The sequence below is a fragment of the Labrus bergylta genome, chromosome 15 (assembly GCF_963930695.1).
Source record: "Labrus bergylta chromosome 15, fLabBer1.1, whole genome shotgun sequence".
In the NCBI taxonomy this organism is placed as follows: Eukaryota; Metazoa; Chordata; class Actinopteri; order Labriformes; family Labridae; genus Labrus; species Labrus bergylta.
Genome location: NC_089209.1, coordinates 27,556,188 through 27,688,261, shown reverse-complemented (window position 1 = coordinate 27,688,261; position 132,074 = coordinate 27,556,188). Strand labels below are relative to the sequence as shown.

The 132,074-nt window shown below is 40.3% G+C and overlaps 4 protein-coding genes, 3 long non-coding RNA genes and 2 pseudogenes across 8 annotated transcripts; 5 read left to right on the top strand and 4 right to left on the bottom strand.

Moving 5' to 3' along the window:
* Positions 1–10,386: 10,386 nt before the first annotated feature.
* On the bottom strand, positions 10,387–12,506 carry LOC114920849 (uncharacterized). The gene is made up of 3 exons (XR_003809134.2): positions 12,424–12,506; positions 11,995–12,087; positions 10,387–11,105 (listed from the first exon to the last, which is right to left on the bottom strand). It is a non-coding gene; the product is annotated as an uncharacterized lncRNA (long non-coding RNA).
* Positions 12,507–15,046: 2,540 nt separating this feature from the next.
* Positions 15,047–19,893, top strand: LOC109991675 (butyrophilin subfamily 2 member A2-like). The gene is made up of 6 exons (XM_065964136.1): positions 15,047–15,105; positions 15,358–15,482; positions 16,149–16,264; positions 16,348–16,411; positions 17,470–17,715; positions 17,800–19,893. Exons 2-6 carry the CDS (start codon positions 15,374–15,376, stop codon positions 18,033–18,035), a joined length of 771 nt encoding a protein of 256 aa, XP_065820208.1. The 5' UTR covers positions 15,047–15,105; positions 15,358–15,373; the 3' UTR covers positions 18,036–19,893.
* Positions 19,894–22,766: 2,873 nt separating this feature from the next.
* On the bottom strand, positions 22,767–30,449 carry LOC109991674 (low affinity immunoglobulin gamma Fc region receptor II-c-like). Its single transcript, XM_020644021.3, has 10 exons — positions 30,237–30,449; positions 29,729–29,782; positions 28,026–28,280; positions 27,528–27,773; positions 27,005–27,184; positions 26,814–26,861; positions 25,390–25,467; positions 25,162–25,233; positions 24,861–24,928; positions 22,767–24,689 (listed from the first exon to the last, which is right to left on the bottom strand). The coding sequence occupies exons 1-10, from the start codon at positions 30,259–30,261 to the stop codon at positions 24,678–24,680; spliced, it is 1,038 nt and encodes a 345-aa protein (XP_020499677.2). The 5' UTR covers positions 30,262–30,449; the 3' UTR covers positions 22,767–24,677.
* Positions 30,450–44,170: 13,721 nt separating this feature from the next.
* Positions 44,171–65,995, top strand: LOC109991673 (butyrophilin subfamily 3 member A2). The gene is made up of 6 exons (XM_065963792.1): positions 44,171–44,194; positions 62,604–62,713; positions 62,795–63,136; positions 63,628–63,909; positions 64,011–64,133; positions 64,909–65,995. The coding sequence occupies exons 2-6, from the start codon at positions 62,605–62,607 to the stop codon at positions 65,391–65,393; spliced, it is 1,341 nt and encodes a 446-aa protein (XP_065819864.1). The 5' UTR covers positions 44,171–44,194; position 62,604; the 3' UTR covers positions 65,394–65,995.
* Positions 52,457–56,890, top strand: LOC136182724 (uncharacterized). Its single transcript, XR_010668765.1, has 3 exons — positions 52,457–56,118; positions 56,303–56,352; positions 56,709–56,890. It is a non-coding gene; the product is annotated as an uncharacterized lncRNA (long non-coding RNA).
* LOC136182723 (uncharacterized) lies at positions 57,156–58,733 on the bottom strand. The gene is made up of 3 exons (XR_010668764.1): positions 58,595–58,733; positions 57,948–57,998; positions 57,156–57,715 (listed from the first exon to the last, which is right to left on the bottom strand). It is a non-coding gene; the product is annotated as an uncharacterized lncRNA (long non-coding RNA).
* Positions 65,996–81,991: 15,996 nt separating the features above from the next.
* On the bottom strand, positions 81,992–84,242 carry LOC136182785 (piggyBac transposable element-derived protein 4-like; annotated as a pseudogene).
* A 16,015-nt stretch (positions 84,243–100,257) lies between these two features.
* LOC136182784 (uncharacterized) lies at positions 100,258–102,715 on the top strand (annotated as a pseudogene).
* Positions 102,716–113,609: 10,894 nt separating this feature from the next.
* Positions 113,610–123,983, top strand: LOC109991669 (gastrula zinc finger protein XlCGF57.1-like). Of its 2 annotated transcripts, none has more exons than XM_029279367.2 (2): positions 113,610–114,022; positions 122,296–123,983. In XM_029279367.2, the coding sequence occupies exons 1-2, from the start codon at positions 113,791–113,793 to the stop codon at positions 123,693–123,695; spliced, it is 1,632 nt and encodes a 543-aa protein (XP_029135200.2). In that variant the 5' UTR covers positions 113,610–113,790; the 3' UTR covers positions 123,696–123,983. The 2 variants fall into 2 exon arrangements, with proteins under 2 accessions (XP_029135200.2, XP_065819860.1); XM_065963788.1 differs by having other exon boundaries at positions 113,611–113,956.
* Positions 123,984–132,074: the final 8,091 nt, after the last annotated feature.

Sequence of the window (132,074 nt, the reverse complement as noted above, 5' to 3'; positions counted from 1 at the left end):
AATTCAATAATACCAGAAACCATGTTAAAATATGTATGTTTTGTATGTTGTTCATAAAAACTGAGGGCATTCAGGAGGTATCAGGAGGCAGCGATGAAGAATGGCTGTTCTCCTGAATGGAGACTCAGTGTACAAGGCAGATGTTAAAAACACAGGACAGGGCCAGAAGACAAGATCTTTGTTTGACAACAGCATCATGTCTTTGGGAACGAGTCCTGGGACATTTATAAATAACCCAGCTGACTCTGTCACTAGATATGTAAACTTTTTGGGTAAATATATTTTCCCAAAGTTGGGTCATCAGTAAAGAAAAGTGTGGTGCCTCTGTCAATGCTGCAGGATTGATTTCTTGAAATAGATTCAGGATGAATTCCCTGATTTGCAGGGAGAAGTTCAGTTTTTGCAGAGTGGACAGGAAGAGGATAATCCACAGACTGTCCTCTATGTGTCCAGCTGCTATAAAGGTGAACAGCTGAGGAGGTCAGCTAAGACCTATAAGGAACTGGTTACTGTCAAATGAATTAACCTGTAGGGCCTCTCCAGTCTCTTACTATCTACCATTATATATCTTATTATAAATATAACATGCCATCTCTCCTGTAGTTCTGACTCGTCCTCCATTAGAATAAAGAGGCATTTATGGTGTTCCTTTTTTTAATAATGCATTATTTCACTGTCAAGGAAACAGGAGGATGTTGTGGAGGAAGAGCAAGGAAACATGGGCGAGGAGGAGGTGGTGGAGTAAGAAGGAAGCAGGATGAAAGAGGAGGGCCTAAACAGATTGGAGGAGGTATGAGTTTGACTGAGAGACTGTCAGTGGCCCCTTAAGTAATTTACCATATGTAACTGCTTCATACTTAGGGTGTCTTTCAAAATGTTTAAATGTTCCAATGGATTTTCAATAATCAGTCAGTTCTCTGGAAACGTCTTAAAAAAGGACTTTCTTCATCTGACTTGAACCCCAATATAAAGAAAACCTTTTCTGGACTATACACTAATGGGATGGATGATTTGTGGGCTCCGCCATTTTGCCTTCTGCCTCATATTTCATACTGTAGCCAGTTTAGGATAAATGAAGAGTTTTAGAGCTGCATATCATGCAAAGATACTCGATTTCACAGACGGACATTTGACGAGTTATTAAGAATAGAACTTAATGACCACCATAGAACAACAGAGACTCCTACAGACAGGTTTATGAAAGAGGACTGCAGAGTCCTCAGACCAGACCATGGGGAACCCCCCCTGTCTCACAGCAACTCTAACAACGTCACTTAAAGATGCTTCAGGACTTCATGCTGGTAGAGTCTGGCTTTATGTGGAGGTCACTATGATCCACTTTCTGTGTTTACATCTTTTAGCCCTTCACCACAACATTTACAAAGTTGTAGGATAAATGTTGTTGTTTGGGGGGGGGGGGGGGGATTACATCCACACTCCTCTCCAGGAGACGTCTCATCAGGTTTTTCTGTTTGTGTTATTCACATCATGGGGTAGCTATCACCTCTGACTTCAGTACTTTACTTCAGTATTATTAACATTAACATATCGTAATGATATGTTTGTGTTGTGACAGTTATATCTGAAGTATTTCCTATAAGTGGAGGTATGTATGAGACTTTGGATGATCCCTGACAGGCACTAGAAGAAGCTCATGACGGGGGCAAAGACAGAGATCCAGTCCAGGAATGAAGTAAACAATGATCTCCTTCTTGAATATTCAAAATGGTTTCAAACAAATAAACTGGAATTAAATGTGAAAAAATCTAACTTCATGATATTTGCTAGGAAAATTAATTATAACTCTGAATTAGTGAAATTGTATAAATGATGAAGAAAGTCACAGCAGCAAGATTCTTAGGGATCTTAACTGATGAGAAACTGACAGATCACATCAGCTTTGTCTGCAGTTAGGGAAAAGTAGGGAAGTCTCACTGTTAAGGACAGTCAGTGTATTTTCAGTAACTCTTCTCTTTTCTCTCTTTTCTCTCTGCTCCTTCCTCTCCAAATCACAGACTACCAGGCCTCTGTCCACCAGGCAGCCTCTAAAGATGAGTATCCTGTTCACCCTTATCACCATCTGGGTGATAGGTGCCCAAGCTGTTCCGGAGGTTACACAACCGGGACCCCTGTCAGGGATTGCGCTGACGCCCAATCCTGGACTACTGATCACCAACTGTCGCCTGCACACGCTGAAAGTGTTTGTCAGGTTTGATCCCCGTGGAGCATTCGAAAGGAATCTCCCAGTAACGGGGCGCCTTACCAGTTGGGCTGGAGTCAGCTGGACTAGGGACACAATCAGACATGCAGAGGCAGATGTAACTCACGTGCTAAAACAGCTACAGAAGTTTACTGTTTCCCAAGACGAACTGGGAAAACCCAGGAGATCAAAACGATTCACTGCTGGCCGCAGCTGCATCTGTCTGTTCCCTCTTTAGTATCGGCCTTTCTTCTGTCAACGCGGTTAGCCTAGCCACAGTCAGACGACATCTAGGTGAGATAAGCGCGGAAATTCCCGACATTCAGTCACAGTTATACACCCAACAAAAATTATCCCAAATTATTCCGAAACTTTAAAAGGTACGATCTTAGTAGTCAACACTCACAGCGTCGCTCTGAACAAAACCATTAGGGCCGTGGATGCGCTTCTGTCGGTAGTACAAGCGGACTACGCTCACACACAACTGGTAAACATGTTGATGGCAGATATGTTACGAGAGATTAGCTCTTCAGTGGATAGTTTAGCCATAGGACAAATTCCCCCATATCTCATCCCTGTTTCCCTAGTACAGAACCTTTTGTCGACTGCTACCAAAGAAACAGTCACACCCCTTTAGGCCCATTTAGCCTATACTTTAGGCAGTGCTGTTCCTCTCCTTGTAAGCCCTGAAACTGGAGAAGTAGCATTTCTCATTAACCTACCAATCATAGCAGCAGGTAGCATCTACAGGCTCAAGAATGTGGTGAATGTGGGATTTTGGCAAGGCGAGACCCATCTAAAGGTGCAAACACCTCCGATCGTCGCCTATCATGACAACAACCCTAATTTGTATTTGGCCCCCAACCTGCGCATGTGCACCCTCACCAAAGAAATCCATTACCTGTGTCCCACTAAACCATTCGTACGTGACAGTACCAATGGAATCTGTGGCCTTAAGCCCATGTTGGCCAACACCCGATGTCCCACAACCGCCACTTCTCGATCCCAAGTCACCGACACTCAAGTTGAGATTGTAGGTAGTAGATGGTTGGTAAACTCTCCACGTAGTATTGCCACACTTACCTATGAACAACACGACACCACCACAACGATCCATCTACCTGATCAGACCCTGTGGATCAATGTCCCAGAGAATGCGATCTTACACATTGACGACATGGCCCTCTATCACTTAAACCCTGAACAATACGACAGTGATATTGAACTCCCTGACTTTTTAAGCACCCACACTACAGAGTTGGACCCCAACACCCTAGCTCAGATACAATACGAGGGAACCCAGTTTATTGACGTGACACCAGTCGATAACATATTACAGGTTAACGCATCACCAGACAAGGTACCCATACGACCCATAACTTGCGCATGGTCCACCCCTGACACCTTACTCGCCTTCACTGTAGGACTAGGATATGTGTTAACCTTTGGTATAGCGTTCATCTGCGCTAAACGCACTCAAGCCCTCCAGCGTAGACTCGACAAATGCACCGCTGAATTATCCAAACTAGGTATTCACAAAAGACGGAACAGAATGACAGTTAACTCCCATAATAATGAAGAAAATGACCACCACACCGAAACCCCTGCTCTCATAGAACTAGCCCTTTGTGACGTAGACCCTAATGTAGGCCCAGCCACCATACGTTTACCCTTCTGAAACCTAAGGTAATTAATGCCCATACCACATACTTAATCCTAGATCCCTTCCTCGACTTATTAGGCCCTGTAAAGCCGCCCTTGGAAAAAAAAAATGTATATAATTTTTTTTTTTTTTTTTATATAATTTTTTTTTTGTTTATCCTTTACGCATATATCGGGTACACAAGCTTGCTCACACCTGCTACTGATGCTGCTCTTGCATCACACCTGGATTGGCCTGCAGACTCTCTCTACGAGGACCCTTCATCCCAAAAGGGGGGAGATGTAACATATTAACCTGAAATCAACCCAAAACTCACAGGACGTGAATGAAAACCCCCACTCTTCCTGTTTACTGATAACAAAAGCCAATCATGTGATGAAAGACACTTTACATCGGAATGTAAAGAACAGGACGTCATAAAAAAAACAATAAACCTTTAATCCAAGTTGGCGAACCAGACCACTTGGGTACGTGTGAACGAATCTCTGAATAAACAAACCCAGGAAGACAGCCGTCTGCCGAGTTAATCAACACGGCAGGGGAGGCCTTTGATGTGATCTGGACTATCTCAAATGGACTTAATAGCTTTTAGACCCATTGAACAAACTGCCTTAACCAACATAATCCATTTCTGTTATAAAAGAATTTCGGTTCAATCCCTGAATCGGATATAGGTATCCATGACATCAAGACTAACACTTTCATGCAAGTTACATTCCGCTACAACCATTTATGACTAACTTAGATATTGGAAAACTAAATCACATTACCTGATGAACTCTACGTGAATCTTACGTGGAGCACTACTGCCCCCTAGTGGCAGGAGCGCTGTACCGACCTGAGTTTCAGGACGGAGGAAGTACGATAGTTACTATGTGATTTTGTCCTAGTTATAAATTTAGTATTGTAAGATATGATTCTATACCCTTCATATTATATGAATGTGTTTTGTTTTGAATGTTGAATGGTATAATGCTGATTTCATTCCCATACAGGCGGAAATCGTCTAACTGTCTTCAGGTTGGACGTAATGTCTATTTCATTGCATAATTGTCTGAAATGTTTAATGTCGGAAATAATCCTACATACGAATATTGACATGGTGATGTTCATATGATCAAAGTTCTTATTTATGCTCTTAATAAGTAAAGAGTGGATTAAATTAAAAGTTAAACATCGGAGGCGGGTTAGATATTAGGCCCTGCCCCCTTGTAAAGTCATCCTCAGGATAAGTAGCTCGTCTCTCAGGAGCTCAGGGCTTTTTTTTTTTCTCTTCTTGTAAATTTTATTCTGAAAATCTTTCTTCCTCCTTTAGACGTCTCTCGTTAATTCTTTCCTTGAACCACGTTGTTTCTTCAAGTTTTGCCAACGCGAAACTCTTTGAATTTAAGTCCGGATTCGCAGGACCTGCAGAACTCGAATCCAACTTAAACCAACCCTGATTCTTCACGCATGCATTCTAAGGCTTTTTCTTACAGCCTAAGATTGACCGCCGCTTTCTTTTCTTTTGAAGTATTGCTCATTCATCTCCCAGAACATTATTTTCTCTATCCTCACCCTTGACTACAAGTGACCATTCAAGTCAAGTGAGAATCAACGAGCTTCAATCCTGACGAACGTTAATTAAGACTCTTTGAGCCGCTGAGAGAAGGACCCCCGGACAACCGCTTTGACCGCTGTGTTTTTCTTCAAACCCATCTCATTGTCGACTCCGACCAGACCTGCTACGGCGGTTATCGTGGGCCACCGGCATTCCTGATCCGAAAGAACTCGACGGGAAGTCTTGGTACCATTCGGCGGAGTTCAATTGAACCCTACGCATAAGTAAGGAAGCGTTCTGATTATGAGATTGGGGTGTTGAGTCAAGCTTGTGGTATTCGAATCAAAGCCTCAGAGTCAACTTCATCAAATTTATTAAGTTCCCCTTTTATTTTTCTTTCTCAAAATCCCACTTCGTTAAATCCCTCAAACAATATAGTTAAACTCCAAACTTGACATAAGGATCTCACCATGACAATCTAAACCATTCAATTTTATTGTTATTCATGAAATAACTTAAAAAACTAGAAATGGATAGTTGTGTTAGTTTGCATCTTTAAAGAGTACCTGATTTTTTCTCTCTCTAGTCTAAGTTTGATACCTTTGCATAACTTATAGAAAACCTGCTCTAAAAAGCTGAGAGAAATGGGAACTTTGGTCTCTTTAAACTTTGGCCCTTTTTTTTTTTTGTTATTCAAGTTATATCACTGTCGTAATTATACTGATATTACCTTTGCATTTCCTTTATATTCTTCTGTTCATCATTTTTCTTTATTAAACTTTCATATAATATTTCAGTACTTTGTCTGTGTAATTTTATGGTTTTTACTACTTGAGAATTCATCCCAATGATATGAGACAGATTTATAGATTCATTAATTACCACAAGTAATATTAGTTTCCTTACTTAACAAGGATGGTGCCCGAGTTATATATATTAGATATTAAAAGTAGATACGCTACACCCTTGTCTCTGTCTTTCAGATCCTTCCCATCTTGTCTCCGCCTTGTGTGTCAGCTCCGCCCTGTTTACCCTCACCTGTGTCTCATTGGTCCCTGATTGTCTGTGTATTTAATCCCTGTGTGTTCTCCCTCCTGTTGCCAGTTCGTTGCGTTCTCTGTGTTCCCTCGTTCCAGCATTATTATTGATATTGATCTTTGTGTATGACCCTCGCTGCCGTTTTGACCGTGCCTTGCCTAGCCCTCTGGATTTGTTTATTATTGCCCTCTCGTGTACCGAACTCTGCCTGGATTAAAGGACTGATTTATAACTCTCCCTCTGAGTCTGCGTTTGCTCCATACCGTGAGTCTTTGTGTCAGCATTAGGAGGGCCGACGTGAGCCCCTATCCCTAAAACCACAATCATATATGTCAAACCTTTGATGTGATCAGCGTTCTATAACCTCAGGTCTAAAGTGAAAGATTTGTCAAACCAGGCAGAGAGAGTCAAACAAAAACACCTCCATGCTCATAGAGTCAAATCAGGGCAAAACTTTCTCTACACCCACAAAGACACTCTTATTTGTGTAGTCAAATTCTGCCACCTGCTGCATATAGTTAGCTGTTACACACATCAAAAATTTCCTCCCTCTCTGCTGTCAACACAAAAAAATAATCACTTTAAGAATTGGTGCTTATATTTAAGATATAATTTCAGCAGAGAAGGATGAAGTAACAGTTATAAGGTAGATTTATATCTTTGGAATATAAAAGGGTGAGGAAAGTTCATTTGTAGAGAACCCCTCATACATAGAGCCAATCAAAGTAATGTAGACTGTTAGAAAAAAACAATTACCAAAATTACATTTAAATATAAAAAAATATTTAAATTTAAATACACTCAAATATCCATTTTCCATTATCCATTATCCATTATCTTCCTCTTATCCGGGCCAGGGTCATGGTGGCAGCAGGCTGCCTCATTTTTTAGCTCCTCGATCCCGAGGCGTTCCAAGGCCAGAAGGGATATGGAATCCCTCCTGTGAATTCTGAGTCTCCTCCCACTTGGCAAGAATGGAAAACCTACAAAGGGAGGCAACCAGGAAGCATCCTAATGAGATGAACCAAACCACCTCAACTGGCTCTTGTCAAACTCAGTTGCGGCTCTACTCCGAGCTGCCCCCAAATGTCTGAGCTCCTCACCCTACCTCTAAGGCTGAGCCCAGCCATCCTCCAGAGGAAGCTCATTTCGGCCGCTTATATCCGCGATCTCAATCCTTCGGTCACTACCCATAGCTCATGACCATAGGTGAGGGTTGGAACGTAGATCGACCGGTAAATCGAGAGCTTTGCCTTCAGGCTCAGCTCCCTCTTCGCCACAACGGTCCGGCACAACGCCTGCATTACTGCTGACGCCGAGCCAATCCGTCTGTCAATCCCACGCTCCATCCTACCCTCACTTGTGAACAAGACCTCAAGATACTTGAACTCCTCCACTTGGGGCAAGGACCTCTAAAGGGAGGTGGATAAGACCAGCAACTCCACCATGAAGGGGTGGATCGTCTGATCCACAGCGAGCCTTGGCCCATGGTTGATGTATGTCTTCTGCATACATTCTGTCTTTGTTAGTGGTGGTTCTGGCTCAGTGGTTGACAAGATCAACTAGCTACTACAACTTCTTCTCACAAATGCTAATTGAATAGCTATATAGGTTGGCACTCTCCTCTGAGGAGAGGTGTGACAGACCAGCAACCGTTTCTTGCAGTGCTGCGTGGTCTGATCCAAAAGGAGTCTCAGCTCCCAGCTCACATAGGGTCTAGGTAAATATTTTATGTGGTAAAACAGAAACCCAGTGGATTACTTTTAGCAAAGCTGCTAAGCTAAAACTACATCAACAGGAGAACCAATCTGATCTAAGTACTCAAACATATTGCTGCGCTATATCCTGGAAGCTGCTAAGCTAAACCAAGCCAAATCACCAGGAGAGCAACTCTGATCTGAGTTTCCAAACTGAGCTCTATCCTGGAATGTAGGTTAAACTAAACAAAGCTAAATCAACAGGAGAGTAAATTTGATATAAGTTTAAAACTGATCGCTGCTCTATATCCTGGAAGCTTAGGTGGGGGGTTCCCATATCAAATCCTCTGGATTGGGGGAACTCACACCTCTCAGACAGCTGGCCATACAACAATTATTTAGATTACCCTCTCATCCGGCCAAATGTCTGACTTGTTGTCTCAAACAACAAAAAGCACCACAATCCTTTAGTAAAATACTTCAGGATCAAAATCTGGATTAATGCAACAAAACATGTTCACTGAGAAAGTCACACTAGCTGCATCATTTTGTCCAATTTTTGTATGGACACAAAGGGGACAACAGTTATTACTTTAACCCTAACCAACAACATACAACACAACTAAGCCACAGCTAGCTGTCTGCTCTGAATAAACAACAAGCAAGAAAAGTTCATCTTCAAAAGAAAATATAATTTTTCCTGAAGAAAAATCTCCTTTAGGATTAAAAATTTGGATTACTGTGCATTAACAGTGCAATAAAGCTGTTTTTTTAAATTGAAGACCTCACATGGGGCACCATTTATGTTGGGGGTTTATACAGTCAACTTTGGTTATATTCTTTAATAATTATATTTAATTATTATTATTAATATAGATAACAATATCATTAAACTATGTTTAATCAACTCGGGAACACCACCCTGAAATCAGGGAAACATAACCAAAATATCACTAAAATCAGTCTCAAATCAGTTACTTAATTACTAATATTATTAATAATTAATAACTATCTTTAATAAATTGATGGCGTGAAATCCGTACACAAAGCCCTCGCACCCAGCTTATATCACATGCAAATACACCAGTAATCACAAACAACTGCTCTCTTAAATTATAACAGAATTTATTTAAACAAAGCAACATCAATCCAAAATCAATGAACTTAATCAAACAAGTAACTATTACAAACTAATCTAAGCAAACAAAAATTATCACACGTGACCAAAATGGTGGACAACAAAGGAAGCCGTGTGGCTGCCTTTTGAAATAGTTGAGCTCTCTGAGCTGAGTTCAGTAACTGTTACTTAAACACCAGAAAGCCAGTGGCCGGACTTTGATTCAACGGCGGGTACTCTGGTCTTTCTGATTGTGGAAGCCGTTGACTGAAGGTAAACTAGCATAGCATTACACACATAGGCGAACACAGCGGTTCATCACAATAAAACAAATGCACTATTTCTACTAAACTATTTCTGCCCAGACCAAAGCTCTTACTTGGAGTAACTCCTGGTGATCATTGCAAAGTTGGTTGGATCGTCACTCTGTTGAATATTAAATCAACAGATTCAGGCAGGTTTCCTTCATGGCAGAAGTAAGAGGAGGGTAGCGGGATTCAGATCTTCGACCAGAGCCCTGCTCTAGGGTCTTCTGGTTGCAGGAGCCGAGTTCTTTATGTGTCCTTGTGGATTCAGGGATCAGTGGGCTTTCTTCAGCGCTCCTGTCCAGTTGCGTTCAATGACGTCCTTTGAAAAATCCCTTCTTTTTGCTCAAACCTGATAGCATCTGATTACGCCGAAAACCCCTAAAAATGTGCCGTAGAAGTAGTCAGCTGAATCCTCTGATGCTTGAAGTCAGCATGTGAAGAGCTACCTAGACTGAACAGCCTCAGCTCTGGAGTTTAACCTACACTGTAAACCCGGATGAGTTGAATTTACTTCAAAAATTTGAGGAAACCGGTTGCCCTAAAAAATGTAAGTAATGTATAATGAAAACTTGAGTGAATTTAACTTAGGTTTTTAAGTACAACAAACTAAATGCCAAGTTGATTTAACTTAAAATCTTTTACAGTGTCAATTGCTTTGCATAATTATTACACTTATTATGTTAAGCCCATTGCACTAAATTACAAGTTGATTTAACTTAAAAGCTTTTACAGTGTCAATTGCTTTGCATAATTATTACACTTATTATGTTAAGCCCATTGCACTAAATTACAAGTTGATTTAACTTAAAATGTAAATGTACAATTTTAAATTCTGTTTTTAATTTGTTGCAGTAGAACATTTTAATTAACAATAAAAGCAAATAACAAAATTACATTCTTATTCTGTTTTATTTCAGAAGTTTTAACTTCAAACAACAACATGAGAAGTCAAGGAAAATAATGCCTTGCTTTACAAATCTCTGCAAGTTTTTAGGTTTTCAACCTTTCTCTTTATGACAGTTACCGGTATTTACAAAAACTCTTAAAAACCATACCCTGCGTTCACAATACTAACAGCATGGGATTACTTTACGTAATACTAGGACTGAGTAAAAATAGAATCTTGTTATTAATCAACCTCTTTTCATGATATCTCTGCCAATGCCATCCAGCATAAAGTGCAAACAGTGCACAGACATGTTGAAATGCAAAAATAAAAATGCACCTGATATCTGGAACTGTAGCATAACTACTTGGAACCCCGTTTTACAGTACAAGCTGATTTTTCAGAGTCTGAATTTTGGTTGCCAGCTCACTTTTACCCAGGTTGAGCATCACCTGCTGGACAAAAAGAAGGTGTTTTTCATGTACTTGGGATAGTCCAGGTGCAGGGCATAAATCAGTCCAAAAAGGACACAGAAGGCCTGAGGAATGTTAGCCAGCTCATCCATCAACACACGATGGGTTCAGCTGAGGATTTTCTTCATCAATGCAAAGGATTCCCACTGGAGTTTGACTGTATGAGTCCTTGTCAGTTGCGTCCTAAAAGAGAGAGAAACAGATTTAAAATTACCTTCAGATGTTAAGAATGAAAAGCCTCATCAAAAATAAACCGTACACTGAAAGTAATTATTGAAAGTAGAGGTCTTAATCGGCGTTGGTAGGACATTTTACAACCTCACGGCAGCAGCAGAATCTGGCTCCAATAGTGGCCAATGGCGGCTTTTTTCTCCCTCAAACTATCAGAATTATATCGGCCTTTAAAAATCCAGTGTCGGTCGACCTCTAATTGAAAGGACAATAACATTGTTCTTAAATGAACTGCAATATTTGGATCTGTGCTTACAAGTACTTATTGCAAAAGGAGAGTTTACCCACTGTTCCAGCCCATTTGTTTAACGTGGAGTACACTTTTGATAAAGATGGTGCACTAGTTAAAGTCTGTGACATATTCTACAGATATAGACATTAAAACTGTAGTGGCATGCTGTTATGTTGATTGGACTGTCCACAGATTGCTTTCAGGTATATTTTTGCAAATAAAATAGGAGAAACTCAAAATCCGTAGACAATGGTCCTCTGCAGCCTGGCATGAGCCGCTGCTCGTGTCAGCTGTATGGCTGTAATAGCAAGGCACACTACGACCTGGCCACAAGTGCTTCCTTTTTATTTGTACAGCCAAAGTAAAATATTTAACATTAATTGAGCCTATTTTTAAAATATGTTTATAGTCTTTTCAGTTTATGTCATGCCATTAACCAATAATGCAGATATTGAGATTGTTTAGTAAAATTTGTCTAGCCAAAAGAAAGAAGTACAAGTATTTGAAACACTGAAAAAGTTAGTAGCATATTATTTTAATTAAAGGTTCAAAATTAAAATGGAAAAAGAAAATGCAGCTGAAACATTTAAATCAAATTAATTTACTTACGAAGCATGTCTTGAAGAAGGCGGAAGGATCATCTCCCAAGATGACCGGCAGTCCCCGAAGACAAAGGCACCTGATGTCTGTTGGCTCCATGGTCTGGAAGATAGTGGGCATAGAAAACAACACACAGTTCTTATCAAACAAATTCCAAAACTTTCCAACAAGTAATGACAAAAATGTCTAATTTTCAAGACTGGAAAGTACAAGACAAAATGGCATGAAAGGAAAGGAGAGAGGACAGGAGAAAAGATGAGAGTATGAGACAAGACACAAGCTGAGAGAGGAGCAAATGATGAGAGTAGAGAATGTGAGAGAACAATTGCATTCAGGACAGAGACTGAGAAACTGAGAGAAAGAAACGATAAAGGCAAAGGGGAGAAACTTAGATTGTGGGAAGACAGGGAGAAGACTGATGTAGACAACGCAACTCACCTTTGTCTGATGTAAAAGTCATCTTTCGTATGTCTCCCTCACAGACAGTAACCCTCATGGTTAATTTCTGTTGCACGGCCACCTGGGGAAAAAGGATGGACAGGTATTTAGCAAATAACAAATCTTCTCAGTGTCACCATAGGTTCTCCTTGTACCCTGTACACTGATAACGGGAGGACATCATTTAACTCTGACAGCTTGACCACACACATACAGGTGACATCATTACAGTGAAGTTGGTAAGATCTTAAGTACTTACAGAACCATGCTGTCATTTTGTGGCAGACAAACAGAATTTCTGCATTAGCTGCAACAATCTTTTCAATCTGGGCAAATTCAGGGAGGCCTGAGCATGAGCCAGCAGTTAGCCAGCTGCATGAGATTAACATTAAATAGCCATATAGTCTTTCAGTTTATTTAAAGAGCCAATATTATGCCCTTTTTGGGGTTTGTATATTTAATCTATGTACCTACTTTTGTACGTTCAAGTCCGAAAAAAGTGTCTGTTTTCATGTACTGCTCCTCCTTGCTCCCTCTCCGCTCTGTGTCCGTCAGCTGCACTCTGTTGAGCCCACACTGTTAGACCCCACGTGGGCCAAGTCTGCTCTGATTGGTCTGCCGATCCGATGAGCTGCTGGGCTTGCCACAACAAGCCAATGGGCTTAGATCAGTGATATCACACTGACAATGACGTCGGACTGACACATTTTTATTGAGGGAGGCTAGAACCGAGCATTACATGCAGCTAATGCTACAGCTAACAGGAGGAGGAAGGAGAAGCCGCATTTCCGCGGACTTTGAATTTTATGCACATAGATGTGCCTAAACATGCACAGGACACTTGGGAAACACACTAAAGGGCATATAAAACCAGAAAAAGCATAATACGGGACCTTTAACCTTAACTGCGCCTATTTAAATCAATGGCCGTCTCAAAATACAACGTGTTCACTAAAGTTAACTTAACAGCACTCACCAGATTCATTAGACCACTGTACAACAGCCGGGCCATCGCCACCTTCTCTCTTCCGCTGGAATAGTACTGTGAAGCCTGCCTCGTATCCTTCTGTGTCGCCGGTACCCTCAGCTGTTCAATGTGAAGCGGTGTCCGCCACACAACAGTAACAAAAGCAGGACAGTTAGTTAACAGGTAGCTAGCAGGGGAATGATGTCCCGTTTTCACTGCTCACAAACAGCCACCCGGGTACGAAAAGTGGCGAGGTACAGCTAACAGTTAGCCTAGATAAGAGCTGAAAAATGTCTGGCAAACTGGTGAACGTTTAAACAGTTTCAATTTCTCCCAAACAGCCTCTCCTACAATGAGAAAAGTAACACTAGCTAACACTAGCTAAAAGGTAGCTAGCAGGTGAAAATGTCTATGTTAACTGTGAAAACAAGGTTTCCACTGCTGTCAGAGTTAAAACACACCTCACTCCTCACCAACAGCCCCTCAAATTGACACACTCATAATAATAAAGAAAAAACAGTGTTACCTGACTTAACGGTCCGGAGGACGAAGATGCAGCAAAGATGCCTGTTACCTGCAACCTAAAATTTCAAATGGCGCTCCTTCACAATGCAAAGGACATGAAAAGGCGTGGTTATGACTAAAACTTAGTATTTTAAGGCCATTTAACTTAAAGTTATTCACACATTCGTCTATGTCTAAAAATTAGTAGAACAAACTTAGCATTTTATATCGTTTAATTAGATATAAAGTCCGGTCTTACAGTGTATGTAAGCCAAGAGGAGGAAAGGGTTTGTCTCCTCGAATGCTGGAGTCCATCTTGTTGGAGGGGGCATCCTCTAGTGTCGGCAGACCACACTTGAAGAGGGTGGGCAATGCGTTTGCTTTTAAAGACTGGAACTGCCTGTGAGTATACCTCAGGCCTCCTCCAATGAGGATAGAGAATTTAGACACCAACCACTTTTCACACCTACTTGTTAGTTGCTGTTGGGGGGGGGGTCTGGGTTAAGACTCCTTTGTATAGTTTCCTCCAAAATAACTCTTATTAGGCTTGAAAAACTGCGATACAGGCTTGAGTCCTTTGGCTGAGGCCCAACAGCTCTATAAATAAACTTGCCTTGGCTCCCTCTCTGTCTCCCTGGTGCCATAAAAAAATCATTATTTGATGTCCTGATCTCTGTGTTTACACTGGGACTACTGAAATGGCCCTTTGGACACTTTAAACTTTTCAGTGTGATAGCATGTGGACGAAAAGCTCTGACCTGCCCGTTGCTTCCCTTTCCAGCAAGTGTTGGATTAAAACACGTAAATAATGAGTCACAAAGTAAAAACTTCTGGACTGCCACAAAAACAGTAATTTTAATGTGTGGTATGTAAATTCAGCCACCAGGGGGCTCTAAATCAAAAACATACCCCCCCCACCCCCACCCCGATGACGACCGGGCGAATCCGACCTAAGGAAGATAATATGTTTATCAACGAGCTAATGTATCCGAGTACAATTTACACGAGTCTTCAGGGACTGTTGAGTCAAAGGCAGCCATTGATAAGTGTGTTTTCAGTTTAGAGCCCGGCAGCTGGAACACGTTGCTGCTCCAGCCTCCAGCTGTCACGAGTCAGCTGATAAGGCAACATGTCCCTGTCCCAGGCAGACTTTGACTCTCATGGTCTTTTTGTCTTTCACAGATGAGGTGACCGTCTGAGCCATGAAACAGGTCAGTAACATTGGTTTAAAGTATGGTTGGTAGTGTTTTCAATATGCTGAATCATGTTTCCTTTACAAAGTAAGATAACTGGAGGATATGATATCTTTGTGAAGCAAAGAACAGATGTTTTTAATGCAGAACCCTAAAAACAGATACAAACATGAGCTGGTTTATTTATTAGATAAGAGCTAAAGACTACATGTTTAAAGACACCTGTGTTGCATATTACACATGTGTAATTATGATGTGTGATTATTTCAGTCTTTAAAACCCCACAATGTGTCGCATGGAGGAAAGATTCTCCTTTAAACGACGGCTCGGCTCCTTCAGTGCTTTTCTCCATCACAGCGTTGTCATCCTTCTGCTGAGACAATGCTGCTGTGCAGGTAATAAACACACACCAGAAAGTCACTTAAACAGGTAACCCTCTTCACAACCCAAGTCCCTACAGACTGAGATCCTGCCCCCGAAGAGAATACGAAGGAAATGGAGTGATTCTGTCCAAAGATTACAAATCCCACCTTACACCTCCAATTACACAGAATGAAAAAAAAACCTTTAATCTACAGTTGTACTATGTTTCATTTGTACTCCATAAACCGGTTGCTGCGTTAAAAGCGGGGTAACTTTGAGTAGTCAGAAAACTTTACATGCTCAATTCCAAGCTAAACTATTTCTAGCAACATGGACTCATTGAATCCAAGCGTTCAATGAATCCAAAGCCCACAGAAAGCAATCTGTGGCTTTTTATCGTCTACATCTGTAGTTCAGCTTTCCTAACCCTTCATCCGATTAACTTCACACCTGCTGAGGTATCTCGAGTGGTTAATGTAACATTTGGCTTGGATGACTTCCAGTTTGAAATGGGCGCTACACCTGTATTTCTAAATCACTCTTCACACTAAGCAACTTTAAGACATTCATAAGGCAGCCTAGGACTCCATTATACTTTTTAGGTAGCTGTCCAATACGAAGTGTAGAACATTGTGCCAATGTATTTTCTGAATGTGCTCCTACCAGCAGAATGTAAAATCCCAACCTGCTTTCACCAGGTCACTCCCAAGTGGTTGCTCCATCTTTGCCAATAGTAGCAATGGTTGGGGATGACATCATTTTGCCATGCCGCCTGGACCCCCCTGTGGATACTTCAGACATGACTGTGGAGTGGGTGAGACTTGATCTGGACCCCAGATTTGTTTATGTTTGGCATGACGGCGTGGAACTGGAGAGTAAAAAACAGGTTTCCTTCAGGTGAAGGACGTCACTGTCCATACACAACCTGAGAAATGGAGACGTGTCACTGAAGCTCTCTGGAGTGAAGCTCTCTGATGAGGGAAACTACAGATGCTTCATCCCTACACTTGCTAAAGAAACTACCGTCAAGCTTGTTGTTGGTGAGTGAATATCTGGAATCTTTAAGTTTTGCCCTTTCTTTGTGAGCTCAGACCAGTATATATTTCTGTGTTCATGTTTGTATCTTGTTCAAATGTAAAAAAAAAAAAATTGAGTTAGAGAACCTTATGAATGAATAAAGACTGGCCCAGAAGAGTACCATTAATAATGACATGGTTCTTTCATAAATGTGAGGAGGCTTTTACAACATAAGTCCAAGCTGCTGCAGAGCTCATCAAAGGGAAAGAAGCTCAGTGATATATTGAGATACTTCGAGATGGGTCAAAGGTTAAAGGCTTTATATGCGATTTTTTGATCCAGCAGATGTCGCCCTTGAGCACCAGCATGAAACCAAAACAACTTGCGGTGCATTGTGGGTTAGCATGCCAATGCTAGCGATCTTTATTATGCTCGATCTAGAAACGCAGTTAAGCAGTGAGTACAGTATGTTATTCTTCTTTTCTCTAGTCCGTCAATTAAACAACTTTTATTCACGAGAGAATATACTTGATTTCTATTATATTTAAGTGTGAAAAATCGCATATAAAGCCTTTAAAGAGTTAAGCTTTTGAACTTGAAGTTTACATATTATTATAATTAATAGGTTAAGGAAGAATTCAAGATCAGTTTTAAGGTTTCTTTGGCATTAAGATGTTAACGTTCAATCCTGTGTAGAAGATGCACTTACAGTACCTTTGCTGCACAAAGCATGCTGGGATACATAGCGACATGTACGGGATGTAACGGCGCCACTTTTTACCATCTTTCCTCCATCATGAGGTCATCACGGTACATTTGAATAAGATGGTGGTATACTGTAAGTAAAGCTGTTTTGATTTTAACAAAAACTCCCCATGGTGGACTCAAATGGTACTCAAAGAGCTACAAATAAGATTCTAAACATGATCTCTTTTTTCTTCCTCTTTGATTTCAGATGTAGTTTCATTCATAACCATCAGTTTAGAAAGGACTGACAAACAGGAAGTGAACTGAGAATGAATCTTCAGTGTGAGTCTGAAGGCTGGTATCCAGAGCTTGAGGTGTTGTGGCTGGACAGTGAGGGAAACCTCCTCTCTGCTGGATCTACAGAGAGCGTCAGAGGTCCTGATGGTCTCTATACTGTCAGCAGCAGAGTGACTGTGGAGAGGAGACACAACAACATGTTCACCTGTAGAGTCACACAGAACAACATCAACCAGACCAGAGAGACACACATACATGTTCCAGGTTGGCATATTTGTAAAAAGTCAGGTTTTCTTGTTATTATATATTTCTATTTTCCAAGTATAACCTTGATCCTCTGTTTTTCAGATGACATGTTCATGGTGGGCTGCCGGTCTGGGCCTCATATCACCATCTTTTCTGCTGTCGGTTTATCCTTTATCGTTGCACTTTTCTTGGTCGTGTTGAAGTGTAGACAAAACAAAATAAGTATGTCCAGGTTTCAGTGTTCCTTTATCTCAATGCATTTATTACCATTACACTGCTTAAGATCAGTTTTTCTGATCATGGAGGAATGTGCTATCACAACATCTGTTGAAATATGATCATCTTTTTCATGTCATCATAACGGAGGGTAAAAAGGTGACAGGTATCACAGAGAGAAAGACTGAATCCTGTCAGGAGTTGGAGAGAAAAGCAGCAGAAGATGTGATCAAAACCCTGACTGAACAGAAGAAAAACTTATCGTAAAAGAAAAACTGCTGGAGGAGGTGGAGAGAGAGGAGACAGAGAACAAGAAGAAACTGACTTCTGCTTCAATAGTTCTCAATGTCTTCAAAAATGAAGTAAAGACTGTACTACAAGAGCACAATGAAGAACTGAGGAGGATCAAAACAGGACTTCAGGGATACAGCTGTAGTACAGATGTGTACATAAAGTACATATGTGTGCATAAATTACAGATGTAGTACAGATGTGTGCATAAAGTAAAGATGTGTGCATAAAGTACAGATGTAGTACAGATGTGTGCACGAGTACAGATGTGTGCATAAAGTACTGATGTGTGCATAAAGTACAGATGTGTGCATAAAGTACTGATGTGTGCATAAAGTACTGATGTGTACATAAAGTACAGATGTGTGCATAAAGTACAGATGTGTGCATAAAGTACAGATGTGTTCATAAAGTACAGATGTAATACAGATGTGTGCATAAAGTGCAGATGTGTGCATAAAGTACAGATGTAGTACAGATGTGTGCATAAAGTACTGATGTGTGCATAAAGTACAGATGTGTGCATAAAGTACAGATGTGTACATAAAGTACAGATGTGTGCATAAAGTACAGATGTGTACATAAAGTACTTATGTGTGCATAAAGTACTGATGTGTGCATAAAGTACAGATGTGTGCATAAAGTACTGATGTGTGCATAAAGTACTGATGTGTGCATAAAGTACTGATGTGTACATAAAGTACTGATGTGTGCATAAAGTACTGATGTGTACATAAAGTACAGATGTGTGCATAAAGTACATATGTAGCACAAAGTGCATAAAGTACACGGCTTATACATGGCAATGTAAAAGCTGCTTCTAAGGCAACCAGGAAGTCACTAATATGTGCATCAGACCACAATACATCTGCTTCCATCATACAGACAACAACTGCAAACTGGAAAACCAAAATCAAGATCTAAGTGTGGGATGACGACGGTATACATGCTTTGTTCTACTGGGAAGTGTTTAAATGTTCAGATGATAGAGTACATACTAATGTAGTAACATCTTACATAACGGTGTAGATAATGTGTAACCCTGGGTTACTCCTGAGATAAAGGAAAAAGCTTTGAATTAAAAAAGAACAACCCTTTGAAACAACAGACGTGAAGGTAAACAAATACAGAGAAATGTAAATTAACCGAACAAAAAGAGACTACAGCTAAAGTTGACTGACAATAAAGGAAGGGAGGCTCTCAACCAGTGACGTGCGGTGAGGTTCGTGGCTGGTGAGGCACTGACTTTTTCAGAGTCAGATTTACAAATATATGAACCCATTTATAGAGTAGCTTAAACTCACCATTCAACTGGCAGCTTGCACATTCTGGTTGTGTTTCATATCTCATATCAGCATTATTCACACACACACACACACACACACACACACACACACACACATAAAAGTAGGCATATACTGCGGTGTATTCATGGTCTTACCTTTACTTGTAAATGAAGTCCATTCACCTATCCTTCTGGACTAAAATATCTGTGACTTTGTTGTAAAAGTCCTCATTATCTTCTTTTAGTTTGAAAAGTCTTCCATTATTTATCACTTCATGTTTTGATTGAAAGTTCAGTTTTGAGAAATCTTTAAGCTCAGATATAAAATCTTCCTCTTCTATTTTTGCAATCAGAGCGAAATTTTCAAATAAAAATTCTGCATAGTAGAGGATCAACATCAAACCAAACATAAACTCTTGGCCTTATGAGCCTCACGCAATGTGACACACGCCCCCTTCAGGTGAGCAGAGGTACTGGCTTACCTCATGCTTTTTCAGTGCGGTTTTATGTCAAATTAGACTAAATATGTTATAAACACACATGAAACACATGAATTATTCTATGGAAAGTGAGGACGTATAATAAAAGTGTCTACAAACATTACATTGGTGACAAACTGTAAGAAAGAAAAAGACATCCACTCGACCCAGTTTGTGAGGGATTGAACAATAAAATGAGGCTCAGCTCGTCACTGCCTCACCTCCCATGAAATATGCAAATTCAGCGATTTTGGAAATACCATTTATAACATAGATCAGTAGAAAAGATATATATTTATTTTATTTAATCATTATTGTTTTTTACTCTTGATGAGAGCCTCGCCTGCCTCCCCTGACGTCTCTGCTCTCAACAGACAGACCAGAGGCAGCAGTTTGTCTACATCCATGGACAAGTCATCAGTAATCAGCACTTACACTGGGGTACCACAAGGGGGCATCCTCTCACCTTTGTTGTTCACTTTGTATTCCAATGACTAGAAGTCATCACAATGACTTCACATGAACTACATTTGCAGATGATGTTGATCTGTTAGTTTCTTTAAACAACAATGAGACCAGTTTCAGAGCTGAGAGAAATCACTTTGGGATAACTCGTTGATTTTAAACACAAAGATAAATAAAGACATGATTATTGAATTTAGGAGACATTCATCTTTGGTTATGAATGACACAGACATTAACCAGGAGTTTAGAGCATGAGTATCTGGGCGCCATTATTGAAGTCAGACTGACACGGACGCCAACACAAACGCAAAATTAGCAAACGATCAACGTCTTTATCTCTTAAGGAAACGGAGAAGTTTGAATGTTGGCAGCACAGAGCTGAAGTTATGTTACTAAAGTTGAATTCACTCATTAATTTATTATTTCATTCATTTGTTCACTCAGGTCACTAAAAGGAGGCAGATCCACCGTCTCGCTTGGAGAAAGCTTTGAGTAACTGATCTGATCCGTACCAGCAGCCTGGGTTTACTTTGTTTCATAATAAAATCAATAATTAACTGTTTATGTTTACTGATTAATAAATTGATTAACTGTTTATGTTTACTGATTAATACATTAATTAACTGTTATGTTTACTGATTAATAAATTAATTAATTAACTGTTTATGTTTACTGATTAATAAATTGATTAACTGTTATATTTACTAATTAATAAATTAATTAATTAACTGTTTATGTTTACTGATTAATAAATTAATTAACTGTTTATGTTTACTGATTAATAAATTAATTAACTGTTTATGTTTACTGATTGATTAATACATCAGTTAACTGTTATTTATTTAAATCTTTTTCACAGACTCTTTTGTTGACGTTTGACTCCCTGAAAACGAGTCTTGACCTTCGGGATCGTCACACTGGTGGAAATAAACGAGCAGATGTGAAGAGGAACATGAAAAAGAGTTCAGAGGTTTGAACTTCAGTCAGGTGATTCTTTATGAAAGCTTTGTCTTTGTTCGTGTGATGCTGACTTTATTTCCTGCTCTGTGTTTTATTTTCAGACGACATCTTTCATTGTCTTGGTTCTCTCTTTCTTCATCTTCTCTGTGGGAAACAGTTTAATAGTCATATTAGTTCATTTATAGACCGGCCTCACTGATATAAGCAGGGGACCACAGAGCGTCTGCAGCATCCTCAAATATGAGCCATGAGGTTAAACTGTCACGCTCTGACAAACCACGGCGTCCTGACCAGATACAAAGCCCCCTGCTAATAATAAGACTTCATGAACTATTAAGATGACAAGACATGTTGATAGGACAGCACGCCTTTCTAACACTTTGCATCGAAGGTTTCACAGCGTGCATTTCATGAGATTGTGATGTGCAGCAAAGGACAAAGAAAAGAGTCCCACGTGTCTCCTAAGGTGTCTTCTACAAACGTCTCAATCCCTTCATCATCAGGACGTCGACCATCCTCGTAGTGGTCAAATAATAACCAGAGTCAATAATCAGAGTAACCCTGATCATGACCTTAAACTGACCTCAGGGTAACCCTGATCATGACCTTAAACTGACCTAAGGGAAACCCTGATCATGACCTTAAACTGACCTCAGGGTAACCCTAAACCTGACCTTAAACTGACCTAAGGGAAACCCTGATCATGACCTTAAACTGACCTCAGGGAAACCCTGATCATGACCTTAAACTGACCTCAGGGTAACACTGATCATGACCTTAAACTGACCTCAGGGTAACCCTAAACCTGACCTTCACCTGGGCTTTAGGGTCACCCCAACCCGGACCCTCTCATCACTGTTGAGGAAATGATTTAAACTTGAATTTACACAATAATGATTCAGTTGACTCAGATGGCTTAAGTTGAAGAAAGTTTATATATAAGATGAATACTCATGAGGAGACTTGGATCAACAATTCACATGTAAACTTGTGTGTTGCTAAACCAAAATCAAGACTCTCCCAACGGCTTTGCCTATATCAAGAGATATTATTATTATCAGGGTCATGTCACATTGACCCACCTAAACTAATCTGTGACGTCAATTACACTTTGGATCAGACAATAAGTCTACCAGACATCCTTGCAGATATGAGGAAAGACAGTTGACACTCTCTAAGCTGTCCTACAGCTGAACTCTATCAGGTGTGACTGACATTAGGAACAGACCAAACCAAATGATGTTTGTTCATTTAAATCAAAATCGTTCAGAAATTCTATCACAATCACATCTGTGTTCATTACAATCAGGTATAATAATACTATTATTATTAATAATAATAATAATAATAATAATAATAATAATTAAAAATAATAATAATAATAATACTTTATTTGTAGAGCACTTTTCAAGACGGTAGAACAAAATGCTTTACAGAAAATGTTTTTAAAAAAATATCACAAGAAAAATAAACAGCAAAAATTCAGTTAAAACAAAAGACACCTGAAAGTAAAAACATTAAAACAGGAGAGTTCAAATATGCATGCCGGAGCTCTGATCGAATGATCTCTCTTATCTCAGTAACAGTCTGTAAAAATGAGTCTTAGGGATTTAAAAGCAGACACAGAGTCAGCTGAAAGGATGGAAAGTGGAAGACTGTTTCAGATCCGAGGTGCCATAACTGAAAAAGCCAGATCGCCCTTTGACCTCCACCATTACTCGAGTACGGTGAGCAGGCCTAAGGCAGCCGATCTCAGAGGTCTGCTTGGGCAGTAAGGGGTTAAAAGCTCATTTAAATATTTGGATGCAAGGCCATGTAGGGCTTTGTAAGATGTCAGTAACATTTTAAAATTAATTCTAAAAGAGATTGATGAACAGTGCAGTGAAGCTAAAACAGGCGTGATGTGAGAGGTGCGCTCTGTGTTTGTCAGAAGACCGGCTGCAAAGTTCTGTACAGTCTGACAGTGTGTTACGGCCGTGTACTAACGCAGGTAATCCAGCCGAGAGGAAATAAAAGCATGAATAATTAGTTCTGTATTGTGAAAAGATAAAAGTGACTTGATTCTTGATCATGTTCCAAAGTTGATTAAAACAGGATTGAACCCGTTTCTTGTTGTTTAGATCCAAACTTAAGTCGGTATCAAATATAACTCCCAAGTTTCTGAAATGGCTTTTAACATTAGGGATTAGTGGGCTGAGTAGTGGGCTGAATCTGGTTCAGAATATTATCAGGGACAATGAGAAACACTTTTGACATCATGACTTCTTGACATCAGCTAAACAGCTTTGAAGTGTGGCCAGTTTATTCCAATCTCTGGTTTTGGTGGAGAGATATAATTGGGTGTCATCAGCAGGACTATGAAATGAATAATGTGATGATGGATGATGTGCCCCAATGGGAGCATGCACAAGGAAAACAGAAGTGGTCCAAGAATTGATCCTTGGGGTACACCGCACAATGGAAGCACATTTGAAGCACAAATCTGGGATTCATCAATATATTCTTACTTGAATTTGTTCTTACTCTGCGAACAAAAATACTAACTAACTAAATGCATGACATTAAAAATACATTCAGTAAAAAAATAAAATAAAGGCTATATAAATAAATATATTTTAAAAAAATGTTGAAAATACAAGCATTAAAAACGTGAATTAACTAATGCATTGACTAAATGCATTAAATAATCATGAAACATTCGCCTTATCATCCTTTAATCTAAAATCTTAAATCTAATCGTCGACCACTCCCACCGCCATGAAAAATCACATCTGATATCAAAACCAGCTGATTAATCTGAGAATATTTAAGAGCATGCAGGGAACATACATGATTATGATTTACGTATAAGAAAGTGTGAAGATCCAGCCTTATACAAATACAAATAGCAGCCCATGCCTCCAGAAGAGAGCGCATCAGACTGTCAAAATGTTTGAAGAGTGTGACGGATGACTGATCAGCTGACTCCGACTGCCAATGCATGTTCTGCTGCAGTTCTGTAATTCACTGTAACATCATCTAAGCACCCAGACATACCAATCTTTTTTGCCTTTTTGGGGTCATCTCCTAAAAACTTCTACGTGTCTCCACCTCACCGCTCTCGTCCTGATACACCAATCGGATGTCCTTATATGGAGAGATTGGGGCGTGGTAGTATGCTAAATGCAGGCTGGGGGCACGCGCCTGATGATTTAAAATGATTCTGATTCACTAACATACGCAAGTTCGTGAGAACAAAATTGGCTGGTACGCACGTCATTCATACGGGGTTTGTCGAGTCTCCTTCAGTCGGTTTCCTGAAACACATAAAGAAATAAAGCTGTGAACAAATATCATTATATATTAAACATTTATAATAAAAAAACAATATATATAGGAACATATTAAAACATGCATAATGCAAATATAATTATACTGTATATTGTTAATGATAATATAAAAAAATAACATGAATAATATTCTCATACCTGTCGCTCTGGTCGTGGTGAGACTGAAGCATACACTACTTCGTTTGTTTCCGGTTTGTTGACCTCTCCTTTAATATTTAATAAAAAACGGAACGTTAGAAATTTTAAATTACTACAAATAAAGAATAAAAACAATCTGAAAATTATTCAAACTAAGACTTGAAATAATAGATATATAGTTTAACCATTAAAGATCAATTCAACATTGTGAGAGTTGCATTAAAATAATAAAAACGTATTTACACATCCTTTTAGCTTCTTTCATTATTACATATATAAAACATCATAACTTATAATATACCTCTCACTGTCTTCTTATTTGTGACAGAGATGACAGAGTACATCACGTCGTTCATGGTCGACTCAGGACGCTCTGGAAAAAGACCAAATAAAAACAGCAAGAACCAGAACCAATCAGAATCAAGAACAGCTTCAATCTATATCAGTCTATAAATGTCTACAAGTATCTGTTGAATCAATGAAATATTAAAGACTTAATAAATCTTTATAATAATAGACATATAATTACCTCTTCTTCTTCTCAGGTGTTTTATGTCTTTAGTGTAAATGTCTGGTTGTGCTTCGGCTTCAGCGACATGTTCATACACTGAAACAAATAAAATAATATTCATAAATGTTTGAAATCCTTAAAAAGTGTTAAAATGAGATTTAACTTAAAAATGTCATTATGGCGGGGGGCTAATAGGTGTAGTCACTAATAGCAGGAGTCACTATAGGGGGAGTCACTAAAGGGGTAGTCACTAACCGGATGAGTCATTAATACGGGGAATCACTAATAGGGGGAGTCACTAATATGGGGAGTCACTAATAGGGGGAGTCACTAATAGGGGGAGTCACTAATATGGTGAGTCACTAATAGGGGGAGTCACTAATAGGGGGAGTCACTAATAGAGGGAGTCACTAATAAGGGGAGTCACTAATAGGGGGAGTCACTAATAGAGGGAGTCACTAACAAGGGGAGTCACTAATAGGGGGAGTCACTAATAGAGGGAGTCACTAATAAGGGGAGTCACTAATAGGGAGAGTCATTAATATGGGGAGTCACTAATATGGTGAATCACTAATAGGGGGAGTCACTAATAGAGGGAGTCACTAATAAGGGGAGTGAATAATAGGGGGAGTCACTAATAGGGGGAGTTACTAATATGGGGAGTCACTAATAGAGGGAGTCACTAATAAGGGGAGTCACTAATAGGGGGAGTCACTAATATGGGGAGTCACTAATAGGGGGAGTTACTAATATTGGGAGTCACTAATAGAGGGAATCACTTATAAGGGGAGTCACTAATATGGGGAGTTACTAATAGAGGGAGTCACTAATAAGGGGAGTCACTAATAGAGGGAGTCACTAATAAGGGGAGTCACTAATAAGGGGAGTCACTAATAGGGGGAGTCACTAATAGGGGGAGTTACTAATAGGGGTAGTTACTAATAGAGGGAGTCACTAATAAGGGGAGTCACTAATAGAGAGAGTCACTAATAAGGGGAGTCACTAATAAGGGGAGTCACTAATAGGGGGAGTTACTAATAGGGGTAGTCAATATTAGAGGGAAGACGTTGGTAATGGCTGCGCTCTAGTCTAGCTCCAAACCCCAAAATTCCAACAAAAAAATTCCAAAAAAAACAAACTTGCCAGAGATAGCTACTGGTTGACTCCCTGGTTGAAGTTATACTCAATCAAATTTCACTCATATTATAGAGTATTAAACAAAACGATGAGTCAGGTGAAACAAAGTGTGCAGACTCGCTTGAAAACCACCTCCATCATGGAGCCCAACCAGCTAGCCCTGAAGCTAGCCAGAAAGCTAACATTGAGGACCTCTTTGTAGAGATGACCAAAATGGGCACCACCTTGAACGGAGTGAGAACTGACTGAACTGTTTCTATAAATATGTATATATGAACTCTGTTGCATTACTATCTGATGCTCACCTGGGTCATTTGATGCTGTTGGTGGCATGTTGTCGGAAAAACCTGAAACTTTAAAGCTGAGAAGATTAGAGATGGCATCAATAGAAAAACACCAGCATAAGTCCATGCTGCTTTTTGTTTTTAGTGCACACCTTTTGCACGTTATATGTATTTATATTTTATGTCCGGTACGATTTCTGTTTTTTTAGTACCTCTGTGTTTCCGACAGTGAAGAAGTCCCAGCACCAACAGCAGCACTGCTACAAACAAGATGGTGGAGATAACGGGTAACAGTGTGGAGAGATGAAGAGACCCTGGAGGGGGAGAGGATGCTGGACCCTCTTCAGGTGTTGGGTCTTCTTCAGGTGTGGAAGGGTGATATGCTGTCAGCGCTGTGAGAAGAGGTGAGAGGAGAGCTGAACACAAACTTAGCCTTTGGTGGATAATAAAGATTTATTTTCTGAATGTCTACTTGTCTCCCAGCTGTAGGTAGGTCAACATCGCTCTCTGGTTTAGACCATTCATGGCCTCTCTCTTTTAATCTTTAGAAAGAGTTTAATATTTATTTTGTCCTGCTCATGGTAAAGATGTTAGACTAGAATCAGGTTAATATTATGGGCTGTAGTTATGATTGATACCAAAGCCATACAGGAGAATTGATCTTTTGCCAAAACACACTTTACAATGTAATCACTGATTTGATGTTTGATGACTATTTAATAATTAAAGTCTGACCTCTGACAGCCAGCCGACTCTCTGCTGATTCTCCGGCTCCAGAGATTATGCACTTGTACCATCCTTCATCAGACTTAGAGGCGTTGGTAATAATCATCTTCCCTTTATATTCAGTCTTTGTGAAATGTCCGTCTCTATAGAAATCAGCCGTTAAGTTGTGGGGTGGTTTTTTCTTTCTACAGTGCAGAGTGATGTTCTGTCGCTCCATCACAGGGAGAGCCGGACTGTCCAGGATCACTTTATCATCTGAACAACAGGACAAACAGAACATTTAGATTAAACCACCATGCTGCGCTCAGCAGGTGACCTGGTCACTTCTCTGAGAGATGACAGCTGAAGCTTTTTGTAAAAGACCATTAAATGCATCAACTTGAAACATCAACAGTGTACATTAAAAACTAATGTTTATTACAACCCTACTTTCGTAAAAGTTTTCTACTTCATTCATTCTTTTTTAAATAAGAAATTCTTCTTAAGTCTCATGTTTATAAAACTTACCATTTACAACAATGATGTTGAGTGAGCTGCTTCTCTGTCCGTCTGTGTTTTCACACCAGTATTCTCCACTATGTTTTGCAAAGGCAGCATTAATGTTCAATAATCTCTTTGAATCCTCCCATCGAGGAGTCTTTGATGAACTCGCCTGTATCACTCTCCATTCAGCTGAGCTGTCAAACCCCTCACAGTTTAATCGTATGGATTCATATTCAAAGAACTGCAGTCTGTTTGGGTCAATGTGAAGAAAGGCAGCTTCTGTGGAAAGGAACAATAATCTTGATTATAATTCAGTCAGGACCACTTTGTCCAAAAAAAAAAAACCTTTATTTACAGATATGTATATTTGGCAGTAGGGTGGAGTTAGGGCTTTGTTCTGAGAGAGATCAACAACAATAAAAACATATTCCGTTAATCACGATATTCTTCTTTCTAAATTATGGGCTTACGTTATCAGAGGTATTATCTTTAATTGGTTACAAAGCTACCTAAGTAATAGGAAGCAATATATAATCGTGATTATAAATCACACCTACGGGGCATATAAATTGGAGTTCCACAAGGATCAATATTAGGACTCAAACTTTTTTTTTTTGTTCATGAATGAAATTACCAATACATCAATCAGCTTCTGTTTTCTGCTCGGTGATGATTTCAACATGATTTACTTATTGCCAATTACTATGTGTGATAACAGATCAAACTCTTAGAATTATTTAGTTATATCCAATCTCAAAAAAACATTTCTATATTACATGAAGTTAAATACCTGCTGGATTATAACACACTTAAAGTGTTGTTTTCATGAATCTAGTCAAACCTAAAAGATTGATCAGGATCTGAAGAGTCCAAGAGAACAAACTCACTAATGGTAGATGAATCATTAAAGTAGTTACACTTTAAAAATCTAGTTTATTCATGTTTTAAGTGTGGTTCATTACCTTTTCATTTACAAAGTTGTTTATCATTAGCGATAACTCAGGAGAAAATGTAATTTCAAGTTAAATTCTTTCAGAACATTCAAAGATGTGTTTCAGTTTACAGAGTAAAATGAATTGTATAGAGAGAGCCTCACACATTACTGTGGAAACATTAAACACGTCAAATCTGTTTATGTGAAGGACAGATTTCTCCGTATGAATCAGAAGAAGGACAATCCAGTGGATTGGATTAAAATGTTTAACTATGATATAAAGTTTATTTCTCTTTTCTCTGTTCAGCCTGTGGACTGGAGTATAAGCAGGATGTCTGATGGCTTTTATAAACATGTGGTTTATTGTATGAATGTATTTAAGTACATATACAGTATATAGTCACTAACATCTCCATAAACAGTCCATCATGTTCTCCCTCTCTCTGCTCTCTAACTCTTAAAGCATAAAGCTCTGATGATAGTCACAAAGTGTTGGTGCAGTTTGTTCTTGTTTAGTGTGTGAATGTGAAGAGAAGCTACCTGCTATGTCCAAAGTCAAAGTCATATTTACTGAGCTTTTATTTTGAAGGCACACAGAGGTGGAATTGTTTTCCTGATCACTGGAAGGTTTGAGCACCACATCTCTCTCCACTGCACTATTGTGATATTTAGCCTTGATATTTAAAGTTATACAGAGCAGACTTCACCAAAGACAAATTCCTTGTGTGCGTAAGCAAACATGGCTTTGAATACATGAAGAAACATTGTGCTATATCAACAACCTTCAACTCACCAGCAGTCTGAGCTGAGGACCTGGTCGGAGCAATCAGCAGCAACATGTTCACCACTGGGGAACAAAAAACACAATCTGCATATCAGCGACACACGTCTCCATGTGAACACATACTGTGTGCATACTATACATGATACTGCTGCAGAGCATAATGAAGTCCTTTAAGTAAGTACAGTTTAAATACTTTAATACTAAATGTAAAGTAAGTACAGTTTAAATACTTTAATACTATATTGAAAGTAAGTACAGTTTAAATCTAGTAAGTATTTAGTTAGAAAGGTAACCACATCTAAAAGTCGTGCCTTGTTTCACTCGTTAAGTCAGAGTCTAACGTGGAGTAATACAAAGAACACAAAATAACTTTGACTCTACAGAAGACAAAGCCACTAAAACATGTTAGATTAATTTTAATTATTCATACGATGATTACAACAATGATTTTTCATTTTAAGTGCATTTTAAATCTCTCTGTTTGTTACTTGATAGTAAAACCTGAGAGTAGACTCACACAGGAGAAGAGATGTGACCTCCATGGTGTCCTGATGCTGACTGTCTGTCAGAGACCGAATGAAAACCAAATATGATGAAGTGCTTCCTGTTCCTGTACAAAAACAAGGTGGTTGCAGTTTTTAGCATGACGGCCTTCACACATTTCTCTCACCAACATAAATACCTGAATTTATGTGATGGACCATCAGGTCACATTTAGTCACATTCAAGACAGAAAACCTGAACACGTATTAAGAGTGTATACATAAACTTTACAAGTCACAGGGTTGTGACCTTTGTACCATTGTCTCCATGGAGACCTTTGTAGATTCAACGAGGACTCTGACCTGTAATATCACAGTTATCAGGGGTCCAGGTCCTAAAGAAGCAGGGGCCTCATGTATAAAAGACTCATAACATTGGGTAATGTGCATCGTTTCACATTCTGTGCATCCTAACGGTGCTGTATAGCTGCGTTTATACATGAAGCCCCAGGTCTTAGTCAGAGGCTTGATTAATAACTAGTTACATGTAGTTATAAGGACTTGATTATGTGCAGGGGAAGTACAGCAAAAGACAGACATGAGTTGCATGATGGGAAGTATAGTATTAGTTGTCTTGGGGTTCCCTGAGGCTAAAGTCAAGACACCTGAAGCTGTGCTGCATTAACAGAAGTAGCTCTACTCTGCCCCCTGCTGTCAGAGTCAGTCTCCTTTTTTTCATCCAAACTTTTCACTCTTTTATTTTGGCTGCACACCAAGAAAAAACATCTACAGTATAACTGTCCATGTTTGATCCTTAAAAAAAGCACAGAAAAGTGTGTGTAATTCACCAACCCCCTTTGCTCCAAGTGCAAAGTATAAAGCTCAGTGTAATATAAACTGGACAGATATTTTTGTATGTCCTGGCCTTGAGAATATCAAACTACATGACCCAACAAAAACGCCAGTATATGTACATGTACATGGGATTTATGTCCATTTCTCTATAAAAACCCAAAGAGCAGAACAAATGTCAAACAAAGATGTGTTTCAGTATGCCGAGTAAATCTGATTCAGATATGAATAAGTTTAATTTATAGACAAAAGATTTCTTTTAAAATTATCGAATGTAAAAGTGAAGTTTGATCATGTATTAGAGGGGTCTATATAAAATCCATATATATTTATGTCTGTTACTTTCTGTTTACACTTAAAGGAAGCTGACAGAACATGTGCGTGGACAAGTGAAGTTTCAGAGCTGCACATTCTCAGTCCTTTTTTGTATCTTATTGTTGATGTTTAGATTTTAACACTAGAAAAGAGTTTCCATAAGTTAGAAGATGACCAAAATAAAGTAATGCAAACTCACATGGGGTTTGGCACCTCTGTCAATCAAATAATAATAAATAATGAAGTTTTACTCTTTGTGGTGAGTAAATAATGGGCTTTTCTTCTTCAGTGTTACAGAATTCATCCTCCAACAGAAGACAAAACAACAACCTGCAAGACATGAAGGCCAAACTTGAAGAAGAATCCCAGAAGACAAATAAAAAAGCTTGAGACTTTGACACACAGAATCAGCATGTCTGTAACTCTGAGAGGGATTCTGCTCAATGTTCAAAATGCAGCTGGCTGATGTGGAGCAACAGAGGGACGACAATGAGGAAGACCTGCAGTCAGTGGAGAAGTTAATAAGAGAGAGTGAAAGAGGAAAGAAGACCGACAGAAAAAACACCTGAGACCAAGATGAAAGCTTTAAACTAGAGGAAGAACTGGAGAAACCGGTGCTGAACACAGAGATCCAAATATCAAGTCTCCTCACCACAATGAAAGACAGACAGATTTCTTTAGAGAATGAAAGAATCTGCATCACCAGCTGCTGCAGAGACAGCAGGGGGAGCCCACGAGTCAGAGTAGAAATACTATGTTATGTGGTGTGGAAGTACAGCTGTACAATCTCATGCTTTAGCAGACTGCCTTAACAAAAAACTACTTTTGGTTTTACACTTGAAGTTCTAAAACTTTACTGCAGAAAACTTGAAGAAAGAAATCAGTCTCGTCTGTTGATCCAGCACGTTAACACAGATTGTATGGAGCGTGTTTCAGTGACAGGCATGTCAAATAATACAGTAAATTGTGGCGCCCGTATTAATATCAGGCATGTTCATGGACATTAGGCACCCCCCCAGTCTCATTGTTTTTGATATTGTATTTTATTATCTTGTTCAGTCATACTGTTAGATATTTCTGTACAAAGGCACCGTGATATTTTAGTTCACGGGTCAAATTGAAGAAGTATCACACAGGCACTTTTGGGGCAGCTCTGGGCAGCACAGGGGGTCTTTGACGCCATGCGTAGCTCAGTCGACCCAGATGTCCGAGAGTGTGCAGCCACGCTGAGTTAAAGTGTTTGTGTCTCTGTGTTTCAGGTGAGCAAAAGTGATAAAAGTGACAGTAGGAAATCCACAGTTAGCCTTCTTTAATATTTACTGTGTGTGTGTGTGCACAGAATATTTGTATAAGTGTGTGAGAGAGTCATAAGCATCATCTTTGATTAGCAGGTCTTTGATGCCATGCGTAGCTCAGTCGACCCAGATGTCCGAGAGTGTGCAGCCACGCTGAGTTGAAGTGTTTGTGTCTCTGTGTTTCAGACCGAAGTAAAAGATAAAACCCATGCATGCTTGGTTCTTTGTGTACAAGTGTGCAACAAATATTGGAGGCACCGCTGGGATGATTAGCGTCGTGTACAGTGTGACAAGAACGCGCACGGAGAACTTTGAGTGATGACGACGGGAGCATGCAGCCTCAGGGGCAGTCGCAGCCGCAGCGGACATTCAGGAGCTTGAGGAGTTATCACAAACAGTGTCACAGAGACTATGGCTGCTACAGATGGATAAGCTCACAGAGGTGTGTGTTTTCGCCAAGATCTCAAGTGAAGGTATCACAACTAGACGAGCGTTAATCAGATTAATCACCGAATCCATGGACAGTGTTATTGATAAAGAAGAAGATATTGCAATGTATTTTCTAAAGACACTATTTAACATAGTGGAGCATAATAAAGAAAACGTTTTAAATACTGAAAGTGAAGAAAATACAGAGAACACAGCACAAGACATTCAGGAAATCATGAAAGAAGTGAGTTTAGAAGAAAAGTATTCACAGCTACAGAAAAACAGTCTTGCTCTGCAGGATGAAGTGAGAAAGCTGAGTGAAAAAGTGAACAGTACATCTCAAAGTCTATCTTCAGACCCACTAAGTGTGCAACCTGCAACTGTGAACAGACTTCCTGAAGTGACAATAAGAAGAGAATTCAAGATTTGTGGCCAGATCGGGGAAAAGGGACAGAAAGACAGACTCTCATTCACAAACCTGATGCATCAAATTGACAGAGGCCTGAGTAAGGGACACAGCGAGGCTGAAGTGATGGAGGCAGTAAACAAGTCGATTAAGCCCAGGTTTGAGGATTCGAGACATGTTATAGATTAAAAGTGACCTTACCCTTTCCCAGTTAAAATCTATATTAAAAGGACATTTTAAAGAGGACAGTTCAACAGACTTGTATCACAGACTAGTGAACATGACACAAGACAGTCGTGAGTCACCTCAAAACTTTCTCTTTAGAGCCATTGAGTTAAAAGAGAGACTGTTACTTGCTTAAAGAGAAGTGGAATCAGAGGAACAGTATAGTCCTGAGCTCATACAGAAGAAGTTCTTAAGATCTGTCAGTACTGGACTGTTAAGTGACCATATTAAGTTTCAGCTTAAGCCGTTTCTTGATGACCAGGGAGTGACAGATGACGTACTTATTGACAAAATGAATGAAGCAGCTAGTGTTGAGTCAGAAAGACAGTCTAAGCAAAGAAAGAACACAAGCAGCAAAGGTCCAAAAGTAAATGAGCTACAGACAGAAATGAAAAACAATCAGCAGGGTCAGGGTTTAGACAAATCCAGCATAGGGGTTCAAGAGCAGTCAGCTGAGGTGATGAAGCCTAAAAGTCGCAAAGCACCTGTTGTCACTAGCTCGAGAGATTCTGAGCTTTATGAAACAGTTAAGTTGCTTAGAGAAGAGATGGCTGAAATTAGAAAAAGCATAGCTAACCCTCAAGGGCCCACCCGCCAAAATAAAACAAGTTTTAAGAGAGGATGTAAAGTGTGTAGGGAGCAAGAAATAGGTGACCAGTGTGAACACTGTTTCAAGTGTGGACAGTCAGGACACTTTTCCAGAGGCTGTAGAGGACAAAGGAGACTGGTATGAGACTCTTGTTGGTAAAGCTGCAAATCAGACACCCATACCATTTGCAGGTTGGGTTGAACTGAAGTTTAAATTGAAATCAAACAAAGGCCCGCAGCCAGAACTACTTGTGCCCATTCTTGTCTCTGATGAGCCAGGAGTAGCAGAACCACCAATCATCGGCTACAATGTTATCGAGCACGTGGTAATGAATGGAATGGTGCAGCACCCTGAAGTTACAACTGCTGTGGTAGGAGAAGCTTTCTCTATTGACTGTAAAAAAGCAAATGTGTTGATTCAGCTGGTGCAGAGCCGTGACCAGAGTGGCAGAGAAGGTGTGGTGAAAGTTGGAGGAATAAAGACAGTGATTCCAGCAGGACAGACAAGAGAGGTCCCCTTTCCACAAAACAGGAAGTCCTTTTTGAACCAGAGGAGATCCCAAAGTGGCCAGATGGGCTGACAATTACAGAGACCGTTATCTGTCTGCAGAAAGGAAACTGGTCCAAGGTAACTATTCCTGTTACTAACGATAGCAACTATGACATTACCCTCATCCCTTGCACTGTACTAGGTCAGCTACAGCAGATCAAGTCTATTTACCCAGTAGATGTTAGACCAGCCAGCATTCCTGAGAACACAGCTGTAACACAGAGTACAAGCAAACAGACAGACAGCAAAACTAGTTCTCCGGACGGTCACAAAGAAGATCACAGACAACAAACCTCATCTAAACACGAGTTATGGGATCCTCCAGTTTCAGTTGATCACCTGACACCTGACCAACAACAGAAAGTGAAACAAATGCTACGAGAAGAATGTAATGCATTTTCAAAAGATGAGAACGATGTGGGATGCATTCCATCTCTGCAGTTAAAAATCAGACTGAGTGACATGACTCCAGTAAGGCGCACCTACATCTCAGTTCCAAAACCGCTGCACAAGGAGGTGAAGGAGTATTTGGAGGACCTAAAGGATGGATTACAAAATCTAGGTCTCCATACTCATCACCCATTGTCTGTGTGCACAAGAAGAAGAGGAAGTTTGCGTCTATGTGTGGACTACAGGGAACTAAACCAAAAATCCATCCCTGATCGTCACCCCATCTCTCGAGTGCAAGACATGTTAAACAGCTTGAGTGGCAGTGTATGGTTTTCAGTACTGGACTAGGGCAAGGCAGACCATCAGGGTTTTCTTGAGGAGCGTAGCAGACCACTCACAGCCTTTATAACACCTTGGGGTTTGTATGAGTGGGTCAGGATTCCCTTCGGCCTATCCTCGGCTCCAGCAGAGTTTCAGCGCAGTATGGAGGAGTGCCTCACAGGTTTTAGAGATGAATCATCACAGCCATATTTGGATGACAATCTTGTCCACAGTAAGTCTTTTGACGATCATCTACACGACATGAGAGAAGTGTTACGTCGTTATCAAGCACACAGAGTGAAGCTAACAGCTAAAAAGTGTGAAGTGTTTAAAGACAGAGCCACTGTACAGCTTGCTTGCTAAAAAGAAGAATGCAAGTAGTAAAGTCAAAGAACAAAGTGTGAGTAGGAGTAGGGGGAAACACAAAAAGTCAGACCAGTTACCCTCAAGCCAGCAGATCACCTGGAAAGAGAACCACCAGGAAGTGCTCTGCCAGCTTTTAGACTACCTGCTGAGTCCACCTCTCCTAGGTTACCCTGATTTTGAGAAGCGGTTTGTGCTGCACTGTGACGCCTCACAAGAGGGGCTCGGTGCAATACTGTACCAGAGACAACAAGGCAGGTTGGTTGCTATCGGCTACGGATCAAGAACACTAACTGCTCCGGGAAATAATTACCACCTCCATTCTGGAAAGATAGAGTTTTTAGCGATGAAGTGGGCGATCTGTGAAAGATTTCGAGAGTACTTGTACTATGCACCTTCATTCACTGTCTATACCGATAACAATCCTTTAACCTATGTTTTGACGACAGCGAAGCTGAACGCCACGACTCACAGGTGGATTGCTGAGTTAGCAGACTTCAACTTCTCCATCAAGTACAGGCCTGGAAAAGCAAATGGAGATGCTGATGGCTTGTCATGTATGCCACTGGACATGGAGCAGTACATCAAAACATGCTCACAGGAAATGGAACCAGAAGTAATAACAACAGTCACACAGACACTCCAACTTGAATCATGTGAACGTGAGCCCTGGATGTGTCCAGTCACAATCATTGCAGCATGTAATGATGTAGAGAAGGAAAGAGTAGCATCCCCAGTGAAAGAGATACCCATGGAAACACTAAAAAAAGCCCAACAGGATGACCCAGTCATTGGAAAGGTGTGTGAGTATGTCATCAAAGGACAGTGGCCTCATCTAAAAGAAAGAGACAGGCGTGATGACATCTACGTGCTGATGAGAGACAAAAACAAGTTGTATATGACGAAAGACAGCATCCTGTACAGAAAGTCAGTGACTCAAGATCAACTAGTGTTACCCAAAACATTCCATCACCTGGTTTACAGAGAGCTGCATGAGGAGATGGGACATCTTGGAGTTGAGCGAACACTAAGTTTGATCCGTGATCGATTCTTTTGGCCTCATATGCAAAGAGATGTGGATCATTATGTGACCAAAGTGTGTAGCTGCTTGAAGTGGAAACGTCCAAACAAGCCAACAAGAGCACCGCTTGTGAATGTAGTGACCACATACCCGTTTGAAATGGTATCGATCGACTACCTGCATCTGGAGAGCTGTAAAGGAGGATATGAGTATATCCTAGTTGTGGTAGATCATTATACACGCTTCGCCCAGGCATACGCATGCACCAACAAGTCAGCAAAGACAGCGGCTGAAAAGATCTTTGGAGACTTTGTACTCAAGTTCGGGTTTCCTGCTAAACTGCATCACGACCAAGGTCGAGAGTTCGAGAATAAGCTGTTTTCTAAGCTGGAAGAATACAGTGGCATTCAAGGCTCCCGCACAACACCTTATCATGCAGCAGGAAATGGTCAAGCCGAGAGATTTAACAGAACGCTGCTCTCTATGCTGAGAAATCTGACAGAAGAAGCCAAGTCTGACTGGAAGAGCTCCTTAGCAAAAGTGGTGCACGCATATAACTGTACACGCAGTGAGGCGACAGGATATGCTCCATATTACCTTCTTTATGGTAGGAACCCCAGACTTCCGATTGACATGATGTTTGGCCTGAAACCAAGTGACCAGAGCACTTCTCAGAGTGACTATGCCAGTAAGTGGAGAAGTAGGATGCAAGACGCATACAGGTTAGCATCCAAGACTGTTCAGAGCCAGCAAAACAGAGCAAAGAAACACTACGACAGAAAGACTTATGGAGTAGAGCTTCAGCCAGGATGCAGAGTACTGGTGAGGAACTTCAGAGACAGAGGAGGACCTGGAAAACTCAGATCTTACTGGGAGGATAAAGTTTATGTGGTGACTGAAAGGAAACACAAAGACAGCCCTGTATATGTTGTACAACCTGAGAAAGGCCCAGGAAAGACTAGAGTCCTGCACAGGAATCTGTTACTGCCCTGCGATTTCCTGCCAGTGGCAGAAGATGACAAACTTGAGATGAGGAAAATAAAGAAAACATCCAACACAGACAAGAGGAGAAAACAGACAAAGCAAAGAGACAGAGCGCCTGACAGCAGTTCTGAGGATGAAAGTGACTGGAGATTCATCACGACACGTCCAGCAAGACCATCCAACCACATCAGAAGTCAGCTGAGAGTGGAAGCTGAGGACTTTTAGCCACAAGAAACTGAAAGATAACTGGAGCAAGACAACGAGAGGGCTGAACTGCTAGACCGGGAAGATGACATCAGGATGGAGCCAGAGGTGGAGAATGGAGAAGTAGCAGCTGAGCCAGAGAGGTCTTCTGATGAAGCAGACGAGAAAGACCCTGAGACGCAGCCAGCTTCTACAAGAAAATATCCTTTGCGACAAAGAAACCCACCTAAAACACTGACATACAACACATTAGGTCAACCTTCAGTTACACAAAATGAAAGACAAGTTCATAGTCACATGTTACGTTCATGGCAGTGACAGAAAAAGAAAGTAAATAAGTTCATGGAAGCACTTAAGGCTAGTGTTAAAAGGTAAATTCATGTAGCATAGGATGTAAATGCACTTGATATATTAAGTTTAGTACCAGGAAGTAGACCGCTAACACATTTAAAGACACTGAGATTTGTGTGAGGCATACAGTTGTGTATGTGGGTCTGTATAAAATGGGTTATTGGTAGTAATAGGGTTTTCACCTTGCAGTCCAAGATACTAACCCGCAAACCAAGTAGAACTTCAGGTGTCACCTGGCCAGTGATGTCTGTTGCTCACACATGACATGAAGAGGGAGATGTATGTCATGTAATAAACTGTTGTTGTGCAGTGAGTATCACAAAAGACTGACTCCCATTCAACCTACCTTTCTAACTCATAAGTTGAATTTCAATTTCAATTTCAATTTTATTTGTATAGCGTCAACTCATAACAAGTGTTATCTCTAGACACTTTACAAAAAGCAGATAAAAGACCTTACTTATTGCTATGTTACAAAGATCCGGCCTATCCATCATGAGCACTTTAGCAAAGCAGCAAAAGTTACAGTGGTAAGAAAAAACTGCCTTATTAAAAGGCAGAAATCTTCGGCCGGATCCCTGGCTCATGACGAAACAGCCTTCACAGGTTCTGGCAGGCCGTCAACCAGCGATCTTGAGGAGCCTAAGAGAGCTCAAGAGCTCACAGGAAAGTAGGTGGTTAGTGACTGAGATTTACAGATAGATACATGCAGTAATATGATGTACTGTATATGCACAGAGAGAGAGAGAGAGAGATAGAGAGGAGCTCAAGGTGCCAGTTCCCCCGGTAGCCTAAGCCTATAGCAGCATAAGTAAGAGCTGGTCTACACCAGCACCGGCCCTAACTATAAGATTTATCAAAAAGGACATTTTTAAGTCTATTCTTTAAAATACAGACAGTGCCTGCCTCCCGGACCCTAGCTGGAAGATGATTCCAGAGGAGAGGAGCCCGATAACTGAAGGCTTTACCCCCCATAGTACACTTAGAGACTGTAGGTACCACCAACAGGCCTGCACTCCGGGACCGCAACACTCTCGAGGGACAGTACAGCACTAGTAGCTCCTTAAGATAAGATGGTGCCTGGCCATTTAGAGCTTTGTAAGTGAGAAGAAGGATCTTGAATTCTATTCTAGACTGTATAGGGAGCCAGTGCAGAGAAGCCAAGACAGAAGTAATGTGGTCCCTTTTCCTAGTTCTGGTCAGTACACGAGCTGCAGCGTTCTGGACTAGTTGAAGAGTCTTTAGAGACTTGCCAGAGCACCCTGACAAAAGAGAGTTACAATAATCCAATCTGGAGGTAACAAATGCATGAACTAGTTTTTCTGCATCATTTTGCGACAGGATATTCCTGATCTTGGATATATTACGAAGGTGAAAATAGGCTGTTCTTGAAACTTGCCTGATGTGAGAGCTAAAAGACATATCTTGATCAAATAGAACTCCTAGATTCCTAACAGTGGTGCTAGATACCAGGCTGATGTCACTAAGGACAGTCAAATCACTAGAAAAAGTCTCTCTGAGGTTCTTAGGGCCTAGCACAATAACTTCAGTCTTGTCTGAGTTAAGTAGCAAAACATTTCTGGTCATCCAGGTCCTAACGTCCTTAAGGCACGTTTCTAGCTGACATAACTGACTGGTGCCATCGGGCTTCATTGATACATAAAGCTGAGTATCATCTGCATAACAATGAAACTGTATGGAGTATTCCTCATAATATTTCCCAGAGGAAGCATATATAATGTAAAGAGAATTGGTCCAAGCACTGAACCATGGGACTCCATGGCAAACTTTAGTGTGCATAGAGGACTCATCATTAACATGTACAAACTGAGATCGGTCTGATAAGTAGGATTCAAACCAACTTAAAGCAGTCCCTGTAATTCCAAGCAAATGCTCCAGTCTGTACAACAGGATCCGATGGTCAATGGTGTCAAAAGCAGCACTAAGATCTAACAAGACGAGCACAGAGAGAAGTCCCCTGTCTGAAGCTAGAAGTAGTACTAGTAACTTTAACTAGTGCAGTCTCAGTGCTATGGTGGACTCTAAATCCTGAAATCCTCAAATAAACTGTTGTCATGGAGAAAGTCACATAGCTGATTAGCTACCACCTTCTCCAGGATCTTCGAGATAAAAGGAAGGTTGGATATAGGCCTATAGTTAGCTAGAGTTCCTGAATCTAGAGTAGGCTTTTTAAGTAGAGGTTTGATTACCGCTACTTTAAATGCCTGTGGTACATAGCCTGCCAGTAAAGACGAATTGATCATATTTAATATAGAGTTGCTAACAAAGGGAAAGACTTCCTTAAACAGCTTGGTTGGGATTGGGTCCAAGAGACAGGTTGACGGTTTCGACGCAGAAAAAATGGAATATAGCTCTGAAAGGTCGATTGGAGAAAAACAGTCGAGACTAATATCTGGTCCTGGAACTGTCTCTGCCGTATCAGAAGTATCCGCACCAGGTTAGAGCAGGAGGTTACCAATTTTGTCTCTGATGTTTAGAATTTTGTTGTTGAAAAAGCTCAGGAAATCATTACTGTTGAGGGCTAAAGGAATACAAGGCTCAATGGAGCCATGACTCTCTGTCAGCCTGGCTACAGTACTGAAAAGGTATCTAGGATTGCCTTTGTTTTCCTCGATTAGAGAGGAGTAGTAAGCAGCTCGAGCGTGACGTAGAGCCTTCATATATCTTCTATGACTATCCTGCCAGAATAAACGAGATTCTACCGTTTTGGTCGAGCGCCATATTCTTTCAAAATTCTGCAACAATTGTTTTAGAGTACGGGTTTCTGAGTTGAACCATGGAGCCACTCTTGACAACTTGACAACCCTCCGTTCCAGGGGAGCAATCGAATCAAGAGTAACTCTCAGCGAATCCACTGCACTATCAACAAACTGATCTAGCTGAGAGGGATTAAAGCTATCAAAAGAGTTTCCAACTGGGTTGAAACATGGTACTGAATCAAAAGCAGCTGAAATAGCTTCCTTAAATCTAGCCACAGCACCGTCAGACAAACTTCTAGAGAGCACACCTCTTCCAAGCAGAGATAATTCTGGTTGGACAAAGTCGAATGTAATAAGGAAATGGTCTGATAGAAGAGGATTTTCTAGGAAAACTGTAAGGTTATGGATTTCAATGCCATAAGCTAAAACAAGATCCAGGGTGTGGTTGAAATGATGAGTAGGTTCGTTTACAACCTGGGTGAAACCAATAGAGTCTAATAGTGACATGAAAGCTGTGCTAAGGCTATCATTATCAACATCCACATGGATATTGAAGTCACCTACAACAATTATTCTATCACTGCTAAGGACTAAATATGATAAAAAATTCTGCAAACTCAGATAGAAACTCAGAATATGGACCAGGAGGGCGGTAATCTACAACAACTAGAACTGGCTGAAAGGTTCTTGAGACTGGATGTGAAAGACTAAGAACAAGGCTTTCAAAAGAAGAAAAATTCAGCTTTGGTCAAGGGTTAACTTGAAGACCAGAATTAAAAATAGCTGCTACTCCACCACCTTGTCCGGTGTCTCGAGGTATATGAGTACAAAAATGACTGGGAGGAGTGGATTCATTCAAACTAACATATTCATCTTGACACAGCCAGGTTTCAGTCAAAAAAAGTAAATCAATATGCTGATCTGATATCAGATCATTCACTAAAAGAGATTTGGATGCTAAGGACCTAATGTTCAAAAGTCTCTTCTGAATCTTCTGATTTTTTAACAAAATCATATTCGTAGTTTTGATTCTAATGAGATTTTGACGATTTACGCCGTTTGGATGACTTATAAAAACGGGTCTGGGCCGGGGGACAGACACAGTACCTATAGTATAACTACAGTTCGATTCAGAATTACAGCTATAGTGACTGGGAGACAGATCTAAGGGAGGCGCAGAGAAGCGTGTGAGACTGCAGCTCTGCCTCCTGGTCTGAACTCTGTCTTGTTGTCAAGGTTTTGGACTAATAACCTCTGCTATGTTTCTAGATAATAGAGCTGCACCGTCCAAAGTGGGATGGATGCCATCTCTAGCTAGCAGACCAGGTTTTCCCCAAAAAGACTGCCAGTTATCTACGAAGCCCACATCGTGTGCTGGACACCACCTCGACAGCCAGCGGTTGAGTGATGATATGCGGCTATACATGTCATCACTGGTCTGATTTGGGAGAGGTCCAGAGAACACTACGGAGTCCGACATAGTCTTAGCAAAAGTACACACCGACTCCACATTAACCTTAGTGACTTCCGACTGGCGTAGTCGGGAGTCATTAGTGCCGACATGAATTACGATTGTATCAAATCTACCTTTAGTCTTTGTCAGCAACTTTAAATGAGATGTGATGTCGCCCACTCTGGCCCCGGGTATACACCTAACTATGCCCGCTGACATCGCTAGCTTCGCTAGCTTCACGTTTCTGACTATGGAGTCTCCAATAATCAGAGTTTTATTCTCAGCGGGTGTGTCGCTGAGTGGGGAAAATTTGTTTGAAACGTGAAGTGGTTGGTGGGGAACCGTGTGCTTTGATTTTCGACTATGCTTCCCTCGGACAGTAACCCAGCCACTCCCTCCCGGCTGCTCGGGAGCTACCAGGGGGAAAGCCAAGCTATGTTGGCCCGCACCGGCTACAGGTGGCTGGCTAACTACTGCTGCATACGATGACTCTGACTCAATGGTGCGGAGCCGTCTCTCTAACTCTGACACCCTCGCCTCCAAAGCCAAAAATAAACTACATTTCTTACATGTATCATTGTCACTAAAGGAGGACGAGGAGTAACTTAACATCTGACACGTAGAGCAAGAGAGAGCAGGAGAGGGAGAAACAGAAAAAGAAGCCATTGTAAAGCTAACTGCTAAGCTAAGCTAAGAGTAGGTACACAGTTACACAGTACAGAGGAGAACAGAACAGAAAATGATGCAATACGCTCACCAGTAGTTCGCTGGTCAGGTGCTGCTCGCTGCTCTGCTCAGGTGCTGCTCGCTGCTCTGCTCAGGTCTGTAAGTGCAGAAGTTGAAGACTGAAAGACTCTGGGAAATTCTTAATGTCGAGACGACATTTATTTTGGAGGGGAGAGTGTGGGGCCCGTATTAATATCAGGTATGTTCATGGACACTAGGCACCAGCTGTTGCAGAGACAGCAGGGGGAGCCCACAAGTCAGAGCGCCCTTAGGAAAGTAGAAATACTATGTTATGTGGTGTGGAAGTACAGCTGTACAATCTCATGCTTTAGCAGACTGCCTTAACAAAAAACTACTTTTGGTTTTACACTTGAAGTTCTAAAACTTTACTGCAGAAAACTTGAAGAAAGAAATCAGTCTCGTCTGTCGATCCAGCACGTTAACACAGATTGTATGGAGCGTGTTTCAGTGACAGGCATGTCAAATAATACAGTAAATTGTGGGGCCCGTATTAATATCAGGTATGTTCATGGACACTAGGCACCCCCCCCAGTCTCATTGTTTTTGATATTGTATTTTATTATCTTGTTCAATCATACTGTTAGATATTTCTGTACAAAGGCACCGTGATATTTTAGTTGGTACATTTGTGGGTCAAATTGAAGACGTATCACACAGGCACTTTTGGGGCAGCTCTGGGCAGCACAGGGGTCTTTGACGCCATGCGTAGCTCAGTCGACCCAGATGTCCGAGAGTGTGCAGCCACGCTGAGTTAAAGTGTTTGTGTCTCTGTGTTTCAGGTGAGCAAAAGTGATAAAAGTGACAGTAGGAAATCCACAGTTAGCCTTCTTTAATATTTATTGTGTGTGTGTGTGCACAGAATATTTGTATAAGTGTGTGAGAGAGTCATAAGCATCATCTTTGATTAGCAGGTCTTTGATGCCATGCGTAGCTCAGTCGACCCAGATGTCCGAGAGTGTGCAGCCAAGTATTTATATCGTCATCAACCAAAATGTAAAGATTAATTACTCTGTAACTACAGTTGGAATATAGTTCAGGAGTTTCTGCTTTTACGTCAGTTTGAATATTTAAATAAATATCTTTCTGTCTTACTGAGATGATGTGGACCAAAGGGGACGGTTGTATTTGTAGAAGTGGCAGTTTGATAAGATCTTTTTGTGGTAATCATTCACCCCACAGCTGGTGTCGGGTATCAGGTTAATCGTTGACTTATATGACATTTCTGACTGATGGTGAAAGTGAAAGAAAGATAGAACTTGTTGGGTTGACTGCTTCAACTGGTGGGTCGGCTGCTTCGTCAGCCATGTTACCAAGAATCACACTTTAGTGTCACGTCACCTTTTATTCATTCCTTCTTCACAGCTAACTGGAATAGCATTTTTATCAGCAGCCATGGAACACAACAACCAATCTCCCGCTCTCTCGTCTTAACGTAACGTAGGTCACAAAAAAAAACAACATAACGCATCACAACAGGAAGTCACGTCATGAATAACAAAATAAGATCTCAACATGTACACTGTTCTTCAAGTGCATACAAAATAAACGTTGTATAAAACATATACATATGAACACTGTAAGTCAAACTATACATTACATCATGTATATTTATGTGAATGAGAACATAAAACTCAACACCCCCTCTTGTTCTCATCATCTTACCCCAAATACCATGGTCTCTCATGGCTTTAGTTTCCAAAGAACCATTTCTTGAACTTAATTATTGTTGCTTTTGTAACAGGTTTTGTTAGAATGTCTGCAGTCATGTTTTCCGATGGACAGTAAATAATATCTATTTTCTTCTCGCTTAGTGCTTCTCGAATAAAATGATATTTTACATCAATGTGTTTAGACCTCTTTCTGTTTACGGGGTTCTTGCTCAGTGCAATGGCTCCCTGATTATCACCATGAATTTTAGTACAGGTGTACACTTTATTGTCCATGCCATTTAACAGTTGTGTTAGGTAAATGCTTTCCTGGGTAGTGGCTGTAAGTCCAATGTATTCAGCTTCACAAGTTGACAGAGCCATTGTGGGCTGTTTCCTTGATTTCCATGAAATCGCTGGTCCATGTTTTGTTAGGCTAAAACAATAGCCTGTAGTGCTACGTCTGTCTTCCACAGACGAAGCCCAATCTGAGTCACTGAATGCAATCAGGTTCAGATTTTCCTCGCTTTTCTTAAAACACAGTTCATAGTCATTTGTGCCTTTGAGATACCTTAACACATGCTTAGCAGCCACCAAATTTTCTGCTTTTGGATTTGCCAGTGTTTGAGATAGTTTACTAACTATCCAACTAATATCTGGTCTGGTGCAAGTCATGGCATAAATCAAACTGCCCACAATCTCACGATACTCTTTGGGATTAACAGTCTCATTTTTGACATCTTCCAGTGGTTTTTGTTCACTTGGTGTATACCTTGGTTTACAGTCTGTCATTCCAAATCTTTTTAGCATCTTTTCGATGTAATTTTTCTGGTTCATTTTGATTTCTCCTTTCTTTTGCTCAAACTGTATGCCAAGGAAATATGATATTTCCCCCAAGTCTTTCATGTTGAATTTTGACTTCATAGTATCTTTGAATCTGTTCAACAGATCATTATCACTGGCTGAAATGATCAAATCATCCACCCATATGATGACAAGAATGGTACCTTTTTCTGTCTGTTGTTTGTAAACACAGTGATCATTTGGATTTCTTACAAAGCTATTTTGCTCTAAATAATCATTGAGTAGTTTGTACCAATTTCTCCCAGATTGTTTCAGGCCATAAAGAGATTTCTTTAGTTTGTATACTAATTTTTCTTCAGTATCTGATGTTACTCTGAAACCTTCTGGTTGTTCCAAGAAAATTTCTTCCTGTATTGGGGCATGCAAATATGCCGTCTTAACATCCATCTGATGTATGATGAGGTCATTTTGAACTGCTATCTGCATCAGCGCTCGAACTGATGTAATGTTTGCTGTTGGCGCAAAAGTTTCATGATAGTCTATTCCTTCTGTCTGACTGTATCCTTTCGCCACATATCTAGCTTTAAAGATTTTTCCATTCTCTGCATGTTCTTTGAGGGCATATACCCATTTTTCTCCTACTGTATTTCTACCTTTAGGTAATGATGTCAGTTCAAATGTGTCGTTTTCTTTAAGTGAGTTGATCTCTTCTGTCATGGCGTGTTTCCATCGAAGCGCCTCTGGTGACTTCAGGGCTTCACTATAAGTTTGTGGAACTCCACTTACTGCCCTGTAACAATAATCAACATTGATGTGGGTTAGATCATCATCTTTACAGTTTGAAGTGTAATCTTCCAAATATTTTGGAGCTTTCCTTTCTCTCCTTGGATAGCCTTTGTTTTGGCTTTGTTTTTCGTCCTCATCTGAATTCTCTTTAAGTTCTGATACTTCTGTATCATCTGTTTCTGCATGCTCCTTATTTTCATGTAATACCTGATTTTCTGTGCTATCTTCGTCCTGGGGCACATCAACATTGTTTTCACTGTCAGACTTTCTGTATTCATATGTCTGTATTTCTGAGTCACATTCATTTGTTTGTGTCTGTTGTTCAACACTGTTCTTTTTGATAAATTTCACCAGTCTGTGTTTTTGTACCTTTTCCGTTTCTGGGTTGTAAACCAGGTAAGCTGGACTGTTCTTACTGTATCCCACAAATACTCCCTTCTCACATCTGGGGTCCAGCTTCTTCTGGTTATGTCTATATGCGTAACAGTCTGATCCAAATATCCACATTTTTGATAGATTTGGCTTTCTTTTTGTTAGCATGTAGTATGGGGTACTTTTTGTTCTGTCATTGTAACATCTGTTGCGGATATGAGCTGCATGTTGCACAGCATAAGGCCACAATATCTTAGGTAATCCCTTTTCCAGTAATAAACACCTTCCATTTCAAAAAGGGTCCTCCATTGTCTTTCAGCTGTCCCATTTTGATGTGGGGAATATGGTGATGACGTCTCATGTCTAATACTCTTTTCTCTTAATAGGGACTGAAAAGCCCCACTCATAAACTCTGTACCGTTGTCGGATCTGATACATTTTACACTACCATATGGTGCAGAGTCTGCCAGAAACTTTTCTGTTGCTAATGTTGTGTCGCTCTTGTTTTTGAGGAAATACACAGACACTGCCCCTGAAAAATCATCTGTGAATGAAATGGCGTATTTGTGGCCTTCTCGACTAATCGGCTCAATAGGACCTGCTAAGTCTGTGTGTACCAGTTCTAGAGGTGCATTAGCTTTGGCATTGGTTTTCCTATTTCTGCTGTTAGTGAATTTTCCTTCTGTGCAGACAATACAGTCTATTTTAGCATTACCTGTGACTTTCATACCATCTACCATGTTTGGTAATTTTAGCACATCATCTACATTACAGTGACCCAAAATATCACGCCATGTTTTGACATCACAATTTAAGTTCACACCGTCACTGAATATCATAGTATTAACTGTGTCATCACATTGTGTGTGATTATTTACCGTTTTCAGATAATACAGTCTCTCATATTCTTCAATGCAGAAGACAATTCCATCTTTGGTTGTGAGTTCATTTTGTCCCCTTTTGAAGACCACTTTGGCACCATCGCTTGTGGCTGCTTTTACAGAGAATATATCCTGAGGATACGTTGGTATGAACAAGGCCTTCTTCAGAATGACAGGGACGAGTCTTCCATGGATCCATCAGCTAGCTCCATGTAATGCTTCTTTGGGTTAAACGACTCATCAAATGTTGTGAATTTGTCTTTCTCTGTTATGATGTGTGATGTGGCTCCACAATCAACCATCAGTCCTTTTTCTTTAATGTCATTTGGTAGAAAGTTGTGACTTACTTTGAATACAAAGGTTTGTTCCTCCTCATGCTTTACTTGTCTTTCAGCAGTTTGTTTTGCATCATCTTTGAAGTTGGTCTTTCTTCTGCATGTTTCGTTGCTGTGTGTTGAGCTTCTGTGGAAGCTACACCATTTTGGTGCTCCTTTTTGGCGACAATCTCTAGTAACATGCCCACGTTGTCCACATCCGTAGCATGTTGCAGAAGATACATCCACTTTCATAACGTTGTCCGACTTTGGTTTGTTGTCAAATTTTTCTGTCTCTTCATAACTCCGTAGGTTGCTTTTGAACTGTGTAAATGATAGTTCTTCACTGGTTTGAGTTGTATGTATTGCAAAAGGCTTGTATGTTTCTGGAAGTCCTTTCAGAATCATGGCTATTATCAATCTGTCGCTTATTGTTTCCTTCGCATTTCTCAGAGAAGTCACTGCTTTTTTAGCTCGAATAATGTAGTCAGTCACTGTTTCTTCAGACTTCTTTTTCAAAGAAGTTAGTTCTGTGTGCAGGGCAATAATTTGGGGCTTACCCTTGCTGGCGTAATGGTCCCGTAGTATTTGCAGAGCTTTTCTGCCGTCGTCGAGCAACTGAATAAGCTCTGCATAGCATTCTGTGTTCTTTTCTGGGTCTGGTTCATCGACAGATAATATAACGTTTTTCAATCCTGTTATTCTCATCTACTCGAGAAATTTTACTTCCCAAAGTTCATAGTTGTTTTCATCACCGTCGAACACCAACCTTCGCCATCTTCCTCCCGTGTCGCGTCTGGGCCCATAACCTGTTGGGTTGACTGCTTCAACTGGTGGGTCGGCTGCTTCGTCAGCCATGTTACCAAGAATCACACTTTAGTGTCTCGTCACCTTTTATTCATTCCTTCTTCACAGCTAACTGGAATAGCATTTTTATCAGCAGCCATGGAACACAACAACCAATCTCCCGCTCTCTCTTCTTAATGTAACGTAGGTCACAAAAAAAAAACATAACGCATCACAACAGGAAGTCACGTCATGAATAACAAAATAAGATCTCAACATGTACACTGTTCTTCAAGTGCATACAAAATAAACGTTGCATAAAACATATACATATGAACACTGTAAGTCAAACTATACATTACATCATGTATATCTATGTGAATGAGAACATAAAACTCAACAGAACCACATGCTGTTGTTGCAGTTTATTTAGCTTTCATCACTCTCAGATAATAAATGAACCTGTCCAGTTTTATTGTAGATAACAAAAAGCAGAGTTTGATTTTAATTGAACTTTTTCTACTTCCCTTCTTTGGTCTATAAACAGATTCAGGAGGCATACTTTATTTTATTTTGTCTTCTATTGAAAAATCTAAAGGCCCTTACCACATTATTTCTAGGTCATGAAGACTTTCAGACGAGAGGTTCTGATAGATACCCGTTTGGTATATTGATCTCTGCTTGCAAACAAAGCCATCACTAGGTGTTAGTTACTTCCTGAAACCCCAAGATACACGAGTGGACTGAGATTGTACCTATGTTTTTGAAAGGATCACTTTTAGCTTGCGTCTACAGGAAAATGGTTAAATATGTAAAGTCTCTACGGACCGACTGCAGAGCTGATGCCTTTTTAATCTATCCTGTGTGCAGCGTTTCTCTGTCCCACTTTGCAAATGATAAATGGACTTGAGCTTGCATATCACTTTTCAAGTCCTCTGACTAATCGAATATCTTTTACACCACATGACACACCCACACATTCACACGCTGATGGTAATGGCTGGTATCTAAAGAGCCCATCAGAAGTAACCAATCCATTCATACACATTCATACGCCACCGATGGAGCAGTGGGAGCAATTCGGGGTTAAGTGTCTTGCCCAAGGACACATTGGACATGTTGATTCAGGAGCTGGGGATTGAACCCAAGTTCCGGTTGAGAGACGACGACTCTTAAACACTAAAGCTTAAAGACTAAATTGAGGATTGTAGAGGAATTTCAGCTGTCATTTTCCTATGAGCTATGTAATATTGTCTGCTGTCAAAAAACTAAAATAAGAAGAAAAAAAAAAAGAAGAAAAGTAAGAACAATGTTCTATATAACTGATTAATTATTCAATTAGACTGATGGAGTTCTTTTTAAATTACATTAATCAATTTATTTTGGGAGTCAGGTAGTGTAACATGTTTTAGATAGTCAGGTAGTGTAACACGCCCTGTAGGCCCACCACCCGCAGGGAGAGGCATTGTGAATGAGTGCATGCCAAGCCTGGTGGCAGGCGTAAGCGGATGTCTGGGCATGCTGATTCCCTGCAGTACAGACTAACTCTTAGGGCGTGGAACATCAACTCTCTGGTGGGCAAGGAGCCGGAGCTGGTGCGGGAGGACTACCAGCTAGATATAATTGGGCTCAACTCAACTCACAGTGTCGGTTCTGGAAACAAACTCCTGGAGAGGGCTGGACTCTTTTCTTTTCTGGATGCTCAGGGTGAGAGGTGCTGAGTGGGTGTGGGGATACTCACAAGCCCCTGGCTGAGCGCAGATGTGTTGGAGTTTCAGGTACTTCAGGTTGCAGAGAGGAAGTCTATGACTGTTGTATGTGTATATGCATCCAACAGCAGTTTGGAGTACACAGTCTTCTTGGAGTCTCTTGGTGGAGTCCCACCTGGGGACTCTGTAGTTCTACTGGGGGACTGGTCTACTGGACTCTACTCATGGATTGGCCGTTACAAACACCATGTTCAAGCATAGGAATGTTCACAGGTGTACTTGGTACCAGAACACACTAGGCTAAAGATCAATGATCGACTTTGTAGTAGTTTTGGCAGGTCTGCAGCCGTATATTTTGGCTTCAGGGAATTGGAATTGAAAACCCCACGGCCCCTGTCCATGGGGTTTTCAAGAGAAGTTCTCTTTAATCCTGGGGGAGGATGGGGATATGGAGTTCGAGTGGTTCATGTTCAAAGCCTCCATTGTGGAAGTGGCGGATAGGAGTTGCGGCCGAGAAAACCTTTGGTGCCTGTCGTGGCAGCAACCTAAGAACCCACTGGTAGACACAGGGGTGAGGGAAGCCGTGAGGCTGAAAAAGGAGGCCATTTGGGCTTGGTTAGCCCAGGGGTCTCTGGAAGCAGCTGACAGGTATCGGGTGGCTTGGAGGGCTGTGGCTTCAATGGTTGAGGAAGCAAAATCCAGGTTGTGGGAGGACTTCGAGGAGGCTTTGGAGAATGACTTTTGATTTGCCTCAAGGAGGTTCTGGAGGCTCAGGAAAGGAAAGCAGGGCTTGCCCAGGCTGTAATCAGCAGGAGTGGAGAACTGCTGACCTGAACTGGGGACATAGTTGGGCGGTGGAAGAAATACTTTTAGGTCTGCATATCCGGGAAGACTTACCAATAACCTTGGCAGAGGTCATTGAGGCAGTCAGAAAGCTCCTCAGTGGCAAGGCGCCAGGTGTGGATGAGATTTGCACTGAGATGCACCTCCAAGTCCGAGGCCATGGTTCTCTGCGATAAAACAGTGGATTGCTCTCTCCGGGTGGGGAGAGAGTCCTTGCCCCAAGTGAAGGAGTTCAAGTGTCTCTGGGTCTTGTTCACGAGTGAGGGTAGGATGGAGCGTGAGATTGACAGATGGATTGTCTCTGCGTCAGCAATAATGCAGACGTTGTGCCGGACCGTTGTGGCAAAGAGGCAGCTGAGCCTGAAGGCAAAGCTCTTCATGTAATCATGTAGAGTAACATGTTTCAGATAGTCATGTAGGGTAACATGTTTTAGATAGTCAGGTAGAGTAACATGTTTTAGATAGTCATGTAGAGTAACACGTTTTAGATAGTCTGGTAGAGTAACATGTTTTAGATAGTCATGGTAGGGTAACATGTTTTAGATAGTCACGTAGAGTAACATATTTTAGATAATCATGTAGAGTAACATGTTTTAGATAGTCAGGTAGAGTAACATGTTTTAGATAGTCAGTTAGAGTAAATTCAAACTGGATTACATGGCAGAAGTATATTATTGATTTGTCTTTACAAGACATGCGTGCATTACATCTTCATATTCATGATGTCTGTTGTAAAATGTTTCTTCTTGTGTAAAACAAGGTCGGTTATCAGATTCCCAGAAAAACAAACAGATGTGGTAAGGTGATCTCAGGTTTACAGCAGGACTTTGATCAGGAAGTTAATTTTGCTGAGGTGAGCTGAGGTGAGAGGATTCGTCAACGCATTATACTCAGGTATGTTTGCAGTTAAACAAATTCAATATTCTTATAGTTTCAAAAATAGTTTTTAAAGTTTCTATGTTCTGTAATCATCTATTGATTGAGTTGTTTTGTTAAGTTACTCAGATGTAAGAACGACAACTAAAACTTGAGCCAGGATGTGTTCGTCACTAATGAAACAATTTTAGTATTAAGATGAATGTAAGAGAGAAATTCACTTTTAAGTCAGTTTTATATTCATAAATACGTTTAAGGGATAGCAACAATCACCCACCCTGGTTACACATTTTAATGGGTCAAAATGTTCATTAAAAAAAAAACATTTTGAAATTTAGATGACTATGATAATAATTTTCTACACCTATTGTATCAGTAGGTATAGTAGTTTAAATTGTGTCTGGGACAAGGGTGTTTTGTGGCATAGGAAGGGTTTAGACAAAAAAAAAAGAAATCAGTACCAAAATTTGGTATTTCAAATTAGTTTCATATATAAAAATCTTTTAAAAACAGGAATAAGTGTGTTTGTAAGTGATATTTTTAAAGTTGTTTGCCTGGGACATGATTTTTCCCAATTCTCAAGAATGGGTGCTATATCAATTAGAGTTATATTCATACTCTAAACTATGATTTAAAGCTAAAGACAATTTTTAAAACTTAATAACTTTTTAGAGACTCAGACTGATTACTCAGCTGTACTTCCCTGAATATCTGCATGATTTGCTTCTTTATACGGCTGCACTTCATTTTAGAGAAAGATGTTATTACATTACATTAGATCTTTACTTGATATATAATTTAATTTATTTTATAACTCCAGAAGCAGCTCTTTGGTAAATTATCCTTTACATTTGCATCAGGATCAAAATAATATATTTAATTACAGGAAATTATTAAATTACCTTGCTTTATATGAAATAGTAAAAGTAGATCTATCTTGTAACTTTATCCTTGAGAAGCATTCTGAAAATTGTTGTGAAGATATAATAATGTCATAAATAAAGATAGGCTAATAAGTGACAGGGGCGATATACCTTTACTTTGGTAAAACCATGAATTTATTACAACCTTTGAAATCACTAACTGTGCTTTCAATCTTCAGTTATTTAATGACTCTTGATTTAAAAACACAATATCTTCAGCTAAATATTGCAAAGTGACATCACATGTCTTAAGGCAGAAGACTTTGAGTTTCCTGCTCCTAAAGGTCAGACTATAGAAGCATTGATGACTTTTTGTAAATGATCACTTTTGAAAATAAAACCTCTGGTCAAAATGTTGTGACTAAATAAAACCTTTTGAGGCACATTTCCTTCTTCTCTCTGCCAGTTTTTCCCTGCACAGACGTGATGTGCTTTTATTAGAGAGAAAAGACAAAAAGGAAAAAAAAATGTGAGGAAACTATGAAATGTGTCCAGACAATGTGCTTCTGACAAAGATAAATATTAATGGCCACCATCAGAGTGATAAATCATACTTTACTATCTTGAATAATGTTCAGCAGAGGTCAGTCACAGTACAATGGGGAAATGTGTTGATGAACCGTTCTTTGTTCAGTACGGGTCGAGGGGTCATCTTAATGTATCAGATTACAATTTTAACAACAGAGTGCTACTTTCATTATTAGTAAGAAAACGTCTATATTAATGTAACTCCATGTTCATGTGTTCAAGTCCGTAGATCAGCAAAAACAGTCAGAGGAACCGGAGAGCAGCGGCAGCTAAACGCGCCAGTCCGTTCACTCAACCGGACGTTGATGACCATATTAGCATTTTAATACCACAATCTCACATTAGCTTTGAACAGTTAGCACTTTAACATGGCCATACCATAGACTGTAAAAATAATGGACGGGACAAGGTCCCCGGTCTAGTGAAGCTTTTATTTTTAGAGCTCCCCCTACTGACTGGCTGCAGTATAGGTCATAAACCCCGCCTCCTCAATGATAACAGATGGGATGTGGGTCAAACTGTAAAGTTAAAATACTTGTCACATAATTTTTTTCCAAACCTAAACTCTGCTGTGATCATTAGTTATTATCACCCTACATTGTGTTCAAGTGCTCATTTTTCTGTGAAGATTGTTTTAAATAAGTTATTTGAGGTTTATAAACTGGATTTTACGTCATATTTGATGATGATTGACAGCCGCCGATCTTGCGTAGCTCTCTTTGTGAATAGCAAAAGTTATGTAGTGAAGGAAAGCCGAGACGCCATTGAATTTTCCCGTTCAGTTTTTTCATCTTTTTTGAGCTGGCAAAATGAGTTGTTCTGCAGTAAACTGTTCTAACTGACCTGTGGGAGCTAAGGGATCTTCGCAGATTTTTCGGTAAGTAAAAAAGTGTGATTTATGTGTCATTGTTTGGTTAAAGTCGTTACCTAGCTAGCTAACACATAAGCAGTCTAAGGTTAGCTGAAATGTTGTAAAGCTAGGTTACTTATCCAGCATGATTTATCTTTTTATTTTATTTTATTAAATGAGCAAACCTAATAACTGACATGCTATGTTTCTTGATATTGTTATGTCGTTATTGTGATTGAAATTGTATTTAAAACCAAGAATCGTAATATAAAATCCGCTCACAGATGCGGTTCATTGACTGTACAGTTATTTTACAGCAAAAATAAGTGATCTGGTAAGGTCTCAAAAAAGTATCTAGGGCAAAAACAAAGTCACATAATTTAAATCTGGCCTGCATCATTACTAATGTGTACATGTTTACAGTCTGAGTGATAAGTGGGCTATACCGAGAGTAACAGGTTTTACTTTCACCGCTCAGGCTGAAATTCATAGTACTATATACGAGGGTAGAATATTTCTCTATGTATCCAGATAAAACTAAAGGTAAGCTCTGATTCAATATAACTGTTACTGATTGAAGAGACTAACCGAAACATGAAAGCAAACATCAACAACCGGCGGCGGTGTGATGTAATATTAACCGAGCATCATGCTGCTTAAACTGATAAATGTTCTGCATTGTCTTCCACACACCAATTCAACAGTCACAAGTTGATCATATTGTAAATTTAATGACGCTCATTGAGAAATTGTTCTAAAAATTGACAAAACCTGACAAAAATTGTGGTGATTGTGACTGTGTATCTGTATTTATCACCTTTGAAAAGAACGTGCTAACCCAGGAGACCAGTGTTACACACAACAGGCTGCTGTTATTGAAGTTAGGAGGAGACAGAGGCACAACAAAAGAAGGCATAAAGATCGCGTTTTTCCCCACACATGTTAATATGTTTTAAATGTCATGCATTTATTTTTGATTTCGCTTCAATAATCGTTAACGAAGAGAAACACCAGGATTAAACTACAGGCTATTGTTGCCTTTTTATAGCCAAAGAAAACTGAACATTCACAGCCTGCATTCAAAAGAATTTCTACATTGACATTTATGTCGTCCTATTTCCCTCTTTTCGCCAACATTACATGTTAAACTGGGATTTCCTTTTTCTCAGGTTGTTTTTGAGGAATTACAGCTAAAAAAAAATTCTACTTTGCATACAGTACATCCTCTGATAAATAAAGTGAAGTACTTTGATTGCATTTCTGTGGTGTTCCTGTAGGAGACCATGATGCAGCCAGACTGAAGCAGCAGGTTGTGAAGGTGGACGCCATCATCTTGTCTTTGCAGTGCTGATTCTGAAGAGAACGCCTTCACATAGGACTCAAAGGTAAAATGATCTCTCATATGATTGGACCGTGTTATTGTAACCGCTATCGGCATCAAAGTAATTTTAGTAACAATTTATAATCCTTCCTAAAATGTAAGGAAGACTAGCAGAAGATTTTAACAGCCTCTATGGTTCTGCAAGAAGTCTAGTTCATGTTTAAATTGTTCTTCTTTCTGTCTTCAAGGAAATCAATGCCCAAAGGAAACAGCAGTCCAGACTCTGATTCCAGCTCCGGTGAGGTTCTGCACACAAATTGGCTGTCTGATTATATGAGAATATTTAACATTAGTTTAATTTATCAGGCTGGCCCATGTGATGACAGTTTAAAATAATCTTCAAAAGAAAGTGGCAGGAACACTTTTGTCTTAAAACATAAATTCATAAAGCTGATCATATTATTGGATTCATCATGTCTTATTATATATTTTGTTTTTCCCCATAAATAGTTATCCTGTCTTAAAAACAAACTTTAGAACCTGAAGTTTAGCAGAACCTGAGGACAGATCTGATTTCAGGTCTGAGGCATAAACATCACAGTAAAATTCATTATACTTTACATTTAACTCCATGATTGTTTTTCTTTATTACAGAAGATGCCCTCAGATTCAGATCCATCAGCAACCCCTGACAACATGGAGGACTCGTCCCCTGAGTGTTTCCTGTCCTCTCTCGATGGAGTTCTTCTCTTCAGTTATTAACTCTTGAAAACAGCAGCACAAAATGCCAGACTGTTTGACAAGTCTTTGATTGAATAAATTTAAATGGAATCTCATACGCATCTTGCTATGCTTATTGGCTTTAAATGTTTAATATTAAATAAGTTTGAAGGCCATTTATCTCAGACGAGCCCAGCTGTGACAAGCTGAGCTCGTCTGTTAGCTTTGCTGTTGTCTTAGCTGTTGTTGGTCAAGAAGAAATTAATGTCAGTTCAAGGCCTTTTCAAATGTGAGCTATAAACTTAACTGCTAAATTATTTTACTGTGACCAACACTTTGTTGTACTCCAGTTAATCAGAGACAGTCATATCAGATTTTTATAAAGTTTATTTAAACATTTTATGAAAAGAAATCTTCAATAAACAACCCCTGGCTTCATTAACCATGTGGAAAATAAGTAAGGGAGACCATCAGGTCCAATTGCTGGAACATAGGAGAAAGTATAAAAAATAATTTAACAAAGAAATCCAAACAAAAATCAAATAAAGTATAGAGATCCTGGATGATTGTTTGACTGTTAAAATATGATGGAAAAGCAAATCCAACACAACCCTCCAGCATCTGGCCTTTCAAACACAGGGCAACATCATGTTAAGAAAAATAAATTAAATATTGACCTGGATCTCTGTGTTTTATCTGAGGATGACTATGGTAGCCTTCTCACTGTTCACTGTCACAAAGCACCAGACTCTGTCCACCTTCTTCAGACGTCGATCAGCTCCTCTGGGTGATGGCAGAGAGGACTCTTCATCTGGGAGAGCTGCTGGTGTAAGGTCATTTCTACCACAGTGGATGAGCAGGGCATCTGGCACAGCTCTTAGTCCAAGCACAGGTGAAAAAAGGAGGAGGTTCCTTCAAACTATGTGACCCCAGCCTGACCTCTGTAACAGGTGTGAAGATGAAGGTTGAAATTAGTCATTTTTAGGTTCTGTTGATTGTAAAATGGAAAAGAAAACATCACCTTTCTATTTAACATTTAGCTGGTGTATGACTCAGTGTGATTTTTAATTTTAGAAGACTGTATTGTTAACAATAGCTTGTTTTTACAATCCTCTTTATGAAACTTCAAAACAATCACAGGATATAAACTTTTAACAGATGATTTTAACTTACACTTCACCTCTGTGGAAGATGTCAGACCAGCTGCTTTTATCTCTTCTTTGCCTAAATGAAGATACAAAAAACGATTGATTTACTGTTCACTTAAATATATTAGAAAAGCAGACATGAATCGCATTGCAGACTATCAGTTTACAACATATCTTACCACCTGTAGCCTACTGTCTGTGGTGCTAACCTAGCTTAAATATAGCTTAAATATAGAACGATTTCGTTAAAAACAGAGGACCCAGCAGCTTACGTATTTTCAATAATGATCAAAATAGCGAGATTTTTAAAAACACAGTGTGTTTAAATATTAGACTTTGAATACGATGGTTTATTGTACTTATACATTTCTTCATCGTAGACCGGCAGAGCGTTTTCAGTGTAGCTGGGCTGCGTAAGTCATCAGGGCAGTACGCTGAGTGGGCGGGGCGTGTTACCAGGGCTCCTGCCCCTGGACTCTACTGCGCAGACTCTGGCTCCAAATAATGTCAAAATCGCAAGATGGAAGCGCCCGTAAGGGGCGTATTTTGGCTTCAAGAACGTTGAGTGGGAACAGCTACAATGCGCGCCCACTGGGCCATACCCATTAGCGATAATTCGCATAAATGCTAATGACTTTGGCGCTAGCCAAACAGGCTACATAAACAACTCACCACTGAAGTTGAATTCACTGCCTTAGCTCCGCAATGACGGTGGATTCAGGCAGAGCTCTCCTCAGTATGGGCAATATCAATCTAGAATTAGTTCAATTTCATTAAATAGTATTTCTCCTCTCATCAAGTGGGTAAATGTAGCTGCTCATGTTACAGCGGCAAAAGAGCGAACACGGGAGTAAAAGAAGGCATAGCCTGAGCTAAGGCTAGCTCTTAGCCGATTGGTCGGCTCACTGACTTATAGAGTTCACCGATTGGCTCACTTGCAAACTCATCAAATCACTCAAAGACAACAACAATAAGTTAACCCTTGGTAGTGACTTGATCAGACAGCCAGATATGATAGTATTTGTTGTTTCAATCATCTTCTTTAGGCATAAAATAATTTCTAACTATCTTTCAATAACTTTATATCTTGAGTTACACCTCCACTACATATGTTATTTTTAAAATAAAGGAATGTTTTTAAAATAAAGTGTCATAGTTAAACCTGGGCTACACTTAACAATATCATCAAGCAGACGTCCTAAAGAAACATTATAGTGTTTTTTTATCCAGCCATTTGTTCTACTCTATCACAATCAGGTGATCTCTTGCGATACTCAGTGCGATTCCCCCTGAGTCTTCCTTCTAGTCAACATTAACTTAAAGAGTAACTAAACGCTAAAATCACTTTTTTCAACTATAGACCTCTGTATTTGAGTATTAAGTAGTGTTATGGGTCAATTCAAGTCCAAATCTCGACATTTGAGTACAAAGTATTGAAATTCGAAATATTGTGTTAGAAATGTGCATAGTGTCTGCCCTTCTGTTTGAAAAAGTCTAACGGCTGTGTGGAGTGAATGCCTGTCGAAGTTGATACATTGACATTCTAAATGCATTTTTTTAAATTCCAGGGTCGAGCACTACAGCTGAAAATATGGGGTTTAGTTACCCTTTAAAGGTTTGTAAAATATAGTGTTTTCAATACTGTTATTGGTGTGCAAACAATTAATCTTCTATAGGTAATCTATGAAACATTTAATGGGGCGCAAAAAAATGGCGGGGATAATGATTGTAGATGGTTTATAAACCAATTATTAATCATTGATAAAATATTCATTATCTATCTAAAAAATATTTATAGATGCTTTACAAAGTATTAATAAGGGATTATAATCTTCAGTTCCAACTATATAATAACCACCCAAATCATGCTAATAGACGTTTTATAAAATATTTACAAACCATGAACCAATATCTGGTCCATGTGTCTCTGTAATGTTTATAGATGTTTTATAAACCATCTCTTAAAGGTTTATAAATCATTTGGTCATCATTAACAAACACTTCATAAATTGTATGAAATGTTATAATGTGTGCATTAATATACTGATAACATAACATAAATTATAGCATTACAAATCATTAGTAAACACTATTAACTATAACTATATACTATAGCAAACAATTATAAAAACAAACAAACAGACTAAAAAGGTACAAGAAAACAGGCAGGAAACATAATAGACAATTAAAACCGCAAGCGGTGATGAAGAGCCCTCACACCCCGGTGCATGTCGGGGTGTGTCGGGGTGTGTCTACTGCTGCAGTAGAGTGCAGCAGCTGCAGAACGTGGCTAAGCAGCAGGCCGTGCAGTTCGATTTGTGTAAAAGTACTGGCATGTTGAAATAGGCAACATAATGAAATTTTGAGCAAATCTGACATTGTATATGGGCGGTAGTACTTATTCTTTGCACTAGGGGGCACTATGGTTAAAATTTGTTATTGCTATGTGACTGTGTTCAGAGGCCAACCCTGATTATACCAGTGAAATTAGAAAAAGATCAGACAAAGTATATAAGATGTAGTACTTACTCCTTGCAGTAGGGGGCGCTATGGTTAAAGTAAATGGTTGTTATATCAATGTGTTCAGAGGCCAACCCTGATCATACCTGGGAAATTTTAAGCAGATCCGACAAAGTATATATGATGTAGTACTTAGTCTTTGCATTAGGGGGCGCTATGGTTAAACTTTATTATTTTTTTGTGTCACTGTGTTCAGAGGCCAACCCTGATCATACCTATGTAATTTCACAAAGATCATACAAAGTATATAAGAGTTACAGCCACTTCCTGTTTGATGAGGATGTGATTTGTGAACTTCCTGTTGAGTTTTGGGCGTGGGTTGAAGAGGCTTTTTTGTAGGTTTTGTCATGTTGGAAATGCATAGCAAAATTCAGAATTATAGGTTCAACGTGCTGCGGGGGCTGAATGTTTGAAATATTGTAGGGGGCACCACTGAGCCATTTAGCCACGGCTACTCACTTAAATGGTATAAGATGTTTGACTTTACTACCAGGATTATATGTATGAAGTGTTGGGACAGTACGACTATGTTAAGCCCCTGAAAAAACTACTTCCTGTTTGATGGCGAGCGACGCGTCCATATGGCGACAATGTTGGACGTAGGCGTTTGAGCTTGAAAGTGTTGTATGGCCAAGGTGTTAGCATGGTCCACACCAATTTTGAGGGGAAAATGAGCTACCGTGTAGCAATGGCTAATGCTAATTGAGAAGCAGTAACTTCCTGTTGTCAACAGGTGGCGCTGTGACTAATCAAAAAATGTCACCCTCAACAAATATTCACCCTCCGTGGTCTGAAAAGTCTACTCAACAAAATCTGCTGCCTTCTTTGGGTCAATACAATTTAATCGCTTTCCCTTCCACGTGAACCTGAGGATGGCTGGGTGAGGTGTGTTTCACCTTGTGCTGCCACAGAGCTTTCATTACCGCCTCCGCTGGTCTGAACGCTCCTTAGTCATATCCTCATAGATGGAGAGCGTGCTGTCTTCCCATGGTATCCCCTTCTGTTTCTTTGCTGCGGCCATAACTTTCTGTCGAGCTGTATAACATAGAAACTTGACCAGAATCATCCGGGGCGGTCTGTTGTCCTCCGGACGAGGTCCGAAGCTTCTGTGGCTCCTTGCGATCTCATACTCATCCCCCATTAGGCCCAAGCCATCAGACCGTATATTTTTTATGTAGACATTCATCTCGGTACCTGCGTCCTTTCCTTCTTTAAGTCCAATCAGTTTGTTATTGTTTCTTCTGTTTCTGTTCTCCTGATCATCAACTCGGCTCCAAAGTTGCTCCACGCATTTTGAAATGTCAATTTTTAAACCTTTAATCACATGTCTTTAGGCAGAAGGACTTTGAGTTTCCTGCTCCTAAAGGTCAGACTATAGAAGCATGGATGACTTTTTGTAAATGTTCACCTGAAGAAAACCTCTGGTCAAAATGTTGTGACTCAATAAAACCTTTAGAGGCACATTTCCTTCTTCTCTCTGCTAGTTTAGTTTTGCCCTGCGCCTGCGCCTGCGCCTGCGTCATGTGCGTATATTTAGCCCTTTTCTTACTTTATGTAAAGCTTTTATTCTGAAAAGACAAAAAGGAAACAACATGGGAGGAAACTATGAAATGTGTGTTTTTGATTTATTTTTGTGGCTTTAATGTAGAGATAGGACAGTGGATAGAGTTGGAAATCAGGGAGAGAGGGAGTAGGGAATGACATGCAGGAAAGGAGCACAGGCCGGATTTGAACTTGGGCCACCCGCTTGGATGAATAGCCTCCATACTAACCACTGCACCACCAGCGCCCCAGACAATGTGCTTCTGACACAGATAAATGTTAATGGCCACCATCAGAGTGATGAATCATACTTTATTATCTTGAATAATGTTCAGCAGAGGTCAGTCACAGTACAATCTGTGAAGTTAGCTTGAAGGGAAGTATGTTGATGAACTGTTCTTTGTTCAGTACGGGTCGACTGAGGGGTCATCTTAATGTATCAGATTACAATTTAAACAACAGAGTGCTACTTTCATTATTAGTAAGAAAACGTCTATACTAATGTAACTCCATGTTCATGTGGTAATATATTCTGGCCTAAATGTGATGTGAGATAAATATGCTGTATGTCTGTGTTCTCAGCTGAGAGCGTTTGTCTCATTTCTAAACATATTTTTAGGATGTTCTGCAGAATGGATGGATTCTTCTGTAAACCAAAGCGCTGTACCTTCAGTGTTTTGGTTTTACAGAACATTGTGATGCTCCTTTTGTTGACTGAATCCTATGGAGGTAAGCATTACTCAAACTTTATGAGTGTAAAGGGAAAAATACAGGTCAGATATCAAAACTGAAAACCTTTTGTCTCTTCAGGAGAGTCTCAGGGGGTTGGACCATCTCAAACAATAACAGCATTAGTTGGTGAAGACGTTATCCTGCCATGCCAACTTGAACCTGCAGTAGATGCTGTTTCCAAGACTGTGGAGTGGGGAAGACCTGATCTAAAACCAAGATTTGTCCATGTGAGGCATGAAGGTCTAAACCTTTTGGACAACCAGAATCCATCCTTCAAAGGAAGAACATCAGTGTCTGTGGACAAACTGAGACATGGAGACCTTTCCCTGAAACTGTCCGCAGTGAGACTCTCTGATAATGGAGTCTATAGATGCTACTTTCCCTCCCAGGAAAAACAGTCTACTGTTGAGCTTGTTGTTGGTAAGTTATGTATGTGTGGTGAAAACATTCCGACATAACTCAGATTCAAGGGCCTCCAATAGAGCTGTACCTTCACATTAAAGAAAGAGCCAATGGAGCTTCTTTTGAAGGTAAACTTAAATTTTAAAGCTGCTCATGTTGCTTTGCCTTTCTGTTTGAGTCTGTCCAGCACTCTTTAGATCAGGCACCATTGTAGAATTGTAGAATTGTAGAATTGTAGGTATTTATATCCTTGGTCCTGTTCACAGAACTACATAGTTTAAATATAGGGTAGGGTCCGTTTCTTTTTTCCCTGAGAGGATCTCTGGTATGATTTTGTCATTTGGAACATTGGTCACTGTTACAACAGTAGTTAGGGGGTTAAGGTCTTTTTATTCTTCACCACAAAGGCCTTAATTTACCTTTATTTTAAACTATATCCCTCATACTATTCCTGGTGGACATTTCTACATGTTGGACTGTTTATTCACGATTTGTTCTACTATCATCAGGGTCTTTCTCCCCTCCTGCCATCACTGGTCTTGACAGAAGCACCAGCGGAGTCGTGTTACAGTGTGAGTCTGAAGGCTGGTATCCAGAGCCTGAGGTGTTGTGGCTGGACGGTGAGGGAAACCTCCTCTCTGCTGGATCTACAGAGAGCGTCAGAGGTCCTGATGGTTTCTATACTGTCAGCAGTAGAGTGACTGTGGAGAGGAGACACAACAACATGTTCACCTGTAGAGTCACACAGAACAACATCAACCAGACCAGAGAGACACACATACATGTTCCAGGTGAGTTTAGTCCCTAACACCTCTAACCCATCTATCTCTGTTTAACAGCTGAGGATGTATTTCATGTGATTCATATTGTTCTGTATGTTTGATCATTTCAGCTGATATGTTTCTGACCTCTTCTTCTGCTGCTGCTCGGGTTGGTATCGTCGTGTTCATTTTACTCAGTTTGGTTGTAGCAGCTGCTGTTGTTTATTGGAGATGGAGTCCAAACCAAAGAAAAGGTTGGTGCAGCTCTTTTGGTTTAACATTTTTTAATGGGCCCTATTTGACAGCGTTCAGTGTATTGTCTATACTGCATGGCACACAGCAATCTGGGGTGTGTCTGACTATATGTTGTGCACAGAGGGCAAAGAGGATGGATTATGTATCTTCATTATACATAGGTGTGTTTTGGATGTAACATGAATCAAACCAATCAACGCCTGGTGTGTTGATATTTACACGACATCACATTTTTTCTTAAATAGACTGAACTTAGACCGGCTCATTAACTTCTCTGCTTTGTGTCCTGTGAACACACACAACACACACTGGATTCTGTATGACATATGTTGATGGTGGATTTGAGTATATCACTGAATTATTCCCACAACATCAGAAAAGATCAGAAAGACACAGTGAATATTTCAGCTTGAGGCACACAAATGTATCCTCATTCATTATTAAAATACGCCAACAGGATCTATGATAACTCATGTTCAGTGACTCAACATAAAGGAAGGATGTAAACATTTACAGACTGATTTTATCTGCTGGAATCCTCAGCTGTATTCTGTGATGCTGCTAATGAACACTGGACAGTCTGTGTTCATATCTGAGGCACTCAGTGGCACTCATTCTGTGTGTATTAGACAGAACACACACTGGAGTGAGTGTGCATGGAGGAGAGCGGAAGAGTGCTGTTGTGCTTCCTGTGTGTGTGTTGATTTATTGACAGGATCAGAAATAATGACTATCTCTGTAATGAAACATTAACAGTTTCCATTATTGTCACAGATGAAGCAAAGAGACGTCAGTCTGAAAATGAAAGGGCAGAGAGAGAGCAGCTCTCAGGAAGAAAGGAAACACTTGAAGAAGAGTTGAAGAGGAAAGAGGAAGAACAGACAGATCTGGAACTGATGATTCATAAACTGACAGAGCAAAACAAAAAACTGCACAACCAGATTGATAAAGTCAGAGATGTAGAGGAGAACTCAACCAACATCAGTGAAGATATTGACGAGAAGGTGAAGTCAGCAGAGAAGAAAGCAGAAAGTGACAAAGATCAGGGATACCTTGAGATGAAGACAGTCGCTGTATCAGCCAAAAACCATCTGAAACATAGAAAACAAGTAGATCAGAAACTTAACAATGAAGCAGAGAGCATGCAGATCTTAACAGATGGTTTGTTACAAACAATGTCCGACAGGAAGAAGTCATTAGAGGAGCAGAAAAAGAAAGTCAAAGATGAGCTGGAGGACATTCAGAGGAAACTTTCTTAGACTTGACCTTTAGAGATCATCGACTGACAACAACTGAACAACATTTTCAGTTTGTTCAGCTTTGATTAATATTCTGTTTGTATCAGTCACACAGTGAAACATGTTCACATCACTTTTTAACTTCTCTTAACTCTACATTATTATTGTACATTTTTTAATTATCTACCTTACTTAATGTTGAAAAACGACTTTAACTTTGAATGTTTTATGAAACATTTTTCTTATGTATAGTGAAGAAGCGTTTTTTTGTATTTTGTGCAAATTAATTTGTTGTTTTTAAGATTAATTTGTTGTTTTTTAAGATTCATTTGTTGTTTTTAAGATTAATTTGTTGTTTTTTAAGATTAATCTGTTGTTTTTTAAGATGAATTTGTTGTGTTGTGTTCACCCTAATAGTAAATATTGATATCTGGTCCCTGCTGTATTTTACTAAACGCTTCAACACTTTATTTTCATGCTTTGTTTAAATATAAACTGAAAATCTGATGATTTTAAATGAAAAGAAACAAAAAGCTTGAATTCTTTTTGGACTTTGACAAACAGTTTGAATAAAAACACAGTTTGTGTTTTATTAAATCATTATTAAACTTATTTTAACCGCCTCTCGTGTATTGATTAGTTTTTAACAGTTTGTTGTTATTCATATAAATTCTTTGCTCTTAACCTTCAAACAATCATTCATTCAACTAAATTCAATCTCTCGGTCTATTTTCACAGAGATGTAGAGATGCTGTGGTTCATCTGAAGATTGTTTGTTTGTGAATCATTTTTAAAATAAGGAATATGATTCTACAGAAATGTTGGAGCCTTTAAGTAATTTAACCTTTGACTTAAACAAGACGGGCGCTCAGCTACTTTTAGTTTAAAAAGTTTAATATTTTATATCTATTATATTATACTTTGGTTCTTAAGAAAGCTGATTAATTATTATTAAAACTGGAAAACATTGAATTAATTTACAAATCATTCATCATCTTTAAGAATAAGATTTAAAGGAGCATGGTTTAAAGAGCGGTAAGTTTGAATTATCAACAGTCAGACACTTGAATTATCTTTGTGTACATTTAAAGATCTGTCACACTGTGACTGCGTCTCTTCTGAAACACTCCTATGAAGGTTATGAACCACAATGAGTGTGTTTTAAATCTGCAGCAGCTCTATTGTTATAAACGTGTGAGAATATAAATATATATGACACATCATGGTTTACCAGTTCTACCACACGGTCTCATGAAGAGACCCTGATGCTGTCTGCTAGCAGACGCCCTCAGAGTAAGTTTCATGATTAAGAACATGCACACCCTAATGTGCTGAACTGCTAAACAGATAGAATTTATAATAAACTACAGTAACCACACAAACAGAAATAACAACAGGTGTCTCGTAGTTATGATCACAAATATGTTGTATAAGGTACAAAGTAAGAGCTTGATTAAAAAGGTCACTGAGTTCAAGCTCTAAGAGGTGTTTTCACCTCCCATCTGATAAACTTCTTCAGGTTCTTCCATTTTGAACAGCGTTTGAAAAACTTAAATGTTGTTTTTAGTTTAATTTCTGTTGTAATGCTTCACTATAAGGGAATGAACTTTCATACAGGAAGTCAAACACTTAAAATCCAGCAGCCATTAATACCAGATGCTTAATGTAATAAGTTCCAGAAGTACCCTAACCCTTATTAAGGTTGGTGAGTGAAGAGGAGACAGATTGGCCTTCTGAACAAGATGCTCTCATTGAATCTATTTATGAAATTGTTCTTATAAATAACTTTTGGCATGAGTCCTCTCCTCGCACTCACATGAAGGTGGTCTTCCTCTTGTGGTTTAAGGAGGTAACAACGTCTGTCTTTATATGAATGAGAGATTTAAATGGCCTCACATGAGGATGAACAGTTCATAGAAGAAGCCATTGGTACTATAAAGTTTTTCATTATAGCACATAAGCAAATAAAGTGTTATTGTTTAGTAATAATCATGTTGTTGTGATTTATTAGAACAGACATGGTTCATGCTGAACTATAAAAAAGTTTTATATGTAAGGTCGTTGTGAACAGAATACATTTGGTTAGTTTGATATTAGAGAGTGAGCAGTGGGCACAAAGATGAATGTATAAACTTCAATCCCCTCATCAGACACATCAACATATATCATCATACACTAAACACACTGACAGTCATGATGTTCTTTGCTAACAAATTCCTTTATTTTTAGAATTAATCTCAAACGTTGGCCGCAAAAATTTCAGAACAGAAACTTCAGTAACAACAACCTCAAAACACTAAAAAGCAGCTTTTAAAGACGAAGCATTAAAGTGATACTAAGACATGAAACATCCTGATTTGTGACGTCATCATCAATTCAATTCAATTAAAACAACTTTATTAATCACTCATGGGGCAAGTAGTGTGGAGAGACAAGTTGACGCACAAACAACAGATTACACAAGGAGTTAAAACACAGATAAGACCTAAAGGAGACACTAATATTAGACAGGCTGATTAGAGGTCAGTCAGACTGAATAAGAAATAAAAACACTAGAACGATTAGTCAAATAAAATATCTGAGGCACTAGAAAGATGAAATCATTAACCTAAGGAGCATTCAGTAATCTGATCGCAGAGGGGATGAATAAGTAATTGAGTAGCAGTTAGTTTAACAGGCAGGTAAAACATAACGTCGACGTGATGGCATTAGACAAAATTCACTGAAGAGTGCATGACCAGAAGAAGCTAAAATACTCTCGGCCTTCCTGAGGATCTGCTGGTTACAAAAAGAGTTTTAAATCTCTCTGTTTCACTCCGATTATCTTTGAACAGATTTTAACAATTCCTGTTAGACTGTTTCTGTCTTTAACTAAGAGCTTGTAAACCTAACAGATAAAAGAAAAACAAAGGAGGCTCTCAATAAAAGACTGATGAAAACAACAAAATATAACAGGACTGACTGAGAAAGAGTTCAGTTTCCTTAAAAGGTGAATCCTCTGTTGCCCCCTCTTGACGATATCCTCAGTGTTGACATCAAATTTGAGTTGGTCGTCCAAATACGTGCCCAAGTATTTCTATGACCTTACAATCTTCACATTTTTACTATGGATGATGCACTCTGTGGCTGCCTCCTTCTTACGTCTAAAATCAAAGACGAGTTCTTTGTTTTTTGGAACATTTAATTCTAAAAAGTTATCGTCACACCGCTAAATAAAATCAGGGAGAGCTGTCCCATGGTCTTACTCTGGACCCTGGAGGAGAGACAACAAGGCTGTGTCATCAGAAAATGTGACCAGGTGTCTGCCCTCCTGAGAGCTCCTGTAAGCATCAGTATACGTGGTGAAGGGGGGGAAAGATGAGGAGATGTTTAGGGAGTCTGATAAATGGTCATTCATAGACACCCTCTGAGTTCTGTCAGTCAGAAAGTTCATAATCCACAGAACAAGCTGATGAGGCAGTTTAAAATCACAGATCATTCTTTCTCTTAAAGGTGAGACTGCATGGTATTAAAAGCTGAAGAAAAATCAGCAAACAAGGGCCGAGCATGAGCTTGTGTCTTATCTAAAGGTTTGTACAATATTCAAGATCAAAGGTTTTGCATCTTTCACACCTCTCCCTGTCTGGTAGGCAAACTGAAGTGGATCAAGTTTACCCTCCATTGTTGAGAGAACAAGGTTCTGTACAATTTTTTCAAAGGTCTTCATAATTAATGAGGTAAGTGCAACAAGTCTAAAATCACTTACCTCAGACTACTGATCTTTGGAATAGGCACCACTGTGGAAGATTTCTAGATAGCAGGAATAAAATTACAGTCCAATGACATCTGGAAGATTGTTATGTACCTGGTCTAAGGGAACCAAGACACAACATAATAAGTGGCCCCCACTCTTCCCACTCCCAAGAAAGCCAGAAGCCCAGGTCACTTCAGATTACCACAGAAATTTATTTTTTGGAGAAATAATGGCCCTAAAACAATAAACAAAAGGACTAACCCCCAATTCACACATACTCCGTGCGCGCCGCGGTCTGTCAGCGCCACGGTTTTGCTCCGTCGGACGGCTCGCGCCCATTCACACTGGATCCTTTTCTAGGACGTCAGCTCAGCGGAGCGCACCCATGACACATCACAGGAGAACTACAAGATCCCGCGGGAATAAAGAGAAAAACATGCAAACAACATGTTGCTTTGTCTTTCTGAGGATGAATTGTTGTTAATTCAGTTCCTGTTTTGACATAATGTTGATAAAGTGATGAACAATACGATCGATGTATATTGTGTTTTATTTTGAAATTGACCGGATGCTCTGTGTGTTTCCTTGTCTGACTTCCTGTCCGGGCTGTCATATTCTGTCCAGCTTGACGCGTGCCTGCAGAGTACTCCGGTGAAAATAGACTCGCTGCGTATTTGAGCGCAGCGCAGTGCCATGGGTGGCTCGCGCCGGAGACGGACCGCAGCGCGCCGTGTGAACACAATGATAGACTGGAAGTTAAGTACAACGTAGTGCACGGCGCTGACGGACCGCAGCGCACACGGAGTATGTGTGAATTGGGGGTTAGGCAACACCCTAATCTTACCTATCTCAAAAGAAAAGCACTAAAAGACAAATCTCTTACCTACTCTCCTAACACCAAAAACAGGTTTCTTGTCACTGTCACTAAAGAGGACATGGACTTGATTCCTCTCCAAGCTGATTGCAGATCACCACTGCTATACTTACATTCTACTTTATCCTTATACAATCTTTTTCCTTCCTAATCTCAATTTTTCCTTCTCTGTTAATTTCTTTCTTTTACTCATTACTACACGTAATAAAAATATGTTTTTTCTTGAATTAATTTAGGAGCACCAGGACAGAAAGAGTCTAGTTCAGCTGCGTGACCTATGAGATGTTTTCCCGTGGGTGAATGTAGACCACCGTAAAGAAGAGCTGAGGAAACTCTCTCTGCAGGTAAAAGGAACAAAGTGAGATAGAGAGCAGCACCAGATCAGGTGTACATATTTCCTCGCGGACTACCACTGTGTTACAGTACCTCTCATTAATATAAAAACATGCTCCGCCCCCGGTTGATTTGTTTGTAATGAGAGGAGAGCGGTCCAAGCGCACAGGGTACCCAAAGCCGCTTATATGGAGATCCTCTTCAGGAAAACAACTGGATGAAGAAAGTTAAAGAAGATGAGAGAAAATCACCTCTGCATATCCACGTTATATTGGCAAACTTGGGAGATGAGATGAAGGTAGCCTCAGCTTCTTTGGGACAGTGAAAAAGTGTGAACGGATAACGAAGGGAGAACTTGGAGTTAAGTTCATGGAGCTTTTTCTTTACTGTATCAAAGCTGCAGCGCCTCTTCAGCAGCTCGGCACTGTAGTTCGGATATATGTATGAGTTCCCTTGTAGAGCAGTTCCATCTTTTCTTTGGCAAGGCGAAGAATTTTCACTTTATTCTGGAAATTGAGGAGTTTAATTAGAATGGGAAATCAACAACTCTTTCTATCACAGACTCAAAATGTAACAGAGGCACCACCTGGTGGAGCTATGAGGTAAAACAACAATATTCAGACAGTTGCAATCTCTGACTGATGGAGCACAATGTTGAGTGTGTGAACACAGAAAGCTATCCAATCACATATTTCATTTCTATCCTTTGAGTCTGTCTAAAGAACAAAATACATTTCCTCAGATTTTAATACAGGGTAAGACTGAAAATATCATGATTTGGTCTTGTTTAGTTTTGTATTTTCAGAGTAGATATTCTTTTTAGTTCTCATTCTTCCCTGGTGTTGCTTGTTTTCTTTGTGTGTTTGTTTAATGTATCCTAGTTAAGTCTTTAGTGTTTCCTGTTTTATTTTGTAGTTCTTATTCTTGTGTTTCTCTGTTCTAGTGTGTATTGATAAATTATTGAGTTCTCTGTGTGTCTTTAGTGTGTCCTGTTTTTTTATAGTTGTTGTCCCCAGTGTTCCTTGTCTTTCTCCCTGCCTCTGTGTGTTTGCTTCCAGTTCTGATTGTCCTCACCTGTGTCTTGTTAGTCTCACCTGTGTTGGATTACCCTGTCTGTTTAGCCCGTTGGTGAATCCAAATTGTTAAGTGCCTACAGAATCTGCCAGTAGACAGTCCCTACTATCTGTGCTGCATACTGTTAGAGCAGTTATTTGTTCCTACTTAGTCTGATTCATTCAGGGTGGAAGTGGTGTCATTAGCCCGCCTCATGTTATTGATACTCAAACTCAGATGTCAAATGCACAATGGCTCAGAAAATAATACAAAACTCCACATTGCATGTAAGAAAACCTAATAACTTAACATTTGAAAGGCTCATTAACCAAAACGGCCACAACTGATCATATATTTTATTTTTTTCCATCCTTTTTTGTTTTGATTTGGAGGCGCATGTGAAGTGAAATTTTACATTTCATTTCGCATGGCATTGTTGGTGTTAGTAAGTAAGTATCCATGCTGAAATGTTCAGTATACTGAGATGGACCCAAAAATGCCCACTGAATAACCACAAGGGTTCAGTCTACTGACACCCCCTACAGAAAAGTCTGCGCTCTATACTGAATGGGCCACTGTGTTACTTCCCTTCTGTGTCAGTTCATTGTCAGGTGTCAGTGGTCTTCTTACCAGTGTTTTCCTCATGGACTGTGAATATTAGACACAATCTAAACACTCAGATGATCACAGAGAGCAGGTAACACCTTCTTTCTTACATTTACCAATAAAAGTAACCAAGCGAAACTTAAAACGAAGAATCTAATTAAGGCTGTCATCAGAAATGGAAATATGGATTCTGCCATTGCTAGGCACTATAAGGAGAAAACCCATGGGTCTGCTACTTCCCTCCAATTCATTGGCATTGAAAGAATGAGGCCTAAACCTAGAGGGGGCAATTTGATTGACAAACTTTTAAGAAGGGAGGAATTTTGGATTTACGAACTGAACACAATTGAACCACATGAACTCAATGAAGCACAGGACTTAAGCTGTTTTTGTGTGGCTATTTATTATATCCTGTCTCCTTTTACAGGTAATGAGGACTCATAGGGAGAATTTAGTCTCTAGGTTCTCACTCCCCCCTTCCTGTTAAGCTGGAGAGGGACAGGTACAGTATTGACCTCCACTATAGTTTTTGCATTAAAGTCATATTTTCAGTTAGACATAGGAAAAGACACTGACCACTAGATTTAAACTTGACATAAATTGATAGTCGTCTTATAACTCTTCTAAATATATTTATGCTTTGAATTTTTATGTGAAATTGTTGCTGCACTATGAAAAATTGTTTTTCTCACACGATGTACATCATGATATAACTGAAAAATATATTAAGTTTGCACATTAAGGTTTTCATTTGAGGCTGAGACCCTGTTTAATGTTTGTTGTGATGATTGGTCATGTGACCATTTGTATTTATGTATGCCCTGTGATTGTGCTGGGCGAACCTGAGGAAGCTACAGGCAAAGCATGTTGTTGGCACACGATAAAAATATAGTAAAGTTATCTTCAGTGTGCCACGGACTTCTGATTTATTACCTTCTTTCTTATGTTTGTATTCAGCTCATAGTCTGTAGTGAGATAACTGCTTCTTGTGTTTTAACCCTCCTGCTTTCATAAAGACTGAAGAACAACATTTTCTCTCTCACTGTCTTTTGAAACATTAATGATCTGTGTGCAGTTTTTTTATTCAATCAGACCGAACACCATGTGTAGCTTCTTCACAGTCAAAGAATCAAGAGTCTGATCCTGTCATCGACTGTTTCAGTGTTACTTCAGACAGCTGAGCTTGGGTTAGTCAGCCTTTGATCTGAGATTAGACGTGGTGAAACATTGTGAATTACATTGTGGTGGATTAGCAGTATTCCTGATAACTGTACTATAACATGTTGTAGTATCATCAAACTCAGCACACATATATCATATCCTCTTGGTTATACTACAACGCTTAGGTTGATAAAATGTGCTTTCAGTATTAGGAAAAATACGCTACTGTGTTGTAGTTTAACCAAGAGAAGATACTTTATGTATGCTTCAGTTTGATGACACTACAAAATGTTATAGTACAGTTATTACTTATTTTAATAAAAAAACACAAATCTAAATTCATGCACAATCCGTCCTTGCTTGTTAAACTTGCGGCATGTCATGTTACTTAACTCAACATCAGATGGATCTATGCAGGGCAGAGGGTTCTGTTGACAGGGAACAACAAGTGAAAGACAGGAAGTCAACTTTCACCCAGGTAAAAGCCAGACAACTTGTGAAGGATGTCCATCTTTCCTTCATTGATCTCATCCACTGTGACTGACACTGCTTTTGCTCAGAGAGTTACTACTCATTTCATAGCCATAGAAGCATTTCAAATTGACATAGAAAAATCCTAGGAACTAAGGTAGAAAGGTCAGGAGGTTCATGTGGGGCTGATAGTCTCTAAATTCATTTGAAAGCACACTGTTTCAACCTCATTGACAGCGCAGTGTGCCAGCTTCACTGTAGCTCAGCTCGCCCAACAGCAATCTCTCTCCCAACTATCGTAACAGATAATCCATTCATTTTCTTCAACAGAATTAAAATGACATCATCCATAGCAACAAGTTCACAGGACAGGATATAAATGTAGCATTAACTTACCATGCTGTTCTTGAGCATGTCAATTAAAATATTAAAAGTAGGGCTGTAAACGTTAATGCGTTAATCACAGTGAGATTAAGTTTGTCAGTAGCTGCAGTGATGGAAAAGAACAGTGTAGTAACATCAAACATTTCACTTTTTGTTGATATATTTATTGGCTTTTGTATGCCTTTATTTTAGAGAGAGGACAGAATGAGAAACCAAGGAGAGAGAGTGGGGAATGACTTGTGGGAAAGGAGCCACAGGTCGGATTTGAACCCGGGCTGCCCGCTCTCCAGGACTTAATGATGATGAGGAGAAACCTCAGTCCTCACAGCCTTAGGCTACCGGAGCCCTCACTTTTTTTACACAACCTCTTCGGCTGGTTTAATTTACTAACCCTTTTTTTCTGTGGTTAAGTTAATACAGTATCTTCAGTCTACAACAAGTTCCTTATTTTCTTTCACAATACAGGTAGGTTTGTATCCTAAAAAAAGTAACCTAGGCCTCAGACAAAATTACAAAATAAAAGCATTAAAACCATTTTTAAATGCAAAATAAGTGAATTCCAAACATGATTAAAATCTGATCAATTCCAATTAACTATTGATTTTCATTAAAGATTAAATCATTTGGCAGCCCTTATTAATATAAAAAAATCAGTCTAAGTACCGTTAATGTTTGTTTACTGTGTCCTGCAGATGTCCAGCAGCTGTTGGTGAGTAAAGAAGAGCTTCCACCTGAGCAGCAGGAGTGGAGCCACATTCTGGACCAGGAGGACACTAAGTCCCAACACATTAAAGAAGAACATGAGGAACTGTGGATCAGTCAGGAGGAAGAACAGCTTCAAGGACTGGAGGAGGCTGATACCATCAAGTTCCCCTTCACTCCTGTCTCTGTGAAGAGTGAAGATGAAGAAGAGAAACCTCAGTCCTCACAGCTTCATCAGAGACAAACTGAACAGATGGAAACAGGAGTTGATGGAGAGGACTGTGGAGGAGCAGAACCAGAGAGGTACTCAGATCCAGAGACGTTTACAACCAGAGACTGAGGTCGAGACTGAAGACTCTGATGAACCTGAGACTGATGACAGTGATGATTGGCAAGAGACAAGAGAAGATCTGTCAGAATTAAACTTGAAACGTAAGACTGGTAAGATAGCACATAGGTGCTCGGAGTGCAGTAAAGGATTTCCCCGAAAAGAGCATCTGACCAGTCACATGTTAGTTCATATGGGAGAGAAACCCTTCAGCTGTTCTGAATGTGGAACACGATTTAGAGAAAAGGGGACTCTGAAGAGACACAATAAAGTACACACTGGGGAGAAAGCATTCAGCTGCTTTGAGTGGGAGAAAATATTTACCCTTAAAGGTCCCATATTATGCTTTTTCTGGTTTTATATGCTCTTTAGTGTGTTTTCCAAGTGTCCTGTGCATGTTTAGGCACATCTATGTGCAAAAATTCAAAGTCCGCGGAAACGCGATTTCTCCTACGTCCTCCTGTTAGCTGTAGCATTAGCTGCATGTAACACTCGGTTCTAGCCCCCCTCGATAAAAATGTGTCAGTCCGACGTCATTGTCAGTGTGAGATCACTGATCTAAGCCCATTGGCTCATTGTGGCAAGCCCAGCAGCTCATGTTGCAGGCCCGTTAACTTCTGTAGCACGCCCACGATATGCTGTAGCCTGCGGTAGCACAGTAGTGCTAAGGTGCTAACCACTGGCTCCCCTCGGACGGAGGCCAGTGGCTGCATTCCCAATATGGTAAAAGAGGTGGGACATTTCCGAGAACCGTGCTGAGCAACTGACTAATAACGACAGAGCGGATCGGCAGACCAATCAGAGCAGACTTGGCCCACGTGGGGTCTAACAGTGTGGGCTCAACAGAGTGCAGCTGACGGACTCAGAGCGTAGAGGGAACAAGGAGGAGCAGTACATGAAAACAGACACTTTTTTTCGAACTTTAGCTATTGTGAACGTACAAAAGTAGGTACATAGATTAAATATACGAACCCCAAAAAGGGCATAATATGGGCTCTTTACTGAGGAGAGAACCCCTTCTGCTGCTCTCAGTGTGGTAAAAGATGTGGTTCTAAGAGAAGTCTGACCAAACACATGATTCACACTGGAGAGAAACCCTTCAGCTGCTCTGAATATGAGAAAACATTTACCCTTCAGTCTAGTTTGACATATCACATTGCAAATCACAGAGGGGAGAAACCCTTCAGCTGCTCTGAGTGCGGTAAAAGTTTTACTTCTAAGACAAGTCTGACCAAACACATGATGATTCACACTGGAGAGAAATGCTAATCCTGTACAATGGTAAAACTGATCCAAAGGATCCAAAATCCAAGTTAACAACATCACTAATGTGTATTCATAAGTATGTATTGACTAACAGATGTATAACTGCTGTTATAAAGGGATATAAGACAATTCTGTTTACAGAAATCTCTCTACTTTTTTGCTGTGACGTTTGAATGTAAAGGGTTTATATGAAACAGTTACAGTGTAAGGATCCTTCTTCTCTCCTGATATCTTCTCTTCTTTCTGTCACTCTGTTTCCTTGGAGGCCTCTGTGTTGGGTAGCACAAGTTCTTCAGACAGCTCATGTGTAACCTTGTAATAAATAAACTGATGTAGACTTTCATCTACTTGTGTTATTTTGTGTGGAGTGTCTAAAGTCTCTTTGGTAAAGAAAAGGAGTTCAGCAGATCCTGATGCAGAGCGACCACAGTCAGATCAGGTCCAGGTTGATTTCACTGAAAACCTTTAACCCTTAATAAGAATCCTGCAGTCAGAATACAAATTAAAGAAAATCTCAATGACAGAGGCCACTGGGCACAAAATGTTACCTCTGCATGAACTTCCTTTTTCACAAGAAAACCTCTGTATGACCTTCTGCCCTTCTTCGAATTAAGTTTGATTAAGTAAGAACATAGTCTAGACACAAACACTGTCTAGACTATGTTTAAAACAGAAAATACCAAGTTATACAGAAATGTACACCAGCGCTAGACACATTGTCAAAGTATCGTTCAGATCTTTTGCCTAGAAAGGGCTGTTGAGTGAGTGATGGAGTAAGTAACGTGTTTCAGAGCACTGCAGAACAACCTTTTAAAAGTATAATTTTTGGAGAGAAATCAAACTTTGTCAAGAAAACTTGGTGGTAACTCAGTCTAAAGTTGCATTGTACTGAGACAAACCAAAAAAAGGCTGTTAAATCATCTAAACAACCAAACTCATGCCCACAAAGTCTGCCTGGAACCTGGGTGATGATTGATGACCAGCTAACATTTAAGGTTTAAGAGGGCTCGATTTCCCGGTCATGTCGATTTGCCCTGTACAACATCAGGAAGATCAGACTTTACCTGTCAGAACATGCTACACAGCTCCTGGTACAGGCTCTTGTGATATCATGCATCGATTATTGCAACTCTCTACTGGCAGGTCTTCCTACATGCACTATCAAACCCCTGCAGATGATACAAAATGAAGCAGCACGACTGGTCTTCAACCTTCCTAAAAGAGCACATGTCACTCCGCTGTTCATCTCCTTCTCCTCTCCAGCTCCCAGTTACTGCTCACATCAAATTTAAAACTCTGCTGCTCGCTTACAAAACAGCAACAAAAACATCTCCTCCTTACTTTAACTCTCTCATACAGGTCTACACTCTCTCCCCCCCACGACGCTCTGCCAATGAAAGGCGTCTGATCCAACCTTCACTACAGGGTCCTAACACTACATTCCTGTGCTGCTCGGGTGGTCCAAGTTTCCGAGCTGGGAAGTCGTTCTTCTTACTTCAGTGTGTTCACGTGATTTCAGTTCAGAAAGTCGGAATGTTGTAACATCAGCAATAAACAGCGTTGATGCTACGAAGAAGATCAGTGAAATGTAACTGTTACAAGTTCTATTTGAGCAAAAAGTTGATGTGCAATACATGAGTTAATAAAAAGTATGTTAACATTAACAAAACATATTTTGCCCTTCATTTGATGACGTTTCTGACATCAAGTCGGGAAGTGGGGCACCAAATTATTTTCCGAGTTTCCGAGTTGTTGTTCCGACTTGAGCAGGTGTTCATGTGCATTTTACAACTCAGAAACTCGTAAACTTGTTTTTTTCCAATGTGTCCAACACCACATGAAGGCAGCATAAGACACTAACAAGACTCTTCTCCTCTGTCGATGGTGGAAAGAACTACCAAACTGCACCTTTAAGAAAAAGCTAAAGACCCAGCTCTTTCATGAATACCTAATGTGATGAAGATAATAAAACTAAACTCAGTTGTGACACTAGTTTGTTGCTTTTCACTGGATTCACTCAGGTGTGTCGGCCAGAACACCACTTTAGGCCTTATTCCAGTATATGAATAAAGGGAGCGCAGATTTGGTTGAATGGCTGTTAACTTCTTCCTCATCTTGAAACAAAATACAGGCATCTCAGTGGCCATGCAATATGACAGAGGTCTTGTTGTGGTTTTCTATAAGAAAAAGAATAGCATAATATATACTTAAGGAACACAAATCTGAATGCTTCATCTTACCTCTATAGTAACATAAAAAACACTATACAGTAATGTAATAGGTTATAATATGTAAATAAATAAAGGTAAGCTCCTTTAACCTAAGTATTACACAGAGAAAGGCTAACTAAGGCTTAACAGTCATACAATCATTCCCCTATAAAAATACTACAATGCTTTTATTGTGAAGCACGGACATCAAACTATCCTCCTCGTGCAGAGAGCAACACAGTTAGCAAACCTTGTAACTAACAGGCAACTAAATAACACTAATATAAACACGGGAAAGAATTAGCACTAGGTAGGCTGCACAAACATGTAATGAATTCGACATGACTCTTTTCAACTACTGAATGGCTCCAACTTAGCCGGGGGACAGTTAGCAAGCATGTCGGGCCGTGACGTCGGCTAATTGGCATATCTAGAATACGCCGAACATCTAAGCTCTAAACTCTGGCTCCGCGGGAGTTAACAACTTTGCCTCAACATTAAAGAACACACAATGTTATGGAAGCATATAGCATTCATGTGGGGAATTTTTTTATTGCCTGGTATCTTGTTATTACGAGATAAAGATCTTGTTATAACGAGAAAAGATCTCGTTATTACGAGATAAAGATCTCGTTGTTACAAGAAAAGATCTCGTTATTACGAGATAAAGATCAGCTGTCCTTATCAAACGATAAGGACAGCACTTCAATTTTTGTCTTTTAATTGCCACACAAATGACCCTGTCTGGTTTGACTGTAATTTAAAGAATATAAAGTGGATACTTTACCAAATTCTGTTACACCTTTAATAACAACTTCATTCAAACACATTAACACCCTTTCTTTATTGCATTTGAAATGTAAGGCCAATAAGACCTCATGTACCTCAACTTTTACTTTGTTTTTGAGTAAAAATAATTAAAATCATCAGTTATTCTACCTATAGTTGATCAGAGTCACTTGTGTTGCTGGATCATCACAGACTGGTATATGTCAGAGTTTAGTGAGGACGCTGTTTATGAACCACTTCAATTTTTTTAATGGCAGCAAATAATCACACCTGTTGTCCTCCCGGGTCAAAAATTACCCCTTCTGGTTTGACTGTTTATAAAGCATAACGTATAATTTATCACCCACCTCTGTGTTTCAACTTTTTAGTCAACTTTAGTCCAATGCATTACCTGACATATAAAGCTTGTCAACATTCATTTCCAAAACATTTAACTTTTCAAAACTAACTTTTCAGAATAAAAACAGTCTGAATGTGCCCTCAATTGAAAACAAGGCAGGTAGTAATGGCGTGATCTTTGCAGATGTATGCATTGAATTTTTGGCAAGTTTTCGATGGTTTGAGATCACTCTGACGAGCGCAGAATTTGCCCCTACACCTTTTGGGTGATGGGCCAGGAGGGGGAGCTGCTGCAGAAGTAGAGTTGTAGCAAACCTGCTGGATATCCATAACCAATCTGGCAGCGGCTGGCATGCAGGGAATAACCTTTTCAGTCAAGACATTTTTTCATTTCATTTTTTTCATTTGTTCCATACATGTCAAAACACACAACAGAAAAAGAAAAAGAAAAAAATAATTAACTCTTTATCCCATGTACGGAAAGGAGCAGGGAGAAGAATAAATCTTGTTTTGCCTGCCCCTTACTCAAAAAGCAAACAATAAATGTCTGGATGGTCTGTCCGAATTACAATCAATGAATGAATATCATGCCAACATAAAACAAATCTGACAATTCAGTCTTCACTTGCTCAGAAATAAGAAGGAAAACACACACAAAACACACTAACTGCCAATTTCATACAGTCTGATAACTTTGTTCTGAACACAATCCTTCAGATCATCATTATTATCATTAAGAATTCCACAATTTAATTCAAATTACAGAAATACAAACATCTTTTGTAAACTTTCTGGTAATACTTTACTCTGTGCTCTGAACATAACTACAAGTGTCAGTTTCAATAAACCTGATCTTAAAAACAGCCCGTTGGTGTGCTCTCTATAGTGGACTTTATGAATGATTCTTACCGCCCTTTTCTGTAAAATAAATAACGGATTAATGTTTGTGACGTAAGTGTTACCCCACACTTCAACACAATAACTAAAATAAAGCAAAATAAGTCAACAATACAAAATCCTCAGTACCTTACAATCCAAGAGAAACTTTGCTTTGTTTAAAACAAAGATATTCTTTGTTCTTTTGCTATATGTGATTTCCACGTTAACTTATCATCCATGATCACACCAAAAAAATTAAATTCAGACACTCTCTTCTCTCTTTCAATATTAACTCCATCTATAGACAACAAAACGTTTTCATCCTTTTTTTGGTTTGCAATAATCATAAACTTAGTTTTATTCAAATTTAAGGATAACTTATTTTCGTCAAACCATGCTTTTAATTTGACCATTAGTCATAAGTCATGTCCTGAGCAAAGAAAAAAGGTATCATCAGCAAATAGAACAAACTGCAGTAACTTTGAAACTTCACATATGTCATTAATGTACAAATGAAAGAGTTTAGGCCACAAAACCGAGCCTTGTGGGACTCCACATTCAATGTTTAAATACTCAGATGTACTTCCAGAAAATTGTACATATTGCTGTCTGTTAATTAAATAGCTACTTAACCAGTTCAGAACAACTCCTCTCACACCATACGTATATAATTTAGAAATTAATATTTTGTGATATATTGTATCGAACGCTTTTTTCAGATCAATGAATACACCAATTGTATATTTTTTTCCTGTAAAGTTTGTTTTTCTTTTTGCATGCATGTTGCAAGTCCTTTGTAATCCATGGCTTTTTATTATAACTAACTTTTTGTTTGTGTTGAGTGATGGGACAGTGTCTATTATACAGGGATAAGTATCCATTCAAAAAGGAATTATAGGCAGCATTTATCTCTTCTACATAAACACCTTCCCACTGTTCTTTGAAGAGATCACTTTGAAGTTTATGTATTGCTTCAGCATTTCTTACCCTTGCATATCTGTTACGAACTTCATTCTTCTTGCTCTTTATTTGACAGTCATTTATTGAAAACACTGGTAAATGGTCACTTATGTCATTAATTAATAGGCCACTTCTGGCATTACTTTGCACAACATTTGAAACATTTTATCGATTAATGTTGCACCTGAAGATGTTATCCTACTGGGCTTGGTAATCAGTGGGTATAGCCCTCTGCTGTATAATGCATCAAGGAAATCTGATTTGTGTTTAGATGTATTTAGGAGATCTATATTAAAATCCCCACAAATAATACATGTTTTTCTTTCATTTAACATATCCATAGATAGATAGATAGATACTTTATTGATCCCGAGAGAAATTCAAAGCATCCAGTAGCAGGTTACAAAGACGTACATGTAGACACAATTTACAACAATATTTCTGTTCTTTTCCATTTCAATTTCCACAGTTATACACTCCATTAAATCGTCAACTGCTGTCGTCATGGATTTAACTGGTTTGCATTTCAGGTCACTGCCTGGAGCGAGCCGTCTCCCAGCCTGCTGCCTGCAGTGTTGACTCCAAGTCCAGCTCCCCAGCTGGAATTTCCATGTTGATGACGAACTCACGTAAACCCTCTGCCGCGCCTGCAGGATTGTCAAACACCTTGAATTTCCCATCCCTGTCAAATACTTTCAGTCTGGCTGGAAAGAGTATACGAGACTTGATCTTTCTTTTCTGTAGTTGTTTTATCACTTGTCTGTATTTTGCTCGTTCCTCAAACACCTGAGCGGTAAAGTCTTCATCAAAATAAATCCTGCGGTCATTCATCCGTCATTTGTCCTTCTTTGCCCAGGCAGCTTGAAGCACCCTTTGCCTATCATTAAAGTTTTGAAAACAGACTATTATTGACCTAGGACTTTCATTATGTCCGGTACATGGTCCGGCTCGGTGTGCCTTCTCTATCTTCATGGCCTCGATAACATCCAGTTTCTCCTGTATTATGGTTTCCACAAATGCAATCATTTTATTTCCCTCACATTTCTCAGGCGCTGAATAAATTCTTAGATTTTTTCTCTGAGCACGGCCTTCAGTTTCCTCACATTTTGCTTCCAATTGTTTCTGCAGGCACAGACTGTGGATGAGCACTTGTGTCACGGCAATTTCACGGTCCTCGTTTTCCGCAATTCTTAATTCAGCTTAATTCATTTAAGCTTAATTCATTTTATTTCCTTCTTTAATGCTCCAAAGTTCCCAGCAGTTTCCACACGGAATTCCCTGATTTATTTTAAAATCTCAGGAAGACCCGAGATGCCTTCCATACCTGCAACAGGTGGTGTTTTCTCCTGTGGATTGATTGCGCAGAGTCCTACCTGCTTCTGTCTTTCTTTCTGACTTAAATCTCAGCCCCCAGCATGGACAGCCATCATGAGGCACAGTTTCCTTCAATAAAGTCAAACTTTATTATGACAAATCACAGTGCAAATAAAAATAGTTCAAATTGTAAGGTCACTACAGACGGAAGAGCAACAGAAATGTAGATTAATGCTGACCTTGAGACACTTGATATGGGGTATCACCAGTTGTCACCCCAGCACCTCCATGAACAGCCTCCTCCTGTTGTACTTCCCCTGATTCCAGGCTGCAGATACATCAAGAATGTTGTAGAAGAAAATGCGGGGCCATATTGGTAACCTAAAAGATATTCAGAAATGTACGTTTATTTTCCTACACAAATTCAATTATTTTTTCCTTTCCATATATAAAATTAGAAATCTTATGAATAATAAGTGTGCATTACCTTGTCAAGGCAATCGACACCCCCTTTGTTGTGATTGTAATCTTCGATGATTTGTGGCCTGTTGTCATCCCTGTTGCTCACAGCAGCATCCAGATTAAGAGTGCTCATCAGAAGAACATTTTTCTGTTTTTTGGGGTGATAGGACACCAGAGCATGGGCCTCTGTAAAGGCAAACTTTGATGAGAACCGAGTCCTGTGAGTTTTTGACACAAGTGCAGGGGGAAGCTCAGGCTTATTCTTCCGTACTGCAGCTTTCTTTTCAGCAGCTTCAGGCCATGTGACGTAAAGAAGTTATCACGATCGTTTTCCACTTGAGACCTTCTGTCATGTCAAGGACAACTCGCATGCCCTGATTTCTTTCTGACTGCGCACCAGCAGGTCTGCCAGTGTTTACCTGCATGTTCCATGCATAACTGGACCTGGCATGGCATGGTGTCCATATTTTTATCCCATCTTTCCCTGGTTTACTAGGGATGTATTGTTTGAATGGACAGCGACCTCTGAAGTGGACCAGGCGCTCATCCACAGTCACGTCTGAGCCTGGATCGTACAACAACGGCAGGAGAGACACCCACTTGTCCCATACGTCTAGAATGGGAGCAAGTTTGTCTCGTGCACGGCGATCTTCTCTTGTGTCTTTATCATCAAATCGAATCACTCTTGAGATTTTATGAAACATCTTGAGTGTCATGGTAGCATGGAAAATTGCCCTGCCTGACTCAGCATGCCATGAACTAGCTGTATCTTCTTTACTGGAGCGGTACACGCCAGCGAGAATCAACAAACCTGCAAGTCCATTCAATCCATCTTTCTCTACATGTTGCCATACACACGTCGCCCCTCCTTGTTCGTCGTGTTCAGCATCACCTCTTCAATAGGCTTGGGCAGAAACAGTTCAGAAGTGGACTTTATGTCATCAATACGAGACCTTGCATATGCTGTTGGACCATGATGGTGTGGCTCTCTTTCTGCTGTCAACATGAGTCGTCCTTCACTGCGAGGGATGGAAGACCAGATCAATGTTCCTTTGACTGTAAATATTCTTCTATCTCAGCCTGGTCCTCTTCCTCAGATTTTTTTCCTCATCAGTTGATTCATCCTCTTCATCATAATAAGTGCAGTCCTCCACTTCTGACACAGTTCAGCTTCAGATTCTACCTCATCATCATGTTCATCATTTTAATTTTCTTCATACCCTTCTTCCATTTCTGCAGCAGGCGATGTGGGGGCTTCTTCGGCGGAAGTAGTAGCATGTGGTCTGTATGTTGGATCAATCACCTCATCATTATTTTCCTCCTCTTCTGACCCTGAATCTTTCTCATCAGTTGATTCTTCCTCCTCAGTAAGTTCAGCATTGTCCTCCTGGTCATTCTTTTCCCCTCCATGGTTTAAAATGAGCTCACAAGCCTCCTGTGCAGTAAAGCGCTTCTTCCTCCTCATTGTGCTGCCTGTCTCTCTCTCTTAGACAAAAATGTGAAATGACCTAACACCTGTGACAAAAGACCTGTTTTGTTTGTTTTTTGTTGTCATATCTATTGCTTGACCCCACACATCAAACATCCAAGATCAAAGATGATTTGGAAAGCAGTATGGTGGCAGTATATTTGCTCCATTGCACCACTTTGTGCTGCAGACCACAACAGAAGTTATTAAATTTAATAAAACACCCATAATTCAATCAAATGACTTCAAATTTAATTCAATTTTCACTGGGGGTTAAAGTAAATAAATAAAATAAATACAAAGGCAGTAAGAAATTATATGTCAAATCATTAAATAAACCAAATGCAGATTGTCTCCACATTTCTCCTCCAACAGATCTCAGTCTATACAGGGTCATCGTTAATTTTCGTGAACGGTCGGATGCGTGAGTCGCTTTAAATTTCAGTTAGGAACCTTCCTAAGCAAAAAAGAGAATTTTGAACGCACCTAATGTGTCCCTCCTCGTTTCCCAGAAACAAAACGATTTACGGCAGCTGTTGGTCCTCCGTCTCAGCGTCGTTATGGCAAACACATCCACCATGCTTTTGAGTGAATGTTGTCTAAAAACATTTATATCAAAGTAGGCTAATAAAATGATTGCAGTGCACTTTTACAGTGTTCAATAATCACTCAGGTTTGTTGGAATTAAAATGAAAAGGAACGCAAAGTAAACGTAATCAGAGTTATCTGAGCTTTAATTGTATCCAGTCATAGCGTTCGGTATTTTTACAGGAACCCAGAACACATCATTTCAAAGGTTGTTTGGGATGTTTATCCTGTTTTTCTAAATGAACGTTATAGGAAGTAGGCTATACGTGAATAGCTAAATGATGGCCAAACACCGACACACGAGATGTGATTTACAGTCGCAGAGCCGGCCTTAACCAATTTGGTGCCCTAGGCAAGATTTCATCTGGTGCCCCTTGTATTATAGCCAATTCCTACACCGATAACAATTTTTACACACTTAAATAAAACTGGCATACAGCTTTACGTTTTACAGACTTTCTTTATTTTTAAATAAAAAATGCCTGTGAACAAACACTTTAATCAAACTAAAATAAATACAAAATGAATGTAACAATACAATATCAACCACACTGGAACAGAAATACAAAGATCTATAAATACAATAAAATTAAATACAATAAAATTAAAGATTTAAAAAATATATATATATTACAGGAACCTATGTCTGATTTATGAATAACAAAATGCAATTACAAAAAACTACTTAGACATAACAAGTGCAGAAATAAAGATAGCCTATATAAAGAGTATTGCACCAAAAAATATAATTGACAGAAACCTGTAACACCCCACACAAAAAACAGCAAATCAGCAAAAAAGATAAATGTGGATTATTGCACACTAATCCAAACTTGAATTGCAATATGACCTTTTGTACATAACATTTCTAATGTAACACTGTCATACAGCCTTACTCTATAAGGCTTCCCTTTCTACAGTCTCACTCTTCTTGCAGCAAAGTCATCTATAATATAAGTCAGCTGTTGTGAGACAATATGATTGATACTTATGACAGAAAGTCTGGTAGGTTTTTATGAGTTTTAGTTTTGAGAAGCTCCTTTCAGCAGCAGCAACTGTCACTGTGGCAGAGATTCTCAGAGCAACCCACAAATTTGGGTAGATTTCAGTCAGCTGCTTCTCATGCAGGAAAGTCAAGAGTTCCATGTTCGTCATTTGTTTTGATGGTAAATGTGGAAAATTTTGCATTTCAACAGCAAGTTCTTTTCCATCAATATCTGGCTGTTTGTCATGGGTTAGGGCAGTGCTCAGGGTTTCACAGTGGTCAAACACCTCCTCTCTGAACATCTCATCAAAAAATGTGGTTTCCATTTTTTTAAGTGCATCATTAATAGGTTCATCTGGAGAGTCATAAGCGAAGTGCCTCTTTGTGGTTCTCAGCCGCTTTTGTTTGAGCACTGCCTCCACATTCATCTCTTCACACATCTCCTTTGCAGCTGTCTAGGCATCAGAAAATCCAACGCTTCTGTACTTGGTGAGAGTATCTCTGGTTTTCTTGAGCAGGTCCCACTAGGTGGGAAAGTTCCGACTTTCCCACCTCTCTGACCAAGACTTTAGGGTGGTTTTGACATGCCTCATGAGGATATCCCATCTATGGTGTCAGGCTGCGAAGAGTTTGAATAGTTTTGTTAAATGTCCAAATGCAATGGCATCTGCTGAGCTCTTAGCAGCATCAGCTACTACAAGATTTAAAGTGTGGGCACCACATGGAACATAAAAGGCTCTTGAATTTTTTTGAGGCAGCCTGGCCTGAACACTTTGGTTTTTCCCTTCATGTTGGCACCGTTGTCATAAGACTGTCATCTGCAGTCCTCAAAGGGGATGTTTACTTCCTCTAGTCTCTCAAGGATAAGTTTTGATGATGTTGATTCCTCTGCCACAAGAAACCCCATGAAATGTTCTTTAACTTCTGGGATGTTTTCAAAGGACAAAATCCTCTCAATAACTGAGAGTTGTTCTTTATGGCTCAGGTCAGGGGTGCAATCCAAAATAATAGAGAAATAATTTGATGTTTTTATCTCCTCCATTATTTTTTCTAATATTTTTGTGCTGATGGAGTTGATCAGTTCGTTTTGTATTCTTTTGCCTAAATAATGTGTATGACTGCCTGTTCCACTTTGCACCCTAGCAACATGCTGCTTCATTACTGGGTCAAACGTTGCCAAAAGTTCCACCTCTTTCAAAAAATGTCCATTGTCAGGTTTGTTTAAAGTTTCTGTGCTACCCCTTAAAGCCATTTTTCTTCAACGACTAAATTATCACAACTAATCTTGTTAGAACGTCACGCCCCCTGTTTCTCTCTGCCTCATGGCTCTTAAGCAAGTTTCTTGCATTTTTTCAGTCTCTTAGACCTTCTCTAACTAATTTAAAATCTCTCTGAGAAAAAATTCTGCAACAGAAGCAGTATAATGCATCATTCTTTTTAGAATACATCAACCAGCTTCTTTTGATTTTTTCTCCATTGATTAAGACTCTACTGAAGTAATCATGCTGACACCTTCTTCCATCTTTTTCTTTCAGAAATGTGAAATTATTTTTTTGGTTTGATATGGTCCTCTTTGAACAAACTTTGTTCTTATTGCATCGGTTAAATCAGATGGCCAGTCTGCAGGGTGTACTGGTGCAGCCTTTATTTTACTTATCTGTTCAGAGGTGGAGGGAGCAGCAGATGCCGATGAAGAATCACATGGCTGTGCTGCAGATGTGGAGGCAGAAGAACCTGATGGTGCATCATTTGACTGTGCAGATGTGGAGGAGGCAGAGGAACCTGATGCTGCATCACTTGGCTGTACATTGATCAGGGGAGCAGAATTGTCCACAGATGGTCCGGGGTTAGCAAGGGGGGATTCAAATACTAAAAGTGCATCTGTTGAGAGATGATGAGCATTTTTGAAAAATTTGATATTTGACAATAAAGTATAAGAGTAAACAACAAAAATCTGCTGTGAAACCCAGTTAAGAATTGCACCTGAGCTGCATTACAGCCTATAACTGTCTAATGAGCAAAAATAATGTATTCATCTTTCTGGATGCTGATGTAATGGCTGTGTTGTTATTATTAGTAACTAAAATTGTTGTTATTATTGCAAAAGTCTGGACCAATATGATTTCTCAGGAAAAAAACATGTTATGCAAACTCCTGCAAGTTGTATGAACAAACTTAAATAACTCTCTGCCTTAGAAACAACAAACCAAACCTCTTTATTACTGCACTTACAATGTACTTGATTCATTCAAGTTAATATTTTAAACTTGGTATTTCATGATAGTGGTAGTGAATATTTATTGATAATAAAACATACTTTTGAAAAGCTTAATTCCAGAAATACCATGGTATGTGTTCTCTTCATCAGAGCAGCAGGGCAAGTGTAAACTATTAATCAATCAATCAATCAATCAATTTTTATTTGTATGGCGTCAACTCATAACAAGTGTTATTTCGAGACACATTACAAAAGAGCAGGTAAAAGGGGTTGTTCTGGCAGGCCGTCAACCAACGAGCTCAAGGAGCCTAAGAGAGCTCAAGAGCTCCCAGGAAAGTAGGTGGTTAGTGACTGAGATTTACAGATAGATACATGCAGTAATATGATGTACTGTATATGCACGAGAGAGAGAGAGAGAGCGAGATAGAGAGAGAGAGGAGCTCAAGGTGCCAGTTCCCCCGGTAGTCTAAGCCTATAGCAGCGTAACTAGGAGCTGGTCTACACCAACACCAGCCCTAACTATAAGATTTATTAAAAATGAAAGTTCTAAGTCTATTCTTAAAAATACAGACTGTGTCTGCCTCCCGGACCCCAGCTGGAAGATGATTCCAGAGGAGAGGAGCCTGATAACTGAAGGCTTTACCTCCCATAGTACACTTAGAGACTGTAGGTACCACTAGCAGGCCTGCATTCTGGGACCGTAATGTTCTCAAGGGGCAGTACGGCACCAGTAGCTCCTTAAGATAAGATGGTTCCTGGTCATTTAGAGCTTTGTAAGTGAGAAGAAGGATCTTGAATTCTATTCTAGACTGCATAGGGAGCCAGTGCAGAGAAGCCAACACAGGAGTAATGTGGTCCCTTTTCCTAGTTCTGGTCAGTACACGAGCTGCAGCATTCTGGACTAGTTGAAGAGTCTTCAGAGACTTACCAGAGCACTCTGACAAAAGAGAATTACAATAATCCAACCTGGAGGTAGCAAATGCATGAACTAGTTTTTCTGCATCATTTTGCGACAGGATATTCCAGATCTTAGATATATTACGGAGTTGAAAATAGGCTGACCTTGAAATTTGACTGATGTGAGAGGTAAAGGACATATCTTGATCAAATAGAACTCCTAGATTCCTAACAGTGGTGCTAGAAGCCAGACTGATGACATTGAGGACAGTCATATCATTAGAAAAAGTCTCTCTGAGGTTTTTAGGGCCGAGCACAATAACTTCAGTCTTGTCTGAGTTAAGTAGCAAAACATTTCTGGTCATCCAGGTCCTAACGTCCTTAAGGCACGTTTCTAGCTTCCTTAACTGACTGGCGCCATCGGGCTTCATTGATACATAAAGCTGAGTATCATCTGCATAACAATGAAACTGTATGGAGTGTTTCCTCATAATATTTCCCAGAGGAAGCATATATAATGTAAAGAGAATTGGTCCAAGCACTGAACCTTGTGGCACTCCATGGCTAACTTTCGTGTGCATTGAGGACTTATCATTATCATGTACAAACTGAGATCGGTCTGATAAGTAGGATTCAAACCAACTTAAAGCAGTCCCTGTAATTCCAAGTAAATGTTCTAGTCTGTATAATAGGATCTGATGGTCAATAGTGTCAAAAGCAGCACTAAGATCTAACAAGACGAGCACAGAGAGAAGTCCCCTGTCTGAAGCTAGAAGTAGACTGACTGAACTCCTCAAATAAACTGTTGTCATGGAGAAAGTCACACAGCTGATTAGCTACCACTTTCTCCAGGATCTTTGAGATAAAAGGACGGTTGGATATAGGCCTATAGTTAGCTAGAGTTCCTGAATCTAGAGTAGGTTTTTTGAGTAGAGGTTTGACAGGGTTAGGGTTAGGGTTGGTTGGGATTGGGTCTAAAAGACAGGTTGACGGTTTCGACGCAGAAATAATTTAATTTAGCACTGAAAGGTCGATTGGAGATTTTTGTTGTTGAAAAAGCTCAGGAAATCATTATTGCTGAGGGCTAAAGGAATACAAGGCTCAATGGAGCTATGACTCTCTGTCAGCCTGGCTACAGTGCTGAAAAGGTATCTAGGATTGCTTGTTTTCCTCGATTAGAGAGGAGTAGTAGGCAGCTCAAGCATGACGTAGAGCCTTCATATATTTATTATGACTATCCTGCCAGAATAAACGAGATTCTACCGTTTTCGTCGAGTGCCATATTCTTTCAAAATTTTGCGACGTTTGTTTTAGAGTACGGGTTTCTGAGTTGAACCATGGAGCTAGTCTCTGCCATTTGATAACCTTCTGTTTTAGGGGAGCAATCGAATCAAGAGCAATCGAATCAAGAGTAACTCTCAGCTAATCCACTGCACTATCAACAAACTGATCTAGCTGAGAGGGACTAAAGCTATCGTAAGAGTTTCCAACTGGGTTGAAACACGGTACTGAATCAAAAGCAGTTGAAATAGCTTCCTTAAATCTAGTTACAGCACTATCTGATAAACTGGTGCCCTCAGCCACATTATTGATTCTGGAACGATGTTTCACACAATGTAATTTGTCTTCATCGCCCTATTAATTTTGTCAAACATGTAGTCATGAATATCCTATAGGTGAGGTGAAAAAAATTTGAAAATCACTCTCCCTCCTTTCCATCCACACATTAAACAATTCCATGCACACAATACAGTTTGATTAAAAATCTCAACATCATTGAAATTTCACGCCCCTGCACTCCTTCTTCCCTCCGTCCCATCAGTGCCACTCATGTGCACTGCATTCATACATTTTCCGCTTACATTTTGTTCTTCTTCTCCTGTGCTTTCCCTATCCGTAATCCACATTCACCCTCATGACCTCCCTTTCATCCACCTCAATTATTTTGTGCCCTACAAGAAATGATTTCCCAAACTCCTCCCTGCCCAAGTGCTCCTGCACCAGGTAAACCGTCCTGTGTAGTACAGACCGAAATACGTTCCATGCATCCACTTGCTTACCATCAAAATGAGCCAGGTTGCGCCTTGTCCAGATTGCATACCTGGCGTGACTCAGTATAAAATTTAACAAATGATCACTACCTACCAAGGTGCGTTTACCTACTCCCAGCATGAAAAGCTCCTGCCATTCCTTCGCTGTACTCACCACTATCTCCCACTTTGCTGCTACTAACCTCTTTAACCTCTCAATGCATCCACCCGGTCACACTCGCAAAAGAGCTCCGTCGGACAGCTCGCGCCTATTCACACTGGATTCGTTTCTGGGACGTCAGCACCATGGTTTTGCTCTGTCGGATGGCTTGCGCCCATTCACACTGGATTCGTTTCTGGGACGTCAGCGGAGTGCACCCATGACACATCACAGGAGAACTACAAGATCCCGCGGGAATAAAGAGAAAAACATGCAAACAACATGTTGCTTTGTCTTTCTGAGGATGCATTGTTGTTAATTCTGTCTTGACGTAATGTTGATAAAGTGATGAAAAATACGACTGCGAGTCCGTATATTGTGTTTTATTTTTAAATTGACCGGATGCTCTGTGCGTTTCATTGTCTGACTTCCTGTCCGGGCTGTCATATTCTGTCCAGCTTGACGCGTGCCTGCAGAGTACTCTGGCGAAAATAGTCTCGCTGCGTATTTGATTAACAGTAATCAAAATAATCCGTCATATTTATTCTCCTCAATTGACAAATTGATTAACCCTTCAAAATCTATCCCTTCTGAGCTACTCTCTCAGGCCAAATGTGAGGACTTTGCTGCTTTCTCTCCAACCTGAGAGATGATATATCAATTTCCCTCAAAAACTCATCTGATCCTCCCCCACCTTTATACAACCTAGCTGCCAAGAGCTCAATGTCTACATTTCCCCTGATTACCTCAACTAATCTGGGAAAATAATTCAGCACTTGAAACCTAGCACCTGTTCTTTAGATCCTATCCCCACCTAACTCTTTAAAACTGTTTCTCATTGCCTTATAGAAAACATTGTTAATATTGTAAACACCTCTTTACAGACCAGCATTTTCCCTTCTTCTCTTAAGAATGCTGTCATCACACCCCTGCTTAAGAAAAACAACCTATACTCATCAGTAATCAATAACTACAGACCAATCGCAAAGCTTCCTTTCATTAGCAAAATACTGGAAAAAGTTGTTTACATTCAACTGGACAAATACCTTTCAACTCACAACATATACGATACATACCAATCTGGCTTGAGGGCAAATCACAGCACCAAAACGGCCCTTTTTAAAGTTGTTAATGATATCAGGATAAATAGTGACTGTCAAAAAGCTACAAATGTAGTGTTACTTGATCTTTCTGCTGCATATGATACTGTTGATAATGATATATAGATTCAAAGACTTCATTATTTAGTTGGTCTATCAGGCCCTGTTCTCGACTGGTTCGCATCCTTTTTAAAAGACAGGAAATTTCACATCTCTCTAGGAAATTTTAAATCTAAAGAAAGAAAGGTCCTCTCTGGGGTTCCACAAGGATCAGTCCTTGGGCCATTGCCTTTTAATCTATACATGCTCCCACTTAGTTCAATCATGAAGAAACACAACATATCATACCATTCATATGCTGATGACACACATCATACATTTCACTTTCATATGATGATCTGAGCCCTATTGATAAGCTTACAGACTGTATAAAAGATCCTGGATGCTCAGAAACTTTTTAAAACTCAAAACAGACAAGAATTAATTACTAATTTTTGGTCCAAAAACTCAGAGACAACACATCCATATACACCTCACATCAAATTCCATTAATCCCAGTGAGCAGACCAGAAATCTTGGAATTATTTTAGACCCCAACCTTAGCTTTGAAAATCATATCTTCAACATTACCAGAACAGCATTTTACCATTTAATGCGTCAATTTCCAGTTCAAATTAACCTGATGGCCATCTTGATGAATCTAAATTAAAAATTGGTGTTCAAAATTGAGGAGCCAAGACTTTGGAAAGGAAAGTTCAAAAAGCCTTGCTTAAGCCAGAAAGACTTTAAGTTTCAAAAATGTATGCGCAAAGTTACAAGGTTCGGCAAGACTTCGTCTTACGGCATTAGCTTAAAGTTGTCTTGAATTGATTCGAACTGAAGTCAGGAGAGAAGAGAGCAATCTGAAGTGAGTCTAAACTTTTATCAGCTTCTCAGAGAGAGGGGGGAGCGAAAGGGTTACTCCCACTTCTGCTTTAAATAAACCGAGTTTACTCAATAAGGTTAAGAATAAGAAACATATGCATACATTTATTTCAATATACTGTATCTTTCTATCAGATTCACATCAATGTGGGTCACATCATATATTTAGAAATACATTTATATCAGATTCACATTGTCTGAGGAGGATCCGTTAAGTCCAGCCTGTATGTGAATAAAACTATGTTATACAGTCAACATTCTTAATAAGACATATTAATAAAGTATGAAAATAAATTGGTGTCTTTAAATAACACCTTATATAGCTAATATCAAAAAGTATGCTTTATAACACATCTAAATGTATGATTATGAAGGTTATGTGTTCATGGAAATTCTAACACTAGATGGCAATAGCGCTTCACGTCAAATTCCTATTAAAGCTGTATTAACTCCTATTTGTTTACTAAACATCAGATTTTCAGCAGAAAAGATGATTACAATACATTCAATGTGACACTGACACAATATATAGACTTAGAAAGGCATAAATGTTCATCTATGGTTTGCGTTCAAATGATCAGTTGTTGCTGTCTGTTCCATTTGCCCGCACAGAGCTGGGAAAAAGGGCTTTCGTCTACTCTACTCCTTCTACATGGAACATGCTGCAAAAAGACTGGAAAATAACTGAACTGATTTCTTTGAATGCTTTTAAATCCAGGCTGAGAGCACTTGAGACGACCTCCTTTACTTGTAACTGTTTTTTATAATTTTAATTGCTAATTGTTTTTTCATAATTTTAATTGCTGTCTGTATGTTGTGAGTGTAACTGTGTAACTTGTGCTGCCTCTTGGCCAGGACTCCCTTGAAAAAGAGGTTTTTAATCTCAATGGGACTTTCCTGGATAAATAAAGGTTAAATAAATAAAATAAATCTGATGAAGAATTAAACGTTGTGGTTTAAATCAGAGTTTTTGAGCTTGACTCAACAGATGGTCAATTTTATGACTTGCAGAGACGTGATGTCTGTGGTTTCGGTCAGAGTTCATGTCTTTTGAGGTCAATTCGTAGAAAGCAGAGTGTTCTGTTTCCGGCTTGGTTGTTTACTCAAGGCGTTGTAAAGGTTTCTAATATCCTGTCTCCCAAAGTCTGTCTGAGGGGGAGACTTTTAAACCATTAATCAGTTCCTTTGTTCTTGGTAAAAAAGTAACTAAGATGTTAATCCACAGTCCTTGAGAGGAGAAATGTTGTAAAGAGAGGCTGTAAATATCACTACACATTGATACTTACAATTGCTCATTGAATTTTTAATCACAACAAGGAGGTGATATACAAAGCAGTACAAGGTGAGTGACTTCAATAAAAAAAACGTACAGCACTAATGTAAATAAAATAAAAATGTGTTGTACAGAACTGGCCAATAATCATATTGTAATCAAGCCAAACTTTGTGAAGCCACGAGTAAGATATATATTGATTCGGTAAATATGTTGGTAGCTCCAGTCGGTGAAATTGGAAGAGGCTAACGTATTTTTCAACACAATAACAGTGAGTAGTTTTATGATAAAAAGACTTGATACAAACGTAACATAGGCTACGTTGCTATATCCCGGTTATAGTTTTCTGCAGCACACGTTTTCTGCTTCAGTAGGCAGTTAGCTGCAGTTTACACAAATACACCACAACAATGAAGCTACCCAATGATCACAAATTACACACATAATACATCGGAAAAGGCTGACCCAGGTGCAGGAGCAGATGGGAAGACCATTACTTAAAATGATACAGGAGGTGGACACTCGCTGGAACAGCACCTTCAGCATGTTTGAGCATCTGTATGGTCAGAGAGAGCCAGTGGGGGTAGCTCTGGCCTCTCTAAATACAGACCTCACCCCGCCTCATGCAAAGGAATATGAGGCCATTAGAGAGTGCCTGCTTGTGCTGTCCCCATTTCAACAGGCCACAGTGGAACTCTCGGAGGAGAAAAGAGTGTCTGCCTCCAAGGTTATACCAATTCTGAAAATGTTGCAACATGCAGTAAACTGTGAAGCACTGAACATGAACAATGACATGGTTGTCCGACTGGCTGAAAACCTGGTCAGTCACATCAGGGAAATCTTGGTTAATGTGGAGTCCATGAGCATAATGACTATGGCAACCATGCAGGACCCAAGGTTCAAAAGTCTTGGGTTCCTCAGCCAGTCAAAGGCCAGTGAGGCAGTTAGGCGGCTGAAAGCTGAGTGTGCCAGCATTATTAAAACGCCAGATGCTCCTCCATTGCCATCAGACACACCAGCACTACCTTCAACCTAAACCCAAGCTGCTGGGTCTGCAACAACCTCTGGTCATTTTTTATGTTTACTGCTCAGTTTGTGAATTGTTGCTGACATATATGTCCTGGTATATTCGTATCATGTGAAGAGAGAGGTTTACAACCAGAGACTGAGGTCGAGACTGAAGACTCTGATGAACCTGAGACTGATGAACCTGAGACTGATGACAGTGATGACTGGAAAGAGACAAGAGAAGATCTGTCAGAATTTAACTTGAAAAATAAGAAACTAAAGACTGGTAAGAGACCACATAGCTGCTCGGACTGCTGTAAAATATTTAACCGAAAAGAGCATCTGACCAAACACATGTTAGTTCATACAGCAGAGAAACCCTTCAGCTGCTCTGAGTGTGGTGAACGATTTTACCTGCAAGCAAGTGTGGTAAAAGGTTTAAAACACATGGTGATTCACACAGGAGAGAAATGCTACACTGCCCTACAAAGGAAAGAGACCTTAACTCGCCAGAGTGTAGAACTGAGAAAAATGACTTTAAAGTCTTTCTGTTGTCCAGCCAAATGAGTTGCAGGCAGAATATTGGAAATATTTAGTTTTATGAGAACTATGACCCAACACATGATGATTCACACAGGAGAGAAACCCTACAGCTGCTCTCAATGTGAGAAAACATTTTTGACATATCACATAGGGGAGAAGCACTTCAGCTGCCTTGAGTGTGGTAAAAGATATGACCGTCAAAGAGATGTGACTAGACACATGTTAGTTCATACAGAAGAGAACCCTGCCTTCAGCTGTTCTGTTTGCTATGTAGGTTTTACACATTGAGGAAGTCTGACCAGACACATGTTAGTTCACAAAGAAGAGAAACCTGATGATTCACACTGGACATAAATGTTAATCCTGATAGATAGATAGACAGAGACAGAAATTCTTCTTTGACAAGGCTTGAACAATAAACAAAACTTACATTAAAAACAGAAAGTGCAGTATATTAAAAGAGGACTTAAAAACAACAGTTTCTAAAAAGGGGGGTCAATTTGATTTTGTTAAGAATGGTTATTGCAGAGGGAATGTTTTTTGGGGCCAGAGGGACTTTGTAGCGTCTGCCTGATGGTAGTAACTGGAAGGAGTGGTGGAGGGGGTGAGAGGGGTCCTCTGTGATCAGGGTGGCGCTCCTGATCACAGAACGATTATATAGTTCGGAGAGGGTAGTTTGTGGTGAACCGATACTTTTGCTGGCCTGATTAACAATATATTAACGAGAGTTTGGTTTTGTGTTTGGTGGTGAGGGAGTTGTACCAGGATGAGATGTTAAGATGGAGTCTCTGTTGTGCTTTCTTGTAAATAGAGTCAGCATGATGTGGAAAAACAGAGACAGGTGTCAAACTCTGTTCCCAGATATTTAAAAGACTGAACTCTACAAGCTGACCCTGGATTATGAGCGGTTAGAAGAAAGGTGATGGTGATTTTCCTCTGCCCCCACAGCACAACTCCTTATTCTTTGTGATATTTAGCTCCAGTGAGTCTTCACCAAAAGTCCTGAGCAGGTTGTTGACTGCCTGCTGGTATTGGGTCAGAGCTGTGGTGTCAGTCAGTTGCGCAACCAGGGCCATGTCATCTGCATACTTAAAAAGTGTCATTCTTTCACTGTTGCAGGAATGGTAAACATGATCCAAAGTAATCCAAGTTAACATTCATAAGTATGTATTGACTAACAGATGTATAACTGCTGTTATAAAGGGATATAAGACAATTCTTTTGACAGAAATCTGTCTCTACTTTTTTGACATTGATGTTTTGTTAATGACATATGAACCAGTAAGTTGGGAGCAGCTATGTCGTTTGAATGTAAAGGGTTTATATGAAACAGTTACAGTGAAAGGATCCTGCTTCTCTCCTGATATCTTCTCTTCTTCCTGTCACTCTGTTTCCTTGGAGGCCTCTGTGTTGGGTAGCACAAGTTCTTCAGACAGCTCATGTGTAACCTTGTAATAAATAAACTGATGTAGAGTGAGAAAAACTTTCATCTACTTGTGTTATTTTGTTAGATTAAACAATAGAAATTCATTATAACCTTCAGTGTGTATAACTAAATGGTATATGAAAAAAAACACTTCAATGGTGTGTATATTTGTTCTGTCGGAGGTCGTCAAGGCAGCCAGAGCCAGTTCAGCCCCTGGACCAAGCGGAGTGCCCTACAAAGTGTACAAGAGGTGTCCCAGACTCCAAGGTCTAGGTCCCTGGTGCCCAAGAGAGGGAAGGTGACAGACATGTTCCGCTTCACTCTGGACAGCACCCAGATTCCATCGGTCACTGAAAAATCCATCAGGAGCCTCGGCCGGGCCTTTGATTGCACCCTGAAGGACTCAGCATCCATCAAGGCCACAAATCGGTAGCTGGAGGCGTGGCTGACAGCAGTGCTGCAATACAGGGAATCCAGTGACCCAAAAGTCTCCCAGGCTGGCATCGTAGTCAGGACTGGGAGGAAGTGGAGGGCGCAGGAAGCAGTCGAGCAGGTGGAGTCAAGCTTGCGTCACAGTGTGCTAGTTGGCCTAGTGGCATCTGGACGAGCAGGGCTTGGTAGCGTTCCAACCACGCGCTATGACAAAGCCCTGGGCAAAGACAGACGCCGACTGGTCCAAGAGGAGGTGAGAGCTGCTTTGGAGGAGCTGCGTGCTAGCCAGATGGTGGGGATGCGACTGCAAGGCGCATGGACGAAATGGGAACAAGCAGTGAACCGCAAGATCTCCTGGTCCGAGCTTTGACAAGCTGAGACTTACCGGATGAAGTTTATTTTTATTTATTTATTAGCACACATATAAGAATACATCAAAATAGGATTAACAAAAACATAAAAGGTTTGTCAAGAGAGGTCAAGAAGCCAACAGGCTTATACAAGGGACCTCACCTCTTAAAAGACAAATAAATCAACTAAACAAATCGAATTACATATACATACAATTAAATATAAACACATGTACAGTAACCTATACACGTATTCATACACACACACTTAGACACATACATACAATAGAAAGACTGAGAATGTTAACCCTCTATCAGCTAAACGAAACAGGCATTGATCTATTAAAAATGGAGTAAATGAGTGAGTTGATGGAAGTGCTTTTAACAAGCACTTGTTCAAAAAGTGTCCCAATTGCCCACAGTACATGCACCGCCCCTCCCTCATGCGTCGCTGGCGTTCCTCAGATGTTAATCTTGCTCGACCCACCTGCATGGGTTCCTCCGAGCTGACAGAGGGCGCTGTGGGATGACTGAGACCCTCTGGGAAGTTGTTCTGCCTGCTTGGGGAAGAGAGGCTGCCCTGCTGCCACGGCTTGTTGGAAGAGCAAATGGCAGAGAGTCTCTTTTCCTTCTCTCTGTCTCTCAGCCGAGCGTCAATCCGTACGGCTAAGGAAATCAGGGAATCCAGGTCTGTTGGAAGGGTGAGTGGGGCTAATTGGTCCTTGAGGGAATCAAAGAGTCCATTACGAAAGGCGTCCATCAAAGCAGTAGTGTTCCAGCCACTATCCACTGCTAGAGTCCGGAACTCTATAGCGTAGTCCATAGCAGTTCGTTTACCTTGACGCAGGGTTACCAGATTCTGGACGGCCTCCCGGCCATGGTTTGAAAGGTCAAAAATCCGGGAGAGAGCTTCGGTGAATAAGGCGGATGTCTGGCACACCGGGGAATCACAAGCCCATTCTGCAGTAGCCCAAGCCTCTGCTCTTCCAGGAAGGTGAGTGATGATGAAAGCCACCTTAGCCCGCTCAGTGGGAAAGGACGCAGCTTGTAGCTCAAAGTGCAAGCCACATTGCACTAGGAAGGCTCGACAGTTCTCTGAGTCACCGGAAAAGCGCTCTGGTTTGGCCAGGTGGGGAGAGTGGCCTTATGAGGACACAGAGGATACAGGTGGAGCAGCAGACACAGAGGTGGGAGCAGGAGAAGAAACAGGAGGAATCAACGTGTCCAAACGAGACACAAGGTGTTGGAATTGAGTGTTCAATAAGCTCACCTGAGAGCCCATGGCAGACTGGAAGCTCCGTGAAGTCTCGAATTCCTCCATATACTGTGTTGCGCTGGGTTTCATGACGTGTGATTCGTTCCTCCTGCTCTCGGAACACAGCACAAAAAGAATCTGAGCCCACTGAGTCCATTCTATGGCCAGTTCGTACTATCAGAACCAGATATAGCCAGGGACTCAAAAGCAGACTCACACGTGGCTGAGTTCAGGAAAAGGCAGGGGTTAATAACAGTCCAGGTCAGTACACAGGAAGGCAAATCTTCAACGCAAACAAATCCAAAGGGTATCCCAACGGTAAGACAGGCACGGTCAAAAATCACTATAAGTCTACTAGGAAAAAATGCTGGAACAAGGTGACACACAGGAACACACTACGAACTGGCAACATGAGGGAGGAAACACAATTTATGCTCATTGTTGTTCGTTGTTTGAAACAATGAATTCATCAATTTATCAATTTATGCTCATTGTTGTTCATTGTTTGAAACAATGAATTCATCAATTTATCAATTTATGCTCATTGTTGTTCATTGTTTGAAACAATGAATTCATCAATTTATCAATTTATGTTCATTGTTGTTAAGTGTTTTATGTCTGAAACCCTGTAATTGAGCTGCTGCCTGTCTTGGCCAGGACGCTCTTGTAAAAGAGATTTTTAATCTCAATGAGACTTTTTCCTTTTCCTTACATTTTATGTTGTTGTTATTGACTGCTGTGTGTAGATGCACTTCAGTGCAACAAGACATTTAAAGTTTTATTCTGTAATGCTATATATGTATCCATAGAAATAATTTGCGACCTAAAATTATTATTACAGCTATATATAAGTCATTATATCAGGTGTTTAATATTAAGTCATTAAACACCTTTTTCCTTCTTTTTCTTCTCATCCACTTATTTTAATTTCTCACCCCCTATGAGTGCCGGCGCCCCTAGCATTTGCCTATACTGGCTATACCACGGGCCGGCCCTGTACAGTCGGCCTTCATGATAACTGAGGAGTCGGGACTACAAACAGAAATGGATCCATCTTATTGTAAAACATGCATGAAAAGCCTACCTGATGATAATTTCATATCTCAGACAGTCGTTTTTAAATCTTACACCCACACTATTTCCCTTCCTTATCCCCCAAAGCGCCACGAGCGGTTAGATCTATAACGTTGATATACACGTTTGTAGAAATGTAGAAATGATACGTGTTTTTCATTCACAAACGCTCATGGTCAACGCTTCTTACATTTGCAGAAACTTAAAATGCCAACATTTTCCTCTGGTGACTGGGTTGTGCACTTTACAACTGCTTGCCCCAAAAAAAACAAAAGAGACCTGAAGAGAGAGCATCTGGAGTTTAAACCTGCGCCCTGCGCCCTTCCTTTTTCTAAAATACTAAATCTGTTCAAATGTTCTTACTGCTCTGTGAGTGTGATCTTCAAAAATGCCTCTTTACAGCTTCTCCCCTGCTCTTCATCCTCACTCTGACTCTCTAAGCATTCTGGGTAATCTGGACTCAGAACCCTCTGGACTCTCTTCAGCTCATTCTTCACAAAGGTGATGATGTTCTCCTCCAGCAGCTGGAACAGAAGGAGACACTGGATATTTAATAAAAACTGGTAGAACTCAACATGTGGTTCATCTGTCATTAATATATCACAGTTTAACAGTGTCGGCTATCATTTTGTCTGTAATATGGTTACAATTTACTTATTTATTACTAATATCTGAGTTCGGTGTGTTGCAGTTGACGATTTTGTAAATCAATGTCACTGTATTAAACTAGCTGTAGATAATGGTTATGTGCTTCATTAATCAATTCATGAGGTGCCTTTCTTCATACCTTCTATCAGCTACGTACTACGGGTGAGTGTATTGCATCATTTCCTGTTCTGTTCTCCGCTGAACTACTGTGTTGTTCAGTGCTGATCGTTAGAGCTAAAAGCTTAATTGCTAATTTTGCCTAGTTTCTTATGACTTACGACTGTTCTTTCCAACACACTGTACGTTCAGACAAACAAAAGTAATCGAAAAGCACACTTTCTCTCTAGCGACAAACCTGCTAAACAGTTTTGTTTATTTTAGCTACCTACTCTACTCTAGTCAGAGTCATCGGATGCAGCAGTAGTTAGCATAGTTTGGCTTTCCCCCGGGTAGCTCCCAAGGAGCCGGGAGGCAGTGGCTGGGTTACTGTCCGAGGGAAGCATAGTCAAAAATCGAAGCACGCGGTTCCCCACCAACCACTTCACGTTTCAAACAAATTTTCCTCACTCAGCGACACACCCGCTGAGAATAAAACTCTGATTAAACTCCATAGTCCGAAACGTGAAGCTAGCGAAGTCAGCAGGCATATATAGTTAGGTGTATATCCGGGGCCAGAGCAGGCGACATCGCTCATTTAAAGTTGCTGACAAAGACTAAAGGTAGATTTGATACAATCGTAATTCATGTCGGCATTAATGACTCCTGACTACGCCAGTCGGAATTTACTAAGGTTAATGTGGAGTCGGTGTGTACTTTTGCTAAGACGATGTCGGACTCCGTAGTGTTCTCTGGACCTCTCCCAAATCAGACCAGTGATGACATGTATAGCCGCATGTCATCAATCAACCGCTGGCTGTCGAGGTGGTGTCCAGCAAACAATGTGGGCTTCATAGATAACTGGCAGTCTTTCTGGGGAAAACCTGGTCTGCTAGCTAGAGACGGCATCCATCCCACTTTGGACGGTGCAGCTCTATTATCTAGAAACATAGCAGAGGTTATTAGTCCAAAACCTTGACAACAACACAGAGTTCAGACCAGGAGGCAGAGCTGCAGTCTCACACGCTTCTCTGCGCCTCCCTCAGATCAGTCTCCCAGTCACTATAGCTGTAATTCTGAACCTATCTGTAGTTATACTACTGTGTCTGTCCCCCGATCCAGAACCGTTTTTATAAGTCATCCAAACGTAGAAAAAGGCGTTTATCATCATAATCTCATTAGAATTAAAACTGCGAATACGATTTTGCAAAAAAATCTGAAAATTCCCTGCGGACTTTTGAACATTAGGTCCTTAGCATCCAAATCTCTTTTAGTGAATGATCTGATATCAGATCATTCTTGTTTTAGCTTATGGTATTGAAATCCATAACCTTACAGTTTTCCTAGAAAATCCTCTTCTATCAGACCATTTCCTTATTACTTTTGACTTTACCCCCCTAACCCTGTCCCACCAGAATTATCTCTGTTTAATAAAAATGTGCTCTCTAGAAGTTTATCTGATAGTGCTGTAGCTAAATTTAAGGAAGCTATTTCAGCTCCTTTTGATTCAGTACCGTATTTCAACGCAGAAAGCAGATAGCTTTAGTCCCTCTCAGCTAGATCAGTTTGTTGATAGTGCAGTGGATTCGCTGAGAGTTACTCTTGATTCGATTGCTCCCCTAAAACAGAAGGTTATCAAACGGCAGAGAATAGCTTCATGGTTCAACTCAGTAACCCGTACTTTAAAACAAACGTCGCGAAATTTTGAAAGAATATGGCAGTCTACCAAAACGGTAGAATCTTGTTTATTCTGGCAGGATAATCATAATAAATATATGAAGGCTCTACGTCACGCTCGAGCTGCCTACTACTCCTCTCTAATCGAGGAAAACAAAAGCAATCATAGATACCTTTTCAGCACTGTAGCCAGGCTGACAGAGAGTCATAGCTCCATTGAGCCTTGTATTCCTTTAGCCCTCAGCAGCAATGACTTCCTGAGCTTTTTCAACAACAAAATTCTAGACATCAGAGACAAAATTGGTAACCTCCTGCCCTTACCTGGTGCGGATACGTCTGATACGGCAGAGACAGTTCCAGGACCAGATATTAGTCTAGACTGTTTTTTTCCAATCGACCTTTCATTGCTAAATTCAACTATTTCTGCGTCCAAACCGTCAACCTGTCTTTTAGACCCAATCCCAACCAAGCTGTTTAAGGAAGTCTTACCCTTTAGTTAGCAACTCTATATTAGATATGATCAATTCGTCTTTACTGGCAGGCTATGTACCACAGTCATTTAAAGTAGCAGTAATCAAACCTCTACTCAAAAAACCTACTCTAGATTCAGGAACTCTAGCTAACTATAGGCTTATATCCAACCTTCCTTTTATCTCAAAGACCCTGGAGAAAGTGGTAGCTAATCAGCTGTGCGACTTTCTCCATGACAACAGTTTATTTGAGGAGTTTCAGTCAGGATTTAGAGTCCACCATAGCACTGAGACTGCACTAGTTAAAGTTACAAACGATCTAGTTCTAGCTTCAGACAGGGGACTTCTCTCTGTGCTCGTCTTGTTAGATCTTAGTGCTGCTTTTGACACTATTGACCATCAGATCCTATTATACAGACTAGAACATTTACTTGGAATTACAGGGAAAGACTGAAGTTATTGTGCTAGGCCCTAAAAACCTCAGAGAGACTTTTTCTAATGATATGACTGTCCTCAATGACATCAGCCTGGCATCTAGCACCACTGTTAGGAATCTAGGAGTTCTATTTGATCAAGATATGTCCTTTAGCTCTCACATCAGGCAAATTTTAAGGACAGCCTATTTTCACCTTCGTAATATATCTAAGATCAGGAATATCCTGTCGCAAAATGATGCAGAAAAACTAGTTCATGCATTTGTTACCTCCAGGTTGGATTCTTGTAAAGACTCTTCAACTAGTCCAGAACGCTGCAGCTCATGTACTGACTAGAACTAGGAAAAGGGACCACATTTCTCCTGTGTTGGCTTCTCTGCACTGGCTCCCTATAAGATGTAGAATAGAATTTAAAATCCTTCTTCCCAATTACAGAGCTTTAAATGGCCAGGCACCTTCTTATCTTAAGGAGCTACTAGTGCCGTACTACCCTTCGAGAACAACACGTCTCTAAGTGTACTATGGGAGGTAAAGGCTTCAGTTATCGGGCTCCTCTCCTCTAGAATCGTCTTCCAGCCGTGGTCCGGGAGGCAGACACAGTCTGTATTTTAAAGAATAGACTTAAAACTTTCCTTTTTGATAAATCTTATAGTTAGGGCTGGTGCTGGTGTAGACCAGCTCCAGTCTCTCTCTTTCTGTGCATATACAGTACATCATATTACTGCATGTATCTATCTGTAAATCTCAGTCACTAACCACCTACTTTCCTGGGAGCTCTTGAGCTCTCTTAGGCTCCTCGAGATCGTTGGTCGACGGCTTGCCTGAACATTATAATAATAATAATAATAACAAGATAACACTTGTTATGATTTGACGCTATACAAATAAAATTGATAAAAAAAATTATGTTTTTAAAGAAATAGAGAGTGGAATGGGGTTTTCACTTTCTGCAGACAATGGGGCAATTTGGACGAGGGGAAGACATTGAGAGTTTATTGTAAAGAAACTGCAGGGGGCTATTAGGAAGGTAGAGGAGGGGTCCTATAAATGTGGTTTTCGGTTTTCAGAGGAGAAAACAAAAACAATGTTTTTCACAAAGAAAAGAATTGGGAGCGTTGTGAAATTGAAACTGTATAATCAAGAAGTGGAAAGAGTCAGACACTTTAAGGTTTTAGGGTTTGATGAGAGGATTATGGGCTGCATGTTCAGACAGTTTGAAATATTATGAGGGGTTTAGTTGGAAGTGAGTGGGGGGGCAGACTGCTCTGAAAGCCATATATACAGGATGAATAAAATCAGTATTAGATTGTGGTTGTATTATATATGGATCAGCAGCAAGAGCAACTCTTATAAAACTAGATATTATCCAATATCAGGCATTCAGACTGTGTACAGGTGCTTTTAAAACAACCCCAACAGCAGCATTACAGGTGGAGATGGGAGACATGCCTTTAGACATGAGAAGGATTCAGCTGTCAGTGACTTCCTGGGTTCATTTACAGCAGGGCCATAGTCCAGATCATCCAACACAGGGAACTTTCAAACCTTGTTGGGAAAAGGAGAAGAAGGAAACAAACAGCTTCAGATGGACAGTGACACAGAAAGCAGCAGAAATTAAAGTTGATCAATGGAACATCCATAGTCCAACAGTACCATTACCAGAAATACAACCCTGGATACTGCCTGGTGCCACAGTAGATCTCACATTACTGGAAAAGAAGAACAAGTATGTGTCATGTTAACTCACACATCATACAGAGTTATATTGATGGGTACCACAGTTATGTCCACATCTATACACATGCATCAAAAATACAGTTGGAGTTTCATTTCTTGTTCCAGAGCTTCAGGTCAAAGTTGGGAAAAGAATCAGTGAGGCGTTATCAGCAGGGGGAATGATCACTCTATTATTATCAGTACAGTGGATAGAGGATACAAGAGATCTGAGATCAGTCATTTGTTCAGATTCAAGTTCATCACTCATCAGTTTACATCCAGACAGCAGACATTTAGAAACCAAACAAACACTATACAGAAGTCAAATTATGTTTTTTTGAGTACCTGCACACATAGGCTTCAAAGGAAAGGAATTAGCAGACAAGGTGGCAAAGGAGGCTACATTAAATACTTAAACTGATTTGATAGTTAGCATCAGTAGAACAGAAGTGAAGAGCATTATCAAACAGAGACTGAAGGAAAGGTGGCAAAAGAAGCAGTGGGACGAGGAAAGGAAAGGACGATGGTTTTACAGAATCCAAAGGAAGGTTGGAGAGATGAGAAGTGCAGGAACAAAAAGGAGAAATGAAAGAATGATATCTAGATTCAGATTAGGACACACTGGATTAAATAACACATTGTTCAAAACAGGAAAACATAATATGACTACTGTGGACAAGAGGAGACAGTGGAACATGTCATTTTACACTGTCAGAAATAAAGTTTCAAAAGAAGACAGATGATGGAAAACCTGAAAGAAATTAAAGTACATTTAGATTTAATAAATATCTTACAAAAGAACTCAGAAAATGAAACTGTAGGATTTTATTTAAGAACCTTAGACAAACTCAGTTGATTGAGAGAATATAATTGAATTCTTTTTTTGTTATTATTATTATTATTATTATTATTATTATTATTTACAGAAAGTAGTACATACTCTATTAGATATTTTATTTGTTGGTGGAAATGGAGTAAGTACGGAAAAAGCTAAAGGAAGAGCTGAGAAAAGGTGGGGTTGAAATAATGAGGAAGGCAAACATAAAGCCTTGTTTATATTTTTAAAAGAAACTGGACTAGTTAAGAGAAATTCATTCATTCATTTACTACTGTTTATTTTATGTATTATTTTTCTAATAGTCATATGTATTCTGGCCCACACTCCAGTAGGTGGCGGTATTGCGCCTCAAAGCTACCCGCCAATAAAAAAGAAGTAGAAGAGTCAGTATCGTGTTTCAGAGTAGCCTCTTTTTAGTCACACTTTGAGAAGAAAACTTGGTGGTAACTCAGTCTGAAGCTGCATTGTACTGAGACAAAGTGAAAAAATGTCTGCTAAATCATCCAAAGGAAGAAAAAATTCTCTTTTAACCACGAGGCCTTCAAGTCCTACTCCGACCGCGGCCTCCACTGAAAAAAGTCCCCGAGGAGAAGCAGACGGACACAGAGTCTTTTCAAAGTGAGCTTCTGTCCTCCCTGCGCAAACATTTGATAGAGACTCTGAAGATTGAGGTCCGGGCTGTGTTGGAGAGTGAAATGGCAGTCATTAGAGCCGACATTACTGCAGCCAGGTCCGAGCTAAAGGAATACAGAGAGTCCATTACATCCGAGCTGTCTACGTGGAGTGTCACGGTAAAAGGTATGGAGGAAAGCCTGTCTGCATGCACTGATGACATTTCACATTTACAGAAAGAAGCTGATACTCTGATATTTATCATCCTCTCTGTCTCTATTTCTCTTCATCCTCTCTGTCTCTATTTCTCTTCATCCTCTCTGTCTCTATTTCTCTTCATCCTCTCTGTCTCTGTATTTCTCTTCATCCTCTCTGTCTGTATTTTTCTTTATCCTCTCTGTCTCTATTTCTCTTCATCCTCTCTGTCTGTATTTCTCTTCATCCTCTCTGTCTCTATTTCTCTTCATCCTCTCTGTCTCTGTAAAAAGTTCTATCTTTTGGCAGCTTGGACATCAACCTCTCTTTTTCCTCCCTCTACATCATTTTCTCTGCTCTGCTAGATAAACTTCACTTCATACGGGCTTGTTCGTTAGTTTCTATCTCTTTCTCTCTCGTCTCTATTCTCTCTCTCTGTCAGCTGTGATGCCGCGTCGATCATTTCCTTTAACACGCTGTGCAATAACCTGAGTGTCATGTATGAGTCAGATTAGTCTCAATATTCATGAATAATGCACACAGAAGGATTCACAAATGTATTTTGTGGTTCATATATGAATGACAATGCACACATTTATCATTCAATATAAATGTAAAAAAAAATATGCTACTGTGATTGGTTGGAAGGAGACATCTGATTGGCTACAGACAATTCCCTGCTGAAAATATTTTTGATTTTCTTTGAATGTCTCTTCTGAGATGATGACTCTCTTTTATAAAAGTTCAAATTAATCTGTTTTAAATAAGTATCGCTGCATGGTACAGAAGCCTGAACTGACCAAAATAAGTGAATTCCAAACATGATTAAAATGTGATTCATTACAATTAGCTATTGACTTTCAGCCATTAAAAATTAAATCATTTGACAGCCCTTATTCATATTAAAAAATCAGTCTAAGTACCGTTAATGTTTGTTTACTGTGTCCTGCAGATGTCCAGCAGCTGTTGGTGAGTAAAGAAGAGCTTCCACCTGAGCAGCAGGAGTGGAGCCACATTCTGGACCAGGAGGACACTAAGCCCCAACACATTAAAGAAGAACATGAGGAACTGTGGATCAGTCAGGAGGAAGAACAGCTTCAAGGACTGGAGGAGGCTGATACCACCAAGTTCCCCTTCACTCCTGTCTCTGTGAAGAGTGAAGATGAAGAGAAACCTCAGTCCTCACAGCTTCATCAGAGACAAACTGAACAGATGGAAACAGGAGTTGATGGAGAGGACTGTGGAGGAGCAGAACCAGAGAGGTACTCAGATCCAGAGAGAGGTTTACAACCAGAGACTGAGGTCAAGACTGAAGACTGATGAACCTGAGACTGATGACAGTGATGATTGGCAAGAGACAAGAGAAGATCTGTCAGAATTAAACTTGAAACTAAAGACTGGTTGGAGACCACATAGGTGCTCGGATTGTGGTAAAATATTTAATCGAAAAGGGCATCTGACCAGTCACATGATGATTCACACTGGAGAGAAACCCTTGAATTGCTCTCAGTGTGAGAAAAGATTTAACTAAAAACAGCATCTGACCAGACACATGTTAGTTCATACAGGAGAGAAACCCTACAGCTGCTCTCAGTGTGAGAAAAGATTTAGCCATAAGTCTAGTTTGACAAGTCACATGGTAATTCATACAGTAGAGAGACACTTCAGCTGCTCTGTTTGCAGTAAAAGGTTTACCCAAAGAGGAAGTCTGGCCAAACACATGTGAGCTCACACAAGAGAAAAACCCTTCAGCTGCTCTAAGGGTGGTAAAAGGTTTAGTTCTAAGGGAAATCTAACCAAACACATGATGTACACTAGAAAGAAATGCTAATCCTGTACAATGGTAAAACTGATCCAAAGGAATTTTGTTCCACTCAAATTTAAATATAGATGTAATGTAAACATCAAGCCCACAGCATATTGAAATAAACACCATAATACAGTATAGATCCATCCACTTTGAGAAAATGTAGACACCAGAGAAAGACATATTTCGGCTTGTTGAGTACTTTATGCAACATGAAAAGGAACAATACTTAATCATACAATCAAAAAAACTCATCACAGAAGAGATACAATACACAATCTAATATACCCAGAAGATAGACTCATCACAGAAAAGGCCAATCAATTATTCATTTAACTCTCTTGGATTCAGAGTGTCCAGAGTATAAATCCAAAAGGCTTCTCTTTTGAGTAACAAAGAATTGACAATTCCTCCACGGTTGGGTTGTTTAACCAGTTCAATACCACAGTACATGTAGTATTACAACATTGTGGGAGTCTGTAAAGTGCGCATTAGCCAGGCCACACAGGCACTTTAGAAGATACAGCACCAGAAATGTGATCTATGTGATAACACCCTTAATGTCAAAAGTTTCCCTGTGCGTGGGATATTGAACTTGGAAGCTTTGTGTGTGAAGTTGCACTGGGAGCACTTTCCACATCTGTAGTTGACAGAAGGCACAGACTGTAAGAAATGGGGCGGAGTCAGTGGTGGCAGGTGGGCTCTTACCAACAGGTTTCTCAGGTTGGGTGAACTCTTGTAGACAATGCGGGGTGGTGAAGTATAACACTTGAGTGTTGGATCAGAGTCAATAATGTGTTAGTGTTTCTGGATGATGGACTGAACTTCTGACGAGAGGCGAGTACTGGACAATACAGTTGATTATAGATTCAGATGACCTTGATCTGGTGTTTGTGGTGGAATTTCTGTACCTTCTGAGATTCTGACCTTTAAGATTTAAGTGTACAAACATCATTATGTTTATTCACGATTCTCTGATGTCAGTCATAGCTGATAGAGTTCAGATGTGACTAGAAAGCAAGTACAGCTTAGTGTGTCAAGGGTTTTCCCCTTCATATCTGCATGTTTGGTAGAGTTAGTGTCTGTTCCAAACTGACTTCACAGATTAGTTTAGGTCAGTATGACTTTGACGTCAATAATGTATTTTCTATATATGCAAAGCCTGTGGAAGAGTTTGGAGAATTTGGATAACAGGGACACAGCGTCAGACATGTGCTTGCTACTCCATCTCTTCTCCGGAGTATTCTTCTATGTATAAACTTTCATCAACTTAAGCCATCTGAGTCAAGTGAATCATTGTGTGTGTGAAGTCAAGTTCTTAGTAATTTCCTCAACAGTGTTGCTGAGACTCAGTTTGTAAATGGGTTTTTTTATGTTTACTTTTGTCTTATGTTAAATGTTCGGAATAAACAAATCCAAACAAAAATCAAATTAAACAGGTTGTAAACAGGAAATTAATATTTCATACAAAACACCAAAGTTAAAAACTGTAAGAAGTGTTTTCAGAGCAACATGTTCTTTACAAAAACATCAACATAGACAACATGACACTTTGTTTACACCTTTTAACCAGCACCATGTTTCATGCTTACAGGTACAGCACTCTGTATTTAACCCCCTTACATTCCAAACCAAAAACCTATATCCCATAAGCCTGACTAAATATACTTGTATATATGAGCTGCAACAGATATCATAATATATTTAAACACCAGCAAATTAACTACCTCATTTCTTTGTAAGTTCCCTGGGCACCCACACTAGTCAGTTGTAATACCAATTTTTTTTTATCTCTGTCGGACTCTGAACACTGAGCTCTTTCTCCCGAATTAAAGAAATAAACTGAAATCAGCAGTGTTGTAATGGCGCTAAATAACACAAAAAATGTGCCCTGCTCGCAGTGATTGTAATCTTATTCCTAAACGTAGCCTTGGAAAATTATTATTAGTCTATACTCTCCTTTTGATTTGAACTAGTACAAAACTCAATATCATCAAAGTCTTTTTGTTTATAAGTTTATAACTCAACCTCAATACAAATATTCATAGATATAGAGGGAAGTAACAAGAAGAAAATAATCAAATATAACAAACAAGAACAAAATAAAACCCTACCCAATCCTTCTTCAACAAAACACCTGCTGGTGTTTACCTGGAGGTGGTTAAGGCTTTTGGTGTTAATGATACAGTTTTGTGTTCAAATTTCAAGGTGCAGGTGATGTCCTCATCTCAGCTCTGATCGTTCACTATAGCCCAGATGTGAATCAAGATATCTGTTTTGCTTTAGCCAGTGTTCTATCAACAGAATGGTTATATCTAAGTTACGTGAATATGTCTAGGTATTCCCTGCGGACAAATCGCTCTCCCGCCTTTTGCCGAGTCAAATGCCCTCATCTCTCTGCTGCGAGTGTCCACTTTCAATGTTGCGGGGTAAAACATCCCGTACTTCATATTGGCTCGGCGGAGCCAGGTGTTCAGTGCGTTGAAGCCATCCGCTTCTTGTGCAGAGTAAAACAATGAACACTGCAGAAAGCAACCACAGACAATCAACAGCAGAACATCTATCCTGTGAATGTTCAGGTGTCATTGAGATTTTCTTTAATTTGTATTCTGACTGCAGGATTCTTATGAAGGGTTAAAGGTTTTCAGTGAAATCAACCTGGACCTGATCTGACTGTGGTCGCTCTGCATCAGGATCTGCTGAACTCCTTTTCTTTACCAAAGAGACTTTAGACACTCAACACAAAATAACACAAGTAGATGAAAGTCTTTCTCACTCTACATCAGTTTATTTATTACAAGGTTACACATGAGCTGTCTGAAGAACTTGTGCTACCCAACACAGAGGCCTCCAAGGAAACAGAGTGACAGAAAGAAGAGAAGATATCAGGAGAGAAGAAGGATCCTTTCACTGTAACTGTTTCATATAAACCCTTTACATTCAAACATCATAGCTGCTCCCAACTTACTGGTTCATATGTCAGCAACAAAACATCAATGTCAAAAAAGTAGAGACAGATTTTTGTCAGTAGAATTGTCTTATATCCCTTTATAACAGCAGTTATACATCTGTTAGTCAATACATACTTATGAATACACATTAGTGATGTTGTTAACTTGAATTTCTTTGGATCATGTTTACCATTCCTGCAACAGTGAAAGAATGACACTTTTTAAGTATGCAGATGACATGGCCCTGGTTGCACAACTGACTGACACCACAGCTCTGACCCAATACCAGCAGGCAGTCAACAACCTGCTCAGGACTTTTGGTGAAGACTCACTGGAGCTAAATATCACAAAGAATAAGGAGTTGTGCTGTGGGGGCAGAGGAAAATCACCATCACCTTTCTTCTAACCGCTCATAATCCAGGGTCAGCTTGTAGAGTTCAGTCTTTTAAATATCTGGGAACAGAGTTTGACACCTGTCTCTGTTTTTCCACATCATGCTGACTCTATTTACAAGAAAGCACAACAGAGACTCCATCTTAACATCTCATCCTGGTACAACTCCCTCACCACCAAACACAAAACCAAACTCTCGTTAATCAGGCCAACAAAAGTATCGGTTCACCACAAACTACCCTCTCCAAACAATATAATCGTTCTGTGATCAGGAGAGCCACCCTGATCACAGAGGACCCCTCTCACCCCCTCCACCACTCCTTCCAGTTACTTAGAGTGTCAGTGGCAAAGAGAATGGGATGAAGAGAGAAAGGGCAGGCATTTTTTCTCTCTGCAACCATCAATAAAAAGGAAAAGGCTACTGCTAAAATCTTGTAGAAAGGATGATGTAGTTTTAACTAGGCTGAGGTTAGGACATTGTGGTATGTCCAGTTATTTAAAGGTCATCAGTAAACACCCTGATGGTCTGTGTCAGTGTGGAAAGGAGGAAACAGTCCGTCATCTTGTCTTTGTTTGTGTTAAATATAAGAATGAAAGAAGTCAGTTATTCATCTGACCTGGGACTCTCATCTTTCTCCTTTAAGTCTATATTTTCTATACAAACTTTCAATCTGTTGGGGGCGCAGCTCTTAGATTCTTACATGCTACTGGCCTGTATCAGAAGATATGAATGTAGTACACACTCCTAGACTGTGGAGGGCAGCATTACATTCTACAGTGTACAGCATGACGGAAATTCAGTAGAAGAAGAAGGAGAAGGAAAAAGAAAATGGCGGACTGGGTGCAGCGTATTTTCTGAGCTCCGTCTCCTGCAATTGTCCTAATTTTCCACATACTTTACCATCCAACTCAATTCTGTGTGATCGTATGAATCTCTAATACACCATACTGACGCTCTAACCATAAAGTGCTCCGGAAACTGCAGCATGAAGACGAAGAAGAAGCTCTCTTCAGCCCGCAGTAGCTCGGAGATTGAAGACCACGATGATGCTAAGATGGAGGTCTCTACCGAGAGCTCCAAAAGAAAAGAGCCTTTGTCAGCAGCGAAGAACCCACCAGCAACTAAAAAGAAGGACACTGACTCAGAGGAAGGTAGGGAAGGAATGAACGAAGTCCTGGACGCAATAAAACAGCTAACTGGAAAAGTGGACACGCTAGGTACACAGATACAGCAACACTCACTTATGCTAGCTAACATAGCTAAAGCTGTTTAGTTCAATGCGGAGTCCAGCTTCAGACCACAGGCCGAGAAGCTTCAACTTTAGAGGTGAACAGAGGGAACAGATGGGGGTTAGCATGGAACTGCTCTCTATAGTGTTTTTCACATGTTCTGATTACGGTGCTATCTAATAAGAGGAACATGTGAACACCACAGTACAAATAAAAATGCTTTAGAAAGAATCTGTAAAATAAATAATGCTTTAAATGAACAACACCAAAGCACACAGGGAGTGTACAGTAACAGCTCGGGCTGTGTGTCGGTACACTGTACCTTTAAGGTGCTGACCAAACAGATCAGTACTCAGAACTGAAACTGTCTCAGTCTAATGACTTGATAATTTTCTAAGACATGTCTAGGGGGATTTTCTTGGGAGTGGTTTTGCTCACAGCCAATCCTTGTATGGCTTTTTTTAAATGATACTTCTTCACCACAGCAGTTGTTCACGTGGTGAAGAAGTATCTTATTGTTCAGTTTTTCATTCATTCAATATTACTTAATAATAATTAAGAATTTAAATAGTTTTTCTTTATACAATTTAATTGTCAAAAACAAATTATTAATACTATTTATGCACAGATAGCTTGTTAAACAATAGTTAACAACAGTTAGTAATTATAGACAAAATACACAGCATGTGATCAAGAGCTGGACTAATGAAGATTCAGGAATAGTTTATGTGCAGCAGTTAACTTAACATTCTTTTCTTTTTACCAAAGCATTTAATCCATTTACAGCTATTTAGATATTTAACAGAAGTACAGAAGCAAAGGGATCAAAGTCCCTGGTATCAACAACATTTTCTGTATGTGGGTCAGTGACACATAAGGGTTGTTCAGGTGACCAATTCGAAAATCTTTTAAAAACACAATTTGAAAGCATGCTTCAGGTTCATTAAAATGTGAGATTTGTATTCATGTTGGTTTTGTGTTATTTAAAATTACATTTACACTATTTTTTTAAAAAGGTAAGACTAAATGGACCTAAAAATGTCAAGTGGTGTAACCACTGAAAAAATAAGAATATTTTATACATCTGGCGTATATGTAAGTGTACTCATGATTATAATTACTTCATTTTAAAATAGCTCAAGAAAATAGATTTTATTAGGATTATCCCTAAAGTTATGCCCTTTTTCAATACTGAGCGGGACACAAAGCTGAAAACACCTCTGTTTTCTAATACATTTTTAATAATAATAATAAATTAGATTTATATAGCGCTTCTCTAAATACTCAAAGACGCTTTGACAGGAAACAACAACAAAAAACAAAGCAAAAACTAAGAGAACAGTACAAAATAGAAATAGTTTCAAGGGAAGAGGATGAGAGCCAGTGGTTGTAGGCGCTGATGAAAAGACTGTATATTATTATACTATTATTGAAAATTTAACCTTTTTAAAGCGAGTTTAATTCTTTGGTTTCAGCGGTTACACCACATGGCCATTTTTGCCTACATACCCCAAATATTCTCAAAAAAAGGATGAAAGCATGTCATTTGTGCATTTATTTTAAATTGTTAAGCCTTTAACGTTTAACTAAAACTTATGGACTCAAAGAAATGAGCGTCACGTCATTGACCCATTTATGTGAAAGACAATAATTTGTTTAGTAGGGGCTAAAACACAACCTACACAACATTTACTCAAACTTTTAAGACTTTTTTGTGGCCTTGGTTAATATCTGTTTAGAGGTTCAATGGTAGAAACAGGAAAATCACATTACATTTCTTAAACAAACTTTTTCAAGTACAGCTCACAAAACCCATAACTCTGGATCTGTGCACTGTTGTACACATTCATTCATCATCATCGTCATCATCATCATTCATATTTGTATGGATTTCATCTAGGTCCTCCTCGTCTGACCCTTCTATTCAGCCAAGACATCAATGAGGGCCCTGGGAATAACATCACCTTCAAACCATAGTGGTTCTAGCTTCCCATTTCAGAGTTCACATGAAACCCATGGTCCTTTTCCAGATACATACTTGGAAATTGACTCTTTTTATGTGCTGCAAGAGAACCCTTTTGCAAGGTGAAAAGGTTAAAAGATCTATTAAGAGACCTTGTCAGAGTTTAAGGCCTGAGCCACACATTTTCTTGATTTTAATCTCTCTTGCTTCATTAACCTGCTTGATTCTAGGCCCGAATCCATAAAGACGACAGGTAAATTCTTCAGCACCCCTAATTACACGCTCATCAAGCTCCCATGAGTTCCCACCTCCAGACTAGATCTGCATGAACTTTGAATTCTCATTCAGAAGCTTGATCGGTCTCACCTTTCCTTTGCCTTTGAACGCTGAAGTGCAGTCAGCAACAGTGAGGGCATGCAAGGCCAGCAGAGCGGAAATGTGTTGTTGTGAACAATTTTCAGCCAGCTGATTTATATGTATAAGCTTGTGTCCTATGTCATAGATGGCATCCACTGTGAATGATTTGGTGTAATAGAGGAGAATGAAAAAAATATCTGACTGGTTTGGATATACTTGATGTAGATGATCACCCTCACTTCAGTTTCCTCATGGGTTGAACAGATCTCAGGCAGAAGCTTTTTGACATCCCTCCAGCATGGGATTCTATCTTGAAAGCTTGCCCAGCCTCTACAAAGACCACAGGTCGTTGAAAGATCTCTTGCTTCATATTTGGAGGGCTTCAGTGATCAAGAAGTAAATGAATGAGGGATTTTTTGTTTTCATCACTTGTGAGGAAAGCTTTCCAATCTGCAGGTTGATGAACATTCAAACCATTAAATATAAACTGCCCACCACTTTCTCTACGATCTCTCTCGGCTGATTATATAGACGGTTAATATCAGTGCTGAAAACAATTTCAGAGATTCTAATTTGCGATCTTAGCAGCTTTGATTTGATAAAGACCGGAAAAATAAACCCACTTGTTGCCTTAAACTGGATCACTTTCTGGTTTGATGCCACAAGCTTTCTTTTAGGTTTTGTGTGTAAGCCATTGTTTTGTAGTTGTTTCTTTTGATAGGTTCCAAAAATAGGACTTTTTTTGTAAGAAGTCGATCCCGGATGAACTTGTCTTTCTGGCATTGGCCATTTTTCAGAGCATTCAGTACATCATAGCGCACCCCTTCTGGCATGGCTGCTCCTGAAGACAAACTTGTCAAGGGCTGAGAAGTCTCTAGCTGACATGGGTTGATAAAACCATTAAAAGTCTCTATTGTTTGCTGTTCTTGCTTTTCTGACTGTGTAATTTCACTTGGTCTTAAATCTCTTTGTTGCTTTACTGAATGCTCACCTCGGCCACTGATCATATTCCAAATTTCTTCTTAAAACTCTCCCTTAGCATGGGCAGTTCCAGTGATTCCAGCAGAATATGTCCCAGAACCCGATTTTGACTTCAGCCATTTCATCGCTGTCTCCTCTATTGTTTTGTCCGTGTGGCAGCGGTTTCCTGGGATATGTGATCTGACTACACTGATTGCACCAGCACGCAAAAGTTTCTCAGATATGGGATATGCTGATTGCTGGAGTTCATTTTGCAAGCCATGACCCAAAGTAGATCCCTATCTGATGAGTGTGGCTGGCTGTTTGTGAATGTATAGTTTGAGTTGGATGACCTCAGGTTGGCAGAGGGCAACTCCTGAGTAGGACTTTTAAAGGATCACTGTTTTTTTGAAGGTTGAAAGCCAGGGTCACAGCTGCGTTTTGGCTGTTCTGAGCTGATAAGTGTTGCATCTTTACAGGATCCTAGGTCTTGCAGGTAGAGCCCTACAGCAGTGTGAATGGACCCTGCACCGTGTACATTTGATACCAGCTGATCACAATTGTCCCAGTCACTATGGAAGATTGCTCCTTTAGTTTGTCCCTTCACAACATCAGTGTTGCTAATTAATGAAGCAGTTTCCACAATTGAATTTGCGAGAGCTGTTTCAAGTTCAGTTGAGTATGTGTATGATTCTCAGTGGCCAAGCTTATTTATTAAAGTTGTTAAGCCCTTCATTTTCTATTGTCCTGATGTTACAGCTCTGAAGATGTCTTGGGAAATTGAAATTGCCAGACGTTTTCCCCTATTTGATGGGTCCCCTTCATCGCAGATTAGTTTGGTAAGAAATTGGCAGATTGGGAGCTCGGAGGGGCCATGGCAGTGGTTCAGTATTTTTAAATGCTTTTAAAATGTGTTGCTGCAGATCATAACTTATCTCCTTAGTCCAGTCAGTCATCCCCATGTCATTTTTAGATTTTCTTGTAATTTACTAAACACTATTGTTTCTCGATAGGGGCAAGCCGAGAAGTCAATACTGTCTTTGAGATCAGTACAGTGTTCAATCTTATGTCTTAAGTTATGGCTTGTTATCGTGGCAGCAGCTGCTTCTCCGAATTTCTTCAAGGTGTCACTGTATAAAAGTGTTAGATGACCTAGTGTGATAACATAGCCCTTTTCGATAACTTATTTTTTTAACGTGGCCGTACACTTCATCGAAGGCTTTTCCGATCATCTCCTTCGTTGAGGATAACTCGCGTAGCAGCAGTTTTATCAGACTGAGTTGGCGTCTTTACGAGGTACTGCTTCCTACAGCAGTCGTGAAACTGTGCCGCTTTTGCAAAATCAACTTGCCTTATTTTGCACATAAAATTTTCATCTCGTAGTTCAATAGCTTTTCTTTCAATTTTTTTCTATGCACTTGATTTACATTTTTGCAAACTATATCTCTTTCCAGATGTTTTCTTAACTGTTGAACTTTTGCAGAAAATGCAATATTTTCCAAACGAAACTGAAGTATCCAGATGTTGACGCCTTAGTCTGATGTTATTTTGTAATTTACTCTTTCTCACTAATGCACGGCTGGCCTTGCGGAAACAAAAGCGTCAACAGTTTAGATGATATCCACACTCAGGAGTCAATTCTTCTGGAATCGTTTGACAAACATCCACAGTCAGATGTATGTCAAGAGTTTTCTTTTCATTGCATGGATTTTCTTAAATGTGCCTTGTGTGTCAGCCATGGAAGAAAAATGTATAAATTTATCCATTGCTGTGGCCATGCATCCATGCAAAATACAATTTTCATGGGTTTGAAGAACACTGTGATGGCGTCCAGTCTTCATTGTGTTTTTGACGTATTTAAATTGTTCACTGTAGGAACAAAAACGCATGGAAAATCAGTGTCTTCATTACAACTATAACATTGTATTATTTAGAGTACAAACTCTCATCAATTCAAATCTCTTGTATATTGCCTTCTCTCTAACCACCTTAAATCTTTAAAAAACGGATTATCTGTAACAATAACCAATAAGTCTTTGATCTAAGCTACATGATAACTTCTCAATTAAAAAGAAAACATGAAAACAATTAGGAGTGCAGACGATTTAGTTTACCTTTTTTTTTTTTAGAAAAAGTTCCAACTGGTTAACAGTAACTCGAAGAAGTTAAGCAGCTTTTATTTCATTTGGACAATCTGAAAAATATTGGTAAATGTTAGGGGAAAAGGCCAGACTTTTCCCAAATCACCTAATAATCATTGCAGAAGCTTAAAGGGATACTTCACCCGTTGAAACATGAATCTGTATTGACATTGGGTCATATATGTAGAAATGTGAAATACATTTTGAAGTTGGTGCCTTCTTGGCTGTGAAAAGGCAGGAAGTGTCTTTTTGGCTCATGTGGATGAAAGACACCAAATCCCAGAATGCACAGCACCGCAGGCCACTCCCACTAAGGTCCTCTATTTCAGAATCAGAAATACTTTATTAATCCCAGAGGGAAATTCGATCGTTACAGTTTCTCCAAAATATAGCAGTAGAAATAAAAACATTTACAGACATGTTTACTACAACACATAAGACCATTTCCTCAACTGATTCAGAGATTTCTTCCAGAAAAAATTAGTATCTTGGAAATTCCTGGCAGAAAACAGACTCTATGTCTGTGTCCATAGGCAAACAGTGAGACACTACCGGTCCGCCCCAGCTCGAGCCGGCCCCGGCTCCTCGTCCTCACCACCGCCAACAGGCAGGCCTTATGTCTCAGCTGCTGAGCTGGCAGCGGCCGGCGGCTGCAATACAGAGAGGTTGCTGCCGACAGGCCGGTCTTGTGTCGCAGCGTCCAGCGGCCACTGCAACCAAGACACAAGACCGGCCTGTCGGCCGCTATATTTATATTTTTTCGCCATTATCAGCTTTCTCCATAGAGCCTGTTAGCATAGCTTCCAAGCAATATGGCGGACATTAAGAATCGATTCTGGGAGTGAGTTCCCACCCACTGATCTGTGATTGGTCTGTAGCTTCAGTGGTCGAAAATTTGAGGAACTAGCGTTGTAGTTTCACCCCGCTAACTGCAAAAGCTTCCAATGACGCAAAATGACGATTTCTGCGTCACTGGAAGATCCTTTACAGACTTAGAAATACAAAGATTTCCCATCTCAGGGGAAAATGAGGGCGAGATGCACGACCATTCAAAAATACTTAGGTCACTTAGGTTTCTAATGATACAAAGATTAATGCAAATGGGTGAATTGTGCGTCACACACTCTCACACACACGCGCACACACACACACAAACTTAGTCAACTAGCTAGCTTGATAGCAACTTAATTGAGATTGCTACTAAAAACATGTTCTTTTATTTTACAATATTCATCAGACTGCTGCGCTTTTTTGTTAAGAATAGTTTACATGATATCCCTAATCTTTACAGGATTACAAACTAGCTAGTCAAAGCTAGTGTCAGATCATGTTCAACTTCACTTCCTCCCTTGGGACTAACATTAATCTTTTGCCAAATCTGTGGCAGTAAAGCTTAACTGAAGCTTTCATAATCATTGTTTCAACATTTACAGACCTAGTTAATCATCTTAGACCAAAAGATCTTTCCATATGTGGTGTCCTTGTGGTATATTAGTTTCTTAGGAAACATCCTGGTTGCAGTTGAAACAGTTACAACAAAACTGCTCTTATAGTTTTAACTGCAATGATCCAGGGGTCTGAAAGGCTATTCTCTCTGTTGAGGTATAATGGAGCATTTTGGTTACAGCAAGAGTCGTTTTGAGTACAGGAAGGTCATCTTGGGCTCAAATTGAAGATTCTGAACTAGAGTAATTTTCTAAATACGTGAGGCAGTGATTTTCAACAAAATGTGCAAAAAAAGTAGGCATTTCTGATGAGAATTTGTCTGTCGGACTGTCTTTTTTTAAGATGTAACACGCAATATTTCAAAACACAATGGCAACAAGACCCTACAGCTTATTTTGTTACTTAGCCACATGCTTCAGGATACTCCCTGTCAGATGTTGTACCACTATGACCATTTATGCAATTGTAGTAACTTTGTATGTGCATTGACATCATGTAGCCAAACGCATTTTTCAAAAAGGGGGTTTTTGGCCCCCCAGGACCAAACGGCCCCCGAGTTGGAAGTGGTCATTATGCACTTGTGATAGACCAAGGTATGGGCTAACTAAAAATCATAGTGAAAAAAAGGTAGCAAAAAACATCCTGAGGGAGGGACCTGGCTCCCGCATAACACTGGACTGAAAGTAGATACTTTCTACTACTTTAAAGTAGACTAAAATAAAAGCCCGGAAAAGACTAGATAGATAGTAGTGATTTGTCGTTCGTGAACGATTCGTTCAAAAAGACAAAACCTTATGGGTGAACGAACTGGACTGAATCACTTACTGTAAAGAGTCGTTCATTTCTCAACTTCAGTTGCGCTCTCCCGTCTCGTGTCTCGATTGCTCTTTTTGATTATAAGAGTCATATGTTATAGAGTGACAAGTGGTGTCTGGCAGCGCAACTCAAGCTAGCTGGTCTGTGCGTTTAGTTCTGCTCGCGACCTCGCGACAACTCCAGCTCTATCACAGCCTCATATTAATATCAGTCAGATTAAGTAGACTCTTACAGTTACCAGCATGGTGAATAAACAGGCACACATAGATATGAGAAAAATACATATTTTTATAATTAGAGCTCAATTGATTAAATACAAGTTGTAATTGACTTTTACATCAGAATGGTTAAAGAGTAAATTGGTGACTGTTGTTTTTCTAATCAAACGTAACGTTCGTGGGCCAGTGATATTTGAAAACTAGTGGCCCGGAGGGCAAATTTAACTTAATGTCAACACCTGCTTCATATTATATATTACAAATATTTCACTGTATGGACCTCAACTCAGTTTACAGCCCTTATTAATATTTAAAAAAGCAGTCCAAGTACCGTAAATGTTTGTTTACTGTGTCCTGCAGATGTCCAGCAGCTGTTGGTGATTAAAGAAGAGCTTCCACCTGAGCAGCAGGAGTGGAGCCACATTCTGGACCAGGAGGACACTAAGCCCCCACACATTAAAGAAGAACCTGAGGAACTGTGGATTAGTCAGGAGGAAGAACAGCTTCAAGGACTGGAGGAGGCTGATACCACCAAGTTCCCCTTCACTCCTGTCTCTGTGAAGAGTGAAGATGATGAAGAGAAACCTCAGTCCTCACAGCTTCATCAGAGACAAACTGAACAGATGGAAACAAGAGTTGATGGAGAGGACTGTGGAGGAGCAGAACCAGAGAGAGACTCAGATCCAGAGAGACGTTTACAACCAGAGACTGAGGTCGAGATTGAAGACTCTGATGAATCTGAGACTGATGACAGTGATGATTGGCAAGAGACAAGAGAAGATCTGTCAGAATTAAACTTGAAAAATCAGAAACTAAAGACTGTTAAGAGACCACATAGTTGCTTGGAGTGCGGTAAAAGATTTAACCAAGAAGAGAATTTGACCAGTCACATGATGATTCACACTGGAGAAAAACCCTTCAGCTGCTCTCAATGTGAGAAAAGATTTACCGCTAAGTCTAGTTTGACATATCACATGGCAAATCACAGAGGAGAGAAACCCTTCAGCTGCCTTCATTGCGGTAAAAGATTTTCCCAAAATGGAAATCTGACCAGACACATGTTAGTTCATACAGCAGAGAAACCCTTCAGTTGCTCTGTTTGCAGTAAAAGTTTTATCCGTAGAGGAAGTCTGGCCACACACATGTTAGTTCATAAAGGAGATAAACCCTTCAGCTGCTCTGAGTGTGGTAAACTGTTTACCGAAAGACGAAGTCTGACCACACACATGTTAGTGCACACTGGAGAGAAACCCTTCAGCTGCTCTCAGTGTGAGAAACGATTTACCCATAAGTGTAATTTGACATATCACATGGCCAATCACAGAGGGGAGAACCCCTTTAGCTGCCTTGTGTGCAGTAAAAGATTTAGCAATAGAGCACATCTGAACACACACATGTTAGTTCACACACGAGAGAAACCCTTCAGCTGCTCTGCTTGCAGTAAAAGTTTTACCCATAGAGGAAGTCTGACCACACACATGTTAGTTCACACAGGAGAGAAATCCTTCACCTGCCTTCAGTGTGAGAAAAGGTTTACCAGTAAGTCTGGTTTGACATATCACATGGCAAATCACACAGGAGAGAAACCCTTCAGCTGTCTTGAGTGTGATGAAATGTTTTACCTGCAGGGAAGTCTGACTAGACACATGTTGGGTCATACAGGAGAGAAACCCTTCAGCTGCTCTGAGTGTGGTAGAAGGTTTAGTTCTGAGGGAAATCTGACCAGTCACATGATGATTCACACTAGAGATGAATGCTAATCTTTTGCAATGGTAAAGGTAATCCAAATGAATCCAAGTTAACATCATCACTGTGTATTCATAAGTATGTATTGATTAACAGATATATAAGTAAGTTGGGAGCAGCTATGACGTTTGAATGTTAAGTGTTTATATGAAACAGTTACAGATCCTTCTCTCCTGATATCTTCTCTTCTTTCTGTCACTCTGTTTCCTTGGAGGCCTCTGTGTTGGGTAGCACAAGTTCTTCAGACAGCTCATGTGTAACCTTGTAAGAAATAAACTGATGTAGAGTGAGAAAGACTTTCATCTACTTGTGTTATTTTGTGTTGAGTGTCTAAAGTCTCTTTGGTAAAGAAAAGGAGTTCAGCAGATCCTGATGCAGAGTGACCACAGTCAGATCAGGTCCAGGTTGATTTCACTGAAAACCTTTAACCCTTAATAAGAATCCTGCAGTCAGAATACAAAATCTCAATGACACCTGAACATGCACAGGATTAATTAAGAGTGCAGAGGCCACTGGGCACAAAACTGCTGCAGCCTTTGATCACAAACTGAATGACAAAACCTGTAGATGTCATCTGACATCAGAATCAGCTTTCTTGGCCAGGTATGATAAAGACAAAGATGAAGATAAACTTTATTGATCCCACGTGGGGGAAATTTGTGCATTACAGCATCTCAAGAAAACAGGAGAATATAATTATTAAAAATAACAAGAAGTTAAAAATCAAATCAAACATATTTACATCAGTTAAATAAAAAATACAATAATGGAAAATTACACAGTAACTACACTGGAAATAGTTATTGTTATTAAAAAACACAGTGTGTAGCATTACTGAAATGAGTCATGAGGTGGTGATGTTGTTAAAGAGTCTGATTGAACAGTCTGACTGCAGATGGGATGAACGACCTGCGGTAGTGCTCTGTCTTGCAGGGTGGGTGTCTGAGTCTGCTGCTGAAGGAGCTGCTCAGGGCCCCCACAGTGTCTACAGGGGGTGAGAGGGGTTGTCCATGATGGATGTCAGCTTAACTAACATCCTCCTCTCACCCACCTCCTCTACAGAGTCCAGAGGACAGTCCAAGACAGAACTGGCCCTCCTGACCAGTCTGTTCAGTCTCTTCCTGTCTCTCTCTGTGCTCCCTCCTCCCCAGCAGACCACTGCATAGAAAAGTGCAGACGCCACCACAGTGTCATAAAAAGTCTGTAGCAGAGTCCTGCATACTCCAAAGAACCTCAGTCGCCTCAGCAGGTGAAGTCGAAATTGGTCCTTCTTGTACAGAACGTCGGTGTTGTGTGACCAGTCCAGTTTATTGTTGAGGTGAATACCCAGGTATGTGTACGTCTCCACCCTCTCGATGTCCAAGCCCTGGATGTTCCCCAGTGCACTCATTTATCTGCTCCTTCACAGTAAAGAAGAAGAGAGTCGCTCGGACTTCCTGCAGAAGTCAATCACCATCTCCTTTGTCTTGCTGGCGTTGAGCTGAAGGTAGTTGAGCTCACTCCAGTCGACAAAGTCCATGATGACCTCCCTGTACTCCTGTTCGCTCCCCTTAGACACAAACCCCACGATGGCTGTGTCATCGGAGAACTTCTGCAGGTGGCAGCTCCCAGAGTTGTAGCAGAAGTCCGAGGTGTACAGGGTGAAGAGAAAAGGGGAGAGAACTGTCCCCTGCGGGGCCCCTGTACTGCAGACCACCACGTCAGACTCACAGTCCTGAAGCCTCACGTACTGTGGTCTGTTGGTGAGATAGTCCGTTGTCCATGCAGCCAGGTGACAGTCCAGTCCCGCCCTCTCTAGCTTCCCCCTGAGCAGTGCAGGCTGGATGGTGTTAAAGGCACTGGAGAAGTCAAAGAACATGACCCTCACAGTGCTGCCGGTGTTCTCCAGGTGAGTCCAGGATCTCTGCAGCAGGTAGGGACGGCGTCATCCGCCCCGATGTTCGGCTGGTAGGCGAACTGCAGAGGATCCAGATTTGAAGTCACCAGGGGGTGGAGGTTGTTGAGGACGATCCTCTCCATGGTCTTCATCAGGTGAGAGGTGAGGGCCACAGGTCTGAAGTGGTTAGGCTCCCTGGGGTGAGATGTCTTTGGGACTGGCACCACGCAGGAAGTCTTCCACAGAGTCGGTACCCTCTCCTGTCTCAGGTTGAAGATGTGCAGAAGAACCTCACAGAGCTGGTCTGCACAGTCCTTCAGGAGTCTGGAGCTGATGCCGTCGGGACCTGTGGCCTTCCTCACCTTGATCTTCCTCAGCTGACTTCTCACCTGATCAGATGTTATGGAGAGGCCGTCGGAGGAGGAGGAAGAAGAGGAGGAGGAGGGGGTTGTTGAGGGGGCATCTGTGGAGGAGGAGGAGAAGGAGAGGGCTGTTGAGGGGGGTAGCAGGGTACTCAGGGTACTCAGATGGAGTGTTGAGGGGGGTAGCAGGGTACTCAGGGTACTCAGATGGATGTCTGAGAAGCAGGCTGGTCTGCACTCTGGTGGGTGGGGGTGGGGGTGGGGGTGGGGTTGGGAGCAGAATCAAATCTATTGAAGAACAGATTCAGTTCATTTGCCCACTCCTTGTCTCCTGCTTCAGGGCCCCTCCCACACCTTCTGCTGTGACCTGAGATGTTATTCAGGCCCCTCCAGACTTCTCTTGCATTTTTATGTTGTAAATGCTCCTCCATCTTTTCCCGGTAGCTGGCTTTCCCCTCCTTGATTTTTATCTTGAGCTCCTTCTGCACCCTCCTCAGCTCTGTAAACAGTCACAGCGATGACGTGTGAAAACTCCCTCGGCAGGTAATATGGCCGAATGCTTACAGCCAGCAGCTCCACATCCTTAGTGCAGCGTTGTTCTTTAACGGTGATGTGCCCAGAGTTACACCACCTCTCATTCACATACATCGCTATTCTCCCGCCTTTCTTCATACCGCTCTCCCTCACGCTCCGGTCCGCTCTGATGAGGTGGAAGCCATCCAGAGTTACGAGCGTGTCTGGAGTGAGTTCATTCAGCCATGTCTCCGTGAACTGCATGATGCTACACTCCCTGTACTCCCTCTGAAGCCAGGTGAGTGCCGTCAGCTCCTCCATCTTATTAGGGAGAGATCTTACATTCCCCATAATTGAAGACGGATGGTTTGTACCGTCTTTTCTTTTCCCGACACTTCACTCCGGCTCTGCATCCCCTTCTCTTCCTCCGTAGTTCTGCGGGGATGTCCGGTCTTTCGGCTGGTAAAGATAAAGAGATACAGATAAAGAGATAAAGATAAAGATATACTTTATTGATCCCCCGTGGGGGAAATTTGCTCATTACAGCAGCTCCAGAAAACAGGGGACAGGAATATACTTATAAAAAATAAAAATAAAAGTTAAAAACAGATCAAACATATTTACATCATTTAAATAAAAAAATACAATAATGTAAAAAAAGATTTAAAAAAAAAACGAGTAACCGGTTGTAACCGAAGCTGGCACAGCGCAGTCAGCTGTTCACGGGTGTAAACAATGGAGCCGTGACTGAATGGGTCTCCCGAGGAAGTTTTAAAGAGTCCACAGAGAAAGAAAAACATAACTAATACTCCAAAAAGAAGAATATCCATGTTTGTTGTTTGGAGTTGGAGTTACTCGCGAAGTTACAGCAACAAACAGTCAATATTAACAAAATAAACTAGAAAACAATAACGAGGGGGGTCGGAGCTGCCGTAACAAGCTGCCACCCAGAGCGGAGCTGGATACGGGATGCTTACACACACAAGGAATTGAACTTCGGTGAACTGTGCTCTCTTATGTACAAGTATCACAATACGCAAAGAAGAGTAATATGTACAAGACTAAATAAGAAACAGTGTCACCCTGATGGATGAGGCTTCAGTCAACCAGGCCGATCTGGCGGAAATCCTTGCTTCACCTGACCTGAGACTCCCTGCTACAGCAGCTGTCAGCACCAGTGCATCTTCGCGGGAGGCGAGTGCTGATAGGAGTACTTGGTCGGCCGCAGCCGGAATGAAGCGCCGCTTAATGTTGCGGGAGGCTGTTGCCAGACGCTCAGGGGGTCTCCCTCGGGCAGGGTCTCCAATCGCGGACCCTCCACCAACAATCGCCGTCCCCCGCGCAGATGCAGCGACCAGTAGGCCTATCCGATCCGATAAGCTCCCGCGTATCATCTCCTCCACCTCTCATTCCCCCCACAACCTTAGTTATTGGAGATTCCATAATCAGAGATATCCGCTACTTTAACGCCATTACTCACTGTTTCCCTGTGCCGCTGTCCAAATTATTTTAGATAAACTGCTGCACTTACTTCCCTCTCTCATATCAGGGACGTTACAAAAAAGGTATTTTATCACCTTGAGAGCACAGGAGTTATTCAGGGTTAAGGGTCTTGCCCAAGTACATGTTGGGCAGCTGGGGATTGAACCCACAACTTTCTGGTTGTAAGATGACCGGCTCTACCAACTGAACCACAGTTAGCCCAGATGGGTTAGGTGCAGAGTTTTTCAAGTCCAACTGTGATCAGATTGCTCCCTTGCTGCTAAAAATGATTACTCACTCTATTAAGAACAAAATATTTTCACAATCCTCTTATAAGGCTAATATTTGTTTGATACTGAAAAAAGGGAGGGATGACTCACATCCAATGGCGTATAGACCTCTCAGTCTCTTAAATTAGGGCCAGAAAGTGGTAGCTAAAATACTGGCCACTAGACTTGGTAGACATATTCCTTCGTTATTATGTCCTCACCAAAATGGCTTCTTATCTGGCAGATATTCTTTTTTTAACACTCCTCGATTATTTAATATAATGTACGCTAAATGCCAAGTAAACAGTACGCCTACAATTATTTCTCTGGATGCCGAACGTGCATTTCATCTTATTGAATGGAGGTATATGCATGCCACTCTGTATGAATGTACCAGATTAGCCAGCTTGCGGTCTTCCTCTGACAGGCAGGAGCAGCTCTCGGCATACAGGACACGCAGGTGACTGGGAACAGAAACAGAGACAGGGTGAACATGCTCAAACACTGCAGATGTGCTTGTGGACAGGGGTTCCACACCCTCCAACACCTGTGCAGACTGAAGGACTCCTGTGACAGCTCCTCTCTTTAAAGTGACAGGTGCAGCACCAGGGTTGAAGACTCTGATGGGGATGCTGGTGGAGCCCTGTGGCAGCACCACAGCATGAGCCACTAAAACATGTTGTTTTTTAATGAAACCTTTAGTTGGGCTTAACATCATGTCTCTTTCTGCAGCACCGTGAAGACTTGAATCGCCGGGGACTACATATTCACATCCTGCCTCCAACACTCTTGTACGCGCCACCCTGACAAGGTGTGCCTCATCTTGGTGGCTAGCGCCGTTTACACTGAAGAGTGTTATCTCTCTGCGGCCATAGTCCAGGGGGGCCTGCGTCTGTTGCAGGATAGGATGACCCAGGATAACTTCTGTATTTGCAGCTGTGTCAGCCATGATAAAGTTCACTTGAGCAAACCTGCCCGCAACATGCAAAGGCAGGATGACTTCTCCTAAGATGGCTAAACCATCAGGTCCAATGCCTTAAAGGACTTGTGTTGTAGACGGCTGAATAGGGGGCTTAAAGGAGTTAAAATGATGGAGAGGCAGCACGTTTGTCCGTGCTCCAGAGTCCAACAAAGCGCAGATTTTGACTCCATGAATCTCGATCATGACACACATTTCTTCCTCCTGGCTGTTGGTGCTGATGACCACTGTGCTGGTGTCGGGGCATGGGTTTTGGTTGGTATTGGAGGAAGGCTGTGGGGGTTGACGGGGGGAAGGGCAGGCTTTCTGAATGTGTCCCACACCGGAACAGTTGTGGCAGATAACTTCTCCTAAACCAGTCTTTTTGTACCTGCTTTTGTTGCTGCTGATTGGGTTTCAGGGCCCCTTGTGATGGTCTGGTGGGTGTTCTGTGTGTGCTTCCTGTGACTTCACACACTGGAGCAGAAGCGGGTTCACGTAGTGTCGCTGTTCGGCTTCCCTGGGTTGCAGCACTGCAGCCCCCTGGACACATTAACTGTGTTACGGCCCGGGCAGTCATCCTTGTGGCTTCATACCTGTGTGCGATATCATAGGCTTTGGCTAGAGTGTGAGGGTGCTCCTCCAGCAGTTTTTGAACCACCTCAGCATCTGCCAGGGTGTTGGTGAAGATCTCCACACTGATGCCGTCCTGCTCTGTCTCACTCCGGTCAGCATACAATATCAAGACCTTCTCGTAGATGTCATCTCTGAGTGTGTGGAAGGTCTCACCTGGTCTCCTGACTCTCTGCCTCAGTTCAATGCTGATGGCTGCAGCATGCTCAGAGCAGGGCCCGTAAGCAGTCTCTATTTCCTCCACAATGCGCTGGTAGCTCATCCTGGCAGACTTGGGATTTTTGTGAACAATGGCACCAGCTGCGCCAGCCAGACTGAACCTGAGTTGGACGGCCATGGTCTTTTCAGTCCAGCGGTTAGCCTTGGCACAGCTTTCAAACTGATAAAGAAAGTATTTTCATGAATCTGATCCATCAAACTGACCTGGCAGCAGCGTGGGGATTCTCTCCTTTGCTCCATATGGTTCATCATCACAGTCTGTGGAGTCACCGCCGATCATTGTTCGAATACCGGACAAGCCCCCAGTGTTACCTTTTTAGCTTCTTCGTCCTTAACCGTGGTTCAGGGAAGCTTCTTGGCTCGTTTTAGGCTGGTAACAAATCGTCCATTTATTAGGTGCACAAAGCATGAGGAGAGACGCTGTAGATTCACTTAACCGGGTCACTTTATTCATAGACACCTGTACCTGCACACATACTCGTACTCGTTGCGGGAGACTCACACAACTTCTCATTGCCTATGTAAAGGGTTGAAAAATGTGGTCATAATTATTTACAATGTTACAATTCACTTAGCAGATGCTTTTATCCAAAGCAACATACATCAGTAATCCATTCATACACCGCCATGAAGCAACAGGAGCAAAGCAGGGTTAAGTGTCTTACACAATTACTATTTATATATTCAAAATGTGTTTTGTCTTAAGCTAAAAACAAAGGTTATTAAAGATTTAAATAAATAATTGTATAAATAGGTTCAAAGTCATTGGGACAGTGGAAAAGTTCATTATAGTGAAAATACAGTTCATTGCTAAAGAACAAGTTAAATGAGTTAAAAAGAGACCCCAATATAATTTTTTATGTTTATGTATCTCAAAGATTTTAAAGCTAGTTACAATGTTATTGCAATACCGAACCATGTCGCAAGAGGGCGCACAGCGCTTGTGTTGAGCATAATACCCCAAAGAGGCAAGTTCTGCAGGATTAATCCTGCAGCCGAGCTGAACACAGCTAAACTTTGTTGCTTCTTTGTATTTACATACAGGTGGGTTTATTGTCCTCAAAACCACATGCATAAACACCAGTATAATTGTTAAGAGTGTTTGGAGTTTTGTCAGTAAAGCACAAGGTTTGAAACAGAGTATTTTTACAGTTATGTATGTGTGAAAAGTAGAAATGTGAAGATGTACACTAGCATGCTAGGCTAGCGCACCTGTTGCTAATGCATAGTAACATTACGGAGCACGTGGAAAAGCTGAGACACAAAGGGGTTTGTTATGTTTTGATAATGATTCAGAAATCATACAGAGAGCTAATGTGAACATTTCATGTTCTAATTTATGTGTGTATGTTTCTGGTTGACTCAAGAAGAGACATTAGTTATGTGTGAATGTGTAATATCTGAGTATGCTAATTTGAGTAAGGAAATACCACAGCTATTCAGGTTAACATAATATATTGTTTAATAGGTAATGCAATGTAAATGTAATATTAGTTACAGAGAAGATGTATGTTTAATATGTAAAGGAAACAGAGAATAAATCCTGCAGCTGAGCTGAATACAGCTAAACTTTGTTGCTTCTTTGTATTTACATACAGACAGACCACTGCAGGGTAAAGACACACTCCTCCCTGGCACCCCAAGGCCAGGTCGGGGGAGCAACACCTACATTTCCCATCAGCCACCTACTTAAAGGGACAGGCTCAGGCCGGTAACACCTGTCACAAGTAGTTTGTTCAGTTGATCAATTAAACAGGTTGTGACTTGCAAAGGAAATTAAAAGGGATGTAAAGATTCATCGTGAGGCAGTTGAAAATCAATTCAAAGGAGTCACGGTAGTAATGAGTTATATTTATTAATATTCATTAAATGTATTCATGTTCATATAAATACATGACTAAAACGTTTCAAATGGAAGTAACTTTACAGTTTTATACTGAAGTATTTTGCGTAAATTCCGTAAAAGAGTTTAAATGAATGAAACGCTAAACTGGAAGTACAGCCCGATTTTATTTTGAAATTGCTTGAGTGTATTTCCGGTCCTGGCAGTGGAGGAGCCTCAGCCTGTACTCAGTAACGGA

Excerpts from the sequence above, each read along its gene's own strand:
- LOC109991674 (XM_020644021.3), bottom strand. The coding sequence starts at position 30,261 with ATGGAGGTCACATCTCTTCTCCTGT. Across the intron at positions 28,281-29,728 it reads GTCCTCAGCTCAGACTGCTG|AAGCTGCCTTTCTTCACATT; the intron begins GTGAGTTGAAGG and ends TCCTTTCCACAG. Across the intron at positions 26,862-27,004 it reads TCACTGTCGGAAACACAGAG|TTTCAGGTTTTTCCGACAAC; the intron begins GTACTAAAAAAA and ends TCAGCTTTAAAG.
- LOC109991675 (XM_065964136.1), top strand. The coding sequence starts at position 15,374 with ATGTGTCGCATGGAGGAAAGATTCTCCTTTAAACGACGGCTCGGCTCC. Across the intron at positions 15,483-16,148 it reads GAGACAATGCTGCTGTGCAG|GTCACTCCCAAGTGGTTGCT; the intron begins GTAATAAACACA and ends TGCTTTCACCAG. Across the intron at positions 16,412-17,469 it reads TGTCACTGAAGCTCTCTGGA|GAAGTGAACTGAGAATGAAT; the intron begins GTGAAGCTCTCT and ends ACTGACAAACAG.
- LOC109991673 (XM_065963792.1), top strand. The coding sequence starts at position 62,605 with ATGTTCTGCAGAATGGATGGATTCTTCTGTAAACCAAAGCGCTGTACC. Across the intron at positions 63,910-64,010 it reads GACACACATACATGTTCCAG|CTGATATGTTTCTGACCTCT; the intron begins GTGAGTTTAGTC and ends TGATCATTTCAG. Across the intron at positions 64,134-64,908 it reads GAGTCCAAACCAAAGAAAAG|ATGAAGCAAAGAGACGTCAG; the intron begins GTTGGTGCAGCT and ends TTATTGTCACAG.
- LOC109991669 (XM_029279367.2), top strand. The coding sequence starts at position 113,791 with ATGAAGACGAAGAAGAAGCTCTCTTCAGCCCGCAGTAGCTCGGAGATT. Across the intron at positions 114,023-122,295 it reads TGGAAAAGTGGACACGCTAG|ATGTCCAGCAGCTGTTGGTG; the intron begins GTACACAGATAC and ends TGTGTCCTGCAG.